The following is a 126,901-nucleotide window of genomic DNA, read 5'->3' as shown; positions in this document are numbered from 1 at the left end:
ACGAAGCAAATTGTAGTTCACAAAAGCTTTTCTTAGCCAGAAAAGGTTCTTCCAGAGTCCACTTGATTCTTTGGCTATTCTAGACTCACACAGCAATACTTCTACATGTTTTTCCTGAACTAAAACTGGAGACACCCTTGCCTGTTTTCCAGCCAGTGTGAGCAGCTTCAATGAAATATTTAGAGAGTAAGCTATGATCCTTCATCTACCTGTAACCTGGGTAGAGTGTGCTAGCTATTAATCTTGGCTCTTGTGGTTGAGAACCAGATGAAAGTTAATAAAACTGCTCAGCACTAAAGCTCTAACTAATTTATTTTCAAAATATAAGTAGTCCTTGAATTATGTTCACAACTGGGACCAGAATTTCCACTGCTAAACAAGACAGTTATTAGGTGAGTCGCAGCTAATTTTACTACTTTTTTGCCATGGGTCGTTAAGCAAATCACTGCAGTTGTTAAGTGAACCAGGCAGTCCTTAAATGAATCTGCTTTCCCATGTTGAATTTGCCTGTTGGAAGCCAGCTGGGAAGGTCACAAATGGTGCTCACATGACCCTGGGACACGGCAACTGTTGTAAACTCACGCCAGTTATAAGTGCCCAAATTTTCAACATATGATGGTAGGGAGGCTAGGATGGTTGTAAATCAAGGACTGCCTGCATTAAGAAACAAAGTTTTCTTTCTTTCTTTTCTCTCTCTCTTTCTCTCTTTCAGAATCAGCAGGATTGTCCATGGTTTGCTTGGGATTGTGGGAGCTGCAGTCAAGCACACGGAAAAACACCCCATTGGAGAAAACTGATCTAGGCTTTCATTGTGCAATCTTGACTGAACTACAATTTATCCCTCGCTAATGTGACAAATGATGGAGCATGCTGTTCTACACCTCTGGGAAACATCAAGCCAGAGATACTGATTGGAACAATTAAGGAGAAACACAGGAGGAGAGAAGACCAATCACCCGGCCATGAACAGATTCGGGATATAGAAATTATTTTGTCACACGACCCACAAATCTTTCTTGAGGCCTTGAAGGACACAAAAGTTAGAAGCTACCAACCTGGGGAGCTTCGGATCAAGATTTAGAGACACACATTGGAAGTTAAATGCTCTTATGGAATACCAATAGCTAAAAGCCCAGAGAAGACTTCTACTCAGGGGTGAAATCCAGCAGGTTCTAACAGGTTCTGGAGAACCAGTAGCGGAAATTTTGAGTAGTTCAGAGAACCGGCAAATACCACCTCTGGCTGGCCCCAGAGTGGGGTGGGAATGGAAATTTTGCAATATCCTTCCCCCAGGAGGGGAGAGAATGGAGATGTTGCAGTATCCTTCCCCTGGAGTGGGGTAGGAATGGAGATTTTGCAATATCCTTCCCCTGCCATGCCCACCAAGCCACGCCCACAGAACCAATAGGGAAAAATTTTGGATTTCACCCCTGCTTCTACTTCAGTTAAATTTAGAGGACAGTCATGTAGCACAGGGGTCTCCAACCTTGGCAACTTTAAGGCTTGTGGACTTCAACTCCCAGAATGCCTCAACAAGCCTTAAAGTTGCCAAGGTTGGAGATCCCTGATGTAGCAGTTGGTGCTCCCCCACCCCTTCGTCTTAGCAGATAAAAAAAAACCCTAATCAACTTCTAGACATTTCAAGGGCCTGGCTTTTAGCTAAGCGCCAGGGAGGGGGAACATTCTTGCTATTTCTGCCTACCAGAAAGTTCTGTCTGGATTTGGTATTCTTGATTGTGGGATTCTTCCCAAGGATCCAGGATAGTTAAGAGATATTTTTGCAACATAATACAGACAGTCCTCGACTTACCAAAGGTCATTTGCTGACCGTTCGAAGTTACAACAGCACTGAAAAAAGGGACTTATGTCCATTTTTCACACTTATGACTATTGCAGCATCCCAATGGTTATGTAATTTACATTTGGATGCTTGGCAACTGGTTCATACTTATGACGGCTGCAGTGTCCCAACCAGTGGTGGTATTCAGTCAGTTCTATCCGGTTTGGGCAAACCAGTAGCGACGCCTGTGGGAGGCTCTGCTCATCCGCCCGGACATAATCACGTCCCATTTATCTTTATCTTTCTTTATCTTTATTCAAATTTCTATACCGCCCTTCTCCTTTCGGACTCAGGGCGGTGAACAGCCAAAAAATAAAACATTTTATATACAAAAGTTAAAATAAATTTAAAATAATTAAATAAATTTGGCCCATTAATTTAAAACATTCCAATTAAAACCATATCAAAATTATTTAAAACCAATCATAAAATCAGGACAGTCCGGCTAACTGAAAAAAATAGGTTTTGAGAGCCTGATGAAAAGTCCGGAGGTCTGGGATCACTCGTATCTCTGGGGGTAGATTGTTCCATAGGGTAGGTGCCACCACAGAGAAGGCTCTCCTCCTGGGGGTCGTCAGCCGGCATTGTCTGGCCGACGGCACCCTGAGGAGGCCCTCTCTGTGGGAGCGAACCAGCCGGTGGGAGGCAATTGGTAGCAGAAGGTGGTCCCGTAAGTACCCCGGCCCCAAGCCATGGCGTGCTTTAAAGGTGGTCACCAACACCTTGAAGCGCACCCGGAAGTCCACCGGAAGCCAATGCAGCTCGCGCAGGAGAGGAGTCACATGGGAGCATAATCCCATAATCCCCCGCGCGGCCGCATTCTGCACCAGTTGGAGCCTCCGGATGTACCCCAAGGGGAGCCCCATGTAGAGAGCGTTACAATAGTCCAGACGAGAGGTGACGAGTGCCTGAGTGACCGTGCATAGGGAGTCCCAATCCAGAAAGGGGCGCAACTTTATCTAAGTTGATGCTCTGTGCATGTGCAGAAGGCCCTGAGCATGCTCACTCACATTTGCGGACCGGTAGCGAAGGTAAGTGAATACCACCCCTGGTTCCAACATCATGTGATTCCATTTTATGACCTTCTGACAAGCAAAGTCAATGGGGAAGCTAGATTCATTTAATGACAGTCTTCCTAATTTAACAACTACAGTGATTCGCTTAACAAATGTGGCAAGAAAAGTTGTAAAATGGTGCAAAACTCACTTGACAAATGTTTCACTTAGTAACAGAACTTCTGGGCTCAATTGGGGTCATAAGTCAAGGACTACCTTTTCAAATAATACAATATTTTGCAGTGGATAGGTTGAGTTTCTGTCCATTCCTATTATATCCAAGTGCTTTGGAGCTGCTGCTCCTCCTGCAAATGAGGATGATGATGGTTACTGAAGTCCTGATAGGTTGTTGAACCTTTTTTGTAAAGTTGCAGGTTTGGAGAGGGGAACCATATCTAGATTGCAAAACCAAACATGACCACTAGATGCCAGCAGAAAGATGCCAAAGACTTTAACTATTTTCTGCCCTCTGCTGGTGGTTTTGATTTCCACAGCCCAGATATGGCAGCCTTAAGCCTGAAGAGGCCAAAATGGTCCCTTAAATTGCACTAGGACAAAGCACCAATTTTGTTGTTAACACCCACTTCTGAAAAAAATACCCAGTTTGAGAGGAGTGATAAACGTGGAAAATTCTTAAGAGATGAATTGGGAACCTAAGGCCTTCGCAAGGCTGAAGGCCCTCGTTTTGCCCCTTAAATATCCCCAATGAAACCAGCATATGATGGTTTGCAAGCCCAATGGATGTTTTGGGCATCACCCAGGGCTCCTGAGGCTAGTCACTATGCCTTAGAACGGGTGTGTGTTTTGTGTGTATGTGTATGTGTGACAATGGCAACTTTACGACTTCAAGTTTACAACTTATAGACTTCAACTCTTAGAATTCCTGAACTATGTTGGCTCAGGAAGTCTGGGAGTTCAACTCCACAGGTCATAAAATTGTAATAGTTGCCCATCTCTGCCTTCGAAGAAGCTGCCTGTCACTCTGATGACCAAACTGTTAATCCAGAAAATAGTAACTATCTTTCATGAGAAATATTTCAGCAGAAATTAGCAACAGCCATCTGTCAAAGTCAGATTTTGAACAGGAGGCTAGATAAAGGTCATGCCAATCCCAGATTCGATATTTCTAGCAGAATTACAAGCTCACTGATGAGAGCTTGGTCTTCTTGTTCTCCTGCCCACCATGTTGCTCCTCTTCATACTTCTGCAAATCTATTCTCGGCTGTTTCAATCCCTAGACTGAGAGGTCAAACCTCCAACATATAAACCTCACACTCAATAGCACTGATGAGGTTACCTAGTTGGGCAATGAAATGTCTGCAAGAAAGCAACCAAGCTTAGAGAACACCAAGCTCCTCACATTTCAATACTGTTGGGTATCAGCTTTTGTCCAACTGAGCGGTGGGTGAAATTTCTGAAGTAGGATTCCTAAAGTCTGAGAAGTATCCTCAATCACCTTAATGTGGTTTTCCAAAGGATAAGGAGCATCAGAAAATCAGCTGCCTACCCTGGGTCCATAAAGGGCTAATGACAGCCCTGGCTTCATCATCATCTCACCGAACACGTACTCTACTTGCACGGGGTTTGCTCTGTAAGCACACTCATTGTTGAGGCACTCTAGGAGGTTGCTGACATTGTACTCTTTCAGCACAAACACCAAGGGACTGGTGCAGCTCCTTAAGGATGAGCACACAGCTCTTTCTCACTACCCAGGCTCCCTGGACAGCAGAGGGTGACTATCTAAAAGGGATCTACTGGGGCACACATGTGCCCCATTGCAGTTGATGGAGAATGACCTGCTGACTTGATGATCTGTTTGCAGGGAAAAAATAACCCCGCCTCCCCTTTGGAAGGCTGAATTGTGTTCAGGACAAATGCCCAGATCAAGAGTATCCATTCAGTTATGTGGGAGCAGAGCCAATGATCTGCGTCAGAGCACAGTTTGTCTCCTTTCACACTTCAGTTGCCCTCTTCAACATAATAATAATTGCATTTCCATGCCAAGCTAATAAATGCTATTGGAGATTGATAACTAAAGAAGAATTCGCCTGGACCAAGTCTACGGCCACAGCACTGTTTCTCTACAGTAGCCAGTTAGATGTCTTGGAGGAACTGAGATGACAGACAGAGCAACAGCGCCCCCCTCGTAATTTTCCAAAAACTTACACAGTAGTCCATTAAATCAGAGTGTCCATTAAATCCAAATGGGATTTTACATAGGCATGTGGGCTTTTGGAACTTTATGCATGTGTAAAGTGTGAATGAGACTTTATGTATGTGTGTGATTTATGCATTTTACACATTTGTAAATAAATAAATGAGATTTTATACACAGAGAGACCAGTCCTCTGATTCAATCAGTCCTGTGACTCAACCGGTCACAAGACCAACCAAGGATCTATATAAACGAACAAGACACTTCACCCAAAAACACCCCCACTGAAAATGTTACCTAGTTTGGTAACGAAACATACGTGAGCCAAGCAACAAGTTCGGAGGGCAAATCTCTGCCTAAATCTACCACCCGAGCTACAAATATTCTCTACCATTTCTAACACAGAGAAGTGCAGAATACAGAGCGCTCTGTTGCATCCAGATTCTGCTTCCACTGAGATCCAGAGTTTATACTGTCTTCAGAGGAATTAATGACTTTGATTAGAAGCTGACATGAACAGTTTCACAAAATTCTCCATCCAATTTCTGGGCCGAGAATTTATCGGAATGTTTCTGCAAAGAAGAGGAACTATTGGAGAAGGGCAATGCTCATTTGCATGATTGCAAATGTCCCTTGGGAAGATTTTTCACTTGACGCGTCTCTTGGACTTTAGTGAATGTGAGGGAAGACAGGGAGCTTAGGTGTATGTGAAGACACTGCCTCTAGCTCTGAGTTAGCAGGCTACATGCAACAGTATGTTGGTTCGTAAAGTAACTCCTAGATTACAGACCCAAGCCTGCACAGCCCAGCAAAAACATCCTTTTGCACTTATTTATTTCCGAATGCATAAGGCTGCTCAGCTTAAGCAAATAACTCTAGGAAGCTAATAAAACCGAGGCGTAAAATAACACAACATAAAAGCCGTAAGGCAATAACTAATTAAAAATGGCTGAGTCTCCCCACAAAACTATCTTGCAGCACAAAACAAGCATGCATATCGTGCTCCACTAGTGTCCTGGCCCTGCACTATGGGGTAAAGCTCAATTCAGATGCCTTTGTGGCATCTGGCCAAAACGTGTCCCGACTGACCACATATAATTTGGAATGTTACATTTGCCCTGAATAACACTAATAATCTGGTTTCTCTCTTACTAAAACAAAAAAAAAAACCAAAAAAAAACCACCACCCTTTCTATGCAAGTTTCAACTGACCAAAGTCACAGTAGATAATAAATGTCAATGTTGACCAATAAAAGAGAATATTTGCAGCTCAGGGTTGAACGTGGGGTCCTCGGTGCTCTCTGAGTTTGGTGTTTTTCTTGCAGATGTTTCATTACCAAACTAGGTAACATCATCAATCCTAGAAGGGAGGGGGGTTTGCAGAGAGGAGAAGGAGGACTGAGGGGTTCTTGGTGCTCTCTGAACTTGGGTGTTTTTCTTGCAGACATTTCATTACCCAACTAGGTAACAACATCAGTCCTGGGCTACTGTCTATGTCTATTTTTAATAAAATTAAAAAGCCTATTTTTAACATCAAAAATGTCTCTGTTTCCTGCACTGCTCCTCCTGAAAGAGAAAAGGATGATGGGTATGTGAGAAGCCAGAGAGGCTCCAGGCCACCACAGAGAAGATTGCGTAACCTTCACATGCAAATCCACCCACTTACCCCAGCTGGCCACCATGTCACCAAGCAAGTGCACAAATAACATTTTCCACCCAGGAGGACGTCACTCAGGCTCTCGTTTCCTTTGAGAGAATTTCTAAAGCAAATTCTATTTTATCCAATGGAATGAGAACTAGTAGGAGGGTTTCTCCAGCCAGCCGTACTTCTGATCCCCGAGGAAACCAAGGTGACTAATCTTTAACTGTACTTCTGCTATTCTTTAAGATACCCACAGGATTTGGGGAAGGAGAGGAATCTGAGCTTGATCAGAGCAGTAGCAATAACTGTGATTGAAGGGACGCTTAATCCCTTAGCCCCGTTCCTCTGACTTTTTTTTTTAAATCACATTGATAAAGATCATTTGTATGTTCAGATAAAACATCTACAGGATTTCCAACAGCAGAAAAGTGATAGGAGCATTTATTTTCATCATGTTAATTGGGGGTAGGGATTAGATTGCATAATTGTAATGGGGAAAGGGATACGCACTAGATGAGCAGGCTTGTGTGTATGTGAAGACATGGACAAGCAACACATGATTAAAAGCAGGAGTCACCAGGAAATTAGGGGACTGGAGGCTAAAACATATCAGGAACGGTTGCAGGAATAGGGTATGCCTACTTTAATAAAAAGAAGGACTAGGGGTAACATAATAGCAGCCTTCCAATATTTGAGGGACCGCCACAAAGAAGAGGAAGTCAACCTATTCTCCAAAGCACCTGAAGGCAGGACAAGAAGCAATGGATGGAAACTAACCAAGGAGAGAAGCAACCTGGAACTAAGGAGAAATTTCCTAACAGTGAGGACAATTAATCAGTGGAACTACTTGCTTTCAGAATTTGTGGATGCTTCAACACTGGAAGTTTTTAAGAAGAGATTGGACAACCATTTGTTTGAAATGGTGTAAGGTTTCCTGCCTGAGCAGGGGGTTGGACAAGAACCTTGGTGGCGCAGCAGACAAAAGTGCTGTTAAGTAGCACCAGCCGTCTGCAATTACTGCAAGTTCGAATCTCACCAGGCTCAAGGTTGACTCAGACTTCCATCCTTTCGAGGTAGGTAAAATGAGGACCCGGATTGTGGGGGCAATAAGCTGACTCTATATAGAAAACAACACCACTTAGGGGGCCCCCAAAGCCCTACTAAGCAGGTATATACAAAAGTCTGAAGGCTATTGCTTAATGCATTGTAAGCCACCCTGAGTCTCCAGAGAAGGGTGGCATATAAATTGAACTAATAAATAAATAATAAATAAGAAGATCTCCAAGGTCCCTTCCAACTCTGTCATTCCATTCCATTCCATTCCAGTCCATTCCACTTTCTTTCTTAAAGTATAAAAGAAATCCATTTTCCGAAGTAGGAGTTTTAGATGGAAGGTATTCAATCCTTCCCTTGTATAAGCTTGAGGAGATGCAGCATGTTCTTCAGGAACAGTGAACTGAAGCTCACAGCTGCTACTTCATAAAATTAAGGGATGTTCTTTCTTCTGCTGCTGCAAAGGACTGGAAATTCAGGAAAATGAGATTTGGAGTATGCCGATGCATTTGAAGGAAGGAAGCCAAATTAATTTCTGGGGAGGGGGGAGAAATGAGCTCAAGATGGTTCTACCACCACACCCTCACCAATATTGGTGTGAAGATGTGGGCATTTAGGCACAGGCAGCACTGGAGAAGGATTGCATCTGAAACCAAGGCCCACTGTGGTTATGATGGGAAGCTGCAAGACCCACTAGAAACAAAGAAGGTCCTTCAAACTACGAGGAGATGTGGTCTCCCTTCTTTTCTCTCTCAGGCTCTTACTTGTTGTTCATCAATTGGCTGGCCAGGCAAGCAAATGTGAGCAGCTTCTCAAGAACCTGACACCCAATTTCCCAAGAGAATCAGTCTGCAGTGAGGATAGGGAAGAAAATGCACCCCAAGAAGACCAAAACTGTCAACTGATGAACTGGGTTCCAACAACATACAAAATCCTAACATCTGGATTAACAAAACAGCATAACCAAAAATCATGCCCAGGCTATAAGCCTCAGGCTACCCAAATGCATTTAAGATAGACAAACAGGTTTTGTGAACTCATCCTTGGAGTTGGTAGCCATGCTGTGATGTCATCTTAAGGAGGATTTGGGACCGGACAGATGGAGTGGCTGCCACCCCCGCCCCCATACTCCTTCATGCACAGCAGGGCTGGCTTGCTACAGGTTGCAAAAAAAAAATGCACACTTCAGAGTCCAAAGCAGTATTTCCTAACCATGGCAAGTTGAAGATGTGTGGACTTCAACTCCCAGAATTCCCCAGCCAGACCTGGATTTTGCCTACAGCCATGCTGGCTGGGGAATTCTGGAAGTTGAAGTCCACACATCTTCAACTTGCCATGGCTCAGAAGCTCTGATCCAAAGCATCCTTGGGGGGAGGGGGGAGATCCTCCAGACACAGTGGGAATCCCAGGGGAGGGACGGTGCCACCACAGCACTTCTGGAAGAGGCCAGGCACATCTGGAGAAGGGAGGTCAAAAATGACCCAGCTGGATGCAGGCAAAACCCATCCCCTCGTCGGGCGAAGGTCTCCGCTTTTCTCAGCTCGGCCTCTTAGGATCCCAGCGGCTGAACCTCTGGATGTTTCGCCCACATAATTTATTTTTGATTTCTCGGCTCTGCGTCCTCTTGCGCTCGTCTCCTCCCCACGCCAACCGAGGCATCTGCCAAGCGGCAAAGCGAGCGAGCGAGCGGGCGAGGGCGATCCAACTCGCAGCCGCGATCCCTCCCCCTTCCCAACCCATCTCAGGATCGCAGCCGCCTCGCGCTTCGCCAATCATGCCCGAACTGGGGGCTCCCTCGCCCGAGCGGCCAGCCGGGCCCTCTGCACATGCTCCACGGCGCTCCCTTCCTCTCCTAAGGCCCGGGGGGGGGGCTCTGGGGCCAAGGATGCCAAGCCAAAGGGAGCCCCGCCGGGCGTGGAGCAATCCTAAAGATGCCCCTGCGCTTCTCTTCTCGGCATCGTCCTTCGCTCCCCCCCCCCCCGCCACTCTGCCCAGCCCCAGAACGACACGCAGATCCGTGGCAAGCGCAGCAGCCGCCCACTCGGGCAAGGCAAGCGCGGCTGCCACCCCCCACCCGCCAGCCAGCGCCCCTTCCCTCCGGAGGGATGCCCAGCGCCCCTCCGCGGTCCCAGCCGAGCCCGGGCGCGGAGGGGCCAAGAGCAGGCATGCCCGGGGCTGCCCTCGGCGGTGGCCGCCTTGCGTGGGGGGAGCGGGGGCCACGCCGCGCGGATCACCTGCCTGCTGGCTCCGGGGGCGGCGGCGCCGGGCTCAGCCGCGGCTGCAGGAGGGAGAAGAGCCGGCGCTCCCGCCGCCGCTGCCCGGCCGCCCGGCTGTCATGCTCCCGCCCGCGGCTGCCGGTTCAGGATGCAGAAGCAGCAGCAGCAGCGGCTCAGCTCCCGCCCGCGGCTCTCGCAGCTGCTCCTGCCGCCTCGGCTGCGCGCGGCTCTGCGCGGGCACGCGGCTCGGCTCCAGCGGGCGGGGGGGGGGAGTGGGTGTAGGCGCGCGACCGCGCTCCACAGCCCGGCGGCTTCGCCGAGCCCTGCAGTGCGGCCAGGGCGCATGCGCCTCCATCTTCGCAGCCGCCCCTCCCCACCTGCTTCTTCCCTCGCTGGGAGCAACTGGAAGGGGGGGGGTCGCTGTTGCGTTGTGGTCCGTCCCCAAAGGCCAACCGGTTCAGCGCCCCGGTTTTCGGCTACGGGCAGCCTGAGCAGATACACTGCGAGTCCATCAAGAGACCCCCCTCTCCCCCCCCCGCCTCAATCACAGAAAAGGCGGAAGATTCCTCTGGAAGCCCCCCAGGTTCTCCAGGGAAGAGAAGCTTCCAGGCAGCCTCTTCCCCGCCCTCTGGCCCTCAGCTCCCCCAGGGGATTCGCCGGTGGGCTCGGTGCACAGGTGGTTCTCGACTTACGACCACAATGGAGCCCAACATTCCTGTTGTTAAGTGAAACTAAGTGGATTTTGGCCCATTTTATGACCTTTCTTGTCAGAGTTGTTACGTGAAACACCGCAGTTGATAAGTTAGTAACCTGGTTGTTAAGTGAATCTGGCTTCCTCCATTGACTTTGCTTGTCAGAAGGTTGCAAAAGGGGATCACGTGACTCGGGAACACAGTAACCGTCAGAAATATGAGTCAGTAGCCAACTGTCTGAATTTTGATCATGGGACCTGGGGGATGCTGCAACAGTCGTAAGTGCGAAAAACGTTCATAAGTCAATTTTTTTTGAGTGCCATTGTAACTTCAAACAGTCCTTGAGGAGCACCCGGAGGCTCCAACTGGTCCAGAATGCGGCCGCGCAGGTGGTTATAGGAGCGACATGGTGTTCCCATGTAACACCTCTCCTGCGTGAGCTGCACTGGCTCCCGGTGGTCTTCCGGGTGCACTTCAGGGTCTTGGTTACCACCTTTAGAGCGCTCCATGGCTTAGGACCTGGGTACTTACAAGACTGCCTTCTGCCACCAGTAGCCTCTCACCGGCCAGTACACTCCCGTAGAGAGGGGCTCCTCAGGGTGCCGTCGGTCAAACAGTGTCGACTGGCGGCCCCCAGGGGGAGAGCCTTCTCTGTGGGGGCACCTGCCATTTGGAACGAGCTCCCCCCAGAAATACGGAGGATCCCAGATTTATGCACTTTCTGCCGTGCCCTCAAGACCTTTTTATTTCAACAGGCTGGCCTGGCCTAACTTCCTTTTAATTGTTAATTTTAGATTTGTTTTAAAACAATAGGGGTGTTTTAATCTGTATGGGCCAAATTATTTAATGTGCTTTTACATTGTTTTTAAATTTTGTATTATGTGTGTTTTATCTTATTGGCTGTTCACTGCCCTGAGTCCTTTGGGAGTAGGGTGGTATATAAATCCAAAATAAAGTAAAGTAAAGTAAAGTCATTACCAGAGTCATGGTGACATAGTGGTTAGAATGCGGTATTGCAGGCCAATTCTGCCCACTGCCAGCAGTTCAATTCTCACCGGCTCAAGGTTCCAGCCTTCTATTCTTCCAAAATGGATAAAATGAAGACCCAGATTTTTGGGAGCAAGATGCTGCTTAGAGAGGGCTGTAAAGCACTGTGGAGTAGTATATATAAGTCTTAAGTGCTATTGCTATTAAACGAAATGTTGTAAATTGAAGACTACCTGTATTTTCCCTTCCACACTCCAGAAACCTGACTTTCACTTATTTGCATTTTATGCTGCAATCTTCCTTATTTTAGGCATGGGGAATGGTCTCCAGATGTGTTGCCTTTCAGCTGTTATAGTCCTCTGTCTTTGTGGTGAACAATTCTGGCTGAAGAAGCATGGGAACTGAAAGCATCTGGAGAGCATCTGGCTGAATATTTCAAGCTTCTGGGCGATTCACCTTTCCACATCCTCAGATTGAGATGAGGGGAGGGGCAGGGCTTCCCTAAAGACTGGAAAGGAGAAGGCGGAAATGGAGCTGGCTGCAAAGGACCTTCTGAAATTCTTCACCTTCTTTGTGGGCAATTAGGAGATGGATTTCTCCAGGGGAAGGAGACATTTCTAAAGGGCAGAACTTCTCTAATGATGGTTGGACCCCACGATCAAACACCAAGGAGGAGGATCCCCAAGTTTCTTGCTTTGGGATTTAATGATGTGTGGGAAACCCAAGACTTCTGCAAAGCCTTGGAGAGAAGGGACCCTAACAAAAGAGGAACATCACAGAACATTGAATAGCAAGAGTGGGAAAGGGGCCTTGGAGGTCTTCTAGTCCAAACCTCTGCACAAGCAGGAGACCCAATACCAGCAACCCTTTTCGGCACCGAATGCCCAACCAGAACGTGCATGCATGCGCGCTCCGAAACCTGAAGACCAGCTGGCTGGGGCGCACCCAGGGGTGAAATCCAGCAGGTTCTGACAGGTTCTGGAGAACAGTAGCGGAAATTTTGAGCAGTTTGGAGAACCGGCAGATACCACCTCTGGCTGGCCTCAGAGTGGGGTGGGAATGGAGATTTTGCAGTATCCTTCCCCTGCCACACCCACCAAGCCACGCCCACAGAACCGGTAGTAAAAAAGTTTGGATTTCACCCCTGGGCGTGCCAGCTGGTCTTTGGGTTTCTGGCACTCTGGCACGTGTGAAGACCAGCTGGCCGGCACACATGCATGTGCCGGAAACCAGAAAAGCAGTTGGCAACAGCGTGTGTGCCCACAGAGAGGGCTCTGCGTGCCACCTCTGGCGCACGTGCCATAGATTCACCATCACGACCCTATACCATTCCAGACAATCTCTTCTTAGAAACCTCCAGTGATGGGGCACCCACAACTTCTGAAGGCAACCTATTCCACTGGTTCATTGTTCTCACTGTCAGAAGTTTCTCCTTAATTCTAGGTGGCTTCTCTCCTTGATTAGTTTCCATCCATTGTTTCTTGTCCTGCCTTCAGGGGCTTTGGAGAATAGGTTGACCCCCTCTTCTTTGTGGAAGCCCCTCAAATACTGGAAGACTGATATCATGTCACCCCTAGTCCTTCTTTTCACTAGACTAGAGTTAGACAAACCCCAAATCCTGCAACTGTTCTTTATATGTTTCAGCCTTTAGTCCCCTAATCGTCTTTGTTGCTCAAAGTGCAAGGTTTGTAAACTGTAAATAAAGCTTCCTTTGAAGCAAGTTTCACCATATAAAGGTGCCTTTTTAGTTTAGCCAAAGCTGGCCAAGGATGGCCTCCTAGTTGATATCCCTCACCAACTCAATAAATGTAAAAAAAAAAAAAAAAAAAGCCAGGAGAATTTCAACGTTTTCCTGCCCTTTGGATTAATTTTGTAGAGCAGATCCTCCCCCATCAAACTGAGAATGAGGAATGAGGGGGGGGGAAAGGGCTGGGAAATATCTTTGCACCTCTTGAGACTGAAGATGCTTCCATCTGGTCTTCTCTGGGTTGCTGCATTAAGAACATCCATGAGTCACCCCCAGCGGAATTTCTCTCTCTTCAGCAGAGGCTCCTTGTGGCCACACGTGATGAGTATCTTCTGGGTCGGCTGCTTCTGGTCAACGAATGCCTTCCTGAATATGAGGTCTTGTGCTGAAAGGAAAACTAGAGGCCTGGCCCTATACCTAAAATGGCCTTCAACCGCATTTCTGACTGCAGGTAGTTCTCGACGTACAACAGTTTGTTGTAACTTTGACCATTCAAAGTTATAACGGCACTGAAAAAGTGACTTAGGACCGTCTTTCACACTTACGACCATTGCAGCATCCTCCTTGGGTCACGTGATCGAAATTCAGATGCTTGGCAACTGGTTCATACTTATGACGGTTGCAGTGTCCCGGGGTCATGTGATCCCATTTTGCGACCTGGCAAGCAAAGTCAATGGGAAAGACACTCTCAAGTAACAACTGTCTTATTAACGTAACGACTGCAGTGTTTCACTTAACAACTATGGCAAGAAAGGTCATAAAATGGGTCAAAACTCATTTAACCGCTGTCTCAGTAACAGAAATTTACTGTTCAAAGGTGGTCATAAGTTGAGGACTACCTGCATTCACAGGATTCCTTGTTCCGGGTTCCTACTCCAAGGACATCTAATAAGGCTGCTGTTGTGCACACTGTGATACTGTGTAAACCTCCTGGGTATCAGACCAACAAGGATCAGACTAGGAAACCAAGGCCATGTAGGTCAGAACATACTTTTATTACAGGTAGTCCTTGACTTGCAACTGGTCACTTAGCGACTGTTCGAAGTTATGACAGACGTACCTTGGGGCTACTTAGGATCTGATTCTGAAGTTAGAATGGTTGCCTCCCCAGTACATAACCGAACTTCAGGTGCTTGGCAACACAACCGCATTTGCAGTGTCCTTGAGTTACTTTTAGCACTTAGCAATAGCGCTTAGACTTATATACCGCTTCATAGTGCTTGTACAGCCCTCTCTAAGCTGTTTTACAGAGTCAGCATCTTGCCCCCAACAATCTGGGTCGGAAAGATGGAAGGCTGAGTCAACCTTGAACCGGTCAGGATCAAACTCCTAGCAGTGGGCAGAGTTACTGTTCAATATGGCATTCTAACCACTTCCACCACAGCTTGGTAGGAAGAAAAAGTGGAAGGGAGGGAAAGAGAGAGGAAGGAAGGAAGGAAGGAAGTGGGAAAGTCAGGAAAGGTAGCAATAGCACTAGACTTATATATCGCTTCATAGTGCCTTACAGCCCACTCTAAGCGGTTTACAGAGTTGGCATCTTGCCCCCAACAATCTGGATCCTCATTTTATCGATCTTGGAAGGATGGAAGGCTGAGTCACCCTTCAGCTCGTCAGGATCGAACTCCTGGCTGTAAGCAGAATTAGCTTGCTGTACTGCATTATAACCACTGCGCCACCAAGGCTCTTATTACTGATAAAATAGTAAAGGTGGGATAAACGTTTCATAAATTTATACATTTATACAAGGTATACATTTATAAGCAACAGTTAATAAGAACCAGGCTGGGGTTCCTTAGACTTTCCAAGATGGAACTATTCCTCTTTTTTATTGGGCCCTGAGCTGCAGTTTTGGATTTTCAGCTGATGTTTTTACGTTATTAAGGGATGGGATTATGGTCTCAATCTTGTTGAATACTAACACCCATTGTCAAAAGACTTTATTTTGGAACATGGTTATAAACTATTTTCCCAGCTCATGCGTGAGTTCAAAAACAGGATTAAGAAATATTTAAAGCTGCAGTGAAACGCATAGTTACCTGGGAGAACAATTTACGGAGTAGGAGGCATCTTTTTCTGACTAAACCTACATAAAATGCTCTCACATAAATATACAGAGTAACTCACTGGAAAAGTATAAAAGGGACATTTTAAACCACTGGATAAACTTCCATTTTGATTTACTGTAGAATAGTTTTTGTCAATCTCAGCAAGATGAGTGGACTTCAACTCCCAGAGTTCCCCAGTCAGCTGTGCTGGGGAATTCTGGGAGTTGAAGTCCGCCCATCTGAAAGTTGCTGACATTGAGAAACATTGTGTAGCCACTCCATTATTCTTCACATACATTTCAGACTCCCTCAGCACAAGGCCTCTACAGGTAGTCCTCGACTTATGACAATTGAGCCCAAAATTTATGTTGCTAAGTGAGAAAGTTGTTGACTTTTGCCGAATTTTACGTCTTTTCCTGCCACATTTGTTACCTGAAGCACTGCAGCTGTTATATTAGTAACTTGGTCGTTAAGTGAATCTGGGTTCCCTGTTGACATTGCTTGTCAGAAGGTCACAAAAGGGACTCTGTGACCGTCATAAATATAAGTCAGCTGCCAAGCCTCCGAATATAAATCATGTGACTGTGGGGATACTGCAATAGTCGTAAGTGTGAAAAACAGTCATAAGTCACTTTTTTTCTGGGCTGTTGAAACTTTGAATGGTCACTAAATGAACTATTGTAAATCGAGGACTACAAGTACTGAGATTATGCGAGACGTGGATGAAAATGTATTTCCACTTGTTTGTTTTATAACAATGGGTCATATTCCAATTTCCACAATTCTTCAATAATCCAATGGAAAGTGCCCCCCCTTTCTTAAAGGCAATTATGGGGTGGGATGGGGGGACACCATATTACCAGATTTGGGTTCCCACTCACTTCTTGCATTTTATTTATTTATTGAATGTTTATGCTGCCCATTTTGCATAGTGTATGTTGCCCTAAGAGTGTCATTGAATTAGAAGAGGAATGCCAGATCTGGGCTACACACACAGACACACACACACATTATAGCTAGCAACAAAAAAAGTGGATTCTTATGTGTCTCTGACACCCTCTAATTGGGTCTCTGACTTTTTGAACCCCAGGTCCGGCCCCTCAGGCTTCCTGCTAAACTAGAATCACGATCTCTTAGTTGCGTGCAGACACGCAAGCAGCTCTTTTAGATGAATTACATTCTTTTCTGCCATAAACAGGATGATAAAAATGAGTATTAGAATTTTTAAAGAAAGAAATGAAAGGCATTTGCCCTCCTTAATCACAAGTAGACGAACTGGCTTACATCAGAGGCACTCAGTTCAGAAAACAGAATATCTGGGCAATCCGTCCTCAGTGTCTGACGCCCCTTCTAGAGACCCATCTCAAAACTCCAGGATCACTTTCTGGAGAAGATCTATTTCCCAACGAGAAGAGGAAGAACATAGAACATCGATTCATAGGGCTGGCGGGGCCTCCGAGGTCTTCTAGTCCAACCCAATGCCCAAGGCAGGAGACCCCACTGAAATGGTTGTCCAGTCAATTCTTAAAAACCTCCAGCAATGAAGCACCCACTTCATTCTGGGAGGCAAATTAATAATTCTCATTGTCAGAACATTTCTCCATACTTCTAGGTTTTTTAATTTAATTTTATTTCCAATTTATATTCCGCCCTTCTCCCTGAGGACTCAGGGCAGTGTACAGCCAAAATAAGAACATAGAATACAAATATTAAAAACAATTAAATATATATATATAAATATGCCCCAGAAATTAAGAAATCACAAACCGATTAAAACAATTTTAAAAAAATTCCTTCTTAAGCCAGCCCGGCTTGCTGGAAAAGGTGGGTTTTAAGGGCACGACGGAAGGCATTGAGGTCATGGATTCTCCTTACCTCTGGGGGCAACTGATTCCAGAGGGTGGGAGCCCCCACAGAGAAGGCCCTCCCCCTGGGGGTCACCAGCCTACATTGATTGGCTGATGGCACCCTGAGGAGGCCCTCTCTGTGGGAGCGCACGGGACGATGGGAGGTCGTCGGTAGCAGCAGGCGGTCTCGAAGATAGCTAGGCCCTATGCCATGGAGCGCTTTAAAGGTGATAACCAACACCTTGAAGCGCACCCGGAAGACCACCAGGAGCCAGTGCAACTCGCGCAGGAGCGGTGTTACATGGGAGCGCCATGTTGCTCCCATCACTACCCGCGCTGCTGCATTCTGGACCAGCTGGAGCCTCCGGGTGCTCTTCAAGGGGAGCCCCATGTAGAGAGCGTTGCAGTAGTCAAGGCGAGAGGTGACGAGGGCTTGAGTGATGTGCACAAGGAATCCCGATCAAGAAAGGGCCGCAACTGGCGAATCAGGCGAACCTGACAAAAGGTCCCCCTGGTTACAGCCGTCAGATGTTCCTCCAAGGACAGCTGCCTATCCAGGAGGACTCCCAGATTGCGAGCCCTTTCAGTGGGGGCCAAAGACTCGCCCCCAATAGTCAGTGATGGAGTCAACTGACTATATTGGGATGCCGGGAGCCACAGCCACTCAGTCTTGGAAGGGTTGAGCTTGAGCCTGTTCCTCCCCATCCAGATCCGCATGGTCTCCAGGCACTGAGACATCACTTCAGGGGCATCGTTGGGGTGGCCTGGGGTGGAGATGTACAGCTGGGTGTCATCAACATACTGATGGTATCTCACCCCGAAGCCACGGATGATCTCGCCCAGCGGCTTTACATAAATGTTGAACAGAAGGGGAGAGAGGACCAATCCCTGCGGCACTCCACAAATGAGAGGCCTCGAGGTCGACCTCTGCCCCCCTGCCAACACAAACTGCGACCGGTCGGAGAGAAAGGAGAACCACCGCAACACGGTGCCTCCCACCCCCAACTCTTCCAGCCGGTGCAGCATGATACCATGGTCGATGGTATCAAAAGCCGCTGAGAGATCTAAGAGGACCAGAACAGAGGAACAACCCCTGTCCCGAGCCCTCCAGAGATCATCAACCAATGCGACCAATGCCGTTTCCGTGCTGTGCCCAGACCTGAAACCCGACTGGAACGGATCTAGATAAGATGTTTCCTCCAGGAATTGTGGAAACTGTCGCACGACCACACTCTCAACAACCTTCGCCATAAAGCGAAGGTTGGAGACAGGACGGTAGTTGGCCAATATTGCTGGATCCAGGGAGAGCTTCTTGAGGAGAGGCCTCACCACCGCCTCTTTCAGGGCAGCGGGGAAGTGACCCTCACTCAATGAAGCATTAATAACACCCTGGAGCCAGCCTCGTGTAACCTCCCGGGAAGCCAGTACCAACCAGGAGGGATACGGGTCCAGTAAACATGTGGCCGCACTAAGTCTCCCCAAAATCCTGTCCACATCATCGGGAGTCACAGCGTCAAACTCCTCCCAAATAACATTCTCAAGACTATTCCTCGTCACCCTGCCCTGATCCACCCAGTCAGAGTCCAAATCCCCCCGGATCTGAGCGATTTTGTCATACAGGTATTGTCCGAAATCCTCCGCCCTGCCTTCCAGGGGATCCTCCCGCACTCCCGGATGGAGCAGGGAGCAGGTCACCCTAAACAGGGTGGCCGGACGATTCCCTGATGACGCAATAGAGGCGGAAAAGTAATTAAACTTTGCCGTCTTTATCGCCACTAGGTAGGCCTTAATATGCGACCTTACCAGTGTTCAATCAGATTCAGCAAGACTGGCCCTCCAACCGCTCTCCAGGCATCTTTTCCGGCGCTTCATTTCCCTCAGCTCCTCAGTAAACCAAGGAGCCGCACAGGATCGGCACCGGGTCAGAGGCCGCAAAGGCACGACTCAGTCCAAGGCCCCACCAGCCGCCCTATCCCAGGCAGCTACCAGGTCCTCGGCCGAGTCATGTGCTAGATCCTCAGGAAATGGCCCAAGCTCCATCTGGAACCTCTCAGGATCCATCAGGCGCCTGGGGCGGATCCATCTAATTGGGTCCGCCTTCCTGCGGCGAGGGGTCGCGGTTCGAAGATCCAAGTGAAGGAGTGAGTGGTCGGTCCATGACAAGGGTTCCATGTCTATATCCCCTATAACAAGACCACTCAACCAGTGGCCGGAGACAAAAATCAAGTCCAGAGTGTGACCTCCCCTGTGAGTAGGGCCATGAACTAACTGGGTCAGGTCCATGGCCGTCATGGAAGCCATGAACTCCCGAGCCACCTCAGACGTTTCACCGACGGATGGCAAGTTGAAATCACCCATGACTAAAAGCCTGGGTGTATCTACTGCCATCGTGGCTATCACGTCGAGTGGCTCAGGTAGGGCTGTTGCCACGCGGCAGGGAGCCAGGTACATAAGCAACAAGCCCATCTGGACCCCACGGCCCCACCTCACAAGGAGGGACTCACATCCGGCTATCTGAGGCACAGTGGTCTCCCTCGGACCCAGATCCTCGTTAATAATAACCGCCCCCCCCCGCCCCCCCAGGCCCTCGGCTGATGGAATGCTCTGAAGCCTGGTGGGCACATTTCAACCAGAGGGACGCCGCCCTCCGGGCCCAACCAAGTCTCCGTAATACCCGCCAGGTCCGCTCCTCCCTCTTGTATAAGATCGTGAATGAGGGGGGCCTTATTGACCATGGACCTGGCGTTGCACAGCATCAGCCGAAGGCCCAGATCCTGAGTGTCTAAGCCACCTAGTATCCGAGCGGAGCCTTGGGGACCGGGGCAAGCAATTGCTCTCAGACAGCGAGTGCGAGCCCCCAACACTTGATATGGTCCCCTGCTCCCGCTATATCTGCCCCTCCCATCTACCGTGCCGATGGTACAACCCTCATAGGTATCGTCCCCCATCCCTTTCCCAATCCCTTGTCCAGTGCCCCCCAAATCGTTACCCTGTGCCGGGCATGGCTCTGACCCTGGTGGATTTCCCCCCCTATCCGCCATAGTCGTCTTCCCAGTATCTCTAAAAGGATTATTACAACCCCCCCCGAAACCCTTAAAATCTTAAAAAAATTCCCTAAAAAACCCCACAAGTTCTTCCTTGCTCCATGCCATCTCTCCGGACTCCAAAGTCCGTCATCGAGATAGGCCCTCGATAATGTGGAGGGCCAAACCTGCGAGAGGGGAGAATCTTGCAGGGCGAGGAGTTCTGACACCGAATACATATAATCATCAGGGGAAACAAAGTCCAAGGGTGGGGGACCACTGATGTTACAGACATAGGGAAAATTCCAATCCATGGTCAGGCCGCCAAGCTCCACTGTCCTCTCACGACAGTGGCGAAGGAGGTACATATCATTCGACCCCGAAAGTTTCCAGGGCAGCCGTCTCTCACCAAGGCCAACCCATGGAGACTTTGATAGAAAACTCAGGGGTGAGGATAGCCATATTCCGCCTCCTCCGGCCTTGTGTCCATAGAACCAGTATCCCTCCTGGGATTAGTAGCATCAGGGAATCCAAACATCCTGCTCATAAGGAGGTTTAAGTTCGTAAATGTTCGTCATAGAAGTTCTACATGGCAGGGAATCCAGACAGGCTAGATAGAAGTGGGGAAAAATTAGGAATAGTTCAGCAGGCCAAGATGGATGGGTAGCTATAGCCGTAATAAGGCCAATAGGCCAAAACTCAGTCCAAAGGAAGGAGGAGGGAGGGGAAATTCAAACCGCATAAGTTTGTAGTCATTTTCTGACCCCTGTAAACCCTCAACCTTCCATTCTGATGAGTAAAGCTCCCCTATTTCGTTCCCCCCTGTCCAGCTCACCCTGGGGGGGTTTCTGGGTCTCCATGGAGATAACCCTTCCCCCAAGGCTCATACACTCTCCAATCACCCAGAAATCGGGTCTAAATCCGCTGCTGAAGGGTCCTGTGCCATCTGTTTTGAGGTTGGGAGCCACCCCGACATCAGCCGCCATCACCACGGTCACCACCGTGGCCGCCGCAGCCCCCATCGCCATCGTCGCCATCGGCCCCCCCACGGACGTCCCCAGCTGCCCCTTGGATCTCTTTTGAACAAGCTTCCACCTGTTATTTCTTGTCCTGCCCGCTGATGCTTTGGAAAATAAGTCAATCCTCTCTTCCTTGTGACAGCCCCTCAGATAGTGTAAGATGGCTCTCAAGCCTTGTCTTTGATAGGCTGGATATATCTAGTTCCCTCAACTGTTCATTATACGATTTAGCCTCCGGAACCCCGATCATCCTTGTGGCTCTTCTTTGCATTCTTCTCAAACTTGATTTCATTGAGAGACGCATCAGGATTGGGTTTGACCTCGGGGGTCAAACATCACTCGTGTCAGGGGTGCCTGTGATGAGTAACTTCAAGAAGTGTATTTTAGGGGATGTTAAGAGTCCTTTTCTTTTCTGGTAAATTTAGATCCAGAAAACTGCCACCAGAATGGCATGAATGGAATGTCTCAGCCTGTCATTGGGCCCTTCTTCTCCAGACTGGAATGTTTTGCAATACAAAATTTTCCCACAATACTTAATTTTCCTTAATGGCTTCTAAATTTGTTCTCTCTCCCCCCTCCCCCTCCCCCTCCCTCCCTTCCCTTCCCTTCCCTTTCCTTCTCTTCTCTTCAAGCCCTTCCCTTCCCTTCTCTTCTCTTCTCTTTCGGCTTCTCCATACAGATTTCATTTCTGATTTCATTTCTGTCTTGCGCTCCGAAAAGGGGCCGACTTATCTGGGAAAAACCAAAGTCTGGCTTGTGGGTACAGAGGAAAGCCAGTGAGTGAAACCTGTGTGCATGCAAAGAAAGGCAATTCATAAAAAAAAAAAAATTGATGGGATGAGGTGGGGTGCAGTGGAGTGGGGTGGGGGGAAGGGAAGGGAATAAAATTAGAACAGAACAGAACAGAACAGAACAGAACAGAACAGAACAGAACAGAACAGAACAGAACAGAACAGAACAGAATAGAATAGAATAGAATAGAATAGAATTCTTTATTGGCCAAGTGTGATTAGGCACATAAGGAATTTGTCGCTGGTGCATAAGCTCTCAGTATACATGCATTCAACAAGGGGTAGGTCATATATCATAGAATAGATCATAGTTACAATCATTAATCATAAAATACAAGAAGTGATAAATCATAGATACCATAGGAGAAGGTAGTAGGGTAGATGAGAAGGATAATACAGCCCTACTACTTGGGTGAATACCTTTAGGCCTAAGACAGTGTTTGTCCTAAGTAGGAATCGCATTTTGCAAAAAGCTCATTCTGCACACACAAAAAGGCAGCCTTGTGCACAGAGCAAGACGATGGTTTGCTCTAGCAAGACGAGGGATAAATAAATCTGCCGGAAGGAAAAGAGGCTTAACGATGTGTCTCATTAGCAGAAGGTTTGGGCATTCTTGGCTGGCCAAAGTCGTATTGTGCCATGTACACTGAATGAGGCACTGGACGACAAGGCTGGGTAAAGGAAGGGAGGAGGGTTGAAAATGAAAGGAGCCTCTGTTCTAAGTGGATGACAGTAAACCCAGGAAGTTGGATGTGCTTGTTTATCGCTTCCCAGCAAAATGCCAGCTTTGTGATGGGGAGGCTGGCTCAGGCCAGCCAGGAGCATTGAGCAACAAGGCACTTTGCACCCAAAGATACTTGACGGTCATCTCCTAGGTTTCCAGATGACCAGACCCCACTGCACCCCAAGGGTGGGCAATTTTAATGTAATTTAATCAGAGCTGGAAGGGACCTTGGAGGTCTTCTAGTCCAACCCCCCACTCAGGCAGGAGACCCTATACCATTTCCAACAAATGGTTATCCAGTCCCTTCTTAAAACTCTCCAGTGATGGAGCACTCACAACTTTTGAAGGCAAGTGGTTAATTGTTCTCACTGTTAAGAAGAAATTTTTCTTAGTTCTAGGGTGCTCCTCTCCTTGATTAGTTTCCATCCATTGTTTCTTGTCCTGCCTTCTGGTGCTTTGGAAGAGACCCCCTCTTCTTTGTGGCAGCCCCTCAAATATTGGAAGACTACTATCACGTCAACCCAGTCCTTCTTTTCTCTAGACTAGACATACCCAGTTCCTGCTACTGTTCTTCATTATGTTTAAGCCTCCAGCCTCCTAATCATCTTTGTTGCTCTTCTCTGCACTCTTTCCAGAGTTTCTATTCAGCAGGTTCTGACAGGTTCTGGAGAACCGGTAGCCGAAATTTTGACTAGTTCGGAGAACTGGCAAATACCTCTGGCTGGCCCCAGAGTGGGGTGAGAATGGAGATTTTGCAATATCCTTCCCCTGCCACACCCACCAAGCCACGCCCACAGTATCGGTAGTAAAAAAAAAAGTTGAATTCCACCACTGGTTCAACTTCTTTTTTTTATATATATAGTGGTGACCAAAATTGGATGCAGTATTCCAAATGTGATCTTACCAAGGAATTATAAAGCACTTTAACACTTCTTGTGATCTTGATTCTATCCCTCTGTTAATAAAAACCTAGGATTGTATTGGCTAATTTGGCAGCTGCAGCACATTGCTGGCTTACATTTAAATGACTGTCCACTAGGACTCCAAGATCCCTCTTGAAGTTACTGCTATTGAGCCAAGTTTCCAGATTCCAGATGACCAAACTGCACTATGCCCCACGAGTGGACAATGCAGTGGCCTTTCCTTGTTGCCATCTCCTAGACCAGAGGTCTCCAACAAAGCAAAGCTGGCTGTGGCATTCTGGGAGTTGAAGTCCACAAGTCTTAAAGTTGCCAAGTTTGGAGACCTCTGTCCTAGACTACTAGAAAGAAAGAGACTGACAGTTCATGGGATGTTAGTGGCCACTGCCTGCCTAGGAACAAATTGGAATTCAGAATTGGAAGCTATGTAGAATAAAGCAATTAAATTGTAACGTTGTTTTTTGTGTGTTTTACTTTTTCAGCTGCTCAGGGCGGCTAGCAACATTAAAAATTCATGTTGCGTTAATTAAAAGTTGGAAAGTCCCATTACAAAAAAAGATTTGTCTAATAAAAACAGGCAGGATTGCACGGGCATTCTGTCAGAAGCGGAACCCCTTGCTTAATAAGTTACGTCTCTTTTGAGTTGAGTTCAAGCCTTGGTCACTTCATCGGCACAAAATGTTGTTTCCTTGGCAGCAATATATTGTGTTCTTTCAGGATGTTTTTCAGTCCAGCTGACTGAGCTGGGGTTTTCTGGGAATCTCACCCCCCCACCACCATCCAAATAATAACCAAGTATCTCTTGCTTAGGCAAAGTTAACTAAACCAAGTTAACTTAACCCTGGAAACAGCTAAGGACCGGCCTGCAGTTTGTCAGCAAAAATGGAGCTTGGGAGGGCTCCATTTTCGCTGGCAGAGGGTTGCAGGAGGCCGCCGCTGTGAGGGATCTCACGAAGAACTATGGTTCGTTGAGGGCGCTTCCAAGAAAAGGCAGCATGCAAGTATGCAATCAAATTAAGTCTTTATTTAGAAGTAAAAGTGGAGTAAAATGAGTTCCCTGGCATGGAGGCATCCATGCCTGGATTGAGCCCATGGATCAGTCCTTAGGAAGTTAGAACAAGAGCAGGGAAAAAGCAGCCCCTGTGCAGGGGTTCTTATAGGGGCCCATGGCTCCTCCCTTACCAATGTGTGAGGGGGCCGGAGGAGCATTAACTCTCCCCCAATGGAGCTGCAGGGGCCGGAACCCCTTGACCCACCAGTGGGATCAAAGGTGCCTCTTTGCCCTCATCTGGTGGCCTTTGAAGAGACTGCCATGGCTGGCACAAAACACCTAACAGTCGCAGTGAAAAAATTGAGTCGGGAGCCTGTTTTCACTGGCAGAGCACTCAGGCCGCCACAGGCACCCCCAACGCAAGTGATGTCGAGCTGGCCACACCCATCCCAGCCCCCTGAGGTCAAATACAACCCTGATGTGGCCCTCAATGAAATTTGAGTTTGACACCCCTGATCCATTTGATTCACCTTAAATCCAGAACAGAAATAGCAAAGTGTCTTTTGTTGCAACAATCAGGACACCGAGAAGGGCCTGTCCATCAAAATGTTTCAAAATGTGTGAATCCAGCCTATTTGATGTCACTAGTAATAGAAAGCCTCTACTCAGAGACGCCTGGATCCAGCTGGTTACCTTTTAACAGTATATCAGAATTAGAAGGGACCCTGGAGGTCTTTTGGTCCAACCCTCTGCTCAATCAGGAGACCCTATATCATTTCAGAAAAATGGATGTCCAATTTCTGCTTAAAAACCTCCAATGTTGGAGCACCCACAACTCCAGAAGATGTTTCATTGATTAGTTGTTCTCACTGTCAGGAAATGTCTCCTCCTTGGTTTATTTCCATATCCTTTTTAAAATGCAAAAGGAGCTCCCTCTTTTGCCTCCAGTGATATGCTTGTGGCAAAAGGGGAAAAAAGAAATAATTTGTCAAAAGGTATTCAATAAAATATATATGCAGAACTATTCCAATTTTAAAAAATGTTAAATTTCTCAATTAGGGAAGAACCATGTTATCGAGCACATACAGTATTCTCTGTCTTTCAGTTCATCTTGGTTACATTATGAATGCAGAAATTTCCTAGCAGCAACTTTGCATAAGAAGCCAGACAAAAATGTTCTTCCGTCAAATAATTCCCTTTCTGAAAAATGCTTCCGTTGCTAGAGAAAAAAAATAGATGACTTGTTTTTTCTTCTCAGCCACATAAAACTCACTGGAAAAGTAGAAACAAATTAAGGGGAGCTGCTGGTTGATTTGGCCCCTTTCTGTTTACGTTTGTCAGGAATTTGAGAAACTGAAGTGGAACTGACTACAGGTAGTCCTCGACTTACAACAGTTCATTTAGTGACAACATCACTGAAAAAAGTGACATGACCATTTTTCACATTTACAACCGCTGCAACATTCCCATGGTCATGTGATCAAAATTCAGGCGCTTGACAACTGACTCACATTTATGACCATTGCAGTGACCCCCTGGTCACGTGATCCTCTTTTGTGACCTTCTGAAAAGCAAAGTCAATGGGGAAGCCAGATTCACTTAACATCCAGGTAACCGACTTACAGTATCACCTGCAGTGATTCACTTAACAACTGTGGCAAGAAAAGTTTGTGAAATGGGGCAAAACTCATTTAACAAATGTCTCAGCAACAAAAAATTTGAGCTCAACCGAGGTCATAGGTCGAGGACTACCTCTACATAGAGCGAGGCTTTCCCAGACATATCTGTCTGGAACAACTCCTGTTTCCCTGGACACAATGCCTAGAGATGTCCAGAGCTGGCCTATGGTATATTATTATTTGAAGAAGTTTTGGAAGTTCCCAAATCTACTCTTAGTTTTGATGTAGAATGGAAAATATTAAGCAAGAAACCTGCAAGAAACTTAAAACAAAGAAGTAGATACTGTGTTTCAATAAATCAGTGTGCTAAATTTTTAAATAAAAAAATCAATTCATTGTATCCTATGATCTTAAGATACAATGAATTGAGTTTTTCCATTTATTGAACACTGGAGAACATAAAACATGGGTTGGGTTTCTTCTTATGTACACTGGGAATGTAATAGAAGGAAATAAACATGGTCATTATTTTGAACTTGTTTTGTAGATCTCCCCCAATCTTTTGGGAACGAGGGACCGGTTTTGTGGAAAACAATTTTTCCATGGACTGGGGTGGGGGATGGGTGGGGTTGTATGCTACAGAGATCCTATGTATGCTCAGATGAAGCTTTGCTCCCTTGTGTGGCCCAGTTCCTAATGGACTGTAAACTGGTACCAGTCTGTGGCCCGGGGGCTGGGGACCCCGGCTGTAGATACAGTGTTTTAGAGTCACTTGGTTGAGTTGGGCTGCTGTAGAAATGGAATAAACAAAAAAAAAAAACACATATTGTAAGATTTTCAGAATGGAACTGGGACAAGAAGTAATTTTAAAGAAAAAAATGTTGTTATATACCCAAAATTTTGAATTTATTAAAGTATGACGAACATTGGGAGAAGGAGAAGAAGGAGGAGGAGGAGGGGGAGGGGGGAGGAGGAGGGGGAGGAGGAGGAGGAGGAGGAGGAAGAAGAAGAAGAAGAAGAAGAAGAAGAAGAAGAAGAAGAAGAAGAAGAAGAAGAAGAAGAAGAAGAAGAAGAAGAAATAATAATAATAATAATAATAATAATAATAATAATAATAATAATAATAATAATAATAATAATAATAACCATTAGCAGTTGCAGAGTTTACACACTTTATAACAAAACGTTTATGGATGCAGAATTGTCCAGGGAAAAGACCAAATCCCTGGAAATTTAGAGAGGAGAAGGGAGATCAACTGCAAATGATCTGTCAAACTGGTAGGTAAACAAAACATGAGCTGCATTCTTATCCCACCTGCCTCCCAAGGGGTCCATCACCTGGCAAAGGAGCTTTTCTGGACTTCTTTCCAACCTTGTCCTAGGGAGAGCATTAAAGCACACCAAGGATAATAAACCTGAATTTCTTGGCCTTTGGGACAAGATTAAATCTGTTGTCTGTGGTTATCAATTTTGGAAGTGAGTTTTTATTGTTAATTGTGGGAAGTCAGATCAATATATGGTCAAGGTTTAAATTGCACTTTAGGAATGGAGCATTGGGTTTCATTATGCATCTCTTCAATTTTTTTTCTTCTCTTTTCCTTTTTCTCTGCTCATTTTGTTTGATAGCATCCTATGTTAGAGATAGATTAGATAGAAGATAGATGATAGACAGCTAAATAGATAGACAGATACAGACAGATGATATCTGGATGGATGGATGGATGGATGATGATGAAGATAGACAGACAGACAGACAAACAGGCAGGATAGAGGTAGATAGAGTAGAAGATAAATAGCTGGATCTAGATAAATAGATGTTAAAATAGAATAGAAGATAGAATAGAGGGATAAAGAGAGAGAAACAGAGAGACAGAGATAGATGATACAGAAGAGATGGATAGAAGATGGATAGATAGATAGATAGATAGATAGATAGATAGATAGATAGATAGATATGGATGGATCATAGAGAGATACAGAGAGATAGAGAAATAGAGATATATTGCAACTGATAGAAAAAAATGATATATTTTAACATCCTTGGAATAAATTGTGATGCTGCTAGACATCCTCTGCTTCTTCCCCACCCCAGTTTTCCTTCTCCCCCATTTTCTCCCTTCATCCCAAGTTTCCTCCCAATTCTTTTCACTCTCCGTATTTCTCTCACCTCCTATATAGAAGTGTAATATATGGTATGTCCTCCACCTCGCTTTCTGCCTCTTTCTTAAAGGGACAGTGCCCTTTCCTCTTTCTCTCTCTCCTTCCTGTCTCTGGAGGTTCTCCATAAGAAGGGACAAGGCAGGGTTTCTGGGGATCAAAAAATGTTTCTGGCAGTAAATTTGAAGTGAATGCCTCTGAATGCCTCTCCCTCTGAACTGTGAGCTGCTGGACACAAGCAACGTTGTTGACTGCAAAAAACATTTGCCCATCTTCTCTAGTTCTGCATTTCCACTACAATTAAAATGTCAAATATGTAAGGAATTGAGTTCACCCACCCAAGAAAAAAACATGCTGGCTGTAGCCGAGACAAGAGAAATGTGCTGTGCTGGAGAATTTCACCGTAAGGCATGTGTATGTTTTGTGTGTGTGTGTGCATGCAAGCTGGCTCGTTTAGCTCTGCAAATTCAAGGAATCACACACTTGTCATCCCACAACCCACATGCATATTTTCCCTGCGTGTTAAAAATAGTGACGTGGGGACCAGCTATTTCTGCTGAGATGAAAGCACACCCGTCTCTGTTCCTAAAGACCGAATTGAAGAGTGGGCATTTCTCAACCAGCTCCCCTGCCTGATGGAACAGCCCTTTCCCCCCAAGGCCTTCACTGTCCTTCACATTCTGACTCTGAGATCACTTCCCCAAAGTGTAATGATGACGAGAGTCAGCAACAAGTGTAACTCAGCCCTCCCCAAGTGCCATCTTGGCTGAGAAATAGGAGTTGGACTCAAATATCTCTAGAGGGCAACGGGTGGGAGGACATACATTACGTGGAGGGAAGCATGAAGTGGGGTACTGAAAGTTTATATTTGCAATCTGGACATACGTTTATAATATTTTAGATTTTAGATTTTGTATTTTTCTTCTCTTCGTCTTTATCAAGATGTGATGCGAATGTGCCATTCACTAATCTAGTGGGGTGCTGAGTAATGGGCTGTATTGGGACCAGGGAAACCCAAATTCAGCCTCCATTGACCGCAAGTGACATTGGCCAGTCTTTTCTGGCCCATCCGATGTTACAGGGATAAAATTAGTGTGACATTCTAATGAATGTGAGTGTGACATGGGTGACATTCCTGCAGGGGGCAGCACTGGCCCAACTTTGAGCTTCCAGGGAGAGCAATCTGTGATAAACTTGCCAGGCAGGGGTCTCCACAGGGGAGAAGCCCACTGAAAGGGGTCAGGCTTTGATCACACAATCACAAAAGCCATCTTGACCTTTTTGACTCCCTCCTATTGACTTCAATGACCCCAGAAGAGGCCATGGCAGTTCTCTTCTGCACTGGCACTGTCTTTAGGGTTTTAGCTGTGAATGCTTTTTAAAAGTTCTTTAATCTTGCAAGCCTTTGTGACTTTGCATTAATTGTAATGGAAAAACATTTTTAAATCCCACTGAAATAAATTTTAGAAATTATTAAGGGCTGCCTGGCAATCTCATTTGAATAGCGATTCAAGTTTATTTTTATTTCAGAAGCTCCTGGACCTCCGATGCTGGAATATGCTTCAGTGGCTTTGCTTCCCCTCCCAAAGCAACCAGTCATAAGTCAAGGACTCCTCGTATACTCAGGACATGTGTCTAAATAGGCCAGAGCCATTAAAAAAGCCTCCGCTGCTGCTTCTTCTGCTGCTCCCAGGTGATTATTTTTACATCTTAAAAAGTAAAATAAAATGGTAATCTGCCATATTTCAGAACAAGACTTCCAATTGATCTGATATCAATTCTGATTGAGCTTATTGATTGGTCTCTTCATAGGAGGTTTTAAAATCAGAAAAGAAAATACCCAACGTATTTCAAATTGGGTAGGAAAGGAAAAGTATAAAAAATGATCAGCAAACTAAGCAATTCTGCACATTGTAGGAAAGCTGTGTTAGTCTATGAGACCCAAACATCAGAGGGAATTTGGAACCACCTTTTCTGACTAACAGATTTTAGAATTAGTTAATTGGAAAGCTCCAGATTTCAAGGACATTGTGCTAAGCCACAAGATTTTCGGTCTGCTTTCGCCTTATTTTATTACTCAGGCTGCCATGGTTGTTAAAGCATGACGTGCAACTCCACCATGGTGGCTTATCCAACAAACCGTATTAAAACAAACTGTGGCTTATGCAATGTATGTATGTGGCTTATGCAATGTATGCATGCTGTCTGAAAATGGGCATGTAATCCTTCTTTCGACCACGAGATGGCGCGGTCGAGATGCAGTCTGAAAACAAAACCTGGAAATATCCATCTTCCTGTTCAGAACAATGGCTGGCTTTGATGCCGGCCTCTGCTAAAAAGCTCTTTCAAAGAATACTTTCCAACTCCAGGTATCCACAAAGACCTCGACACCATTAAGAGGCAGTCAGATGAAAAAACAGCATTAAAGTTGTCCTACTGGCCGCAGAAGATGAAATGTCTTACAACAAAAACTCCCAAATCCTTGAGTCAAAATCTGAGATACAGGGACTTTTTGACTTAAACGGTTAGTGACCATTTAAAGTTACAACGGCATTGAAAAAAAGTGATTTATGGCCGTTTTTCACATTTATGAGTTGTAGCATCCCCATGGTCATGTGATCAAAATTTGGCTGCTTGGCAACCGACTCATCTTTATGACACCTACAGTGTCCCAGGGTCACGTGATCTCCTTTTATGACCTCCTGACAAGCAAGCTCAGCGCTTAAAAACCATGTTACTAATTTAACCCCTGCAGTGATTCACTTAACAACTGTGTCAAGAAAAGCCATCAAATGGGGCAAAATCCCTTCACAATGGAAATTTTGAGTCATAAGAACTGCTTGTACTATCCTTTAGCGCAGCCCTGGAAGATCTGAAGGGCCAAGATAGGGACAGGTCATTCGTTCTATGTGGCATCTAAGAGTTGACCATGACTAGATGGCAAGTAATCATCATTAATCAGTCCAAAACACCAGAAGGAATCAAGTTGAACAGCCACAGATTTAAACCTTAGGTAAAATGGGATTAAGATCCAAGGCAGCTGGCTAATTAACCTGTTTAGTTAATTGAATTAAAGTTGAAGCTGGTAACTTTGTGCCTTTAGCGTAATATGCAACGTGAGTTCCTGGGGGAGTGAACATCTCGGAAACTTGAAAAATACTGTAATTCCACATCACGATGTCATCTGAACATCAATGAAGGCCTGTTAATAGATGGAGATTCTGCTTAAAGCAACAACCCAGATTTATTTTTGTTGCTGTGGCTGGATTTTTTCTCCATATTCTTTTTTTCCTCTGTGCTTTAGCACTTTTCTTAGCTTCATCTGCTTGATTACATTAATTATTGCAGTTAGCTATTGGTTTTTCTCTGTTGCAAAAAAAAATTAAAGCAATACAACATTGCAGGCTAACACTAGACTATATACATTGCATAAGCATTCCCATTGTGCTGTGCGTGATTTGCATTAACATAATTGAGGGGGGGGAAATCACAGTGGTCAACTCATGAGTAACAAAAAGTTGAACCCCATGATTCTCATTGCAGGCTAATTCTGCGGACTGCTATTCATTCGATCCACAGCAGTTCAAAGTTGACTCAGCCTTCCATCCTTCCAAGATCAGTAAAATGAGGACCCAGATTGTTGGGGGCAAGAGGCTGACTCTGCAAATTGTTTAGAGAGGGGCTGTAAAGCACTATGAAGTGGTATATAAGCCTAATTGCTATTGCTGTTGCTATCTTCTGAAGTGCATGGCATATTTTTTGGGAAAGAATCCATGCACGGCTAAAGTGTGTCTGCAAAAGGCCTCCTCCTGCTGAGACACTAATATGTTTAAATGCAATTGATTATTTTCCTTGATGTTCGTGTCACTGCAATTGGTCTCAGACAGATACATCCTCAACATACAACAGTTCATTTAGTGACCATTCAAAGTTACCCCAGCACAGAGACTTGTGACTATTTTTTACACTTACAACATCCCTCATAGCCATGTGGATCAAAATTCAGATGCTTGGCAACTGACTCATATTTATGACGGTTGTAGTGTCCTGGGGTCATGTGATCTCCTTTTGTGACCTGATAAGTAGAGTCAATGGGGAAGCCAGGTTCACTTAACACCCATTATTAATTTAACAAGTGAAGTGATTCACTTAACATCTGAGGCCAGAAAGGTCATAAAATAGGGCAAAACTCACTTAACATCCCACTTAGTAACATATCTAGCCGAGGTGGCGCAGTGGTTAGAGTGCAGTATTGCAGCTACTTCAGCTGACTGCTAGTTCAGTAGATCAGCGGATCAAATCTCACCGGCTCAAGGTTGACTCAGCCTTCCATCCTTAAAATGAGGACCCAGATTGTTGGGGGCAATATGCTATTTAGTATACTATCTTTGGTGTAAGCCGCCCAGAGTCCTTGGAGAGTGGGTGGCATAGAAATACGTATAATAAATAAATTAAATAAATAAATGTTGGGCTCAATTGTAGTCGTAAATTGAGGATTAACTGTACTGCTTGATCCAGGGGCCAAACTGAATGTGCTTTATGCAGAGTGCCTATACCTTAGTTCTAAACCTGGAAGAGCCCTTCCTTATCGGCAACTCCCGGTGACTTTTGATGATTCTGAAAAAAAACTAAGAGACTTGAACTGGCGACCTCCAGGAGAGGTGGTCAAGCTAATCAGACTTGGATGGGAGACCACCAGGAGATGCCAAAGTTGTAGCCTAGACTGGGAATTTGGAGAAAGATAATCACCAACCACATCTATATGCTGCCAAAAAAAAATTTGCCATGGACCTGTTCTCCAAGTTTATTAGGAATTCACCTCAATGTGAGACATTGCTTTGAATTGGCAGAGATCCCTCATATTATCCACTCCAAAGCTTAGCCTGCATGAGACCTCTGTGGGGGAAAACAGTCAGCATTGTGCGTGTGTGCGCACACACACACTCATATACTCACCATCAATTTTGGACAAAGGTGATCTTTAAGTCACTAAGTCGACCTCCACTTGGAGACACTTAAATCGATCAACCCAACAAGCCTGCACTGATGCTCTGATCCATCAGCCTTTCTTGTGCTGGTTTGCTCGCCACGTGTAAGAAGATCAGCCTTCGCAGGTGAGTTTGGGGGAGGGGAATTCCCAGATTTCAAAGCCTTGTTTATACGGTATGTACTGTGGAACTTTGGTGGGTATTTGTGGTGACTATCGTGATGTTTTGGAGTTGTCTTTCTTCCAATGGCGACCAGCATTTGTTCTGGCTGCTGTGAGCCCGTATCTCATTAAATTATGATGTTTGCCATTAATGCTTTATAAAAATATACCTAGTAGTTTGTGGCTGCATTTCAAATTTAAATTGCAAAATTTTCTGCACTGTCCTTTGTCTGTCTTTGGGTGATTTTTTTTTTAATGCCCCCACCACATGTGATAAAACATTTCTTCTGTTTCACGACATTTCAGGCATTTTGTGACTGCATGGTTTGTGTCTCTTTGATATTACTGATGGGATTGTGCAACATCCATAAAACACTTTGTAACCACTTTCCTTTGGGAGATACAGTTGTCCTCCCCTTCCAACCATTTGGAATTAGGACCTGGCTGAAAAAGGGGACGTATGACCAAAGTTCTGAGGGTTGGGGGGGAGGGGCCCTATGGTCATGGGACATTTGGGTACTTGGCAACATGACATCTACGGTATCCTGCAGTTACACGGCTGCATTTTACGATGGTTTTGCTGAAAACCGGTACTTCTGCGTACAGCATAGCAAACAATGGGTTCACTTAACCACAGCTGTAGCTTAATGGCTGTAGCATTTCCACTTACGACTGATACATTCGCTGAAAAAAACATAGTAAAATTGGTCTTACAAACGTTATACAGGTAGTCCTCGACTTACAACAGTTCATTTAATGACTGTTCAGTTACAATGGCACTGAAAAAAGTGACATGGCCTTTTTTCAGAGTTACAACCTTTGCAGCATTCCCATGATCCTGTAATCAAAATTCAGGTACTTGGCAACTGGTTCATATTATGTCCATTGCTGTGTCCCAAGGTCATGTGATCCCCCCCCTTTTTTGTATATGTTTTATTTGTATTTTCCTTTAACAACCAATATATTTTGCAGACAGTGTAATGACTGGGTCAATATATTTTTTACACAATGCTAACAATAATAATACAATTACATATATATAGTTTTTGTCTTCCAACTTCTAACCTTAATATGCTCATAATTATAATATATTCTTTTAGGTACATATATTTATGTATTCTTTTATATATGCTATTTTCCCAATTTGTATTTATTTCTTTATTTTTTCCCCGTTTGTTGAGGTTCTTCTTTATACACCTCTTTGTCTTTAAACAGTACTATTCTCTTTATGATTCTTTATCAATTTCTCCAAAAATATATTTAATATATTTTGATCAATATATGTGATCCCCTTTTGTGAAACAAGCAAAGTCAACGGGGAAGCCAGACTCACTTAACAACTGGGCTAATAACTTAACTCCAGTGATTCACTTAACAAATGTGGCAAGAAAAATCGTAAAATGAGGCAAAACTCACTTAACAAATTTCTCACAAGCAACATAAATTCTGGGCTCAATTGTGATTGTATGTTGAAGACTACCTGTAACTTATGACCATAATGGGTAGGCTCCATTACAGTCGTAACTTGAGGACTACCTGTAACCGGGTGTAATTTTGGTAGATTTAATCCACCATTCTTCCCATTGTATAGTAACTGTTTCTTTGAAATTTTGCACCCATTTCATCATACCATTTTCTGTTGGTTGTGTCTGCATCACACCATTGTGATATTTTTGACCCATCTGATTCAGGAATTTTCAGGTTGTGGTGCCTCAGAGTCAAACACACCCAAACGTGTCAGGTGGCAAAGGCTAAATCTGGGCTCCAAGAGGCGCCTTGTAGTACAGTGGTTCTTCCGTCAAACTCATGTTGGCATCAACCCAACCAGTCCTTGCCCTGCAAACATCTGCTCAGCCCGGAACGGCTTCGAGTCCAGCTCTCCTCATGGAAACTTCCATGCTGTGGTCTTGGCTGAAGCACAAAACCCCTTTTTCCTGGATGAAACAGCTTCTTTCGATTCCCAGTTTAGCCTATTGTCATCACACTTCCTGCTAAACTCCTCTCTGAAGACTAACCAGGACTTGGCCTTGTTTAGTTCTGAGCTGGAGCAACAAAAAGGCGGATTTGGGTGTGTCATATCTTGTGTGTTTGCTCACTTGGGAATGTTTGTGTTGGTTTAAGTCACGGAGACACTATTTCAGTGACTTCGAAGCCTGTGGACTTCAACTCCCAGAATTCCCCAGCCAGAATTCTGGGAATTGAAATCCACAAGTCTGAGATTGAGAAACACTGGTTTAAGTTCAAACCATGCCAAGAAAGAGTGTGGGAATTGGGCTTCAAACACTGAAGGAGCATGTGGAGAAGCAGCCACAGAACCAGATGTAGATTAAGTGAACCAGGTGAAGAATCTTCTTTGCCTTCTTTGATAATATTAGGGGATCACGGAACGGCAAAATGTCCTTATCTGACATCATCGAGACCGGAACTTCCGTTACTAAGCAATGCAGTCATTAAGCAACTCACACTCTGTTTTATAACATCTAGTCATGATTGTTAAACAAATCCAGCTTTCTCCATTGACCCAAAGATGCCAACTGCACAACTAGTAACTGGACATTCTTGTTTTTTCTTTGAAGACATTTTGCTTCTCATCCCAGAAGCTTCTTCAGCTCTGACAGGATAGTGGGAAATGGTAGAATTTATATTCTTTGCAGACAGCTGGTTATTTGCATCCTTTTGGAGGGTCGTTGAAGCACTTGGAGGTTTACCTGTGTCCTCAGGGTCACCTGAGTGGTGCAAATGGTTCCTGTAGTCTGCAATTTTCCCTCTGGAAATCCATTCCTACTCCCACACCATTCAAAGGGTGTATAGAAATTGTATAGAAATTTGGGGGAAGAAAAAACAGTCCAGTTGCCTCCTGAAAAAGCACCTTTGGGACAACCATGACCTGGATGACTGAGAATCTCTCCAGACTTTTCTCCATTGAGTTTGCTTGTTCAAAGCTAGTTAGAAAGGTTGCAAATGGTGACCCAGGAATGCTGCAACTGTCATAAATATACACTGGTTGCTAAGTGCCTAAATTGCAATCACATCAACACAGGGAGACTGCAATGGCCAGAAGTGTGAGGACCAGTTGTCAGTTTTTTCAGCATCATCGTAACTTCAAACAGTCATTAAACAAATGACTGTTGACTACCTGTACGCCGTAACCACTGGGGCAGGTGTCATGTTAATATTAATCCTGCCAGGTTATCATCCCCTTCCTTGAAAGCAGATCTCACACAATTCCCACAGCCAAATCAAAAGGCTCCATCATGGCTTTGCATGCATTGTAAACCCAGCCATTAGGAGCTTACAGGTAGTGCTTGACTTACAATCACAACTGAGCCCACAATTTCTGTTGAGAAGCGAGGCGGTTGTGAATCACTGCAGTTGTTAAGTTTCTAACATGGTTGTGAAGTGAACCTGGATTCCCCGTTGACTTTGCTTGTCAGAAGGTCGCAAAAGGAGATCACGACTCCAGGACACTGGAACCATCATCAATATGAGTCAGTTGAAAAATGTCGGAATTTTGCTGCAATGGTCGTGTGAAAAATGGTCATAAATCACTTTTTTCAGTGCCGTTGTAACCTTGAATGGTTACTCAATGAATGGCTGTAAGTTGAGGACTACCTGCATTCAAAAATAGCTGAAATCAAATGTGAAGAGATACCATCTGATTTTGTTATGTCCCCAAGATAGATTTTGAAAGAGGGCTTGATCTCTGCTTGCCTTCCATTGAGCCCGGAGTTCCCTAGTTCCTATCAGCTTCATTATCTGAGCATGCCCCAACCACAGCAGGTATAGCTAGGCTCCGCCTTTACCCTAAAGGCTCCACCCCTATTGGGACAGTCTTTTAGCTGTTTACACCTCTCCAAATCTGTGGTAAAACAAAACATTGGATTATTCCAGCTCTTCCCAATCCTGTATATTTAGATTCCAAACCTATTTTCAGCCATAGTAATGCTGGCTAGAGAAGTTTACTCTTCCTTGCTCAAAAGTCTTGGAAGGAAGGAAGGAAGTAAAGGAAGGAAGGAAGTAAAGGAAGGAAGATCTCTGAAATAAAGGCCAAAATAGACCCCCGTTTTCCCAGATGCTGATGAACTGCAACTCCCAGCATTCCCCACTCGTCTACGGTGCTTTTGGGGGCTGCTGGGGATGGTAGTCCAATAAGCTCTGGAGACCCAAAGGTGGCCCAGCTGGGGAAATGGGCCAGGTAATCGCGGCCTTCTGCAGCTCCGGAACCTCCCTTTCGAAAGGCTTCCCTCGTTCAGCAAGAGCAACAGGTAATAAAGCCGCGCACTTGTCCTTCTTTCCAGCCTAGGTGAAAGGAAGGAGGGCAAAGAACCCGCAGCAACGGGGAGAGAGCGAGGGGCTGCCTTCCAAACCCCCTCCCGCAGCTCGTGCCAAGGTCGTCAGAGCAGCTGCGCACAATTCCCCGGGGGAGGAAAGCGGCTCAGAGCCGCCCGCCGGGCAAAAGCGGCTCCTCGCTTCGCAGGACCGAGGCTGGCGGACAGCCAAGCGACGGCACCGCCGGGGCCTCGGAAGCTGTGCGAAGCAGACGCGCCTCTTGGAGCCGGGCTGTCGCTGCGCCCGGCCGGAGCCGCCCTCCACCACCACCACCCCGCCCTCTCGCGTGGCCGGAGCCCCAGCCCCGCTCGCTCCTGCCCGCCGACCTGGAGCCCCGGGAGCCGCCTCGTCCCGGCGTCTCGACGAAGCCAGCCGGGGGCTCGCGGACCCGCCTCTCCCTCTCCTCCCTCTCCCTCTCCCTCGGCCCCTCTGGCGCAATGACGCTGCTCACCTTGAAGGCGCTGGGCTGAGGCGAGAGCAGCCAGAAGGGGCATCGGGGGGGCGGGGGGGTTCAATCGCTTCGGGCCCCGCTAAAGTCCAACGGGGGGAGGGGCAGAGAAAGGCTCCCAGCCCCTCCCGCTCGCTCCCCGCCTGTGGAGGAGCCCCCACCCGGCCAGCCTTGCGAGGCGCCTCCAAAAGACGCGGGAGACTCCGCCGCACCCGGGCGACCAAGGGGGGGGGGTCCCACAGAGCCCACGGCCGCCTCTGGCCTCTTCCAGCCGCCCACCTGGACCTGCCCGCGCCGCCAGGCTCCGGAGCCCCGTTTCCACATCGCGCAGCCCTTCCCTCCCGCGACCCTCCCCGCCTGGCCCACCGCGCGAGGCTGACAGCCGGAGCCCCGCCGGCCGAGGCGTCCGCGCGGAAGGCGCCTCTTCTCCGCCGACACGTGCGGCATCGCCGCCGCCTCCGAGGCCGGGAGCCCTGCGCGCCGGGAGGGAGCCGCTCCTGCTCGCTAGCCCGAGGGCCGCGCCGGGCGCCAGAGGGCCGAGGCGGCCTCCGGCGGCGAGGCCGGGCTCGGGAGGCGGGAGGCGGGCCGGGCGGCGCGGGGGAGGCTCCGGCGCGGCGCGGAGGGCGGCCGGGGGCGGAGCGCAGCCGGGCAGCCAGGAGGCGTGGGGACCGGCTCGGCCGCCGCAGCTCAGCTCAGCCAGCAGCGGCAGCGGAGCAGCCCAGCGGCAGCCTCAGCAGCGGCCCAGACGCGGCTCGGCTCGGCTCGGCTCGGCCCGCCCGCTCGCGCAGCTCAGCCGGCCCGGAGCGGCGTCGGGGGCGCGCGCGATGGCGCTGAGGCGGCAGGAGCAGGCGCTGTCGGAGGAGAAGGGCGCCCTGGAGGCGGAGGAGCCGGCCGAGGAGGAGGAGGAGGAGGGAGGCGGCGGCGGCGGCCGGGGAGCCTCGGGGGCCCGCGAGAGGCGAGCGGGGCCCGCGGCTGCGCCCGACTTCACGCCCCCCGACGGCGGCTTCGGCTGGGTGGTGGTGCTGGCCGCCACTTGGTGCCACGGCTCCATCTTCGGCATCCACAACTCCTTCGGGATGCTCTACGTCCTGCTGCTGGAGGAGAGCGGCGGCGCCGAGCAGGACCACACGCTGGAGTTCCGCACAGGTGAGGCTCTTTGCGCCGTCCCGTCGGGCTGGGACCCTCCGGCCGCTCTTGGCCCGGGCGGGGAGGGGTCCGGCCTCGAAGCCCCCCTGAAATCGCACCCCGGGACGCCGCGCTTCGCCCGCCCCTTCGCGGCCCCGGGAGAGCAAGCGCCCCTCGCGCTCTTCTCCCCGCGAGGAAGAGACCCGGGTCCGGTATGCCGGCCGGGCACCCTCCTTCCCGGCTCCTTCAGACGGGCAGCGCCAAGGCGCGGCGTCGCTGGTTTCCTGCCCGGTTGGCGGATGGCGCTCCGTCCCGTCCGGGTGGAAGGGCGCCCCGCGGATCAGCCGCTGCGCCGGACTAAAAGCCGAGCGTCTGTGGTCCTTGTCCGGGCCAGGCGAGACAAGGGGACAGTAGGACTAAGTCTGCCAGGCGGCCTCGAGAAAAAGCCGCCTTGCTCCGTCCCGGCTGGGCTGGTGCCTAAAGCGATCCAACGCGGCTGCTTTCCGCCTCCCGAGGTTCATCTTTCCCACCGCTGGGTGACTTCAGGAAAGGCTCTGTCGGGTTACAGGGGCCTAGCCCCATATCCGGTGGGCTTCAGCCTCAGTTCAAAGGCTGGGGGAGGTCCAGTGTGGTTGACTAGGAGGGGACTGTCAAGAAACAATCATTCCCACCCTGAGGCTCAGTCTCCCATCTGGTCCCTGCTAAATTCCTTAGACCACAATCCCCATCATCCTGTGAGGTGGTCTTGACTTGGGGTGGTTCTGGCCATCTGGTAGATGTCAGTTGGGTCCGACTGTCTCCAGGATTCCCTCTTGGCTTCTCACAGTGGCCCAAACTAGGCTGAATGGTTTTGGTCAATGATTTTGAAAAGGACCATTGGGGAAATATAATTTCTACTTAGAACTATGTGAAAATGATCTCTGCCTGTTTCCTTATGACTTGTTGGCTGAAGCCCACGGCAGTGTGGATGGAGAACCTGTCTTAAAAATAGATAGCAGAAAAAAACTCCTTTAATTGTTTTCTAGATTGTAGTAAATGGTCCGCTAATCCAAGCAGTGATTTATGAGGAATCCTTGGTGCTCTCCAAGCTTGGTTGTTTTCTTGCAAATGTTTCATTACCCAAACTAGGTAACAGCATCAGTGCTAGTAATGAAACATCTGGAAGAAAACAACTAAGTTTAGAGAGCACCAAGGATTCCTCATTTCAACCCTGAGCTACAAATATTCTCCTTTATTCGTGAATTATGAATTAGAAGGCAACCATGTTGGGCCTTGAGACTTAAATTGCTCTGGTTTCTTGTGATTTTAGTCCATGGACCAAATCAGAATCAGCATCAGTGTCAGAAATAGCATCAGTAACAGAGTAGTTACAACTTTTTGTGAAAACATCAGAATAATTTGCTTGTCTGAGCAAAGCTAGTTCAAACTAACCCAACCACAAGGGAAAGCAAATTCTACATCTGGGCCTTGATGTTGTCTTAGAATGCCTCTAAAAACAGGCATTCTGCATTCCCGGTATGCAACGACAATGAAATCATATGCAACCTTGATTTGAAAGAAAATACTCTTAAGAGACATGCCGTACATTGTTATAGAATGACCGGAATAGGGGGAAAAATAAAGCTTGTAGCTACTATTGTTATACTAAACACATCCACCCAAAGCGTAGCATTGATATAACATGGGTGATATACATTTATAGTAATACAGTATAGCAGTGATGGCTAACCTTTTTGCCATCACGTGCCAGGAGCGGGGAGAGCGCGGGGGGATCACGCGTGTGTGTGTCCATACCCATAATTCTATGTGCCCCGACCCGCACATGCGTGCATGACCCCCCCCCCACGCTCCCCACACTCCTGGCACGCGATGGCCCAGTAGGCCCGTTTTTCTCTCTCCCCAGGCTCCAGAGCCTTTCTAGGAGTCTGGGGAGGACGAAAACGGCCAGTTTGCCAACTTCCGCTGGGACCGGAAGGCCTGAAAATCAGTTGGCCAGCACACGCATGTGCGCCAGAGCTGAGCTCACGTGCTCACCGATATGGCTACGCCTGCCACCTGTGGCATGCGTGCCATAGGTTTGCCATCACGGCAATATAATATACATTTATAGTATAAATGTATACAAAAGTGTGATGGTTCCAAGATTTTTTTTTTTTAATTGAGTTCAGAGGATACTGCAGTAAATAGTTGTGTTTTACCTTCACGGTTGCATCCTGGTGTGCTTTGCCTTGTAGTGCATTGAATGAATTGTCTAAGACTTCCAGTTTTTTAAACTGTTTGGAGCTAATGGGAATTGTAGTCTAGTTGTTTGGAGTCAAACCTGGGAGCTGGAGAAGCCAAAGTATTTTAGTTTCTGCTCCTCCTTTAAAGGGAAATTACACGCATGCAAGTAAAGTTTTGGAGCTGCACCAATATTTTGAAAAAGATCCAAATGGGACCTGAGGATATAGGTTTGGAGTGAATTGCTCCAAGAGATCTACCTGTAAAATTGCTCCAAGACAGTTTCATTGTCTTATCGTAGGACCGCCGCACATTTCTTCCATAGGCCATAAATTAGGCAGCTTTATTGTTTATATGAAACACATTTCATTTCACTGTGTTTTTTTCCCTTGACAGGGGAATTCCCCCACACACATTGAGTTCGTGTCCTATAAACATTTGAAATCAAGGGAATTCCCTGTGCTAGGTTTTAAATTTTCAAGTAAACCCTCAAAATATCTTGGAAGCTTCCTTTCTTCCTTTCCAATATACACACCTGTTTTTAAGTACAGGTAGTCCTTGACTTACAACAGTTCATTTAGTGACTGTTCAAAGTTATAACGTTACGGTCTTTCTTGACTTAGATGTTACGTGAATCACTGCAGCTGTTAGTAACAAGGTTGTTAAGTGAATCTGGCTTCCCTTTTAACTTTGCTTGTCAGAAAGTTACAAAAGTTGATCACGTGACCCCAGGACACAACAACCGTCATAAATATGAGTCAGTTGCCAAGTGTCTGGATTTTGATCATGTGGCCATGGGGATGCTGCAACAGTCATAAGTGTGAAAAACTGTCATAAACAACTTTTTTCACTGCTGTTGTAACTTTGAATGGTCACTTAACCAACTGTTGTAAATCAAGAACTTTCTGTACTGATGTTTCTAGTGTTTTGGGTGCCTGTTACTGACTGCTTGCGGTTGGTTGCAGATGGCCCCATTCCTGCGTCTGGTGGGATCTCTGATCTTTCCTAAACAAAATTGCCCTAAAATAAATCCTGAGAGCAAACTGAGAACAGGACAATGAAAGCAGTAAGTCTTGATGCTTCCCCATCTTCTTTCCCCACCTTTTTTTTTTATAATGGGCGATGGAAGAGTTTTCAGGTCAAGAATAAGGGAAGAGATGACTTTCTTGGCGGGTGAAGCCCTTTCACACATTCCTTGGTGCCCTGGCCTCCAACGGGCCACTGAGCTTAACCCAATCAAAGCTCAGATACTGTTTCCAGGCTGTCCTATTCTTGTTTCCCCAACAAGAAATGCTTTGCATTTGTTTGCCACCTTGAGGGCTGGGAAGGAGGCTGCCTGCGAAGGAAGCAGTGGAAACCCTTGAGCTCCTATTGACATGTTTTCTCCAACGCACCTGTCTTTGGCCTCGGAGGTAGGGCTGGAAGCTAAAACATATGAAGAACAGTTGCAGGAAATAGGTATGTTTAGTTTGATGAAAGAAGGACTAGGGTGACAGGATAGCAGTCTTCCAATATTTGAGGAGCTGCCACAAAGAAGAGGGGATCAACTTATTCTCCGAAGCACCTGAAGGCAAGACAAGAAGCAATGGAATGCAGAAGTGAATAGGTTAACATTGGCAATTAAAGAGAAAGAACAAACCAAATATTATACTATATGGGAGTTATTTGATCGATGGTTAGAGAATAAATATAAAAATTAGAAATAAAAATAGATGAGCGAAATATAGAAAATCCATTAATAAGAGTTAATAGAGTTAAATAAATTAAGAAGAGGATTGTCATAGTATTAGATATTTAATGGTATTAAGCTAAGAATAGATCAAATAATGAATATGGGTGTAAACTTTAACTGTTATTACACGAAGTATTTGTACCAGATGACACACCGTTTAATGGAAGATGGATTTTTTACACTAAAATAAAATATTTTTTTTACAAAGTTAAAAAAAAGAAGCAATGGATGGAAACTAATCAAGGAGAGAAGCAACCTGGAACTAAGGAGAAATTTCCTGACAGTAAGAAAAATTAACCAACGGAACGACTTGCCTCCAGAAGTTGTGGGTGCTCCATCACTGGAGGCTTTTAAGAAGAGATTGGACAACCACTTGTCTGAAATGGTATAGGGTCTCCTGCTTGAGCAGTGGGTTGGACTAGAAGACCTCAAATGTCCCTTCCAACTCTTCTATTCTGTTACAATTTGGACTGGAATTTCCCTTGCTAAGCAGTGCACTTATTAATTGACTTGTACCTGATTTTATGACCTTTTTGTTGCAGTTCTTAAGCCAGTTGTTAAGTGAATCTGGTTTTCCCCATTGATGTTGCTTGTTGGAAGCTGGCTGGGAAAGCTGCAGTGGGTGATTGCGTGACCCTGGGATGCTGCAGCCATCATAAATATAAGCTGGTCGCCAAGTGCCCAAAATTGATCACATGACTGTGGGACACTGTCATGGTCCTAAGTGCAAGGACCAGTCCTAAATCACCTTTCCTCAGTGCTTTCATAATTTTGAATGGTTCTTAAAGCGGATGGCTGTTAATTGAGGTCTATCTAAATATGCTTGTAAATGCTTTTCTTTTTTTCATTTGCTGCAAGGATGGTACTTCTATTACCTGATCAATAATGCCATCCACAAGAGCTGTGGTGGTTAGAATGCAGGCAAACTCTGTTCACTGCCAGGAGTTTGATCCTGACTGGCTCAAGGTTGACTCAGCCTTCCATCCTTCTGAGGTCGGTAAAACGAGGACCCAGATTGTTGTGGGGGAGGAAATGGCGCTTAGAGGGGGCTCTAAAGCCCTATGAAATGGTATATGTCTAAATGCTTTTGCTCCTGCTATTTCTTTTGGCCCCCCAAACCCTCTCCTCTACACCATGTGGTTTGGATCAAAAATATAGGCTGTATTTTATATTGGGGGCATTACAGAGCAAAATGGGTACCATAAATCTTTCAGATATTTAAAACATTTTATTTTAATCTCTTTTATAATGCAAATCCCTCTCTCCAAATTAGCTCTGTGCCGGCCTGGTTTTGGACATGGATTTCAGTCTGTGGTGCAAAGTTTCATGTGACTGTCACCCAACAGATTGAGCCCTTCTGCATTTGCCTGCAGGATGGTCTGTGCATTGAATGCTGTACTCCTGCACAGCTGGAGGGTCCCAACTTGGGAACAGCTGTAGAAAGCTCCCCCTGGATTTTTCCCTTTCCCTTTTCCCACCCCATCTCCCCTCCATTCTGCTCCAACTTTTGGGAAGATGGTTTTCAGCATCTGGTTTTTCCATACATTTTCAGAGTCATTTTCAAAAAAGGTAGTTGCAGCGTCACTCATGTAATGGGTAAAATTGGTTGCCCTTGTTAGGATTGACCTAATAATGTTTGCTTCACTCTTGATGAGATAAGGATTATGAGAAAATATGACTGAAATCAGCCCAATGAGACTCCTTCGTCTTGAGCCAAACAAAGTTTGCCACTAATTATCCTTGGCTGCATTTTAAATGAGGCCAACCAGCTACTTGCAAGAAAAGAGAGAAACTTAAGCAATTTTATCAGGAATACACACATAGGAAAAAAGGGCAGAGCTTTGATTATCAATTGTCATCTTGATCTGTTTGACCCAATCCTCACCTGCAGAAGTCCTTGGTACTAGTCTTTGTATCTACCTGCCCCAGTAAGTAGACCAGACCAAGAAATGAACTTCTCAAGAAGGTTAAAACTACTTTGATGGAGAGTGGCTGTAACAACAGAGTCTTGCAAGGCTGATTGCCTGTACCTCCTCCCCCTCCTTATACTTCAGTGAATTATGGAAGTGTTTGTCTGAGTTGCCTCCAAATATTATTTGTAATCATGGACTTTTCACCCCTGTTGTTCTAGTGATAGATCTTGCATTTCTCCACTAAGTTAATCTTTTCTTACTCTCTCTTATTTTTCCTAAAAAACCAAAAATATTTCCAAATATCAGCCCTTCAAGGTAGGCAGCAGGTAAGAAACAGATGTGATCCCAGGAAAGCTGTGTATTGTTGTAGAGTAGAATAACACAATCTTGAAAGCCTTCTAAATTTCTCTCAATTCAATTCAATTCAATTAATTCAATTTATATGCCTCCTTTCTCCGAAGACTCAGGGTGGCTTACAATGCATTTAAAAAAAAACCATTATAAAAACATTTAAAAATTAAAACATTAAAACCCATTCACACCTCTCTGCCTCATCTTATGCCAATAAAATCAAAGATTGTTATTTTGAGTTTCTTTCTCATGCTTCCTTCAGTCTAGGACTAAAACTTTCTCCAAATTTTTCTTTTTCCAACGTCAGCCTAATTTCTTTTACAATACATTATCTCATCTTTGGTCATTTCCATAGGTGAGATTATGCTTAAGAGGTCAGAATTTCTTTTAAATCCCATTTAAACTGATCTACATTTTCAATTAAAAAATAAATCACCAACCACCAGGATATTTTTTTTAGAATTCCCTTTTCTTTTTTATTGACAGGGATATAAATTTTTCTGGAGCTCTTATCTTCTCACAATGGATTCTTTGCAAAGATTTTTCTGGATACTAGTTTGTCCACTCACTGTTGCCTTTTAGATACCTTGAGACCAGAATTGTCAGCTGGCTGTGCATATTGTGATGTTGTTTGTTTGTTTTAACCATTTAGTCATGTCCGATTCTTGGTGAGTTTATAGCCAAGTGCTTCTCCGTGCTACCAACTTGTTTCAGTTGTTGGTTGTTCATCTTTGCATCAGCTTTGATGGTATGAAGCCAGTGAGTTCTTTGCTTGCTCTTTCTTCTTGTTCCAGTAACCATTCTAGTGTCATTGACTTCTCCAATGAATTTGCACATGTCACATGGGCAAAGTACAATCAGACATAGTCTTGTGATTTTGGCTTCTAGTGATGTGTCTAGTTTTATACAGGTTTTAATGTGATTTATAGTTGCAGAATAATGTAGCGCCGGTAAACTCTGGCCATTTATTGAAACCATCAATGAATAGAACAACCGGAGGACCTTGGAGGTCTTCTAGTCCAACCCCCTGCTCAGGCACGAAACCCTATACCATTTCAGACAAATGGTTGCCCAATCTCTTCTTGAAAACTTCCAGGTTTGGAGCACCCACAACTTCTGGGGGTAATTGTCGGGGCAGAATTGAGGATGCAAACTAATTCAAGCAATTCACTTGGAAAAAAATGTCTGCCCTAATACAGTCCAAGGACATCCCACAGTTTAAATTATGCCAAACCTCCATGATACAAGGGGATGGACAGAACAGCTGGAATGAAGAGACAGTTGTTTGTTATCAAGTGAAGGTCCACATAAGTGATGCCTTTCAAGGCTAGATTGTAATCCATCACGGAACAAATTACATGGTTAGGACCCTTCTATTGAGAATGTCCTTAGATTACATCAAAGTGCATCCTTGGTAAATGAAGATCTGTGGGGTCCTTGGGGCTCTCTGAGCTTGATTGATTGCTTTCAAACATTTCATTACCCAGCTAGGTCATCTCATCAGTGCCAGTGGGTGTGAGATTTGCTTTCAATTTGTGTACAGTAACTTGCCTTGTCCGTGTTGGTGGGATGCAGTTTTTCTCCTTAGCAATTCTTCGATTACGATATTGTTTTCTGCTTGATTGTTTGTGGGAATTGATAGTTCCTTGATTGGGGTGTTGATCTCTTCAAATGGCACTTGCCAGTGAAAAATAAATGGTTAAGTGTATGCAGTTGCTTGCTATTGGTTATATTTTATTACAAATATATGCAAACAATGAATAAATTGCAATGTGGTGGAGTGTGTTTGTGCACATATCTCAATCAGAAATAAATTGATAGATAAGAAATAATAAAAATCAGGCTGTACTTCAGTTGAACTATGGCAGCTGCCATCTTGACTTTTTTGACCATGCTCTGCAGTCTCATGCACACACCCCTTGACATTTTCACTTGAGATGAATCCAGATGAGAAGCTGGAATTGACTCTAGAGTTCAAAAGTGGGTTGCAGAGATTTTACTCCATGAGTTGGGGGTGCTCCATCACTGGAAGGTTTCATAAATAGGCTGGTCATCCATTTGTCTGGGATAGTGTAAGGTCTCCTACTTGAGCAGGGGGCTGGACTAGAGGACCTCTGAGGTCCCTTCCAACTCTGTTATTTTGTTCTATTCAGTTTAGCTTGAATGCCGATAGGTCGGTCTCCTGCTTCTGCTTCTAGATGTGCCTCTTGTCTCTCAGCCTCCGCCTTCCCCATTCCAGGAACAAAATGCTGGACATGCATTTGTGATGTTATTATGTGCACCCCACACTTTTTCCTAAAGTGCTCTGTCCGAAGCAACAGCAGTTCAAAGCCAACGAAGTAGAAACAGCAAAAGGACCATAAGAGCTTTTGCTAACACTTCAGGTCCTCTGTGGTTGTCTGCGTGATTTTGTTTTTTGTTTTTAATGAATATTTTAGCTCGTTCCAAAGAGATTAAAATACAAACCATCAAAAAATTATGAACATAAGTAATAAGAGAAAGACAGGATTGAAATTCCAAAAGCCTTATAGAAAATAATCCCAAATATTCTCCTTAATAATTTGTCCTGGATCAAATATCTAGGTTTGTTTCTTTATAGCATCTCTTATCAATTGCTGGTTGATTGCCTACAGTAAAGGTTCAGTCTCCAAAGCCAATTTATCTTCCCCCCCAAAAAACAGATAAATCATTTCTCAATTAGATATTCCCGCTCTCCATCGAATCCCTTAAGAAAAACATTTGCCATTTGTCCAACCCAGAAAGTTCTCTGCTATTACACACCTGCCTGGTTTTGAAGCTGGAAAGAGATTGCTTGAGATTTTGTGCTGTTTGCTTGGCTCTTGACTGACACACAGAGAAAACAGGCATATGCTTATGCGCGCACGTGCACGCACACACACACAGACTGACATTGCTGCGGGTGTGTTTTTAAGAGCAGAAAGCCTGTCTCCAGGAAAAGCTGAGTATTCTGAGAAAGGGTGTTAAAAACATGCTCAGTTTGTTTTTTCTAGATTTTCTACTGGTTGGGAGTGTGGAAAAGCCCCCTCCTCAAGAGTTGGTGGTGGAAGGAGCAGGGCAGCAGGAGGGGGAATGAGGCCAACCAACCTGTGTGTGTGTGTGAGAGAGAGAGAGAGGGGGGGGGGGTGGAGAGAGAGAGTAGAGTTGGAACGTGGTAGAATGGGGAATGCCTGGGGAGATGGGACGATTAGGAGACTGGACTTTTTCCAAAATGACCTCAGCTTTTTTGCACTTGCTTTGCTGAATGAAAATGACATTTTAATTGGGTTCGTTTATGTATATGCATTGATTTATTCTAGCTCTCACATATTTTTAATGGATGTCTTTTCAGCTAGCCAGAGGTTTTTCCCTTTGTAAGAAGAGGCAGAAAAAGATTGAATTTTTAGGCTCTCAGCTTGGGTGAGAATTGCTAAGCCAATCTGGGCTGCTAAGGCTCTGTGCTTAGCCCCTCGTGACTCACAGATACACACAGATGCAAACACACATAAATGTAAGCACGGTGCCTCTGTGCTGAATAAATTACAATGAGCTGAGCTCATGCGAACCTACTAAGCCATTACCCATTAATGCCACAATAATATGCATGTGATTGATGGCTTTTTTCCCAGCTGACATTGGGGAACATGTGGCAGGTGCAGTCACAAAATGGCTGCCATAGTTTACCTACAAAACCCATTTATCAGAAGGTGAACTAGCCACCCGAGAGGCCATTTATAGTGGGGTTGGGGGTAAATTAAAAAGTTTGCTACAAATAAATAGAGCTCTGGGTGCCACTGAATTGGTTCGTAGCAAATCAGTTTCCCATTTACGTTTTTAATGAAAAGAATTCCCAAGGAAAGGTCAGGGGTGCAACATGGAATCTGGTGGGCACCGGATCGCTTTGCTCTAAGATTAATACAGTTTTGTAACTGAGTTTAAGCAAGTCACCACTGATTGCCACTAGGAGCAAATGGACTGTTGTTTAGAATTGCAGATCATCTCACGTGATCTTGGCAAGATTTCTGTTTGCTTGCAGGAGGACAGACGAGGTTTCAAAGAAGAATGCCCAAGATGGCTGTCATCCCAGTCCTTTCTAAATCTTTACTTTGGCATTACACCATCACAGAAAGGTGATGCGTTGGCATTTAGAAAGGTTGCTGATCTACGGATTGAAATGAGCGAGAACAAAGACTAAGGAGGCCTACAAAACAAACTTAGTCACTTAGCTGTGAAGCTCATTAGATAGTCTGCTTCATGAGGCTGAGGATCAAAAAATGGTGACTCAGAAAGTCATTTGTGTTGCTTCTGAGAGGAAAATTGAGATTAAAATGTCAGAAATTTACATTCATGATGGGGGGAGTGGATAGCGTAGTACTCTGCCATGTTTGAAGTCAATTGGTGGGTATGTTTTAGTTTGTACAGTTAGTCCTCAACTTACGACCACAATTGAGCACAAAATTGTTAAGTGAGACGGTTGTTCAATGGATTTTGCCCCATTTTACGCCTTTTCTTGCCACAGTTGTTACATGAATCACTGCAGTTGTTAAATTAGTAACAGGGTTGTTAAATGAATCTGGCTTCCCTTTGACTTTGCTTGTCAGAAGATTGCAAAAGATCATGTGACCATGGGATGTTGCAACTGTCATAAATATGAGTCAGTTATCAGGCATCCAAGTTTTGACCATGTGACTCTGGGGATGCTGCAGTGGTCGTAAGTGTGAAAAATTGTCATAAGTCACTTACAAATTCCATCTTGGTTCCTGATGCCTCTTGGACATACGACCAACAGGCTGTGCAAGTAGGATTTTCCCCTCTTAGGCCATCAGATGGCACCAGAAAGCTTCACCATGAGATATTATAGGTCCAGATCCTACTCCTTTTTACCTCTCATGATTGGGCAGATCTTCTCAGAGGTCTTTGGCCTTCTAATTCGCTTGTCCAGCTTCTCCATCCCTCCAAGGTTTTCAAATGTCCTAAAATTAAAATTAACAGTGATTCACTTAACAACTTTGGCAAGAGAGGTAATAAAATGGGGCAAAACTCACTTAGCAACTGTCTCACTTAACAACAGAAATTCTGAGCTCAGTTGCAGTCATAAGTCGAGGACTATCTGTCATAGCAATGAAATGACTACACTTCACCCTTATCCCTTCCATAGATTCCCAATCTTGATAGTCTTCTTCACTCACTTAGCACCTGTCTTGCATAGCAGCAGAAATTTGGGGTTCTGTTGTGGTTGGAAGTTGAGGACTCCCTGCAAAGCAGGAGTAAAACAGGACCACTTGAGGTTCCCGTAGAAAGGCCTGGAGGCTTGGATGGTTTCAACATTTGCATGTTCGCTTAGGTGGCTCCTGCCTTAAGAATCCAGAGAATCCTGTCCTCTCTGGGGCCTCTCCAGTTCAGCCAGTTTCCACCCCCAAATCCTTATCGCCCAAGGAACATCTGCCTTCCTTGCTGCTACAGATTGAAGCATCAAGATTTATTTTTGACTTTGTTTATGCTCACTTTCTCACACCGGATATCCTTCAAGGCCGGCGAGGAGTGATGGGAGTTGTAGTCCAACACTGTGGGAAGGCACCGGCTGGGAAAAGCAGGCTTATGCATTGTTTTTGAAAGCCTCCAGAGGAGGGGTGGGCAACTATGGCCCTGTGTGGACTTCAACCCCCAGAATTCCTGAGCCAGTCATGATCCAAGATGCTCATTTCACCATTATATACAGGTAGCCCTTGATTTGTGACCCTTCAAAGTTACAATGGACACACACACAAACCCAAAAAGCTGCATACAACCCGATTCCAAAGTTACCGGGTAGGAGCCTCCCAGAGGGCAGGGGTCTGCATTGTCAGTGCTCAGCAACCAGCCTGCATTTACAACTGTTTGCAGCATCTGCCAGTCATGTGATCACGATTTACAATATGGAAATCTGTGCTTACTTGCAGTTTTGGGGGTGGGGGGAATGTCCAATAGCAAACAATCGATTTACTTAATGATACACAATAAAAGACATAAAATCAGGTCTAGTCACATAATGACTCGCTATATGAACTTGCAATCATAATTAGCAGAGTCAATTATAAGTCAAGGAGTACCTGATATTTATCTGCACCTGCCCTAAATGTTTGGAGAAAGCAAAAGACTCAGAGCAGGAATATCAGGATAGAAGCCCAGACGTTCGGCATGCCAGAAAACCTGACTTGGCTGCCACACAGGCGTTGCGATGACATCAGAGGCTTTTGCTGGCCGTGGAGCTGTGCTGTGCAACGTCTCTGGTAAACCCCGGGGGCCATACACGTAGTCCTTGACTTACAACAGTTCATTTATTGACTGTTCAAAGTTACAACGGCACTGAAAAAAGTGATTTATGAGCGTTTTTCACACTCACAACCTTTGTAGCATCCCCAGTGCCATGTGATCGAAATTCAGAAGCTTAGCAACTGGTTCCTACTTGGAACCGTTGCTGTGTCCCAAGGCCATGCGATCACATTTTGCAACCATTAGACAAGCAAAATCAATGGAAAAGCCAGATTCACTTCACAGCCATGTGACTAATTTAACAACTACAGTGATTCACTTAACAATTGTGGCAAGAAAGGTCATAAAGCGGGGCAAGACTCACTTAACAAATGTTTCACTTAACATTTAAGTACATAAATGTGTACATATGAACATAACATATGAACATAAATCGAGGACTATATTTGTAGGCACCTGCTTTGAGACGAAAAGCACCGTCTCTTCTGCTTTCTGACTCCATTCTCAGTTTAGGTCCCTTTGCTTTCAAAAACCACCATAACAAGGGAAGCCTTTATAGCCAAAGGAAGAGCAGAAGCCGTTTGAACAGCTGTTACAGGTGTTTACAGAATACAGAATAACAAACTTGGGAGGGATCTTGGAGGTCTTCTAGTCCAACCCCTTCTTCAGCAGGAGATCCCGTACAATTCCAGACCAATGGCTGTCCAGTCTCTTCTTAAAAAGCTCCCACAACTTCTGAAGGCAACTTCCCTTCCGCTGGTTAATTGTTCTCACTGTCAGGAAGTTTCTCCTTAGGTCCAGGTTGATAAGTTTTCACCTGTTAACTTCTTGAGCTGCCTTCTGGTGCTTTGGAGAATAGCTTGAACCCCTCTTTTTTGTGACAGCCCCTCAAATATTGAAAAACTACCAGTGGTGAAATCCAATCTTTTTTTTACTACTGGTTCTGTGGACATGGTTTGGTGGGCATGGTGTGGCTTGGTGGGTGTGGCAGGGGAAGGATACTGCAAGATCTCCATTCCCTCCCCACTCCTGGGGGAAGGATATTGCAAAAACTCCATTCCCACTCCACTCTGGGGCCAGCCAGAGGTGGTATTTGCTGGTTCTCCGAACTGCTCAAAATTTCCGCTACCGGTTCTCCAGAACCTGTCAGAACCTGCTGGATTTCACCCCTGAAGACCACTATCATGTCACCCCAAGTCCTTCTTTTCATTGGACTACAACCATTCTTCCTGCAACCATTCTTCATGTGCTTTAGCTTCCATCTTAGTTGCTTTTCTCTGCACTCTTTCTAGAGTCTCAACATCTTTTTTATATCAGGGTGACCAAAACTGGAGATGTTCCTCCTCTTTGGGCCAAACGGTTACAAGCTTTATTGTTTTCCCATCTGGGAATTTTGGGAGTTGAAGTCCACCCATTTTAAAGTTTCCAAGATTGAGAAACACTTTTCCAAATTGGAAAAAATGGACCAGACGTTGCCTTCAGAAGTTGTGGGAGCTTCATCACTAGAAGCTTTCAAGAAGAGACTGGACTGCCATCTGTCAGAAATGGTGTAGGGTCTCCTACTTGGACAGGGGGTTGGACTAGATGACCTACAAAGTCCCTTCCAACTCTTATCAATCTGTAATCTGTAATTAATCTGTAAATTGATGCAGTGTAATATTCTAGCCTCCCATTAATTAAAAAAATAAAAGTTTGAATGAAATTAATAAGATCAAGTGGGGCAGTGTCAGTAAGCTAGTAGGACACCGTAGTACTCTACGCAGAATTTTGAGCAGCACATTTTTTTCAGGATCAAAATGAGCTGATATCTAATGGTCTTTTAGGTGTCTCAAAAACCAGTTTGTGCTTCCCAAACTTTGCTATATCACCCCAAATTGGGTAAAAGTTGGTGGGGTTTTTTTTGTTTGTTTGTTTGGGTAACGACACACCAACTCATTACTCAGTCAGAAGAGGGACATTTAAAGAAGGACTTTTTAATTAGCAGTTTTGGGTAAAGAAGGAAAAAGGTTAGGAAGTCCTTACCTTTTTCCTCTAAAGATACCTGAAGTATCTTTAGAGACGTCTCATTTGATAGCTTAGGATTTAGGCTGGGCATGAAACATTTGCCCAAATGAGGCACTGTGATTTAGCCTTTGAATGCAGCTCATAGAGTATATGCTGGCTTTCTAGAGGTCAACCAAAATACAGCCTTGGGATGTTTCTATGTGAGATCCTTTGGCTCTGTGGCCAATATGGAGAAAACCCTAATGACACAGTGGGATGGTGGCCATTTTGAAAGCCTAACCGAATAAATGCCCATGGATCTCACCCCGCAAATCGACCAGAGTTCCTTTGAGAAACAAGCATGCTTGCAGAGATCTGAAGAAGTTGTTAGACATTTTTCCAAGGCAAAATGCCCACAACTGGTTTAATTCCAGCAATATCTTTAATCAGAATCCTTAATCTCCTCAAAAGCGTGATTGTTACTTTTATTCCATCAAGATTGCAGGTGTCCTCATGAGCACAATTGAGCCCAAAATTTCTGTTGCTAAGTAAGACAGTTGTTAAGCGAGTTTTCCCCATTTTACAACCTTTTTTGTCACAGTTCTTAAATGAATCATTGCAGTTAAGTGAGTAACATGGTTGCTAAGTGGCTTCCTGGTGGACCGCTTGTCAAAAGGTCACAAAAGCGGATCACATGATCCCAGGACACTGCAATTGTCATAAATATGAGTCAGTTGTCAAGCACCTGAATGTTGATCATGTGACCATGGGGATGCTGGAACAGTTGTGTGAAAAATGCTCATAAATCACTTTTTTCAGTGCTGTTGTAACTTTGAACAGTCACTAAATGAACTGTTGTAAGCCGAGGACTAGCCTGTACGAGGAGCAAGAGAGGGAAAAAATTCTATGCCCATGAAAGTTCACAGGGAGTTGGAGGAACAAGAAAGGATCAATTCATCTGCAACAAAAATATTTATAATCTTATTTTTTCTGCTTCAAAAAACAGGTTTTGCCTAGTGCAGCCATGAAACCTTTGGGCTGATCAGGCACCAGGTGCCATCCAGATATTTTGGCCTTCACGTTGTATCAGTCCCAAGTTCAAAGAATTATGGGCATTGTGGTACTAGTTGCTAGGAGCTCCTTTCTTGTGTATTTCCTGAAGGTGATAACAGTAGTTATAGCAATGAACCAAAAAAAACTGCAGACCGCTTGACTATACAAATCCACGAGAAGCTAACTTTGACCCCCTCACTCCACAGAATTATTGGAGAACGGTGATTTGCCCAGAACTGAGCCTCAGCCTTTTTGGTTCAAAATCTGAGACATCATGCCTAATTATGTCATGGAGGTAGCATAGTTGCTAAGTCATGTTTGACTCTCTGCAATGTCATCAGGTCCCCCTAATCTCCACTGTCTCCCAGAGTTTGCCCAAATTCATGTTCATTATGTCAATGACGCTACCTAATCATCTCATCTTCTGCTGTCCCCTTCTCCTTTTGCCTTCAATCTTTCCCAACATCAGGGTTTCTTCTCACAAGTCTTCTCTTCTTCTTAGATGGCCAAAGTATTTGAGCTTCAGTTTCAGTATCTGTCCTTCCAAAGAACAGTCAGGGTTGAGTTCCTTTAGGAGAAGTTGGCATAGACAGAATACCAAATCTTTCGCTCTCCATCAATCTTAAGCAGTCTCTCTCGATTGGACATCCAAACCAGCAGTCAGTTCTCCAAGCAGTCAACCAAGGAAACCCACAAATTTCCAAGCAGATGTCTTCACAGAGCAATCTTGCTGCCATCAAAGCCAAGAGCCGTTGATACAATGATTAACATAAATGGTCCAAGCCTTTTTGAAGCCAGCCAAACCATCAGCCAGCACCATATCTGGTGGTAATCTTTGATTAGTTGGAATTGTTTGGGGAGAGATGTTCAACCTAGATCAGTTGAGGTATACAAGTAGTCCTCAATTTACAATCATTTGTACAACAGGTGAAAGATCATTAAAGAGAGATCCAACCTAGAAGTAAGGAGAAATTTCCCGATAGTGAGAACAACTAATTAGTGGAATAGTTTACCTCCTGGAGTTGTAGGTGCTCCATTGCTGGAGGTTTTCAATAATAGACTGGACAATTATTTGCCCAGGATGCTAAGGTTTTCTGCCTTGATCCTAGAAGAGCTACAAGGTTCCTTCCAACTCTGTTTTTATTCTTGTAAGTGTCTTCATTTATGTGTGTGTGTGTGTATTAAATCATCCCATGCAATCTTTAGTTTAAGACAAGCCTTCCAACCTCCGACCCCACTTGAAATACCAAAGGGTGTTTCGATTCTTCAAATGCCAACAGCTGCCAGAAGTTGTCCCTATTTTTTTCCCCTTCCAAGCCCACCCAGGCTTGCCTTCCCATGAAATTATAGCTAAAGAATGAGAAAAATGCCGCTGGAGTTTGGACGGGAAGAAAGAGAAGTAAGCAAACTGGGGGGACTGAGATAAGCCCTTTAAGGTCAGAGTAAGCAGTTGGCTTTTTCAGGTGGGGGCACATCCAAGAACAATATTAGCCCGTGTTGGAGAATTGGGATTGTGAAGCTTGCTCCCAACATTTTTGTATTAGTGTTATATTCATTTATTCACCATATTCATATAGTTGGACATCTCATTTTAATATATTTATTTGCTTTTTCATCCAAGACAACTAATCAAAATGAAATGTAGAGTAATTGAAGGATCAAAACAAACCCATTCAAAATGCAGGCATTTTAAATAAAGCCCAAATCAACAAATGGTTTAGAAGCTCCAAACCTATTGGCATCAACATATAACTTTGGTTACAATGGAAAGGGAAACAGGTAGATTGCCAGAGGTTGGGAGAAAACACGAATTGACCCTCTCCTTTGCCTTCACCAAACATCTTTCTCTCCCTCCTCTCTGTCTCTGTCTCTCTGTCTCTTCCCCTGTCCCCCCTCTCTCTCTGTCCCCCCTCTCTTTCTCCATCTCTCTCTCCCTCCCTCTCCCCTTCTCTCCCTCTCTTCCCCTCTCCCTCCCTCTCTTTTCCTCCTCTTCTCCCTCTCTCCCCCTTTCTCTCTCTCTCTTAAGGAGAGAGAGAGACATTAGCACATTGTAAGCCGCCCTGAGTCTCCGGAGAAGGGCGGCATATAAATCAAATTAAAAAAAAAAAAGAAAAAGAGAAAATATCTTCCAGGATGTTAAAAACTTGGTCACATATGGGAGATGATGCTATTTTATTTTTTCACGGCCAAATTGTGTAGAGCTTTAGATCTTGGAATTTCCCGGAAGCAGAACGATAACCAGTAAAATGTGTGAAGTGCATTCTTGTAATGATATGTGAAAATGACCTTGGGAGACAAGGCAAAGAGACACTGTCAAAGAGGCTCTGGTCAGATAAGAGACACCTTGGCCTGCAGCAGGAGAGTGAAGATAACAGGGCCCTTGCAGTCATGTGAACAAAATTTGGGCAGATTTGCCCTTATGGCCAACGACAGGGAGGCTATAGCACCCCCCTGCCTATCTCCCTCCATCCTGCCCTGTTGGGTCCTCACAGGTATAGGGGAGGCCAGGGAAGGCAGGCTTAGGCCTGTGCCAGCTTCTTAGGGCCACCCCACACTGAGGTCCCAAGTAGTCTCCTTAATGCCCCCACAGTGACTTAACAACCACTTTGGGGAGAGCAGGGGTGGGAGTTATTAAGTAGGGCAGGCTTTATTATAGTCGTAAATTGAGGACCACCTATCCACCTCAATAGGAGACGCCTCTGGCTGCATTTTGGAAAGAGAGTCAAGACGGTTGCTGCAATCATGGGATTAAAGCATGCTCTCTTTTTACATGTGTGTTCTATGTACATGAAAAGGAGTGAGATTTCAGCCTTGATTTTATCTTAAGCTCCCTCCGCAGTCACCTGTGTTTAAGCAAATTAACTACAAGAATAAATTAATTGTTGCTCATTTTGAACAACTTATAACTGATTAACATTATATACTGTATTGACCTGTCCGAGATTTGCCAGATCACTGCTATCTTTTACTATTCTGACTGGCACTAATATATAGTTGCCCTGTGATGGAGAGAGGTGGAAAGACGGGCAGGAAGGAAAGAAGGAAGGAAGGGGAAAGAGAAAGAAAGAGGGGAAAGAGAGAGAGAGAGAGAAAGGAAAGAAAGAGAAAGAAGAGAGGGGAAAAGAAAGAAAGAAAGAAAGGAAAGAAAGAAAGAAAGAAAGAAAGAAAGAAAGAAAGAAAGAAAGAAAGAAAGAAAGAAAGAAAGAAAGAAAAAAGAAATGAACTGGGTCAGTTGGCTCATACATCCCATAAGTCATGCTTTGTTTTAACAAGCCAAGGCAGCCTGGTTCATAAGACAACAGAATGCCAAAACCTGTGGCTTACAAAACAACAGCTGGGGTTTTTTTTATCTTGTGCCGAGCCAAAAAGAAATTGCATTTTTACTTAAGGCGAAGCGTGAACAAACTGTTATATAAGCTAATGAAATATTGCTAAGAAGAAGGTAGCAGCAGCTAATTAATGCTGAACACCAGGACAGTGACATGATGTTGGGACAAAGCTTTCATTAAACGTACTATAGAAATTTATGCTCCAGCTCAGCTGTTTCCTGGCAACTGTGCCTGGTATAAACTGAGTTAAGTGTTTCTTGCCTCTTGGATGTGCTGGCGTGTAGGCAGCAAATCCAGGAACTCATATATACTACATAGATAGGTAGTCCTCGACTTACAACAGTTCATTTAGTGGCCATTCACATGAACCTCCGCCTTCACGTCTCTCTGGGAGGCCACCTGTGGTTTCTTGCCTTGGGCAAAAGGTGGCACGCTCTGTTGTTGTCTCTGGAATTTGTATTTTAGCTTTTTATTGAGCGAACTGGAGCTTTGTTGCCATGCTGTGAAAGAGTTAATTCCCAACAGGAAATACCTGTTGCTACTCTGAATGTTGTGTGGATATAACAGAATAACATAGTTGGAAGGGAGCTTGGAGATCTTCTAGTCCAACCCACTGCTCAGGCAGGAGACCCTATCCCATTTCAGATAGATGGCTGTTCAGTCTCTTCTTAAAAGCCCACAACTTCTGGAGGCAAGTCTTTCCACCGATTGATTAATTAATTAAGAGCCCTGGTGGTGCAGCAGACTAAAGCACTGTTATTAACATCAGCTGCCTGCAATTACTGCAAGTTTAAATCTCACCAGGCTCAAGGTTGACTCAGCCTTCCATCCTTTTTAAGGTAGGTAAAATGAGGACCCGGATTGTGGGGGCAATAAGCTGACTTTGTATAAATATACAAAAGTATGAAGGCTATTGCTTAACACATTGTAAGCCGCCCTGAGTCTCCGGAGAAGGGCGGCATATAAATAAAAAAAAAAATTGTTCTTACTGTCAGGAAATTCCTCCTTAGTTCTAGGTTGCTTCTCTCCTTGATCAGTTTCCATCCATTGATTCTTGTCCTGCTTTAAGAGCCTTTGGAGAAAAGGTTGGTCCCCTCTTGTTTGTGGCAGCCCCTCAAATATTGGAAGACTGCTATCATGTCACCCGTAGCTCTTCTTTTCATTAAACTAGACATACCCAGTTCCTGCAACCATTCTTCATATTGGCCAGCCCTGCTTTCCCTCTTCCTCTTCCGTGGCATCTGAAATTAGTGGCCTTAAAGAGTTCCTCTCCTTGGCAGCCTGCCCCCCCCCTCCAAACCAGCCAGTGGCCAAAGGCCTGGAATGCTGCGGGGTGGGGGAGAGATTTCTGTTGGAAGTCTTTGTGGCACCTTCCCCAAATGTAGATGGCTGGGCTGTCAATCCTATTAAAGCTACCTAGTGAATTTTCTTTGCTTTTTGTTATGCTATTATAAATCTTGATACGTTGTATTATTTCAGTAGAGTGATGCGTATATAATACGATTAAAGAATGTTAACTTTCTATTATTTAGATAGCTTAGAGTATTAAGAAGAGAGAGGAGGAAAAAATTCTATAGGTATTAATTGTAATTTAGGATGTCACTATTACAAGCATAAAATTATTTGGCTTTTTCATCCAAGGTTGAGTTGGGGGGGAAAAACCCCCCCACTACGATTCACATTTGGTTGTACAATAAAGGTTTTGCTCCTTAAACTAATTGCTTAATATTAAAATATCAATTCTAGCAAGAGATCAATCAATCAGAATAGAACTGGAAGGGATCTTGAAGGTCTTCTAATCCAATCCACTCAGTGGTGAAATCCTACTGGTTTGCACCAGTTCGGGCAAACTGGCAGTGATAAAAGCTACTGGTTGGTTCGAATCGGTATTTCCAATGATCAGCTGTGCTGTGTGATTTAAAGTAGCTAGAAAGCAGGAAATCCTGCTGTTCCCCCCCTCGCTGTTCCACTTACTTTCCCAAGTCTCCTTTTTCCGCGCACAGCGTGCATTTGGTGTGCACTGCGCATGTGCACACAGCATGTGTTTGGCACGTCACCGCACATGCATGGGCAGTGAACCGGTAGCAAACTGGGGAAGATTTCACCACTGAACCTACTGCTCAAGTAGGAGACCCCCTACCATTTCAGACAAGTGGCTGCCCAGTCTTTTCTTTAAAAGCTCCAGTGATGAAGCAGCCACAACTTCTGGAGGGGAGACATTCCACTGGTTGATTATTCTTATTGTTAGGAAATTTCTTCTTAATTCCAGGTTGCTTCTCTCCTTGATTAGTTTCCATCCATTGTTTCTTGTCCTGCCCCCCTCAGGTGCTTTGGAGAATAATTTGACCCCTTCCTATCAGATACTAAAATAGTATCATGTTTTTCCTAGCCCTTCTTTTCCCTAGAGTGGCCAAGCCCAAATCCTGCAACCGTTCTTCATATGTTTTAGTCTCCAAGACTTAAAATGACTAATTAAAATAATCATTTTAATTGTTCTTTTGTGCACTTTTTCCAAAATCTCAATATCTTTTTTGTAGCATGGTGACCAACTAGATGCAGTGTTCCCGGTGTGGTCTTATTAAGGTTTTATAAAGCGTTACTAATACTTCACGTGATTTTGATTCTACGCCTCTGTTTATACAACCAAGGATTGTCTTGGCTGGAAGGCGGAGGAAGGCTTGTGGTCCAGGGTTTTGTGGGCCAACAGTAGGGAGCACAACTGAAGTGGAACTGAGGGCTGTCTCAGCAAATAAGAGCTGGCCATTCTCAGTGGAGCGTTTTGAAAGTGGGCCTGTGCTCCCTGCCTGCCTCGGCTTTAAGAAAATAACATCTGCAACAACATCTGACCTTCAGCTGCAGCAGAGAAAGAGATGGACTTCAGCCAGGGGTCAGGAATACTGGTTTTCTTTTCAAGGATGAAGACATGAACAGGCAAGGCAAACACAAAGAACTGGCTACAGTCCTCGACTTACAACCACAACTGAGCCCAAGATTTCTGCTGCTAAGTGAAACATTTGTTAAGTGAGTTTTATGCCATTTTACGACCTTTCTTGCCACAGTTGTTAAAGATAGTAACACGGTTGTTAAATGAATCTGGCTTCTCCACTGATTTTGCTTATCAGACGGTTGTAAAAGTGGATCATATGACCCCCGGACACTGCAACGTTCATAAATATGAGAATAGAATAGAATAGAATAGAATAGAATAGAATAGAATAGAATAGAATAGAATAGAGCTGGAAGGGACCTTGGAGGTCTTCTAGTCCAGCCCCCTGCTCAGTTTACAAGCATCTGAATTTTGATCATGTGACCATGGGGATGCTGCCTGTCAGAAGGTTGCAAAAGGGATCACATGACCCTGGGACCCTGCAACCGTCATAAATATAAGCAAATTGCAAAGCATCTGAATTTCGATCATATGACCATGGGGATGCTGCAATGGTCGTAAGTGTGAAAAGTGGTCATAAGTCCCTTTTTTCAGTGCCTTGGTAACTTCAAACAGTCACTAAAAGAACTGTTATAAGTGGAGGACTACCTGTATTAGGCCTTTCCCACTTGCTCCAAAAACAGGGCTCAGCCATGCCGAGGCAATCCTTCCTCCCTTGTGACTGTCTCATCTCATTAAGTCCTTAGCCGTACCGATATGAAAATAGTGTTTATCCCCCTGAGCTGGTAACATCCAAGAAGAGCTGCAGGGTGTGTGAAGTCTCTTCGCCTTGGCCACCTGTTACATCTGAGGCAGGAGCCGTGACCCGCCGTCAGCCTGATGCTGGTCATCTTTCCTTCTGGCTGTGGTCTCCCCAAAGAACTGGATGTGCCAGGACCATTCTTGGCTCTTCAGGTTTGCTGTGAGTTTTTGCCCAGGGCTTCCCTTGGCATTCCTTTGCCAGGTCTGCGATAGTTCAGTACAAGCACATGTGGAACATAGAGTAACAGAGTTGGAAGGGGCCTTGGAGGTTATCTAGTCCAACCCCCTGCTCGAGCTGCAGAGTCTATATCATTTCAGACAAATGGGTGTTCCAGTCTCTTCTTGAAAGCCTCCAGTGATGGGGCACCCACAACTTCTATTTTATAGAACCAATTTGCTGTAGTGATTAATGCCAGAAGCTGGAAACCCTGGGTTCTAGTCCTGCCTTTTGCATGGAGCCAGCTGGGTGGCCTCGGGCCAGTTACTCTCTCTCAGCCCTAGGAAAGAGACAAGGGCAAACCACTTCTGGAAGCTTGCCAAGAAAACTGCAGGCAATTGCCAGGAGATGCTTCCCCCCCCCCTTCGTAAAGGACACACCAATGTCCCATTTTAGACCTTCCACAGAATGAGGAGTAGCTGGTACATTTCAGCTGTGGCCTATCAGAACTGTGGAATAGCATAGACTTCTCATCCAGCAGTGCATCCCCTCTTAATGGTGTAGCGTAGTGTTTCTCAACTTTGGGAACTTTCAGATGTCTGGATTTCAACTCCCAGAATGCTCCAGCCTGCCAGCTAGGGCATTCTGGGAGTTGAAATTTGGACATCTTAAAGTTGCTAAGGTTGAGAAATTGGTCTTGCATAAAGCTAAATTGGTGGGATAACAGGATCAGGCACCCTTCTCACAACCTCTTGGATAGAGCAGAGTGGAATCTGAAGGTTAAAATGAGCTGTCTTTACAAAAAAGAAAAGAAAGAAAAGAGAAATCCTAAGAGTCCTGCTTTTGGTGCTGACCTGTTGTTTTATTTAGCTCTTATTCAGTTTCGTATGAAAGAGTGGGTTAGGAGGAGGAGCATGAGAAGGATGCTCCTTCTCATTTGCAGAAATTTGCAGGAAGAGACTAAAACATATGAAGAACGGTTGCAGGAATTGGGTATGTCTAGTTTAATGAAAAGAAGGACCAGAGGGGACATAATAGCAGCCTTCCAGTATTTGAGGGGCTGCCACAAAGAAGAGGGAGGGTCTACCTATTTTCACCAGAAGCACCAAAAGGCAAGACAAGAAACAATGGAAGGAAACTAATCCAGGAGAGAAGCAACCTGGAATTAAGGAGAAAATTCCTAACAGTGAGAACAATCAACCAGTGGAACTGCTTGCCTCCAGAAGTTGTGGGCGCTCCAACACTGGAGGTTTTTAAGAAGCAATTGGACAGGAATGGTATAAAGGTTGGACTAAAAGACTTCCAAGGCAAAACTCACTTAACAACTGTCTTGCTTAGCAACAGAAATTTGGGGCTCAACTGTGGTCGTAAATTGAGGACTACCTATATCCCAGATGCCTTCTTGTGTCTTGGATCTTTTTTTCATCCTAGTGGTAGTGGTATTATTGTTATTTTGGCTTCCTTCCTTCCCTCTTTGACATGAAGTCGCAGTTGATGTTTTTCTCACTTCTGTTTAGCCAACCTGTTTGGAGTGTGGAGCGACTCACATGCCAGGGAAGATCCTGGTCCTGTCGGGTGACATTTGAGCTCCTGCTGTTTACTCTGACCCACCCCATGTCCTTCCTGTCCAGGAGATGGAAGAGGCCCCTTTGCTCATCACCTCCTTTGTTGACAAATCAGGCTAGACAGTGGCTTTGATGTGTCAAGGGCAGGTGGCCCAGAGGGAACATTGATCCCGCACGCAATGCATGTAGGGCACACCTGGACAACTCTCTGGCTGAGGGGAAATCCTTGGAAACCTCCTAGATGTGGGATAGACCTGGACAGAAATGGATTTTTAAACCGTAGCCCAGAATTCTGGGCAATGACATTCCTGCTTGCTACTGTGGGAAAGAAGGCAGTGGCCACCTGTTCAACTTGGTGGCTGGATTTACACAGTACTGGTAGTCTGCTGCTATGTGAGACATTTGTTAAGTAAGTTTTGCCCCATTTTACAACCTTCCTTGCCACAGTTGTTAAGTGAATCACTGCAGATGTTAAGTTAGTAACACGGTTGTTAAGTGAATCTGGCTTCCCCATTGACTTTGCTTGTCAGAAGGTCGCAAAAGGGGATCACATGATCCCAGGACATTGCAACTGTCATAAATATGAATCAGTTGTCAAGCATCTGAATTTTGATCAGGTGATCATGGGGATGCTGTGAAGGTCGTAACTGAAAAACTGTCATAAGTCAGTTTTTTTCAGCGCCATTGTAACTTTGAACAGTCACTAAATGATCTGTTGTAAGCACATTTAACTCGATTACTGAATTTATCTATTTCTAGATACTCTCCCTAATTGAGAGTAACTCTTCTTGTCTTTAATTTGAAATGGGGGGGGGCGGTGTTCATTCAAGTCCTGCTCCTAGGATACGCCAAGGCTTCTGACTGGGAAGGAACATTCCTCCTGCAGGAGGTCACCCAATGATTCTGTGGTCCCAAGTGATCATGTGAACTTGGCTTCCCTTCTGGGTTGAGGATATGAATTTTCAGGCTTCTGAGGTTGGTACTGAAGCAATGCAAATCTGCCTTTCCTGTCTGTCAGTTCTTCAAGGAAGACCAAATTAGGATAGCAAAGTCATGCAGGCTAATGTTACTTTCATTATATGGTTAGAAAAATGGAATATTTGCAAGTCTGAATGAGTTTTCCGCCTCCCTCCCTCCCTTTATGTTTGTGAGTATTATTTGAGATGCTTTCTCAGATTACCATTCTGCCCCAGACTCAGATGTCTTTTATGTGATTTGGTCTTGGTCACTTCTCTTCTTCTTGGTCAGGGGTGTCAAACTAGATTTCTTTGAGGGCCGGATCAGCATTGTAGTTCTCTGTGGGCCGCCCAGGGGGGGCGGGCGGGGGGCAGACGCCTCCTGCCGCACCCTGCTGGTGCCTCCTCCCTCCGTGCCCCATTTTCGGCCTGGAAAGCCTCCTCCTGCCTTCCTAAATCATACCTCTTGTTTTTCCCCCTCTTTTTAATCATTAGCATCAGACCTAATCAGCTTTAATGCACCAAGCAGATTAGAGGGGCCTGTTTTCCACTCCTGCCCCCAAATTTAATATACCAGAATTCTCGTCTGCTGCTGTCACATACAAGGAAGGTCCAGTTCTTGGCTTACTTTTTAAAGGGTAGAGAACCTTCATTGAAGTGCTCGAGAGAAGCTGGCATGCAAAGGGCCGGGAGAGATTTAGTTTCTTGTTGAATAATGAGGTCTAAACCTTCTTGAAGCAAATGTTCCCACCATAGACAAAAGAGCTTGTTTTATACTAGTGGGGCATTTGGACAGGGAGGGGGGGGAGCTGGGTGGGTTAGAAAGAGAAGGCCAGCTCGATATCCCTACTGTAATTGTATTCTGGGCAGAGAAAAGAATTCCTGGGCTCTGTTTCATGTCTCAGAAGTTAAAAATCTCCTTCCTGGTACCTGGAAGGTTGAAAGAAACAGGGAAGAAACGATGCAGCTGAGCAAAGAATCCAATGTTTTAAAAGCAAGGAATATTGAGGAAGAAAAAGTAGCGTAGGTAGCTCTTGGCTTAGAACCACAATTGAGACCAGAACTTTCATTGCTAAGCGAGTAAGTGAGCCAGGCTCAATTCTATAATTGTTTTTGCCACCCTTGTAAAGCAAATCTAATGGTTGTAAGTCAAAGACTATCTGCAATCAGAAGCGCTGGCTGGGGGATTCTGGGAGTTGAAGTCCACCCATCTTCAAGCTTCCAAGGTTGAGAAACACTGCTTTATATCTTTAGTGTTGCACAGCTTTTAGTTGAGGATAACAATAATGTTATATATAGTAAGCAGAACTTTGATTTGTAGCTCCTGTCTTAGGTGTATCATAATAGAAAGGTTATATGTGAACATAGGATAAGGGTTGGAAGTGTTGGGCATCCAGAAATATTTATCTAAGCAGTGATTCGTATGATGAAAGATTTCCTCAATTTTGCTTCTAAGATCTTGCAATGTTCCCATTCTGGATCTCATACCAATTAAACTGAATATCCTTAAATCTTGCAAAGTTTAGCGATCTAATCAAATGTCCATTAAAAAAAAATATTTAATTTTTATTCAGATTTGAAATTCCATGGACATTTATTTATTTATTTACAAATTTTATATTGCCACCTACTCATATATGGTGACTCAAGGCAGTTTACAAGGACATAAAAGCACAATATAAAAGAAATAAGAATAATAAAAAAAAAACCAAAAATAATAAAATAATAAACTCCCATCCACCCCCACCCCAGTGACAACACACATTCATACCAGCCATTTAATGGACTCCCTCCTGTTCTGGTTCCCCAGGTCCGCTGGCAGAACCATGTCTTCAGGGCCTTTTGAGAGAGTTTATTTATTTATTTATTTATTATATTTCTATACCGCCTTTCTCCCGTAGGATTCAAGGCGGTGTACAGTCAAGAAAAATATAGACACACAAACATCATAAAATTGCTAATTAAAATTATTACTTAGTTTGGTCAATTAAATAAAACCCAGAATTAGATCACATTTAAAAAATCATTCACATGTTCATATGTTTAGCCCCGCCTGTTAGAACATCAGGGTCTTGAGGGCACGGCGGAAAGCACGGAGATCAGGGATATTCCGTATCTCAGGGGGCAGTTCATTCCAAAGGGTTGGAGCCCCCACAGAGAAGGCCCTCCCCCTGGGAGTCGCCAGTCGACATAATTTGACTGACGGTACCCTGAGTAGTCCCTCCCTGTGAGAACGAACTGGTCAGTGGGAGGCTATTGGTGGCAATAGTTGGAGGGGACCTTGGAGGTCTTCTAGTCCAACCTCCTGTTCAACCAGGAGGCCTTATACCATCCCACACCAGTGGAGGTCCAGTCTCTTCTTAAAAACCTCCAGTGGTGGAGTACCCACAACACATGCAGGCAAGCTGGTTAATTCTTCTCCCCATTAGGAAATTTCTCCTTAATTCTGGGTTGATTGTTCTATCTCTCTTTGATTAGTTTCCATCCATTTATTCTTGTTTTGCCTTCAGGTGTTGTGGAAACAACCCCTCAAATACTGGAACACTGCTATCGTATTTCCCCTAATCCTTTTTTTTAACTAGAAGAGAAGGAAAAAAAAAAACCATTTTAAAAACCATTTTAAAACCCTTAAAAGCAAAGAGTGTGTGAAAAATCTCCAAGGTGCAGTTTGATGGATTGGGGAATACATTCCGTCTGCTGTTCCAGTCACCATTCATAGAGAATAATCTGTTTGCACATTAAATTGAAGAAGCTTCCGATGACCTTGTTAATGGGGTGAGGTGGTGCAGAAAAGAAATTCCTGCCCACAAGAAATAGCCAACTGTTTCTAAATGATGGTAACAGAAGTGAGCCAATAGCAATAGCACTTAGATTTATATACTGCTTCATAGTGCTTTTACAGCCCTCTCTAAGCGGTTTACAGAGTCAGCCTCTTGCCCCCAACAATCAATTACATTAAATTGCTTAGCAAATCTTCCATTAATCACAGGATAACCTGGTTGTTTGTAACCATAGGCCATGCTGGATTTTTGAGAATTGCTTTTCCCTCTCCCCAAAATGCAGGAGGGTGGGCTTAGAGGAGGCTACCTTACTCAGTTGGGATGAAACTGATAGTTCTCGTTATTGCATTGTGGATGCTTGGCCTGCATTTATAGCTGCTTGCAGCATTCTGTAGTCACAGGACTGAGATTCAGGATACTTTTGGAGGAAACATCCATTGTGGACAATGTGTTTGCTTAATGGTAGCAACCATGATAATTTGCTTAATGACAGCCACAAAAAATATCATAAAATCAGGTTAGTCATGTGATCATAATCTCAGGCTCAATTATGGTCGTAAGTCGAGGCCGACCTGCCCATGAATTGCTATCTTCCAATCAAGTATTTCTCCATAGGAGTGTTAGTCAACTTTTTGAAGATAAGAATAGCCTTTGCTAGATTTTCAGCTTTGATGACATATCTTGACAATGAAAACAACTTAAAGAGATTTAAAGGTTGCAGGTTCCCCATGCGGATTGGTGAAATAGATAGGAAAGAGATAAAATAAGTAAATATAGTCTGAAACGTGACTCTTGGTGACTCATAGACAGAACATGCAGTCTGAAAGGGCTTTATTAAGGGGAGTTTTAGCCCAGGGTTGCTGGTTGAAAAGATCTTGGTTAAGGCTGGGTTAAATCCGAGTCTCTTGCAACATCCAGTGATGAGCCTAAGGTTATCTATTTATATTTATATTTTTATATAATCTATATTTATTAAGCATAAGGCATATCATGCATGGACTAGTGATTTATGTTAACATTTCAACTAGATTAGTAGAAGCCAATAAATATAAATATTAAAAAGATCTATGTTCAAATATCAATGTCTAGGTCAACTAACCATTGAAACACAGCAACATTTATAATAATAGTAAATAAAAATAAAAATTATAATAATAATAAAAAAATCAATTATTGGGCCTGATATATGCTCTCAGCCAGTCACAATGCGATCTACTGTTTGAGGTTGGACCCCACAGTCACACTGAGAGGGAGGATGCTATGCCCCATTTATACAGAGATTCCTGGCAGACGCTGCATAATGTGCGAATCCTATCCAGCACATGTGGGCAGCCAGATTACTTTTTCCTGGTTTTCAAAACACTTGACAATGAAAAACGAAAACAAAAAAATAGACCTTTTCATGCCCAAATGGCAAGAGAGCTCTATTAGCACAAACTTTGTGTTTGATTTATCATTCTGAGAAAACGAAATTTTTCACCCAAGTGGTGTTGAGTCTTTTTTCCCGCCTGCACCCTCAGTGACAGGATGTGGGGGGATGCTGCTGTTCTTCTTTTACCCTTTAATAGTTGCTTCCAGGATTTTTCCACATCTCACAGCAGCTTCTCATCTGAGGCCTTTCCTTTCCTTTTCTTCCACTGCCAACTCTCTGGGAAAATGTTCTCCTGATTCATCAGTGGCGCCTGACTCCTTGCGCCAATTCGTGGGAGACAGTGCGATAGCCCCAAACATGTTTGGCTTGGATGTTTGCAGACTTTATTTTACTTTATTGCAAAATACATAATTTTGGTTCTTTGGGTCTAGCCGCAGAAGGAAGTGTTCCTTTTTCTGAATTATAGAACCTGCTGAAATGCAATTTTGCAAAAGCCCATCATAAGGCGCCTGGATTGAAATCGTTTCTGGTAATCTCAAAGGTGCTTTTTCAAAAGGCAACTGGACGATTTTTTCTTTGAGGAAGAAACCATTTTGCTTCTCATCCAAGAAGCCTCATTGGTTCTAGAAGAAGGGTGGGTTCCTGCCTGAACCAATGAAGCTTCTTGGATGAGAATCAAAACCGTTTCTTCCTCAAAGAAAAAAAAAACAGCCTTTTGAAACAGCACTTTTGAGATAACTGTGACCTGGATGACGGAGAATCTCCACAGGCACTTTTCTGGAAATGAAATGAAGCTTGGCCCAATCTGATGTTCCTGTCCTTTCCACAGCCAGGCACAGAAGGGGAAGGGGAAGATTTTACGAAAATAGTATGAAATAGAAATTGAAGAGCTAAAACCCAAAGGGTGCAGACCAGTGGTGGGGTCCTACCAGTTCGTACCGGTTCAGGCGAACAGCTAGTGGTAATTTGGCCTGGGTTGCTGAACTGGTAGCGACCACTGGCTGGCCACACCCCCTAACCGGTAGCCCAGTCACCACTCACTTGCCCTGGCCGCCCGCACAACTGCCAGGAAGCAGCTGGCAAAGAGGCGGCGGCTGGGAGGCTTCTCGCAGTCGCATCAAAAAAGAAAAAGCCTCCACAGGCCACCGAAAACTATCGGAGGTCACTGAAAAAGCCGCTGCCGTTGCTGTCCTGTTCTTCGCGCCGGCCACACATGCGCATCCCATTGCCTGCTGTATTGCGCTCGGACTGACGCAGCAGGCAATGGGATGCAATGGCAGCAGCTTTTTCTGCGACCTCCAGTAGTTTTCGATAGCCTGTGGAGGCTTTTTCTTTTTCAATACAACTGTGAAAAGCCTCCCAGCTGCTGCCTCTTTGCCAGACACTTCCCAGCAGCGGTGGCTGGCTGGAGGCCACCGAAAACTACCAGAGGTCATCTTGCCTTCCAGACTCCGAATCAGTTGCCACGGGAAGAAGGTAAGCAGCCTGAAGAAAGAGGTGGGGGGAGGAAGTGGGGCTAGGGCCAGGGCCGCTGAAGGAGGGGAAACGAGGCGACGTATGCGACTGGCGAAAGGAGGGTGGGGCGGCATGCAGGCAGAGGCCTTTGATAGATTAGACCAGGCCTGGGCAGAAAATAAGTAGATAGGTAGAAATTCAAAAAAAAATTCCTACCTTTTTCTGTGGGCATGGCTGGGTGGGATGGTCATGTGACTGAGTGGCCATGGCCGTGAGTTGGCCATGCCCGCTCAGTCACATGACCACCAAGCCATGACCACCAAGCAAGCCACACCCACAGAACCGGTAGTAAAACATTTTGAAACCCACCACTGGTGCAGATGAGACCCTAACTCTGCTTGTACTCTCCAAAAATGGCCCCTGGATTTGAAATGCTGGATAGCCATTTGACCAAACCTGACTTTTTTGACCTTTGGCACCTGGAGCACATGTATCTATTGTGTTAAACAGGTCCGTGCCCCCCTTTTTATGCAACTCCTGGAAAGTAGTTGTTATTGTGCACAATGCAGCTGCACAACCATCTTTGGCAGAGCAGACAGCAAAGGTGACTACTAAGCTGACAGCCAGTGAAATGACTCTTGTCTGCTTCTCCTTTGGGAGCCATACGCTGGGCTTGGTTTCTCTCTCCAACAATTCCCCACCCATTTTCCTTTCCTTTCTCCCCCCCCAAAATATTTTTTATTTTTTCCAACATAACACATAAAATACATCTCTTTCGAGAGCGAAGTCTCGATCCAGTCATGAATAGGTATAATCGCTTACATTTTGAAAAAGCTCCATTCACAATTTCCCATTATATCTTTTAAAATTCAAAGTGAAAACAGAAAAATTTTTAGTCATAAACTCTAATATCTTGATCAGAACCATTCTATTATATCATCACCAATTTAATTTTTTTTTATTTGATTATATGCCGCCCTTCTCCGGCTTACAGTGCGTTAAGCAATAATTTCCAGGTACACATTTAATTCATTGTTATGTTCATTTATAAGTTCAATTATCTCTGGTTCTTTTCCAAGCTCTCTTCATTACACTTTTTGACATCAATATTAAAATATTAAAAAAAGAAAAAAAATATTCTAATCTCTTAGTCTAATTATTTACTTTACAATTTCTAACCACACATCGTAATTTCAATTTAGATACAGCTCTATTTTTTATTTCAAATAATAAATCAAAATTCAATCCATATGTCTTAATCTCTTGACCCCTTCATCAGATCTTTAACCCTTAAAGTTTTGTCAATTTGCCTTTAGTTTTGCATATTTCAAATTCTCAAATTTATCTCAAAATCCCTATCCTCCTCCCTATATCCTCCTAATTGGCTGATTTCCAGCATTTTATTGTTTGGCTGATTAACAGCATATCCTCCTCCATACCTCCAACTTTTGTTTGGCTGATTTCCAGCATGCTTTGTTTTTGCTGATTTCCAGCATAGTCACCTCCTCCCATAGTCATCTCCTCCCATTGTTGGCTAGTGTTCAATGTATTATATTTTGGCTGATTTCCAGCATCGTCTCTTCCAAACCTCCCATTATTATTTGGCTGATTTCCAGCATACTTTATTTTGGCTGATTCCCAGCATAGTCACCTCCATACCTCCACCCATTGTTGGCTAAAGTCCAGCATATTATGTTTTGGCTGATTTCCAGCATCGTCTCCTCCATACCTCCCATTATTATTGGTCTGATTTCCAGCATATTTTATTTTGGCTAATTTCCATTTTAATTAGTTCACATATAACATAAATTGCCTTTTCATTACCACAATTTTAACTCAACATAGTTTTTAACAAATATCTTCTCATCCATTTTCTCCTAGGTTGTAAATTCCCTTTAAAATCATCTGCTTCATATTTATTTTAAATCTCAAAAATTCATTTAAGCATTTAGAACATTTAGAAAGGTCTTATACTCACTCAATCATTTATAGTCTCATTTCATAACTAAGTATATCTGTCTATATAATCCAATTTAAAAGAATTGGAAATAGAAGGTGAAAGAGAAAAAGAAAAAAGAAAAAACAAGGAAGCAAGAAGAGAGGAGGGAAGACAAAAATAGAAAAGAACAAAGAAAGTATCAAAAAGAAAAAAAAGAAAAAACAAAAAACTGAAAGGTAACGAACTACAACAATATATATATATATATATATATATATATATATATATATATATATATATATATATATATATATATATATATATCAGTATTCAGGCTTCAGATATTCATTACATTTCTAATTTAATCAAACTATGTTATTTTTCTTGTCTCATAACCTGCTGTATTCCATTTAATCTTTTTTCCATCTGTCCAAAATTATTCTTTTTAATTTTCAATATTACCACTGTTAAGAATTTTATAACCCCAATCTGGCCAGGAAAGAACTTTTTTAAGGACCTTAATAAAATAATAACAAAATTTATTTGGAATGGGAAAAGGGCCAGAATCAAAATAAAATGTATGCAAGACATTCGGGAAAAAGGAGGTTTAGGCCTACCGGACTGGGAGTTATACTATAAAGCAGCGTCGCTGAACTGGATAAGGGACTGGATAGACCTTAAGAATAAAAGAATGCTATCACTAGAGGGCTTTGAATTACAACGCGGATGGCACGCCTTTCTGTGGGAGGGAAAGGACAAGCATCACAGATACTTTCAGCAACACATTATCAGAGAATCATTGTACAAATCATGGCAAGAGATTAGGAAACATTATACTAAGATCCCACGATGGCTATCGACAATGGAAGCACTAATATATCCCAACGCCATGGATATAGAGAAAATGAGGACTTACAAAGAATTACTGAACAGTGAAGGAGAATTACAAACAAGACAAGAATTACAAAATCAGGGTATAGACATTGATTGGTGGCCATACATGCAAATAGAATCAAGATATAAAATTGATCGGGCACAATTCGGATTCCAAAATGAACCAAATGAATTGGATAAAATATTACAAAGTACAGATGAGAAAATGATTACCAAAATTTATAAGTACCTATTAAAATACAAATTAGAAGAGGAGGTTGTCAAAGAGAATATGATAATATGGGCCAAAAATATAGGATATACTATTGAATTGGATAAGTGGGAGAATCTGTGGAAGATAAATTACAAGATGACATTGTCTATACCCTACAAGGAAAACCTTTACAAAATGTTCTACCGATGGCACCTCCCCCCGGCGCGCCTAGCCAAGATGTTCCCAAATACATCTCCGATGTGTTGGAAATGTAAATCACAGAAAGGGACATATTATCATCTCTGGTGGCTATGCCGAAGGGCAAAACAATACTGGCAACAAATTAAAACAATGATTGAAGAAATCACGAAACAAAAACTGGAAATGAGGCCGGAAACCTTTTTATTGGGAATAATCACAACACAATATACCAAAGAAATAAAATATTTGATCATCCATATCCTCACAGCAGCACGTATACTCTTTGCCCAACATTGGAAATCTGAACAGTTACCCACAGAAGACAAAATAATAGCTAAAATCACAGAATGTGCAGAATTGGATAAGCTCACAAAAGAAATACAAGAGAAAGATGATACTGATTACTATTTAGTATGGCAAAGATGGTACAGCTGGCTGGAGGCAAAAATAGGAATATAAAGATGATTTTCGAGTATTCAATAGAAATGCATAGAAGTAAATAAGGAGTCAATTATATATGTACATATACAACTAAGTAAATAGGTGACTGTAAATATTGATACAAATAGAAATATGAAAAATAACCCACCGTTGTAATATCTTCTAAGAGTCAGTCATTGGACTGAATTGATGTGTGTTTGTTTTGTATGTTGCTTCAATGTATTTATGTTGGTTTTGTTGTTTTCTTTTTATTATTAATAAAAACTTTAAAAAAAAAAGAATTTTATAAAATTTAATTCGTTTATATCCTTCCATGTATGATCAATTCTTCTTTTAGTGCCACGCCTTTTTTCCTTTTGTTGCTGCGCCTATAAATCGAATTATAATTATCCATTTTATTTCTTCTTTCTTTCCATCAATAAAGTTTCCAACAGACAAATTGAGTCTCTCCAAAATCAAAGCTTCTTATTTGTTGCCAAAATAATCAAGTTAAGTTAGCGAGACACATAGTTTCTCTTCCAAATTGCTAACAAGCCACAGTTATACTTTCACTTCCTCACAGTCTCCATTTTGTGTATTCCAAGCCTATCCGCTTGTCTTTTCCTTTTGTTTAAAAAGGTCCCGTTTATCAACTCTTTCCTTTTCTCTCTTCCAAGAATAATCCATTCCCATTTGGTAAAAAGAAACAGTTTTTCAAAGTTTATAGCTCCCCAAAAGAGCAGTCATTCCCAATTAGCAATAAAGTCTGCAAACCTTTATTAAATTAATGGGTCTTTCCCTTTTAAAAACCATTTTGTAAATCTTCTTGCCCCGATACTCTGTAGCTGCTAATTAAGGCTGAGGCACATTTGTAATCCACAATATAAGCGCTGTTCCCGCCTGGGTTTAGTCTTGCTTACCCGGCTTCCAAACGCCTCGCTCTCCCATTCTCTTCTTCCTCCTGCACAGTGCTTTCTCCGGTTGGCGTGGGCTTCAAGGCAGTCGCCATGATTGCCGCTCCCCTGCCACCGGCTCAGAGGGCTTCCTCCGGCCCTGAGGAACCTGCCCGTCCCTCTTGGCCATCCAAGGGGTCCCTTCTCTCTACCCCTGTCCCTACAGGACAGGGTAGGTCCACAGACCTGCCGGCTGCGGTTCACCAGACGGGGTTATCGCGGGGCTCGTAAGAGCCCCGCCATTTCCCCGCCTGCATTGCTCAGTGCCAACCGGAAGTCCCTTATTTTCCTTTTCTTCTTCTTCACGTTTTCGTCCATCCCCCCATTGCTGAGCCCCCAAGAAGAGATCCTCAACCTTCCCAGCCTTTGGATCCAGCTCCATACTTTGAGAGGCAACGTTGCAAGATTGAAAAGAAAGAAAGTTGCATGTTTTTTTCTTAATGTTTTTCTTCTTTTTCTTCATTCCATTTTTCTTCCTTCTTTGTTCTTATTTTATTCTCTTTTCCTTTTTCCTTTTTTCCTTTCTTCTTTTTGTCAGCACATGGCCTTGATTTTTCTTTAATGAAGGAGAGAAAGGATAACCTCTGTAAACATAGACCTGAATCAACTTTGCCCTAAGCCATTGTTTGTTTAACCAGAATCTAACTGGCATGATAAATATGGTTTACAAACCACAGTCAGTAAGTTCACAGGCAAAAACAGGAAACTTGTTCCAAGAGATGTCAGTAAACATCAGATAATGAGGGCAAAGAATCACATAAGTAAGGGGGAGGGGGCTCCTAATGGTTGTTCAGAAATATCAAATGCTGAGCTGAAGCAAATAACAATAATAATAAAGAGGAAGCTATTCAGACAGATGCAATCAAGACCAGAATTGAAAAACCGTTAAAGGATTTAAGTGTAGATTGTGCAAAGAAGCAGAAGAAACAATAGTTTGTGTACTCAGCTTCTACAACAAGATCATACAAAATATTATAAACAATGACATAACACAGTGGCCAACATGATTCACTGGAATACTGTATAAAAATTATCATGTATCAATTGACTTGTTTAAGTTGTGGTGCTCCTGCCTATTCCTTGGACAGCAAAGGTGACTAACAAGCAAGTACTGGTATGCCTAACACCAGACATGTCACTGGAAGGAAAAAACACAAAACTGCTTCTCGCTTATTTTGGCCATCTTATGCAGGAGCATTCACTGGAGAAAGCAATTCTGTTGGAAAGAGTTAGCAGTAAAAGAAACCAGGCTACCAAAGAACACGGTGGTTGGACACCAGGCAGAGCAAGAAACAACGGATGGAAACTAAACAAGGAGAGAAACAACCTGGAATTAAGGAGAAACTTCCTAACAGTGAGGACAATTAACCAATGGAACAGCTTGCCTCCAGAGGTTGTGGGTGCTCCACAGTAGTGGGTTTCAATTTTGTTCGCTACCAGTTTGCTCTTGGGAGCGTGTGGGCGCGATGCTTCTGTGCATGCGAAGAGACGTCTGGGCGGGTGGGCAGAGTCTCCCACCGCTACTGGTTCGCCTGATCCAGAGCAAACCAGTAGCAACCCACCAGTGGTGCTTCTTCACTGGAGGTTTTCAAGAAGAGACTGGACATCTGTTTGTTTGAGATAATAATAATAATAATAATAATAATAACAACAACAACAACAACAACAATAACAACAACAACTTTATTGTCATTGTACATGTATACACAGTATACCCATACAACGTAATTCACTTAACACCCAAAGACCAGGTCCAACACACATAACAATCCCCAAACACACTCCCACCCACCACAATTCCCCGCCCCTAAACCACATAAACATCCACACAACAGACCAAGTAATGCTGTCCAACAGCTCACTGATGATTAGTTCATTGTTGAGTGCAATTATAGCTCTGGGATAAAAACTATTCAGAAAACATGCGGTCCGAGTTGTAATTGTTCTGTATCTTCTGCCAGAAGGCAACAGTCCAAAAAGATTGTAAGCAGGATGGGAAGAGTCTCTGAGAATGTTATGCAACTTTCTCAAACATCGAGTGGGAGTTGGAAAATGGGCCATTTCAGGCCTCCAGAGGGCCTCCGAGGGAGTGGGAAAGGCTGTTTTCGCCCTGCATAGAGAGGATCTGGAGCCAGGTGAGAAAGAAAAACAGGCCTTCCCCACCACCCCAGGCCCTCCGGAGGCAGGAAACAGCCTGTTTCACTACTTCTGGTGGGCCAGAAGGCCCGAAAATCAGTTGGTCGGCGCAAGCATGCACGCCAGAGCTGAGCTAGCGTGCCCACTGATATGGCTATGTGTGCCACCTGTGGCACGTGTGCCATAGATTCGCCATCATGGGTATAGGATCTCCTGCTTGAGTGGGGGGTTGGATTAGAAGACCTCCAAGTTCTCTTCCAACTCTATTCTGATTGAAAGCTGACATCAGTCAGAGCATAGAACAACTCAAAGAAGTAGTGCAAAATCAGAAGACCTGGAGAAACCTGGCCCATAGAATCACCAAGAGTCAGACACAACTGGACTGATAACGTCATCATGTATCGATAATGAAAAACTGGTGGGAACATAGAGTTGAAAAAGTAGTCAAAAATGAGCAGGTCAAATCAAATCAACCTTTATTATAGTCAAAGACCACCATAAGGAAAATGGGGAACAAGAAATTTAAAAGCATAAAAAAAATTAAAAATACATATACATCTCACATAAAAAATCCATTGCAAACTAAATGTATCTAATACAAATAATACAATAAATTTAATACAAAAGACTCTATACTAATGGTCTGGGTTAAAATACTGCGGGATTTCCAAATGCAAACAAATAAAAATTTGGCTCCCAACAGATCAGTTGAAAAGAAGAACGTCTGGATAATTTATGTGGCAATACAGGAGATAGTGTAGAACAGAAGACAAAGAATTGGAGACGATCCAACCTAGAACTAAATAAAACTTTCCTGGCAGTGAGAACAATCAGTGGAATGACTAGCCTGCAGAAGTTGTGAGTGCTCCATCACTGGAGGCTTTTAAGAAGAGATTGGACAGCCGTTTGTCTGAAATGGTATAGGCCAAGGTAAGGGTGTCCAATCTTGGGAACTTTTAAGTCTTGTGGACTTCAGCTCCCAGAATTCCAGCACAGCTGGCTGGGGAATTCTGGGAGTTGAGTCCACAAGCCTTATAGTTCCCAAAGTTGGACACACTTGGTGGACAAACAGGTCTCCTGTTTGGTCAGGGGGTTGGACTAAAAGGTCCCTTCCAAACCTATTATTCTATGTTCTAAGACCACAAAGTATCAAGATTTAAAAATCAAAATGGAAAGATTGTGGCATCAACCAGTCATGGTGGTCCCAGTGGTTATTGGCACACAGAGTGCCATACCCCCAAATCTTGCATGGCGCTTAGAAAATCTGTGCATTGACAAAAGCCACATGGCTTGGATCTGTACATATACTGTGCCATTTACAATGCATCTGATTTTGCATCTTTGTGTTTATAATAATAAGGCAAGTGGCAGCTACAGCCACTGTTAATTTCTTGTAAACGGATAAATGGCTGAGTCTCATTTTATGATATTTTAAAACAATGTTCCTCAAAGAATGGCCTGGGGATCCCCAAAAACCTTTCATGGGGTCTTTATGATATCTAAAATAGATATAATAACATTTCTCAGTTTTTATTTCTAACACAGTAAATGTTGATAAATATTCACTGTAGATCTGATGGATGGATGGATGATAGATAGATAGATAGATCAGCCAAAGCTCTTTGGGGTTCTCAATTATTTTTAAGAACGTAAAGGGGTTCTGACTGAGGCCTAAACATTTGGGAACCTTTGCTTTAAAAGCATTATCCTATTTTACACAAGAAACTATTGTGTTTTCTTGCAGACATGAGGCTGCTCTGATTTCAGGAAAGTTAACATGCAAAGCTCTGGATGCTCTCAAGAGCAGTTTCTTTGTTTTAAAACTAGATTTGACCATCATTTTTCTAAATAAAAAATGAAGTAGGGTTTCGACTTCAAATTTGGCAAACGTTCACAGTCCTCCCCTCCCCATCCAGCTTAGATTTAAGCAGGTTAAAATGTGAAATTGCACATGCTCAGAATACCATCTCCTTCATGCATTTGGAATCAGTCTTGGCAAGCATTCTCCTCTCCTGGAGCCATGTGTGAGTTAAAATGCAGAACAATGCTTACTTGGAATATCATGTTCTTTTTTATTTGCTATTAATTTAAGTACCTTAATTTCAAGCAACTTTGAAAGGCAAAACTGTGCATGTCCGCAATTATTAATCAGTTTTGGCAAGCAAGTCTTGCTTCAAGAAGGTGAAAAGCGTTGAAAAGTCTGGAATGGACCCGTCAAAGAAAAGCAAAATATTAATAGTAATTTCTTAATGAAGTAATATGAGTTTCCAGACATTGTTTCTTGCCTAGTTCAGGAGGTATAACATCTTACCCTCCCAACTCACATCCTATCCACATCCTATCTCCTTTTTTGAAGGAAATCTTTCCCCCTGGATGAAGCTCCTCTTTGGTGTCTTGCGTCCTTCCTTTCCATCACAAAAGAGAGGCTTTTACAAAAAAAAAGAAAACTAAAACGGTTTCTATTTTCAGAATCCCAGTTTTCAGATAGTATATTCACATAATGCCATTTGTGGTGTCTGAGTTCTCTCTTTTATTTTCCTTTTAAAGGTGTATACCACATTTCTATTTATATACAGTAAATACTCAGAGGGCTCAACACATCTGTTTGATAAGTGAACTATGATCCTACAGATGTTGCTGTACTCCAGTTCCCATCATGCTGCTTGAGAAACATTCAGAGATATCTGGAGGGCCACATAGTTCTTTACTCCTGAGTAAACTGCTTGTTCTTTACTTTTCAAAGCATAACTCCCTTCCTTTCCTTCTGAAATCTTGAGAATCTACTCTGGCCTTGAGTGGTAAAAATTGACAGCATCCTCGCTTGCCCTTTGAGATGAGAAGCACAAAAAAATAGCAGAGTGAGGATGTGAAAAGTCAAGCTGACGTCAATGATGCTGCTTCGGTAATAAATTAATTTTGTTTACCAAGAAGGGTTACAAATCTGATTCTGACTTTGGTCAGCCCAAGGATCAAGAACAGGTACTGTAAGCAAGCATAGGAGTTGAGAGTTGTTAGTGCAACTGTTTACCCAAGGCACTCCGCATTCAAACCAAGTATCTTTCATGTTTATCACTCTCTGGAACTGAGTATTTGGAGAGACTGAGGATTAAGGAGAAAAGAACCGAATAACAAGTTGGAAGGTACCTTGGAGGTCTTCTAGTCCTATACCATTTCAGACAAACGGTTGTCCAATCTCTCCTTTAAAACTTCCAGTGTTGGAGCATTCACAACTTCTGAAGGTAAGTCGTTCCATTGATAAATTGTTCTAACGGTCAGGAAATTTCTCATTAGTTCAAGGTTGGTTCTCCCAACCTTAAATAGTTTCCATCCATTGCTTCTTTTTCTACCTTCAGGTCCTTTGAGAATAGGTCTTCTTTGTGGCAACCTCTTAGATATTGGAAGACTGCTATCATGTCATCCCTAGTCCTTCTTTTCATTAACCTAGACATACCCAATTCCAGCGACGGTACTTTATGCTTTAGCCTCCAGTCCTCTAATCATCTTAGTTGCTCTTCTCTTTCTAGAGTCTCAATATCAGCTAGCTCAATGTTTCTAAATCTCAGCACTTTCAAGAATTGTGGACTTCAACAGATTTCTGGGGGATGTCTGGGCTGGGGAATTCTGGGAATTGAAGTCCACACATCTTTATTAAGGTTGAGAAACTGAACTAGATCCTTAGAATGTGGCAGGAGAGGGCAAGAAGGAGCTTCAAAGAAATAGTGGGTCAACCTATTTTCCAAAACACCTGAAGACAGGACAAGAAGCAATAGATGGAAACCAACCAAGGGGAGAAGCAACCTGGAACTAAGGAGAAATTTCCTGACAGTGAGAACAATTAACCAGTGGAACAATTTGCCTTCAGACGTTGTGGGTGCTCCAACACTGGAGGTTTTTAAAAAGAACTGGACAACCATTTGTCTGGAATGGTATGGGGTTTCCTGCTTGAGCAGAGGGTTGGACTAGAAGACTTCCAAGGTCCCTTCCAACTCATTCTGTTATTCTGTTAAATACACCTTCGAGTAGCACTGGAGAAGGCAGACGTAATGCTCTCATGAAACACTGTAGCTGTTACTCCCACGGCACCAGTCCTCCGCGAGAGGTGCTAAGCAACTAAGCACAGTGACCCACTTCCTTTAAGAATTATTGCCTAGGGTTTGTCAAGTGCTGTCATTCTCCAGGGAGTAAAGTCACTCCTGGTGAGAGGAACATATGTGGTGTGTGTATAGGCCACATGGATAGTATTGATGTAATTGTCTAGCTGGTTTTGGACAGAAGGATAGCAATAGCACTTAGACTTATATTCCACTTCACAGTGCTTTACAGCCCTCTCTAAGTTGTTTACAATTTTCAGCATCTTGCCCCCAACAATCTGGGTCCTCATTTTATAGACCTCGGAAGGATGGTAGGCTGAGTCAACCTTGAGCTGGTCAGAATCGAACTGCTGGAGTGGGCAGTGAGTTAAGCTGCAGTACTGCATTCTAACCACAGCGCCACCACGGCTCTTACTATACTACCCTTCTGATACATCAAGTAAGCGACAATGATGAGAGGAATATACCAAACCTATGGCCTTATTTTACAGGCAGTCTTCATTTAACGATCACAATTGGCACTGGCAACCTGGCTGTTAAGTGAAGCAGTCACTAATGGAAACTGTGATTGTGGTTATAAACTTTCTTCAGTTTTCTTTTACTTTATATACCTGCAAAGGGCATAATTGTGAGGATTGATCATAAAGTTCCTCTTTCATCATTGTCGTAACAGATCAGTGACATGTAAATGTTGCATATCTTAATTTTTTTTTTAATTTGATTTATATGCCGCCCTTCTCCAGAGAGTTAGGGCAGGTTACAATGAGTTAAGCAATAGCCTTCTTACTTTTGTATATTTATACAAAGTCAGCTTATTGCCCCCACAAACTGGGTCCTCAATTTACCTACCTTAGAAAGGATGGAAGGCTGAGTCAACCTTGAGCCTGGCGAGATTCGATCTTACTTTAATTGCAGACAGCTGGTGTTAATCACAATGCTATCAGTCTGCTGAGCCACCAGGCCCCTTTATGGGGCCCCATCTGTTCCTTATGCTTCCTCCCACCATTCCTGCAAGAGTTTTATAGCATGGTCTTCTCCTATTTTCCTGCATGGTGGGCTAGATTAAGAGAGAACTTCCTAAGAAAGATGTGATTTAAAGGCCATCAACTCAGGATTATTCTTGACAACCACACAGATATTCTCCATGATGATCTGCTCCTAACATGAATCTTTCAGGTTTTCAGGCAGTGCATCTATCAACAAAGTTCATTCACTTTGCTGCTGGAGATCCTTTTCTACTCTTTTCTCTCCACCTTTCCCAGCATTAGGACCTTCTCCAGGGAGCTGGGTCTTCGCCTTGTCCAAAGTGAGACAATTTTAGCGTGGTCATTCATACCTCAAGTGAAAAATCTGAGTTGATTCATTCAATGATCCATTTGCTTGTTTTCCTGGCTGTCCATGGTATTCTCAAGAGTCTTCTCCAATACCAGAATTCAAAAATGTTGATACTTTCCAATCCTGCTTCTCCAAAGTCCAACTTTAGCTATAGCAATAGCACTTAGACTTATATACTGCTTCATAGTGCTCTCTACTCCCCTCTCTAAGTGGTTTACAGAATCAGCATCTTGCCCCCAACAATCTGGGTCCTCATTTTATTGACCTTGGAAGGATGGAAGGCTTGAGTCGACCTTGAGCCGGTCAAGATCAAACTCCTGGCAGTTGGCAGAGTTAGCCTGCAATGCTGCATTCTAATTACTGTGCCCCCATGGCTCTTTAACTTCCATAGAGTGTCAGACGGAACACCAAGACTTGTATTATTCTGATATTAGTAAATATGGATACATCGCAGCTTCTGAATAACACTACTCTACTAAGGGCTAGTCTGCTGCTTATTTCTGAACTGTTCGATCTTTCATTGTTGACAGTTTACCTAAGTTACCCACTACTTCCATATCTTCCTTATCATTTCCAGGGCTGGTGTTGTTCTACTGTTGGATTGTACCCATCGTTGTATTAATTAGACTCATATTACTTCCCATCCATGTAGTACTTTCTCTCTTCCATCACAGTAAAAATTAAGATTCAAAGGTAAAGTTTGGAGCAGGCCCAGAGTGCAAATCTTTGGTGTTTTTCAGACATGTTACGATTGTGATAGCAAAAATTCCCTGCTCGCTTGGCATTATCCCACTAGGAATTGAGAGGAAGGGAAAAGTAAGGTTTGCACTCAGGTTTCAAATGAGCACAGATGCCCATCAACTGTTTAAAAATAATATTGGTTTCAGAGGTAGGGAGATGATGTTTTTTTTAAAATTGGTGAGTGACTTGTTTAGTTGTTTGAGCCAGAGACATGTTGGCGCAAAGCAACTCCAGACCATTTAAGCTTAAGGGAGATTTTGTGTAAGAGGAGATTGTTCCACTCAGAAGTGCAGCTCCGTAGGCATGACGGAGCAAGCCCGGCCTGAAAGATTTGCAAAAGCTGGTCAGCAGATCCCACCATGCAATCCCAGCCCTTGGATGTCTTCTCTGGCCACCAGTTGCAGCAGCTCGACCTGCACAGCCCCCAGAAATGATGTTTTCAGATGCACAACATGGGTAATTTGGGGACAGACACATCACATTGCCAATGATTTGGGACTGAAGTTCACCTGCTTCCTGTAAAGATGACAATGATTTAACTGTGCTATGAAGAACACTGGAATAAAGGGCAGCTTAACTAATAAGGGTCATCCTGACCTATCCACCAATTTTTTTTTTTTAAAAAATGCTGACACTTTTAAAGAGGTTTTCATTAACAGCTTTGGTCTTGAAAACAGGCTTTTCTCTATTTGTTATTTTGTAGGGTTGGAAGGCTGGTTACTGGTGCCCACTCAAGTCATTATGATAGATCAATGTCTCTCAGCCTTGACAAGGTTAAGATGTGGGGACTTCAACTCCCAGAATTCCCTAGCCAGCTGGCTGGGGAATTCTGGGAGTTGAAGTCCCCACATCTTAACTTTGCCAACGTTGATAAATAACTCAGAGAGATAAACCATTTCTGCTTTTATCCTGATGTTCTCAGCTCCAGCTGTCAACAGGAGGTCCTGTTTCCCACATTTCTCTATTGGTGCCTTTATTTGCCACATCCAGAGTGTCTATGGGGTGTGATAAAAAAAATCAAAATGGCGGCCACAACAGCGTGATCAAAACCTTTCTTGACCATACCGTACCCTGAGGGACAGCCACGATAGCGTTAATGTTCCCACAGTTTCAAGGATGGCGCAAAGAGTGCTAAGCAGCCATTTCCTCTCTCCCAAATCCACATTGGAAAAGACGGGGATGCAGCACCATGGCAACCCAATCAACAGGTATAAGCAAAACTGAAAGATGAAAGGCGTTACATCATAGAGAAGCACTAATGAAGCATTACTTGGCTGTGGAAAAGAAGAATCTTTGGAGTGGGCTGTTGGCAACAAGAAGCCCATTGCTTGCAGCTGCAGATTGGGAGATTGAGAATTGCAACCAACAACCAGTTTTCCAGAAGTTGCACAGAAGAACTTCCAGCTCTTTAGGATGTGGCCAATGGCTTCAGAGCCCTGTATCCTGCATCATTCATCAGCCAAGCACAGAAGAGTGGGTGGGAAAGCATGGGTGGGACTGCTAAATCTTGCATAATCATCCCAGTTGTTTTATTTTTATCTGTGTGGTCTTTGATGCTCTCTGAGCTTGGTGGTTTTCTTGCAGACATTTTATTACCCAACTAGATAACATCGTCAGTCTAGAAGGGAGTGGGGTTTGCAGAGTGGAGGAGAAGAGGAAGAGAAGGAAAATTGTAGGTTCCTTGGTGCTCTCTGAACCTGGTGGTTTTCTTGTAGACATTTCATAACCCAACTAGGTAATATCATCAGTACAAGAAGAGAATGGGCATATCTTTTTATCTGGTTACCTGTTGCCATTCACAAAATCATGTCTGGTGCCTCAACAGACTTGCCAACTGTTGATCTGCAGAGTGCAGGCAAGGATAACCCCCTTTGGCTGGCACATTTCCCCCTTGAGGGAAAAAGAAAACAACTCACAGGTGGTTGAAAGGCCTCCAGTCCAGGATGTCTTCCTCTGATCTCGAGAAGCTTTCTCCCTCTGCTTCACCTGGGCAGAAAGCCAGGGCTTCTTTTCCTTTTCCTTAACTGCCTTCAAAAAGCTCCCTTCTGCCATTGGTTGCCTGGCCTTTCCTGCTCTTCTCCGTAAGGGACATTTTCCGGTCCTGGCATTTGCAGATCCCATTATTCTGGCATCTGCAGCCCAGTTGGGGGGGGGACGGGGACACACACAGCCCTCCCCATTTCCAGCGTTCTCGGGGTCTTCCCAGCACTGCATCCCCCAAGTGGCTCTAGGTGGGGTCACCACATTGATATCGAGCCTGGTGCCCTAAAGAGGGGAAGGTGCCCCGTCGTTTTCTATCCTGCTTGAGACAATATGCAAGGGGGGGAGGTCGGCATCTTGGCCAAGAGCATGCTCCAAAAACAGGAAGGAGCATTTGCCTTGGAGAGAGCAGATATTTGTGACGGGATGGGACTCTGCTCGGACCCCGCCCCTCCCGAAGTTCAATGCCATTTGGGGGCAAATGCAGCTAATGCCCCCCTCCCACATGCAGCTCCTTGGCCTACAAAGTGGGCAGAGTGTCCACAAAGTGCAACCAGAGTCCTTTTCTTGGGATAAGAAAAGCTAATTTTGCTGTAAAATCTTTTGCATCATGTTTGAAAAGCTCTTGGTAGAGTCACAAATATGAGATGAGGTCAAATTTTAGTTCCTGATGAAAAAAGTTGCTTGCATTAGTAGCCTTTAGAACATATAGTTTGTTAATGTCTAGGGGTGTTCTGAGACATGGCTAATCTGCATGAAATTTGCACCATAACACTAGACATTAAACATGTGCCATCTTTTCTGGATAACAACTGCCTTTCCTTCCTCCTTCCTTCCTCCCTCCCTCCCTCCCTTTTTGCAGCAAGTATTTATTTGATCCAGCTATTCCAGATCAGATTTTGTTGCAGATTTTCAAGTTTGAAGTGAAAAATAAGACATGGATTTAAATGCATGAGCAATTGTGTTGAACAGACAGAGTTTTCTCCTCTAGGCACATGCAACATGTGCATTTATAATCAGTACCTAGTTCCACCCAGATTGAGAATCAAAAATAAATATAATAGAAATGAAGGAAAAATGAAGAAAACAGCTGCTGTTTATTTCATGGATGCAGCCATGTAGCATTTTCAATTGGCTGTTGCTTTTGTTCTGCTTTGCTTTGTTTTCTTCTTTCCAATCTTAACAGCATCTCAGAGATTTCCTTTAGTTTGCTGTTTCCCATTTAACAAAATCTCAGCGGATTTATAATAATAATAAAAATCAGCCCAAGTTGAGTAGGTACTGCCAGTGAGCTGGGTAAAAGTTAAAAGATTCCCAAGGACAAGTTGGGAGGTGCATTTGGGTTTTATTCCTGCACAAACCACATTAGCAGATGTAATTAAAGGTTGACAACTGAGGGGGACAGCTTTCCCGCTATTCCTTCCTCCTCCTTGGCCCCAAAAGTTGTCTATTTCTTTTCTTTGATGAAGCTTCTCAGTCCAACAAGGGAGATCCAGAATTTAGCATTTGAAAATCCATCATAGAGAACATAGAATAACAGGGTTGGAAGGAACCTTAGAGGTCTTCTAGTCCATCGCCCTGCTCAAGCAGGAGACCTCACACAATTCCGGACGAATGTTTGTCCAATCTCTTCCTGAAAACCTCCATTGATGGAGCACCCAGAACTTCTGTAGTCAAACGGTTCCACTAACTTAATTCTTCAGCACCTGCAAAACTAATTTCAACGGGAGATGGTCGGATCTCAAGGCCAAACAGCCTCCTTTGAAAGGGCTGGAACTCAGCTCCATCCTGAGCCAGTCAACGGGGCCCTTTGGCCATATTGGCTCCAGTTTGATCTGTGCTGAACAGTGAACCTTTTAGCGAAGATCCAGGGATCAAAGTTTGGAGGCCTTGAACTTTCAGCCACTATTGAATGGGGACCGAGAGGCAAATAATATGTGATTCTTCCCGGTCACTGACAACGTTTGCCCATCAATAGGTAGCCGGTTAATCATACCCTCAAGCCCAAGGCCCCTGCTTTTTCAGGGCCGGAGCTGGGAGGAAACAGGAGACTCTCTCTGGAATGTGCTGCAGACAGCAAGTGTTTTCGCAGAGGGATGGTCAACCAAGAGAGTTAATTATTAGGTGCTCGGCCAACTCTCAGCCCCTCCTGCGTTTGGCGAAAGGGTTGCTGCTTAGAGAGGAATGTGGACTGTTGATCCAGCACGATGGAACTCCTGAGTGTGATTCGTCTGGCTCCAAAGCCATTAAAATATCAAATGATCCTTGTGATTGTTCATCCTTCCCAGGAGGAAGAAAACATTAATTTAACATCATTGCTTTTAGCTTATTTGGCAGGACGAGGTGGGACATAATTTATTGAAAAGAACTCGTTCTCTCTCCCTCCCTCCTCCTCTCTCTCTTTCTCTCTCTCATGCACACATACCCTCATTCTAACAGTTTCCCACCATGTATGTATGTATGTATTAAATTTATTTTCCAGCCATCTTGTATCAAAACGACTCTGTTGAGTTATTTCTAGCTATCTCCCTAGACATGGGCACAATCAAAATTTAGATACTTGGCAACTGACTCATATTTATGATGGTTGCTGTGTCCCGTGGTCATATGATCACCTTTTGTGACCTTCTTAGAAGCAAAAACAATGGGGAAGCCAGATTCACTTAACAACCATGTTACTAACTTAACAACTGCAGTGATTTCCTTAAGAACTGTGGCAAGAGAGGTCGTAAAGTGGGACAAAATTCACTTAACAGATGTCTCACTTTTGGACTCAATTGTGGTCATCACTGGAGGTCTACTTGTAATTACCCTTTTCATCCCTGCAGTTTTATATTTTAGTTTTTAATGTTCTAATATTAAATAACGATCGTTTTATATTTTTTTATGATTGTACTTGCATAATTATTGTGATTGTTATACGCCACCCAGACCCTTCCCATCAGACTCCCATCCCATTTTTATAACAATAAATAACAGATAAGACTCTGGCAAATGATAGACAGTTGCTTCTTCTCAGTGCTTCTGTTGGAAGTGTGACCTTTGCAGGAATTGAGTATGCCTAGTCTAATCCAAAGAAGGGCTAGGAGGGACACTGATAGCAGTCTTCCAATATCTCAGGGGCTACCACAAAGAAGAGGGGGACAACCTATTTTCCAAAGCACCAGAAGGCAGGACAAGAAGCAATGGATAGAAACTAACCAAGGAGAGAAGCAACCTGGAATTGAGAAACTTCCTGAAAGTGAGAACAATTAACCAGTGGAACCGCTTGACTCCAGAAGTTGTGGGTGCTCCATCACTGGAGGTTTTATAAGAAGAGATTGGACATCTATTTCCCTGAAGTGGTATAAGGGGTTATAGGGGGTTGGATTAGAAGACCTCCAAGGTCCTTTCCAACTCTGTTATTCTGTTCTGAAGGAGGAAAGCTGCCCACTGGAGTGCAGGGGGAACCTTCTCTCTGTCAAGAATGTCCAACCAGTAGCTCTTCTACATTTCTAGGTGGCCAGCAGGTGACAGCAGCAAGCTGGCCTTGTGTGAGCCTGGATGCTAAGCCAGGGCTTGGCCTGATTCATCCTTTGATGGGAGGCCACCATGAAATCTCAGGTTTGCCAGCTAGACAGGGAAACCAGGAAAAAGAAATCTCAGAAGAAGAGAACAGCAAGCCATCTCTTGTCCTGTTATTCTGAGAAAGCCCCCAAAGGGTTCCTAAAATCACCAAGATTTGAGGTTAGCTTCAAGAAGGCTTCCTAAATTGGCACGTCTGGCTTGCAGAGCAAGACTTCAAAGATCCCTTGTGCCCCTTGGCTTTGGGTTCTTCTAGGTCATATCGTTCCCTGTTGCTGGTTGTTTTTATCTATTTTTCATAATTCTGCAGCGCCCCGTGTTACTCTTGAATTGGACAGCCTTTATAAACCCAATAAATAAATAAACAAGTGCGTGCTGAGAAGTTGGGCAAGACGGCTGTTTTCCAGCTTAGCCTTAGTGGATGACTGCGGTGACCTACTTTTCTTGGCTCATTATAAGAACTTTAACAAGGTAGGATTGTCTTGGATTTTTGGAAGCCCTCACTCTGTTGAACAAACCAGAACTGGGCCAAGCAGAAGGTCAAGAGCTCAAGGCAGCCCACTGAGAATTGAGCATTTTGCACGGTTTCATTTACAGTATGTCCAATATTCACTCTGGTTGAAAACAGGCTGGTGGGTTTTGAACCCTCCTTGATTAAAGGGCAAAATGGGGTGGTGGGAGATAAGCAGGATTGGAAGGGACATTTGAGGTCTTCTAGTTCAACCCCCTACTCAAGCAGGAGTACATATACCATTCCAGACAAATGGTTGTCCAATCTCTTCTTAAAAAACTTCCAGTATTGGAGCATTCACAACTTCTGGAGGCAAGTTGTTCCACTGATCAATTGTTCTCACTGTTAAGAAATTTCTCCTTAGTTCTAGGTTGCTTCTCTCCTTGATTAGTTTCCATCCATTGTTTCTTGTCCTGCCTTCTGGTGCTTTGGACAATAAGTTGACTCCCTCTTCTTTGTGGCAGCCCCTCAAATATTGGAAGACTGTTGTGTCACCTCTAGTTCTTCTTTTCATTAAACTAGACACACCCAATTCCTGTAACCGTTCTTTATATGTTTTAGCCTACAGTCCCCTAATCATCTTTGTTGCTCTTCTCTGCAGATTTCCTGCAGGTTCTTCTCTAGTTCTCATTTACTTTGCTGAAAAAGGATTTAATGTAGAAATTATATCCAAAGAGAAGAGAACTGTAGAGAAATGCCTCTTCGAGGAAATGTGCTTTCCACGATCTGATAGGATAGCCTTGTGGGAACTTCATGATTTCCATTATCCCATCCTCTGTCCAGGAGTCTGCAGTTATTCTGGCTTCTCATTCAATCGCAAGAAAAGGGGGTTGTGTGAAAGTTGTGCTTTGGTGAGGTCTGAGCTTAGCTGTTTTCTTGCAGACATCTCATTACCCAACTAGGCAACATCATCCATGCTAGAAGAAGTCCCGAAGGTGCTTTTAACAGATTTGTTTTTAACAGATTAACAGAGTTGGAAGGGACCTTATGGGTCATCTAGCCCAACCCCCCGCTCAAGCAGGATACCCTACACCATTTCTAACAAATGGCAGTCCAATCTTTTCTTGAAAGTCTCAAGTGATGAAGCTCCCACAATTTCCGAAGGCAACTTCTGTTCCACTGGACTTTCTTGTTTTTCCTTTTCCAGTTGCCTCTTGAAAACTGGAGTGAGGTTTGCTCTCTGTTTAAATACAAGTGGCTTGCCCTCTCAGTATTGGTGGGAATATTCTTAGTTGTTCTTTGATTGGGCTGTTGCTTACTCTTAGCATGTGTTTGCTTCAGATATCACTGATAGGGCAAACCGCTAGCATCTAAACCAGGGGTATCAAACTCGATTTCATTGAGGGCTGCATTACGGTTGTGTTTGACCTCAGAGGGCCGGGGTGGGTATGGCTGGGGTGGGCATGGCCAACTCAACGTCACTTCGCTCAAGGGCAGCAGGTTCTGAGCAGTTCTGGAGAACCGGTAGCGGGAATTTTGAGTAGTTTGGAGAACGTAGTAGTAAAAATTCTGACTGGCTCCGCCCCCATCTATTCTCCACCTCCCAAGTCCCAGCTGATCGGGAGGAAATGGGGATTTTGCAGTATCCTTCCCCTGGATTGGGGAGGGAATGGAGATTTTACAGTATCCTTCCCCTGCCATGCCCACCAAGCCACGTCCACCAAGCCACACCCACAGAAAAAATTTGAAACCCACCATTGAAGGGCACCTGTAGTAGCCCGAGCGCTCTGCCAGCACACAGCCCTCCTGAGCTCCATTTCCACTGGCAGAGAGTTGCAGGAGGTTGGGGCAGCCGAAAACAGAGCTCGGAACCCGTTCTTGCTGGCAGAAGCACCGCAGGCCAATCCTTTGCTGTTTCTAGGGTGGCCTAGATGACACCCCTGATCTAAACAGAGAGCAAACCCCACCCTCACTAGCAGCAAGGATCATGTGACCCCAGGATGCTGCAACCATACATGTCTGTTGCCAAACGCCCCAAATTGGATGACATGTCCATGGGGACGCTGTAACGGTCAAAACTGACCTTATGACCTTACATTTATGACCTTCACAGCTGGCTTCTGGCATGCAAAGTCAATGGAGGAAGCCTGATTTGTTTAATGACTGCATGATCCACTTAACAACTGCAACAATTCTCTTATCAACCAGGACAGAAGAGGATGTAAAATTGGACATGACTCCCTTAACATCCATCTTGCTTAGCAATGGAAATTCCAGTCCCAACTGGGGCCATAAATTGAGGACTCAACTGTATTGTGTTTCTGATCAAGTCTATGGGAAGGTGTGTAATAGGTAGATATAAGCTTGGGATTTGGGAAAGTATAGGTAGTTCTTGACTTACAACCATAATTGAGCCCAAAATATCTGTTGCTAAATGAGAAATTTGTTAAGTGAGTTTTGCCCCATTTTACGACCTTTCTTGCCACAGTTGTTAAGTAAATCACTGTACCCTTGCTGAGTTAGCAACATGGTTGTTAAGTGAATCTGGCTTCCCCATTGACTTTGCCTGTCAGAAGGTTGCAAAAAGGGGATCACATGACCCCGCGACACTGTGACCGTCATAAATATGAACCAGCTGCCCAGTATCTGAATTTTGATCGTGTGACCACAAGGATGTTGCAACGGTCATAAGTGTGAAAAACGATCATGTCCCTTTTTTCACTGCTGTTGTAACTTCGAACAGTCACTAAACAAACTGTTGTAAATTGAGGACTACCTGTATTTATTCCTCCTGCATTTGCAATGTATTTTGATGTTCATGGTTGAAAAACTAGCATTGAGTAACCAAAAGTTAAAAATAATGCATCTTCTTTGTTCAACTGTGTCTTATTTTTATTGGCTGGGTCTGTTAAAACCCATTAAGCCAGCCAACCCCACAAAGGTTGCAGCGGCCGCTAATGCTTTGTTCCATTATTTCCTTGTTATTGCCTGCAGATGATAAAAGTGGCTCACGTTATGTGAAGAAGCGTTTAATATCAAGCCAACAAAAATAATTCCCTCCCATGTTCTGTTCCCTATTTCTTCCCTTGTGGTAGGATTTCTTCACCAGTCGGTATCTTCTGAAAGCATTAGAGAGCAATTGCAATTAAGAGGGAGCAAGACGATTTATGGCAGCGTTTGCTAGCCAAAATTCATGCAACAAGCCCGCAAAAAAGAAAATCCATTTGCTGCGTTCAATATTTAAGCTTTTCCTAGCCTGGGGCCATCCAGAAGTGGGAGGTCCCAACTCCCAAAGTCAATCAGAATAGAGCTGGAAGGGAACTTGGAGGGCTTCTAGTCCAACCCTCTGCTCAAGCAGGAGACCCTCCGTCATTTCAGACAAATAGCTTTCCAGTCTCTTCTTAAAACCTCAAGTGATGGAGCATCCACAACCTCTGAAGGCCAGCTGTTCCATTGGTTAATTGTTCTCACTGTTAGGAAGTTTCTCCTTAATTCCAGGTTGCTTCTCTCCTTGGTTAGTTTCTGTCTACTCTTCTTGTCTTGCCCTCCGGTGCTTTGGAGAATAGGCTGTCCCCCTCATCTTTGTGGCAGCCCCTCAAATACTGGAATACTGCTATGATTTCTTCTAGTTCTTCTTTTCTCTAAACTGGCCGAACCCAAATCCTGCAACCGTTCTTCGTATGTTTTAGTCTCCAGGCCTTTAATCAACTTAGTTGCTGTTCTCTGCGCTTTTTCCAAAGTCTCATCATCTTTTTTGTAATGTGGTGACCAAAACTGGATGCAATATTTCAGGCGTGGACTTACCTAGTGATCAGCCACTGGGTTGAAGGGTTGCTTGGATAGGGGAAGTGGTTCCAAACGGCTAGAAAGCAAGGGGGGCATGATGACTCAGCAATTAAAGATGCTGAGCTTGTCATCTGGAAGTCTGACAGCCGGGGTTTGAGACCCAAGTGCCACATGACAGGGTGAGTTCCCACCTAGCGATTCAAAAGCATGCAAATGCAAGTAGATAAATAGGTACCACTTCAGTGGGAAAGTAACAGTGTTCCATGAGCCTCAGCAAATAGTCATGGTGGCCACATGACCATGGAAGTGTCTTTGGACAACACTGGCTCCCTCGTCTAAGAAACGGAGATGAGTACCATCTCCTAGAGTCGGACATGACTGGACTGGGCAAACCTTTACGTTTAGCTAGAAAGCAGGATGGTCCACCAAGTCATGATGGAACAATCCAAGCTCTGTGATGTCCATAAAATGACACCGGTGTGGCTCCTATTTTGAATTTTCTGACCACTCTGATGACATTCCTGTTGAGTTTCATCTCTTGATTGATGGGGGAACAGGAAACAGCGGGAGGGTTATGGGAAATAGCTGTGGATAGCATAAATTGACCTTGAACTCACCAAGGCCTTGTCTTCCCAAACCAGCAGCGTAACATTTTGAAAATTGATTTTGTGTGTGTATCGAGGTCTGTTAAAAGGAAGGGCTTGTTGGTTTAACAAAATCAGTGTAGATTCATGGCTTTAACTGGTCAAGGAAGGGAGTCTTTCCTTGCGCAAAATGCAGGAGGACCTCAACCCAAGTGATCAAATCCCCCCAAGAGGTCTGACTGATGTCCTTCACAATCGTTTAATGAGGTCCTGGTCCCTCATGTGCCTGGAAACTCACAGGTATACCTAGGGGGAAAAAAGGGGTGCACAGCTGGAGTCTTCTCCTTTGGCAGAGATGCTGCTTTTGATTCACTAACCTGGGGAGAAATGAACAGAAATGAGGACATTGTATGAACAAGGGGACAATTAGTCTGGGCATGTTTGAGCATTCAAGCAGATTCACAAGTCTGTTTTACATAAGAGATTTAGGGCCCTACAAGGATAACATTCAATCAGATAATTGAAACATTGTGATGTATTGTGAGTCGGGCTTAACCACCAAGGCGCTTGCAGGGACATCTGCAAAGCGTCAAAACAGCCAAGATGGTCACCACAATCGTCTCATGCTCCACAAAGAGTGAGCTTCAGTCCCACAGGTGCAGCCACTATTTTAACTTTTCTGGCCGTCCTGCAGACACAGCTGGGAACAAGCCAGCATCCATTTGATCTCGGGGGGGGGGGGGGGGAGAGAGAGAGAATGAGAGAGAGAGAGAGAGAGAGAGAGAGAGAGAGAAATCATTGGAAATGTCAACACTATGGCCCTGGAATGTTCTCGACAGATGAATGTTCACAGCCGTCGTAGTGTTGACATTTCCAGGATTTGGGACTTGAGCCATGTCGGTCTCCACCTGGCCCAGAAAGCTTCAGCCACAGGAGGGGGACCTTAGTGAACAAGCAACTTTCCCGCACTTCCCTGTAGGAGGAAGACAGGGAAGGATGTCACAACAAGGCAACCACTGGGCTTGAAGCTTTCCAAGCCAGCAACAGGACAGGGATGATTTCTTCTGCTTGCAGAACACTTGTGTGTCCAGGGAAACCCATGCCGAGATCTGCCAAGGAAATTGTGTTCTCACCCTTTGGTGTTTATTTTAGGTCTGCAGCTTCCATTTTGTTTCTTTGTTGCCTCAAAATGGGGACCATCCATGCAACTGGAGCCTTGCCCCTGTTGATGGGCATCAAGCATGTGACAGGGGAAAGGTTTAGATGGGGCGGAAGGGGCTCCCATCTCAATTTTTTTTTTACAGCCATCTCCTTGAAGAGGCCCCTGGATTGTACACCATTTTTCAGCATTTAACAGAATAACAGAGTTGGAAGGGATTTTGGAGGTCTTCTAGTCCAACCCCCTGCTCAAGCAACAGACCCCTATACCATTCCAGACAAGGGGCTTTCCAGTCTCTTCTTGAAAGCTTCCAGTGATGAAGCTCCCACAACCTCTGAAGGCAAACTGTTCCGTTGGTCGATTGTTCTCACTGTTAGGAAGTGACAGTTCTCCTCAATTCCAGGTTGCTTCTCTCTTTGATTAGTTTCCATCCATTGGTTCTTGTCCTGCCTTCAGGTGCTCTGGAGAATAGGTTGACCCCCTTTTCTTTGTGGCAGCCCCTCAAATATTGGAAAACTGCTATCATGTCACCCCTAATTCATCTTTTCACTAGACTAGACATCCCCAGTTCCTGCGACTCTTCTTCCCCCTTAATCATCCTTGTTGCTCTTTGCACTCTTTCCAGAGTCTCTACATCTTTATTTGACAGTGTCCGTTTCCAGATAGTGGAAAGAAAATTCCAATTTATGTGATTGATCTGAGTGCTCAAGGGAACTGCCCGCTTGATGTCCAGGAAACCATGTTAGTCCACTGCAACCAAAGCAAGTCTGTTAATCTGTTGCAGCAAAAGCAGGAGAAACCATTTTAGTCTGTGGCAACAAAAAAAACCATGTTAGTCTTTTACAAGCAAACCAAGGGAAATCGTGTTAGTGTGTTTCAACGAAAGCAAAAGAAACCGTGTTAGTCTGTGGCAGTCAACACAAAAAAAAACCATGTCAGTTTGTTGCAAGTGAAGGAAGAAAAGCCATGTTAGTCTGTTGCAAGCAAATCAAGTAATGCACCTCCATGATTAATAAATTCAGCCACGTGGCATCAAGAGTTTCTATAGATCGGTCTAGATTGAGGGTTGAAAATTTACACAAAATGTGAATGTGGTGCAGAGGAGTTGTGGCTGTTTGGCTGCCTGGGTAATATATGGAAAAGGGTTTTAAAAGCAAAGAGTGCCTGGAACAGAACAATCTGACTCTGAAATTTATTACAAACATTGAGTTGATAGGATTTCGTAAAACTGAAAAAAGGCTGTTTAACTGCAGTCCGGTGGGGTCTGGCAATTTTGCTCAGTTGCACATGGCAATTCCAACAGCTTGACAAACAACAAACCTTTTTATTGCTCTTCCCAGATTTCAGCTTGTCAACCAATTTTTTTTAAAAAACCAGAAACCGTAATCCAAGTCAGCTTCATTCTTAGTTTGGCTCTCTAGGGAAAGTTGAGTTTCCTCAGATTTGTCTTTCAGAGATGTGGGAAAGGAAACCCAGAAAATGTTGACTTTGCCAAGCCAAATACCTGGCTTGTTTGGAGCAGAGAAGCAAGGGGCATTATTTCTCTTCCAGAGAAATGAAAAAGGGGTTCCAGTAACTTAAATTCCACCTGCCTGCTGTGGCTTCAAAATCGTTCTTGGAGAGGAGACCTCCCAAGTAGATGTTTGCTCAAAAGGAACTCATCTCCAAACCTTCTGCCCTCCAAAGAAGTTTGGCTACCAGCACCAGCCCTCTCGGTGTATCTAGTGATGTGGGTTGGAGGAAGCCGACTTTTTAACTTTCAGCTCACTGTTTTTCCTTTGCTCGGTCTAAGCTTATCCAAGTATTTCTCGCTAGACTTCCAAAGAAGACGGCTGTAGATGGACACAGCACATCTGGAAGAGTGTCTTTGTTTCCCGTTTGAATGATGCTCTCCCTGTATTTGAAAGAGGTAGATGCCACTTTGACTGGACATCTGAACTCATTAGCCAACTCATTCGAGGCACAAGAAGTTGGGACATTTGCAGAGTTTGGAAGCATTCTTGCTGATTTCAGCACTGGCTTTCTTCTTCTACCAAAGTCTCTTGAAGACAGCTTAGTGTCAGGTTTCGATGCTATCTCAAAATAAATGAATCGCGTCCCAGCACTGACACTTAGCAAGTTTTTAGCTTCATTCAGTTGGGAAACATCTGACAGAGGTAAGTATTGGTTGGCTAGAATAGGGGTCCCCAACCCCCAGACCCCCACTATCAACCCCCATTACTGGGCCACAGCCCATTAAAAAACAGTGAAAATTAGGATTTCAGATAAATGGAAAGTGATCAAGTAGAAGGTGGTTTGGTGGTCTTCCCCCACCCTGAGCAAATAGTTTGATGATGACCATAAAGTTTTTCTATAAACAGTAGACCAACCTTGGCAACTTTAAGGCATGTGGATTTCAACCATCAGAATTCTCCAGCCAGCCGTGCTGTTGGGAAATCCTGCAATAGGCTTTCATATCCTTTACATTAATCCTTCACACTGATCAGTTACAACAACACCTTCAAGAATGAGACACGGGATGTAATTTTGCAAGATCTTCTTTGGGTTCAAGCTAACTCGTAGCAGAGCAAGAATTTTAAAGTCATAATTCTAAAGAATAATCAAGTTTCCAGTTCATACTTTAGAGATGAGCTGTGTTACAATTGGGGCAATGAATTACTGACCTCTGAAACTAGAAATGCCTTCTTTTAGTATATATCCAAGTCTATTGCTGAGCACATTGTAAGCCGCCCTGAGTCTTCGGAGAAGGGCGGCATATAAATCAAATTTAAAAAAAAAAAAAAAAACCTGCAATTAGACTCAGTAGAATGTAGGATCAAGATGGCAGCCACAAAGCGTCATTAAAATACAAGTGTCCTTCTTTTTGTGTATTGCTTGATCTGACCGTCATGCCCATTATCTTGATCCCCCACCCCCCATATTCTGCAGATACCCTGTGGACAGTTAGTATATCCATTTTCTGCAAGCCCATAATAACATTGTCATAAAGTAAGCAGAGTGGCCATGGAGGGGTTAAAAAAAATCAAGATGGCCATAACTGTACAATCAAATTTCTACTCCAGATTATATGCCTAAACAGAAACATGTTATTATTTTTGTTGTTTTTCCTTCTGGTTGGATGACAACCCATTTCTCCAAATCCCTCCTAAGTGTCAGCACTAGAGTAAATGCAGGTTGAAGTGCTGACTCTAGTGCTGACACTAAGATCAGGACCAATTCAGAAGGCATCCCATAATAACTTTCCAAGATAGGTAGCTCAGCGCTTGCTTTTTCCATGGCTTAGTAGTCCAGCAGAGGGGGATTGTGTGATTACAGGTAGTCCTCGATTTACAGCAGTTCATTTAGTGACCGAAGACCATTCGACTTATGACCATTTTTCACACTTAACACTGTTGCAGCATCCCCATGGTTAGGGTAGGATCAAAATTCGGATGCTTGGCAACTGACTCATACTTATGACAGTTGCTGTGTCCCAGGGTCATGTGATCCTGTTTTGTGACCTTCTGACAAGCAGATAACAACGGTGGCAAGAAAGGTCATAAAATGGGGCAAAGCTCATTTAACAGCTGCCTTGCTTAGCCACAGAAATTGTGGGCTCAACCTTGGCCCTAAGTGAAGGAGTACCTGTAAAAGGAACATTTCCAAGTCCCGCTTTGCAACAGTGAGTGAGAAAAGCGTCCCTTCCTATCTTGGTAAGATGCTTTGTCTAGCTGAACCCAGCCAAGGGAAAGGCTGATGCTGTTTCCAGCCAGGGCTGAGGATGTGCGCCAATCTTTGGACCAGCAGGTTGGCTGTCCAGCTATTGTGCCCCCTTCCTGTACTGGGGGGGGGAGGGGAAATGCCAAATCCCCAGGGCAGACGCTTTCTCACGATCACGCTTGAAGTTCCCTCGCGGTGATGTAATGAGTGGTTATTTCAAGGGGATATTTTTGTCGTGACTTCAGTGGATTGAGGGGGGGGGAGCAGTGGGAAAGGATAAGCATAAAACATAACTTCCTTTTCCCTTTCTAGAAAAACAAACTAATAAAGTTTTTTTTTAAAAAAAAAAGTCAGAAGTTTGGTCGTCTCATTCAGTGGAAGCATTGCTTGGAAAGAGAGAAATTCAGGGTTTTTCAGGGTTGCTGGGGAATGTGGAAAGAAAGGGGAAAGAAAGGGGAAAGAAAGATCAGGCAAGGCTTTGTACCTCCTGATCCAATGCTGCCTGGGCGTGAACTGAAGGCCCGTGGAGTTCTGGGCCAAGCCCAGATCCTGGGTTGGATCTACCAGCCAGGGAATTCACCTTGCAGTGAAGAAATCCATATTTACAGCCAGCGGCTGCTTCTTTTAAAGCTGAGAAGCTTTTTTTTCATGAGCAAATTATGGTTCAAATAAATAAGCAAATAAATAAAAAAAAGACTTGGACTTTTGAAGTGGCATAGCGGTGAAGGTTTTGGATTGGCAAGCGGGACTCAGGTTTGAGTCCACTCCCAGCCACGGAAAAGGCCTCGGTCTCAACCTCACAGGCCGAGCTTCCAAGGATGGGACCCTAACAAACACCTGTTCCTTCTGCTCCCAGATCCAGCGTGCTTTTCTTCTCCAAGCCACCAGCCATCCTGGGCTTCTCCCTCACTTCCTGACACGTTACACGGGGTGACCACCATTGCTGACACCCCTTTCCTTTCTTTTCTCCTCCTGCAGCCTTGGTTGGATCCATCGGCATGGGGATGGTTTTCTTTTGCTCTCCCATCGTCAGCATCTTCACCGATCGGATCGGATGCCGGACCACGGCTGCCTCGGGAGCTGCCATAGCTTTCATTGGCCTCCTCTCCAGTTCCTTCACCAAGTAAGGTTCTGAAACGGAGGGTGGAAGGACCAAAAGGCTCACCAGCAAAGATTTGGCCTGAAGGGCTCTTCCAATCTCTGAACCCTTTGCCCTCCAACCAAAGCAAACCCCATTGCCCCCCCCCATAAACCTCCAAGGGTCCTTCAGGCAGAGGCACACAAACCTTAGACATCTCCCAGGCTTGGTGCTCATGAAGGACACCACTGCCGATAAGCAGATGAGCTCTATAAAATGTCAGTGCAATGTCTGACTGAACAACAACCCCTGGGATTTCTGGAAGGGGACATTCTTCACACCAGGACCACCTCAGCTCCAAAACCATGGCTCCCTCTCTTCCCTCCTTCCTATTATTTTTGCCCTTCCTTCTTTCCTCCCTCCTTTCTTCCCTTCCCTTCCCTTTCCACTTCCTATATCCTTCCTTCCTTCCTCTTCCCATTTTCTATATCTTTCCTTCCTTCCTTCCTTTCCATTCCATTCCCTACATACATACATCCTTCCTTCCTTCCCTCCCTTTTCTTCCTACATTCCATCCTCATTTTCTTTATCCATCTATCCATCCTTCCCTGCCCTCCCATTTCCAATATCCATCCATCCTTCCTTCCTTCCTTCTTCCTTCCCTCCCTGTCTTTCCCATTGCCTTTACGCTTCCTCATTCCCTCCCTCCCCCTCTTTCTTCCTACATTCCCTGTCCTCATTTTCTTTATCCTTCCTTCTTTTCCCCCTCCCTTTATTTCTTCATTTATTTATTTCTCAGTGGCTCCTGCCCTGCCATTCAAGGTGCATCCTCCTCCTCCTCCCCCCCCCTCACAATCTTCCCTCCTTGCTCCTGCCATACCACTAAAAGGTCAGGTGCACCCTCTGGCCTCCAGCTGGCCTGCTCTGGCTGGGGATGGGGATCAGGCAACCATGGCTGGCCTACAGAAATCCCCAGGAGGTTCCCTTGGCTGCCCTTTCCTGATATCAGCCCTCTGAGGCCAACCAGGTCAAGAAACGGGCAACAGCAAGGATTCCTGGAAGGCTCTTCTCGTTGCAGGGTAGAGTAACAGAATCCTGCATAGTTTCTCTCTGCCACATCTGAGTCCTTACCCCACTCCTCATGCCTTCCCCTTCCCAGCACCAGGTCCACGTTCCTTCACAAGCGGTCATCTGCGTTTTGTAGCCCAGCTAAGGCAGTCCGAGATGGCAGGAGCTCCAGATATCTGTCTGGCCAAGGCACAGAAAGCTTTTTTATGTCTGGCTTGAAATCTTTATCCCTTGGAAAGGATGTTTGTCAATTTGAAAACTGGGGAGATAATTGGACTACCAGCAAATTTGTCTCCAGCCAACTTATTCTCTTTTGAATTTTCCTGCTTGGCTCTCTCTGGTTTATTACACTCGCTGGCCTGTCCAAAATGTTTTCATCCAGATTATTTAGCTTTTAAAAGAAATGCTATTCCAAATTGACACCATTAATAAAATGCTTTCTTTTTATAGAAAGGAGATTTGTGTTTTCTTATAAGATGGAATGAAGACAAATTATCTTTATTGACTTGATTTGGCTGTGTGCTCTAAATATCAGGATGTTAAGCAAAGTTTTTTTGGGAGAAGAATACATTTATCTCATATTATCTTCTTCTATGCAGTACATTTGAAATGTGGATTTACAGACGACTTTTACGTATAAGCTGGGTGAACAAAATCACAAATGAGGAGGTGATCAGCCGCCTGGGAAAGCAAAGGGAAATCATCAAAGTCATTAAAAAGTGAAAGTTAGAATATTTCGGATATGTGATATGACACCCAGAAAAACACGGCATCCTTCACTTAATCCTCCAGGGAAAGATTGAAGGCAAACGAGGTCCAGGCAGAAGAACAACATCATGGCTTCAAAACCTTAGGGACTGGTTTGGACAAAACTCAGCAGCACTTTTTCATGCGGCTGTTGACAAAAATAGGATTGCCATGAACATGATCGCCAACGTCCAATGACGGATATGGCACAAGAAGAAGAAGAAGATGCAGTACATGGCTCTGGTCAAAACACTGGGTTGCTCTCCTGTTCATTTTTATCCCTTTGAAACATCTCTAGTTTTGTCTTTGGCTGTTCTTTGGATTTTCCACAGCTTTCCTCAAGCACAGTTAAAATTATTCAGACTTAGTTTTCTATTTTTTGCTCTTTTCTATTTTTTGTACTGTGTATTTTAATGTTTGAAAATTCAATAAATACTATTTAAAATAAATAAATAAAATTATTCAGACTTAAAATAAATTATAGCTTAGTTACTCAACTGAAGAATTTCCTGGAAAAATATGAAAATAAATATTAATAATCTTGTGATTCTATTTTTAAAATGGTGCAATGTTTGTGCAATCCTCCCTAACTGGGCTAATTTTTAGAGCCAACAACTCAGTTCAAATTATTTGCAGTTGAGGGATTGTGTAAACATAGCAGTTATTTGATATTAATTTCAGATTCTATTTAAAACCCATGCACTACAGACTTGTTCACTGGTGGTAGCAATTGTCCCATCAAATTCGGTGAGATTTAAGGCAGGCAATTGGCATAAGAAAAGAGGTTTTGAAAATCCTCTTTCCCAACCTGACAACCACCTCGTCAGTTAGCGAGGACTACCTGTAATTCCTTTCTCTGGTGAACTTCTTATAAAAGAGAACATTATATTTCCCACCATACCCTCAACCAACCCAGGTTAACAGACCACAGTAGCTCTATTCCAGGGGTGAAATTCAGCAGGTTCTGACAGGTTCTGGAGAACTGGTAGCGGAAATTTTGAGCAGTTTGGAGAACCGGCAAATACCACCTCTGGCTGGCCCCAAAGTGGGTCGGGAATGGAGATTTTACAATATCCTTCCCCCAGGAGTGGGGAGGGAATGGGGATTTTGCAGTATCCTTCCAAGCAACACCATACCAACCAAGCCACGCCCACAGAACCGGTAGTAAAAAAAATTGATGTGTGAAATGATGTGCCAAAGTAAATGATATTGTGACATAACCTGATATCATGTTCACACAAAGTAGTAAAATGAGTTTTTTTTTTTACAGAGATTGAATACAAATACAAATCCAGTCCATCTGAATGGAGTTACACTTTTTCCTCTTGCTCTCACCTTCTCACTCTCTGTGGCTCTCAGGGTTGATGAGTGCTATTAATCAGTGGTTTAAATCAGAGAGCATTGACAGATATGTCTTAGGAGAAGACATATCTGTCAAAGTGACCTTGGAAAGTCACTGCTATTTATTTACATTTGTATATATTTACATTTGTAAATCACGCATCAGCAAAACAGAGACAATTTTAAAAGCACAAAAGAGAAAACAACCAAAACCAAAGAGTTTGGTGTCGTGGTAAAAGTGCTGACTTAGCAACCAGGAGACCGTGAGTTCAAGTCCCACCTTAGGCACAAAAGTCAGTTGGGCAACTTTGGGCCAGTCACTCTTTCTCAGCCCAATCCAGCTCACAGGTTTGTTTTGTGGGGAAAACATAGGAGAAGTATTAGGTTTATTCACCACCTTGAGATACTTATAAAGTAATAAAGGTGGGATTTAAAAACCTCTAATAAATAAACAAACAATACCCTTTTCCATCATGGTCCCACCTAATTCCACACTTCTAATCCCCACCCAATAAGGGATCTCTTCTTTTCCTGTGTTTCTATGGCACAGCTTACAGCCAGCAACCAACTTGCAGAGTAGAGTAGCGTAGCGTAGCGTAGCGTAGTGTGGCATAGCAGAATTGGATAATGACAGGATGATGGTCCTACAATTACACATGTCCACTTGGACAACTTCCTACAAGATGGAGAGACAGAGAACTGGAACAACATAGCAAAAGACCAAATAAAATAAAATAATAATAACAGAGCTGGAAGGTACCTTGGAGGTCTTCTAGTCCAACCTGCTACTTAAGCAGGAGAGCCTTTACCATTCCAGAGAAATGGCTGCCCAGTCTCTTCTTAAAAACCTCCAGTGATGGAGCACCCACAACTTTTGAAGGCAACCTATTCCACTGGTTAATTGTCCTGTCAGGACATTTCTCTTTATTTCTAGGTTGGATCTCTCCTTGTTTGTTTTCCATCCATTACTTTTTGTCCCGCCTTCAGGTGCTTTGAAGAATACATTGACTCCCTCTTCTCTTGGAAGCCCTTCAAGTACTGGAACACTGCCATCATGTCACTCCTAATCTTTGTTTTCATTAGACTAGATATTCCCAGTTACTGTTTCATATGTTTTAACTTCCAGTCCCCGAATCATCTTTGTTGCACTGTTTCTAGAGTCTTCTGTTATGTCTTCTGTTGCTCCAATTTTACATTCTAAAAGGTAAAACGCTAAAGAGAGACACTGGAATTTCTTACCAAACCCTATTGTGGTCCTCTCTTTTCCACAGGTCCCTGGAGGTCCGCTACTTCACCTACGGAATCCTCTTTGGTTGTGGCAGCTCCTTCGCCTTCCACCCATCCCTGGTCATTCTGGGCCACTACTTCAAGCGACGACTCGGTCTGGCCAACGGACTGGTGACGACCGGCAGCTGCCTCTTCTCCGTGGGTCTCCCGTTCCTCCTGAAAATCGTGGGAAAGGCCCTTGGCCTTTCTCGCACCTTCCAGATGCTGAGCGCCTTCCTGCTGGTCCAGATCTTCTTGTCCCTGACCTTCCGCCCGATGTTGCCCTCGATCTCAAGTCCTCGAGATAGGGAGATCAAATTAGACACCCGGAGCTGGATGCAGCAATGCATGGCACAGATGCGGAAATATTTCAACTTGCGAGTCTTCAGAAGAAAGACGTATCGAGTTTGGGCCTTTGGCATAGCTACTGCCATCCTGGGATACTTTGTCCCTTACATGCATCTGGTGAGATGGAGAGGGGAAGGGAGATGGGGCTTGCTCCTCATCCTATGGGAGAGAAGGAGACAATGTCAGAAGGGAGAGCAGGCTAAGAATCCAGATAGTCCTCCAGAGAGAGGGTTCCAAAGTGATGGGGCTGGTCTTTAAGGAAGCAGCACCGCAGGTGTGCTCTTTGTGGGAGCAAGCTGTCCCTTCTGCTGAAGCCAGTCCCAGGGCTGATGGCCTTCTACTTAGGAAGTCTAGGTGGCCATCATGGAAGGTCAGAGTTATGAAAGTGATGCTTCCTGACTGTATGGATGGCCCAGCACTCTCTGCCCTCTCAGGCCTTATCTGAAGTTGTCTTCCAATATTTACAGCTAGTCCTCAACTCGCAACAGTTTATTTAGTGACTGTTCAACGTTACAACAGCGCTGAAAAAAGTGACTTATGACCATTTTCACACTTACGACCGTTGCAGCATCCTCATGGTCATGTGATCAAAATTCAGATGCTTGGCAACTGATTCATATTTATGACGGTTGCAGTGTCCGGGGTCACATGATCCCTTTTTGCGACTTTCTGACAAGCAAAGTCAATGGGGAAGCCAGATTCACTTAACAACTGTATCACTAACTTAACAATTGCAGTGATTCATTTAACAACTGTGGCAAAAAAGGTCATAAAGTGGGGCAAAATTCACTTAACCAATGTCTCACTCAGCAACAGAAATGTTGGGCTCAATTGTGGTCGTACGTCGAGGACTACCTGTACTTATTCATTCAGTTTATATGGCTGCCCATCTTCAATGCAATCCTTAAAAGTGAGATAAAAGCAACAAAACAAAATCAAAAATACCATTTATAGCAGCTAAGAAAATCATACAACAGTTGATCTAGCTATGATATAGGCTTATCTACGCATCCAAAACTGGTCTTCACGGCCTTACAAAAGGCCAACAAGGGGGACAGACAACCTGATGTCTGGAGGAACGATATTCTAGAAGGTCCAGAGGATTGGGGCTCCCCCCCCAAAAAACCCCGCTCTATTCCTGAGCCCTACCAAATGACAACAATCATTCCCCATGCTGGCTGGGGAATTCTGGGAATTGAAGTCCACAAGTCTTAAAGTTGCCAAGGCTGAAGACCCCTGCTTTAAGGAGTACAAAGCAGGCCTAAAATTCCCACTCCATACCCCTCCAAAATACACAAAGGAGAGACCACAAATCATGGGTTATCGCCCCCTTTTTATGCCTGTCCAACTTTTTGTGAAATGACACGGAACAGTGTGCAAATGTCTCTTTTTATCAAGATGCACAACTGGATCTACCAATTTGGAACCTGCAATTCTGAAGAAGTTAGAAGACACGCAAGACTAATGCCTCTTTTCCGTTTTTCCAGGTGAAGTTCGTAGAAGTGAAATTCAACGAAAAGGAAAGATCCTGGATTGTGCTCGTTTGCATAGGAGCAATGTCAGGAATTGGACGGCTGGCCTCCGGACACATCGGTGACCTCATCCCTGGATTGAAGAAGATATATTTGCAGGTAGGAGATAAGTGCTTATTTCAAATTTCCAGTTATTGATTACTTTGCACTTCCTCCAGAATGTTTCATCTGTGTGTGAGACATTCTCCACCGTCCACACGTGTTGTTGACTTAAGATGAGGGGGCTGAAGGGAAAACATGAAGAACAGTTGCAGGAATTGGGTATGCTTAGTCTAATGAAAAGAAGGAGTGACATGATAGCAGTGCTCCAGTATTCGAGGGGCTGCCACAAAGAAGAGTGGGTCAACCTATTCTCCAAACCAACAGGAGGCAAGGCAAGAAGCAATGGATGGAAACTAAACAAGGAGAGATCCAACCTAGAAATAAAGAGAAATTTCCTCACAGTGAGAACAATTAATCAGTGGAACAGCTTGCCTCCAGAAGTTGTAGATGCTCCATCATTAGAGGCTTTTAAAAACAGATTGGACAGCTATTTGTCTAAAATCCTTGAGCAGAGGGTTGGGCTAGAAGACCTCCAAGTTCCCTTCCGTTATTCTGTTTAAGAAGATTCCATTTTTCATGGAGCAGAACTTTGTCAATGCGGCATTTTTAAAGTCCTGCCTTAGGGTTGTGCCATCCTTGGCATTCCATGGTCCAAAGATGCTTCGATGCCCACAGACACAAAAATAGAGCATCTCTGCAAGACTTCAATCCAGCCGCTTCTTTGCAGTTAATTAAACAAAATCTGCAGATGACGCTGGCTGGGGAATTCTGGGAGTGGAAATCCAAATGTCTTAAAGTTACCAAGGTTGAAAAACACTGCTATAGAGTATTGCTTTCAGGAACTGTAGTGACACAGTGGTTAGAATGCAGTACCGCAGGCTAAGTCTGCCCACTGTCAGGAGTTCGATCCTGACTGGCGCAAGGTTGACTCCGCCTTCCATCCTTCCGAGGTCGGTAAAATGAGGACCCAGATTGTTGGGGGGCAATATGTTGACATTTGTAAACTGCTCATAAAGCACTATGAAGCAGTGCATAAGTGCTATTGCTGTTGCTATTGCTTTCTCCTGTATATTTTAGTCTGACATCTGGAGATTATGTAGCCAATAAGGTTTTCTGATGAAATACAGTGTCATACTTATGAGTATGTCCAATTATTTTTTAAATTTAAAAGATACATTTTTTAAAAGGCAGAAAATGTAAGCACACTCTGTTCTGGAATCCTTCTGCAGAACACAAATTTGCTTTAATGAAGGTCAAAGAAGACACAGCTGAAGTTTGCTCTAAGTGTCGTCCTGATTTATTTATTTTTATTAAAGACATTTTTGCAAGATAAAACAATATTTAAAGGAGAAAGAAAGTAAAGTAAAAAATGATAGTGAATAAGTAGTAAAGAAATAAAAGAGAAAATAAAAGAGATGTAAAGAAGTGGCTTCTGGTTCCATTTGTATGTTATCTTCTCTCTCTAAGGCAGTGTTTCTCAACCTTGGAAGCTTGAAGATGGGTGGACTTCAACTCCCAGAATCCCCCAGCCAGCGCTGCTGGGGGATTGGGCCTGTGAACTCAAGGGAACAGAAAACAAAATAAATATTCTTTTAGAAATATTAATGTGCCAGAAGAGAATATTAATATTATCGCCTTGCTAAAATGGCCAGCCTCCAGGTCACCAAAGATATGCTTGGATTTCCTTCGCTTTCCTTTCTCCTCTCCCTCTCCTGAATCCAGTTTTTCAAAAATTATTTTAGAAATTATTTTTTTTTGCCATTTTGCTTGAATCCAGAAAATAGAAATCCTGGGACATTATTTTACTAAGGGTATAAAACTTTAATGAATAAACCACATTAGCACAGAAGAAGCAAAACCAGCTCTGGGTTTCTTGCGCAAAAGCAAGCATAGTTCATTCCCCCTCTTCCCATGGGCCACCCACAGTCCATTACGTCCACCAATTACTTCTGTTCATTTTGTTATGAAACCAGCTGGCTACACTGGGACATCTGCTTGATTTGTCCTTGGGATGCCAGCAATTTCCTAGATGCCGATGGATGCTTGAATAGCATTCTCCCTCCCTTGCATTCCATCCACCACCCTCCCTCTTATTGTCAAGATGTGAGTGAAGGAAAAATGTAGGTGAAAGTGTGAATCAGTCTTGACAGGACCCCTGCGAAAGTCCTAGACTTCAACTAAAAGTCTTATAATAAATGTGTAGTGAGGCAAAAGTGCAACTATATGTTTGTCACGTTCACACATGTTCATTCAGAGTGATAAGATGGCCAGCCAATAAATATTACAAATAAATAAATAATAAAATATGTGCATAAACATACACAATCTAGCTGGATTCGCCATTTTACCCAATATTGTGGTAATATTATTTTGGAAGCCTGTTTTCTCACTGGGATAGAAGGAGAGAAAAGATTGACAGTTGGATTGTCCAGTAGGCTAGTCTTCATGTCAATCAATCAGAGTAGAGATGGCTCATTTATTATTCATTCAGAAGGCAATGCAGGGGAGATTGCTGGGCCTAGCCTAGAGTGATGATAGACCTCACTGGGAGACTGTCTACTCAACCCACCTCATGGGAGTCTTGAAGACGTAAAATTAGAGCAATGTTCCCTCCATCTACGTTTCTTGAACTCTCAGAGAAAAGGAAGATAGGAAGGCAATAAAAGTAGCTGTGAAATAGAGACCAGGCATAGTGACCAGAAGATCCTTTTAATGCTCAGGAATACTGCATTGTTTTTAATCTGGGTACAGAGAAACAGAGAAGTTCTTCAAATGAGCTGATTCTCACAATTTCCCATTTATACTGTCCATTCTACCATAAATAACCAAATAACATTAGCCAAGAAACTTAATTAAGCTGAGCATGCAGTACTGTATAAGGCCCAGCCAGGTGTTTGGTTAAGGTGTCAGTCTACTTATGCATTCTAGTCCAGTCCTAGGCAGAGGGACAGTTGGGTGGTCTTGGGTCAGTCCCTCTCTTAGCCCTAGGAAGGAGGCAAAGATGAACCATTTTTGGAAAACCTTGACAAGAACACTGCAAGAGCTTGTCCAGGCAGTCTCCAAGAATCAGACATGATTAAGAATGAAAAAGCAGGAGTATGTAGCTCTTCAGCCAATTTAGGAACGTATATCAACATTTGATACCACAATATTTCTACAGGCCCAGCAGAAATGGCCTTATTCCAAGTCATCTTTAGTTCAGATAGTTGAGGACTTGTGTGGCCTCAACTCCCAAAGTCAGATCTGAGCTTGGGATGTTCTGCAGGTTGTCCATAGTGGGAGTCTTTCCTGTTGGCTGGAAGAAGCAGCTTATTTTATGTAATTCGTTAAAAAAAAATCAGTAGAAATAAGCCATTTGTGAACATTATAAAAGTCTGAAGGGAAAAATTAGTCTTTCAAAACTCCAGCCTTGGCCTAGAGCTGACCTTCCATTCATTGCCAAGGAGAGTATGTTGTAAAGTTGGAAGCATGACAGAGATTTGAGATGATCTAAATAGAGAAAAATATATTTAATGGATGGAAACAACTCTAAGAATCCCTATAATGGGGTTAGCACACAAGCACTTTGCTAAGAGCAAGGGGATGGCAGAAGAGTTGCTATCACCTTCCAACTTCTTCCTCTTGGTTGCTTCCAAAAACTTCACTTTCTTTGAAACTTAGCCTTATCTGTGCATCTCGAATATCTAGAGCACATTGTCTCTGAATGCCTTGGGGCCTGAGACATTGAACCAAAGTACTCCATTAAGTGCCCTGGCTAATTTGCTATCAGGGACAGGACCTTTGGGAAAAACAGAAGAGAAAATGAGACATGGGAAGAAGGAAGGGAGATGTTCAGGGGTTTAGGAATGGAAGAGCTAACTGAGGCAAAGTGGAAGACAATATTTATATTCTTACAGAGAAGTTTAATCATCTTGGCATAGCCACACACGTCTAGACTTAAAGTGAATTTTCAACCCATTGGTTGCCCAGCCAACTTTCATGTAGAACTGAGCATCCATGAAAAGATTTGGAGAGTCCTGCCCCCTCACCCCCCAGATTAGAAAGTCTGGAAAGTGGACCATGCTCTCTAAACATCGTCTGTGGATATAGCCTAAGGTGTTCATCCTCCTTAACCAGAGATGGGGAAGACATTTTATTTGTTTGTTTGTTTGTTTGTTTAATCAAAGATGGTAAGATTTCTGCAACAACCTGAAGTAGCATTTGCAGAATGTCAGCATTCAGTTTAAAAATTAATACAGACGAAATGGTGAGATTTCAGTGGCTTCAGGTGAAGATGTCAAAACGTGGTGAGAGTACCAGAATCCCACACATTCTCAAGCAAGAATGACAGAGTGTTGCATTTTCACATGAAATCTCAGGGATGAGATGTCAGAAATCTTGTGTGAGTTTGAATACTTGCATGAGGGAGAGAGAAAGAGAGAGAGAGAGAAGTCACTTCCCCTCATCACTTATAAAGTGTGCCACTCACTGAGGCTCTCAGCCCTTTGCTTAGGGAAGTCCTCCACATTTGTTTTGGTTGTCTAAACAGCTTCATTGTTTTGACTTCTCAGGTTGCATCCTTCATCATCTTGGGTGTCATGTGCATGATGTTGCTACAGTGCCAAGCATTTTGGGGGGTGATTGTCGTCTGCCTCTTCCTTGGACTCTGTGATGGACTCTTCATCACCCTTATGGCCCCCATTGCCTTTGAGCTGGTTGGGCCCATGGAGGCTTCTCAAGCCATTGGCTATCTCCTGGGACTCATGGCCATTCCCATGTCAGCTGGCCCACCAATTGCAGGTGAGAGAATTTTCTAGCTTGACGATTTGGGCAGGAAGATGTTTTCAATACGTCCTTATCCAATAAGTCCTTATCCAAGCAAGATATAAAAAGTTGGTAGAGAAGGGACAACATCATAGTTGGCTCTCATCTTTAATCCAGGATCTGTAGATTCTTTGACTTGGCCAGCCATTAGTAGCTCAACTGACTCATTGCACTAAGTATAACATTGTCCTAAATGACAAATGGACAAATATGTATTGGGTAAATACACCATAAGTATACTGTGGCTTATCTATTTTGGGTTTCCATTTGGCTGGGTAGGTTGCCTCCTGAAGGCCCAACAGTAATGGTGGTTATTTTAAAAGCCAAGGTGGTGCAGTGCTTAGAGTGCAGTATTGCAGGTTATTTTTGCTGACTGCTGGCTGCCAGCTGTTTGGCAGTTTGATCCTGACTGGCTCAAGGTTGACTCAGCCTTCCATTCTTCCCAAGTCAGTAAAATGAGGAGCCAGATTGTTGGGGACAATGTGCTGACTTTGTAAACTGTTTAGAGAGGGCTGTAAGGCACTGTGAAGCGGTATATAAGTCTAAATGCTATTGCTATGGCTTCATTTGGCTTATCACCATGCAAACCAATTCTCAGCATACTGTCATTTCAGATGTTAATCCTAGGCAAATTTTCTCAGTGACAGTTTGGTGTGATAGCCAGGTTGAGCCAGTATACCGAAATACTTTCTTCTCAATCGCCATCCTCCACATATGTCAGGTTCTCTGGGATTTCTCCATACTTAAGGAAGTTGATGAGATGCTGTGAGATAATAGACCCATTTTACAGGTTCTTAATTGCAAGAAGAAGCAGGAAATGTGGTCTGGGTGCTCCTTTTCACTTTGAAGTAGCCGTATTTGGAAAAAAATGGGTAGGAGAGGACGGAAGAAAACTTAATTTGACTGCATTTTCATTTGTCAAAATTAGTTGTCATCAAAGCTTTCCTTCTCCAGAAGATACCAGAATATAAACTGACAGCAAATAGCACTCCTTACTAGGACTGATGATGTTACCTAGGGTAATGAAACGTCTGCAAGAAAACAAGCAAGCTTAGAGAGCACCAAGGACCCCTCAATTCCTAGTCATTTATAATTGTTAGCAAAACATCTAAAAGTGAGCTTGGAATGCATCACCCCAGCAGCCAACAGAAGTAGTTGTAAATTAATTATTCATCTCTCAGGCCAACACTAACCTCCAAAAAATTCTCTGTGCTTCAACTTGCATAAGAAAAACCTCTAAAACCCTGTGGTGAGGCTCATAAGTGGTAATAAGTAATGTTGTTGGCCACTGTGTAAATACTGGCTGGATTTTGAGGTGTTTGAAATATATATATATATTTAATTTGGCAACTATCAGGAGGCCCAGATTATTTTACTGTTTAGAAAATAGCCAAATGTTGCTCAATGAAGTCCCATTTTTTTCCAGATTAAAAAGATCAAAAGATTTTGCACAAGAAGTGCTGCAGCTGGAAAGTTCTTGGCCAGTTGTACCTCTTCTTCTGGGAATAATTTGTATTCTTTAAAAATCAGACTGCCTCCTCCCCATCCGGTCATCTGAATTTGGAATAAGTAACATTTAATGATATTTTTTATTAAAGCCCATTAAAAGCTAAATTGAAAGACTTTACATTGAATTCAAGGCTCAGAACTGTTCAATGCTATGAACAATTTTAAAAAATCATTTAGTTCAGAATGCCTCCAATTAAAATCAAGGCATATTTTGCAAAAGGGTCAAGGAGTCAAGGAGTTGATGGCAAATTGTCACCATCTGTCAGATTTTATATCAGAACCAGCAATAATTTTCCTTTCTCCTGAAACCGGACCTGTCACCCAGTGGCTCACTGTAGATACTTCAAGGATACACAGCTCAGTCAGATAAGTTGCTTTTATTGTAAATAAGACAGAAGCGATATCAGCCTTCTGTAGAACACAGGAATTAAGCCCTCTCTGTGTACATGTGTGTTAGGTCCAAGTTTTAAATCCTAGGTCTTTTTCATTCACCTTTCTGAATCAATGGGTTCTTAGCTGTTCTTTTCCTAGCTTGACATTTTCTTCCCATCTTGCCATCATCAGCCCTTATGAGAAGAATAAGGAAGTCTTAAGAGCAGAGCCATTTAGCTGTGAAGACCAGAAAATAGCTTTTTCAGAGGTCATGAAATGCCACTTGATATATTTTAAATCAGCCTTTCCTATATGTGGGACTACAACTTCCATCCCTCAGCCAGCTAAGTCAGTGGATGTATCATCTGATCAAGAGGATTGTTGTAGTCTAGCAGCACAGGTCAGAAGTCAAAAGGATGGAAAGAGCTGCTCTTACAGCAGTTCCAAGAAGGCTCCACACACCCATTTGCACTATTCAGGTGACTCTGAGGGCACAGAGAAACCTCCAAGTGCCTCAACTGCTCTCAGAGAGAGTGCTAATAACCAGAGGACTGCAAGGAATATAAATCCTTCCATTTTCACCATTAAGTCAGAACTGAACAAAGCCCAGTTGCCTTTTGAAAAAGCACCTTTGGGACAACCATGACCTGGATGACTGAGAATCTCCATAGATAAAGGTTCTTGTTTGATCTGGCCAACATCCTTTTAGCTTGGTCCTTGCAGCTAAGAATTGCCATGAAAGTAGAATCCTGATTTTTCAGTTCAAATTTTAAATCCAAATAGTTATTGAAGTCCAGAATTCTTTTTCTTTTCCCTCTGTGTCTTTATCCTTGGGCATAAAAAATAGTAATGCAGTTGCTAGGATTCCATAACTCAAGGGCAGAAGCCCTCTCCAACTTCACTTTTCATTATATGTTACTTGCTTTTCCTCTCTTTTAGGACTCCTTCATGACCATTTTGGAAATTACCAGCTTGCCTTCTACTTTGCTGGAGTTCCTCCAATAATTGGAGGTCTCATTCTTGCATTTGTTCCCTTCATCCATCAGTGTCAGCTCAAGAAGAAACGATTGGATTCGGGGAAAGACAAGATGTTGGGTTCAGAGATGGTCCCAAATGGAGAACTCCTACCAGGTTCTCCAACCACAGAGGGAGCTATGTTGTAAACTCTGGCTTGGTTACCCATCCTTTCACCAGCAGCACTTTCTGATCCCCATCTGAGTCAAGATCTTTTGCAAGAAGAACTTCACCTCTTGTGTGATAACAGAAAATCACTCTGTTGGTTGGTCCTGATCAAATTCTGGGCTTTCAAGTTGAATTTGAGTTTCCTTTGCCTCTTTCTTTCCTACCGAACATTCTCATTGTTCCCACATTTATGTCCCAGCTGTGATTTTTTTTCCAGTTAGCACATTAGTGGATTATGCATAGATGACTGTGATAACATTTTAATAGTTTGTGTTGGACCACTTCCTCTCTCCCCCAAAATAGATTCTGTAGCCATACTTAGTTATTTTGCTGACAGTGAGCTTAAATTCACTGGAAACCCCATCTGGAGTGAATTGTGAAGCTGCCAAATTCCCAGAAATATAAATTAATATATAAATTAATATATACTGATGGAGACAGAAGGACAAGAGCTGAACGGGTGGATTCTGAATCCTTTTCTGAGAAGTTTTCTTTTCAACCAGAAGTTCAGCCTTTTTCTCGTCTCCCTAAAATCTGTCCCCAAACAAGTAATTAAGCTTTTTTTTCCCCTTCCAGTTCCGTTGGGTTGTGAATTCTTTGTTTGATTTCTTTTGCATATTAAATGAATCTCAAAAGGAAGAATAATTCCTCATTTATGGATACAGTTGAGGGACCCAGTTGAAAACACTGATGGCTGCTCTTTTGGAGACCCGAAAGATGGAGCTCGGATTCTCTTACTTGGAGGGGTGGAGATTTCATTGCAGGACTTGCTTGGTCCTCCACTGTAATTGTTTTAAGAAAGGTAGCTGGAAGAAAAAAAAACCAGTGGACATTTATACCAAAGGCTGCAGTTGAGGAAACTGAGGCTCTAACCTTATTACAGAGGAAGGAGCCCATGGAATTGTGCAAGTCCCTCACTTCCATTTGGGGAAGGAACATTTTCTCTTTTCCTTAAGGGCCTGAAAACAACCCAGGAGGGAGAAACAAATGCAAAACATTAACCTGGCTTTCTGACAGCGTCCAAGTAAACGGAGGCTTGTCAAAGGTCTCTTGTTGTGAGCTGTAACAAGTGTCAGCTCCTTTCCCAATTGGCTCCAGTTTCCCAAATCATTCCTGGAATGGAGATTTACTGAGTTTTGACCTTATTCAGGATTTGCATTCTTCATTACCATCTATAGGTAGTCCTTGATTTATGACCCCAGTTGGGAGCAGACTTTCCATCACTAACATGGCAGTTGTTAAGGGAGTTGCACCCAATTTTACAACCTCTTTTGCCATGGTTGTTAAGTAAATAACTGCATTGTTAAGTGAATCATTAAGCTGTTCAGCCACTCCAGCTTGCCCCATTGATTTTGCTTGACAGAAGCCACAGGTAGTCCTTGATTTAGAACAGTTCATTTAGTGACCGTTCAAAATTACAACTGCATTGAAAAATGGGACTTACGACCATTTCCCATATTTACAACCTTTGTAGTAAAATTACGACCTATAGTCGTAATTTCATCAAATTTCAATTGCTTAGCAACTGGTTCATACTTATGACGGTTGCAGTGTCCCGTGGTCACATGATCCCTTTTTGCAACCTTCTGACAAGCAAAGTCAATGGGGAAGCCAGATTCACTTAAGAACTAGGTTACCAACTTATCAATTGCAACTATTCACTTAACAACCGTGGCAAGAAAGGTCATAAAATGGGGCAAAAGTTAAGTGTTTCACTTAAGAACAGAAATTTTGGAGTCACTTGTTGTCGTAAATCAAGGACTACCTGAACAGGGAAAGTTGCAAATGACAATCACATGAGCCCGGGATACTGCAAGTGTCATAAATACATGCCAGTTACAAAATGCCCAAATTGTGATCATGGGAACACTGTGACAATCAAAAGTGTGAGGGTCATCATAAGGAGTTTTTTGTGCTGTCAAAACATCAAATGGTCACTAAGTAAATGGTTGTAAGTTGAGGACTACATGTAGTTGAAGACTAACGTTATTTTCCCTAGTCAACTGTGTCATCTGAACAAGAATCAGAAAATATGTTCATCTCCCTTAACACTAGCAAAAACTAGATTGCCTTAGCAGCTCTTTTCCCTTTTTCTTTCCATGTATTTCCCTCTGACAGGAAAAAGTGGATGGAGAACACCATCCCAACCATGGCTAAACTGATGCTGATCCCTGCTGTGCACCGTGGAAGTGATAACCTCCCAGGTCCTTTAACGTTGGCTCAGACAGCAGCAGAGACCGCTGCTTCTCATGTCAATGTGGTGTCTGACCATATGCTGTGAACTCATGAGAGTTGACTTTAACTGGGAAGAACAACTGGGCCAGTCCTACATAACAGGGTTCTCCCAATTTGGCAACTTTAAGATTTGTGGACTTCAGCTCCCAGAATTCCCCAGCCAGCTATGCCGGGAATTCTGGCAGTTAAAGTCCACAAGTCTTAAAGTTGCCAAGTTTGGAGACCCCTGTCCTAAGATTGTTTCTCAACCTTAACAACTTTAAGAAGTTTGTGGACTTCAACTCCCACAATTCACTGGCTGGGGAATTCTGGGAGTTGATGTCCAGACATCTTAAAGCATCTACCGTTGAGAATTATTACCCTGTACGGATGCTAAATGCAGGTGTACAGTCATCAGTTAAAAGTGTGGTCCATTTTCATATCTCCCAAAGAACCACTGATGGAAGTTTCAACCATCCCTCTCTTCTGTGGATTCATCCCAAATCTACTCCTCCTGAAGCTGTTCTAAAGCCCAGGAGAAAAGCAGGCAGAACTTGATCTCAGGACTTGGGGGCTGGAGAAGGAAATCTTCAATGGTCCAAAAAAGAAGGATTTTATCTCACTCCCATCCCCACTTCATGTGTCACAGTCCACAGTTTGCTTTGAACCACAATGAGTGGTCAGCGAGTCTGGCCCTGGGGAACACCATCCCTTCTCCAGTTTGTGTAATAAAGTTAGATATGATCCATATTTGGAGGTATTTTGATTCCTTATAGAATCAGTAACAGAGCAGTAGAGCTGAGTTTCTCAGCAGCTTCAAGATATGTGGACTTCGGCTGTGCTGGCTGCGGAATTCTGGGAGTTGAAGTCCACCTGTCTTTGTTGCTGAAGTTGAGAAACTGCAATAGAGAATAATCCAATACATGGCTGAACTTTCTTCAGATGCCTCCATTGTGTTCTCCATGGATGCCCACTGTGTCCCAGCAGTAAATATCATTAGTTTCCACCCCTTAATGCAGAGATTTTACAGTCTTGTACTCTTGCAAGTTATAAAACACACATCGAAGATATGTGCCATCTGTTGTTGTATAGCTTGCCAACAATCCACTGATTCCAGATTTTTCTTTTTTTTAAAAAAAATCTCTGCAGGTTTTCTTTATGTCTCCCGCTCAGATATAGCCATGGAACTTGAGTTTGTTGAGTATACCACATTTGATGACATTCAGACATTCTAAGTCCTAAGGCAGAAAAGGCAACCCTTTTCAGGCGGGGGGGGGGAGGCATTACCCCCCCCCTTTTGTCTTTGCTGAAGGCAACAAGCGGTTTTGCTAATGACATCACAATGTCTTGGCCCATTTTAGGAAGAGAAGGGGCAAAATGGAAGTTTTAAGGCTTCCATAGAAATGAAAAGGATTCATTTTGCCCCTTAAAACTCCCCAGACAAGAAAATGTATTTTATGGGTTTTTTAAAATTTTATTTTAGAAACGTGTTAAGGCCACACAGCTCCACAACAAATCTGGGTGGCATTCAACAAAAGCAAGTATACTCTGTAATTAAAATAAATCACCCAACCACCGTAAGAGACACTGCCATCAAAGACAATCAAACTGGCAGGACCTACCACCCACTCAAGGTCTGAATTGCCAGACCTCTTCCGACCTTGGTTCAGGAGGGAGTCTGATGTATCTCAGGCAGGATGCAGTTCCAGCCTATGAGGAGTGCCTTAAGCCTCTGTCTACAAAGAGGCTTTTGCCCTTTAAAATTTCCCCAAGCACCCCATCAAACCAAAAAAGATCAAACAATTCAGCCTTGCCCTTTGCAGTCCTGTATTTCTGGGTTAGTTGTCCCTGCTGTACAGCTTGCGGTGCACCTGTTAAGCCAAGAAACTAAAAGCAGAAGCTTATCAAAAGTTGTTAGGGAAGCTTAGCCACAATCCTGTATTTTCCTTCCCCAGTTCATACACACCTGGGGTTGCAATGTTTAAACTCAACATTTATCAGCAGGAAAAGCCCTTCTGATCCAGCTGTCTCCCAGAGGTGAAATTATCCCAGCATGATCCAAGTGTGTTCCATGAAGTCTGATTGCATTCCTGCACAACCAACTTTTGTGACACCCTTTACTTTTGTAAAGAATGCTTAAATGGTCTTTGTGACTTTTTTTCCACAGAAAAGTGTAAAGTTTGTGTAAAATTTGTTCTTTCCAAAGGTTTTTCCTTTCTCTTCTGAGCAATTTCTCTGCTTCCTAGAACCATCATATGTATCAAATGTTAAATGTATGGCCAATTGCTCTAACTCTTCTGTGTTCTGATGAAATAATGGCATTTTTGTAACTTTGGTTTTCCTTCTGGGTAAATGAAGAGGCCTTGCACTGGGGTGGCCTCGGAGCACCTCTGCTCACAGTAGCTCAAAATTAGTTCCCTTTGATTTTGTGTACAGGTTGTCCTTGACTTACGACAATAATTGCACCCAAAATTTAGGTTGCTAAGTGAGACATTAGTTAAGTGAGTTTTGCTCCATTTTATGACCTTTCTTGCCACAGTTGTTAAGTGAATTGTTGCAGTTGTTAAGTTAGTAACATGACTGTTAAATGAATTTGCCTTCCCCATTGATTTTGCTTGTCAGAAGGTCACAAAATGTGATCACATGACCCCGGGGACACTGCAACGGTCATAAATACGAGTCAATTGCCAGGTGTCTGAATTTTGATCACGTGATCATGGGAACACTGCAACAGTTGTAAGTGTGAAAAATGGTCATAAGTCCAATTTTCCAGTGCTGTTGTAACTTCGAACAGTCACTAAATGAACTGTTGTAAGTCAAGGACTACCCATAATGTATTAAAAAATTGCCATGACAGTATCATGCTTTTTTAATGTATGTTTCATGCATAATATGTGTAAAACGGATCAGTTTTACACATATTATGCATGGTCATCTGTTCACACATCCCTTGGGTGCCCCTGGCCAGAAACAGTGTTGTAAATTCACAAAATATACTTCACATGGTATCATTAAGCAAAACCAAGAAACCTTTCCCGATACCCTGGTTTCTGGACTCAAATAATATTGGATTCCAGGCTGCCAAAAAGGTTGCTCTCCCTTGAGATAGAAGCGACGTAAGAAAAAATGTTGTTTTAATAGATGGTGAGAATTTTGATTTTTCAGGACAACTGATTCAAATTACATTTCTGCGGTTAGAATTCTAGCCTCTATTTGTTTTGAAATAATTCCTTGCCTCCTACTCCAACCCAACTTTTTTCCATGTTCCATGAAAACAGACATTTGGGAAAGGCAGTAGATTACTTTTGAATAGAGCAATGTTTCTCAAGCTTGGCAACTTTGAGATGTATGGACTTCAACTCTCAGAATTCTGAGAGTTGAAGTCCATCTTAAAGTTGCCATGGTTGAGAAACACAGAATAGAGAGTCTTGTTATGTCAAGAAAGCCATTTGTGTGTCTAATAAGAAAAATTCCCAAGATTTGATCTAAGGGATCTCAGCAGGAATTCAGGTGTAGAGACTCGTGAGATTTTGACATTTGATGGGATTCTGGCCAAATAATTTTTATGTAATGAGATCTTGTAAATGCCAGCAGAAGAAAATGCATATTAGTATGGATCATACAGATGGCATATGTAGTAGAAAAGGTTATGATTATGTTACATATCAAGGAATAATCCGTGAGCCTCTGTTCCAGTGGAATGAATTAAGGAAGTCCAAAGGAATTCTTAATTAGCTGTCATAATTGTATAAAAGTTAATATGGTACACTAAAGCCCATTTACTGGCTTTACTTTTTACGGCCCTGTTTACGTTTACTGCCCCAGTGGCACATTGGTGAGAATGAAGTATTGCAGGCTAATTCACTGCTCATTGCCAGCAGTTCGATCCTGACTCAAGGTTGACTCATTGGTGGTGGCACATCGGTTAGAATGCAGTATTGAAGACTAACTCAGCCCACTGCTGGGAGTTCGATCCTGACTGGCTCAAGTTTGACTCAAGCCTTCCATCCTTCCGAGGTGGGTAAAATGAGGAGCCAGATTGTTGGGGACAAGAGGTTGACTCTGAAGACCCCTTAGAGAGGGCTGTAAAGCACTGGGAAGTGGTACACAAGTTTAGCGCTCTTTCTATTGTTACACAACAGTCAAAGGAAGCAGTGGGGATCAGAGGCCACCGTTCCATGTTTCAGCCTTCAGCAGGGCTGCAGAAGGAACTCCAGTGAGTTGATACCATTCCTGAAAAGGCAAGAGAAATATTTTAAGAGAAAGTTTTCAACTTCTTCAGGGGTTTGGGAGGAGGACAGCTCTGCTCCACAGGCTTCCTATTTCATTCCCCCCCCCCATTTTTAAAACTTGGAATGAGGAAATGTGAACATTAGGCCTTTCAGGGTTGGCAGCCTGAAGTCAGCATGCAGTCAGCTGCAGATACTGAGCTGTCATGTGCACATTTAAGACTTTTGGGTAGTAGGTTATCCACTATCTTTATCTTTATTTGATTTGTATACCGCCCTACTCCCGAAGGACTCAGGGTGGTGAACAGCCAAACAGTAAAATACATAAATATAAAATTTAAAAACAGGATAAAATCGAATTAAACAATTTGGCCCAGACAAATTAAAACACCCCAATCATTTAAAAAACAGATTAAAATTTGCATATTAAAAAGAAAAGAGGGAAGAAATTAGGCCAGGCCCGCCTGATGGAATAAAAAGGTCTTCAAAGCACAGTGTAAGGTGCGCAAATCCGGGATCCTCCATATCTCCGGGGGGAGCTCATTCCAGATAGGTGCCCCCACAGAGAAGGCTCTCCCCCTGGGGGCCGCCAGTCGACATTGTTTGGCTGACGGCACCTGGAGGAGCCCCTCTCTATGGGAGCGTACCAGCCGGTGGGAGGCTATTGGTGGTAGTAGGCAGTCCCGCAAGTACCCAGGTCCTGAGCCATGGAGCGCTCTAAAGATGGTAACCAAAAGGTGGTAAGAGAAAGCCAAACTACAGTGCCTGTCAGTACAGGTAGTCCTCGACTTATGACCACAACTGAGCCCAGAATTTATGCTGCTAGGCGAGGAATTTGTTAAGTGAGTTTTACCCCTTTTTATGACTTTTTCCCCCACATTTGTTAAGTGAATCACTGCAGTCGTTAAGTCATTAACACAGCTGTTAAGTGAATCTGGTTTCCACATTACTTTGCTTCTCAGATGGTCACAAAAGAGGATCACAACATGACCTTGGGACCCAGCAACCGTCATAAATATGAGTCAGTTGCCAAGCATTCAAATTCTGATCACGTAACCATGGGGATGCTGCAACGGTCATAAGTGTGCAAAATGGTCATGGGTCACATTTTTCAGTGCCGTCGTAACTTCAAACGGTCACTAAATGAACTGTTGTAAGTCGAGGACTACCTGTATAACCCCAGCCGCTTGGTGTACAGCCCTAACTGGCACAGCAACTGAGCCCATTCTGTGTGCTTCGCTACCCTTCCATTTGAAATATGGGTGCCTTTTGCCCCACTTTCAGAAGAGCCCTCCTTAGGTTCCCCTGAAAAAAGACCCACCTTAATTTGGGAATTTCTCCCTTTGCGTAGAGCAAGGGACCATCAACAGACAAGGTCTGGGGAGAACAAGGACTCGGAGAAGTCGGCAGGTCCTTCTGGGTCTCTCTTGCAGCTCTTCTGCACCAGCCACTGACAGGTTCTGCTCTTTGACCCTAGGAAATGGGGAAACCCAGCCACGCGTCCCATCTGAAGATTCTGTGTCCCCAGGCAAAACGTTTAGTGCATGCTCTTCAGATTTCTCAGTCTTGGTGCCAGAACACTTGACTTGTGACACACACTCACAAAATGCCCATTGGTTTGGAAAGCGCACTGAAGAATTCATTCTCCCAGCTTGCAAATCATTTTTCAAATCTTTTCCTCCAACCCATGGGCAAAATAATTGGGTAGCTGACTGATTTTGAGAAAACAAATGACTTTGTCTTAACTATTTAACATGGGGGGTGGGGTGGGGGTGTTCCCTTAAGTGGAGACAGTAGCCCTCCTATAGGTAGTACAACCACAATTTGGATCAGAATTTCCATTGCTAAGCAAGGAGGCTGTTAAATGAACCACACCCAATTTTAATGACCCTTTTTGGTCCTGGTTGCTAAGTAAACCACTGCGGTTATTAAGTGGATCATGTGGTTGTTAAGCAAATCCAGCTTCTCCCATGGACTCTTGCATGTCAGAAGCCAGCTGAGAAGGTCGCAAATGGTGATCAGGTGACCCTGGGATGCTGCAACGATTGTAAATAAATGCCAGTTGACAGGCATCTGAATTTTGATTAGGTGACTGTGGGAATACTGCAACAGTCGTAAACGTGAGGACAGTCATACGTCTCACATTGCAGTGCTGTTGTAACTTCAAAAATTCACTATATGACTGGTTGTAAGGCAAGGACTACCTACCTTAGGAAAAGCCCCCTTGGAAGAGTTTCGCTGAGTCATCCAAAGGGATGGATTATCATAACCATCAAAACATTGTCTCTCTTTTAATGCAATGTATGTCAAAAGGGCCTTTCATGATGTCTTTACTTTCTTTACCCCCACCCCCCATGATTGAGTGGAAGCATGGTAGGCTCAGGGATCTGTGGCCTCTAGAGAGAGGACTCTACCATGAAAGACAGAAAATTCACAGACACCGAAGAAACACCCTGGTCACCTCATCACCAAGGAGAAGCTTCTTCACCCCTGAGGATTCCACTTAAATTCTCTTCTGTGGGAGACAAAAATTAGGCCCAATCTCTTTCACCCAACTGAAGTGAAGAAGAAACCGCATGCTTCACATCGCCATAAATTAAGCATCAGCACCTAGAAATCTGCAGTGTGAGTGAAGAGCCGAGACAATCTGTTATATAGTGCAGGCTTGGTCTTTCAGGCCCAGTGAACAGCTGAGGAGAAGATATGCCTGGCCATCAAAAATACATCCTAGCAAAAATATGTCTCCTGAAACTAACATGGGCCATTTCTCTGGAAAGGGTCTACCACAACTCAGCATGGTCAACTCGTGGGAGAACTCACCATGGGACAAGAATTACTGTCAACTGTCCAGTTGGCGAATCCAGAAAAAAGAAACTCCTGGGACATTATTTTACCAAGAGTATAAACTTTACTGAATAAATTCACATTGGCACAGAAGAAGCAAAGCCAGCTCTGGACTTCCTGGACAAAAGCAAGCATAGTTCATTTCCCCTTTCCCCACTGGCCATCCAAAGTCCATTACGACCACCAATTAACTTCTGTTATTTTGTTTTAAAAACCAGCCAGCCATGCTGTGGCATCTGCTCGGGATGTCCTGGGGGGGAGGGTTACGTCTCACAGGAATCAACACTGCTTGGAAGCTATTCCCCCCAGCCTTGCATTCCTATCCAAACACCCCCCCCCCTCTTCTTTGTCAAGCTGCGAGCAAAGTGGAATATAGGTGAAGGTTTCAGTCAGTCTTGAAAATTACACCAGGGGTGTCAAAAAGCAAGGCCCAGGAGCCGGGGCTGGATCCAGCTCATGGGGTGGTTAGATCTGGCCCACGGGGCCAAGGCCACACGCGGCCCTCCCAGGCTCCGTTTTCACTGGCAGAGGCACCGTGAGCCGGTCCTTCGCTGTTTCCAGGACCCCAAGCTCTGTTTTTGCTGGCAGAGAGTTGCAGGAGGCTGTCGCAGCCAAAAATGGAGCTCGGGAGCCTGTTTTCACTGGCAGCACTCGGGCCTTCACAGGCGCCCCCGACATGAGTGATGTTGAGCTGGCCCCTCCCCTCCCCCACCCACCCCCTGAGGTAAAACACAACGCTGATGGCCTTCAATAAAATCGAGTTTGACAGCTCTAAGTTACACTAATATCAAAGAAATAGTGGAATAGAATCTTTAAAGATAGATGCAAAAGGAGGAACAAAATGGAATGTGAATGACAAAAGTTAAAATATTTTTCAAATTATTTTAAATAATTGAATTTTTGAATTGTCCTTCGGTGAGTTGGCCATGGTGAATCGACTGGCAAGTTGGCTGCAGCAAGTTGTCCCATTCCGCTCTGCAGATGCCCTTAGAAAATGAGCTTGGGCCATTATGGCCTGGAATGATGCAAGTTTTCAAGAACACCAGATAAGAAAAAAAATAACTAAGGAGGCAGTCCCTGAAGCTGCCTGCTTCCTTGGAGATGTTGGTGACCAACTACAGTTAAGTATGAATCACTTGCCAAGCACACAAGACTCCCAGCCCTCAAGTTAATCTAAAGATGAGAATATACTGGATTTCTTCAGAGATTGTCTGAAACATCTATGCTTCCACTCCCTGATTGCTAGGCTCAAATATGTCTGTCCCAGGTGGCACAAAAGGAGCTTTGCCATTCATTTTTCAGCAGTGCTGGCAATCCAATGAGTCAGTCTGATCCAGCCACCAGCCCTGTGATCAGGAATCCATGGGAAAGGTCGGGTGGTGGGGTGTTTAACAAAGTCAAGATGGCAGCCTTGGTCATGGGATCAAAGATCCACTCAGTCATTTTGACTTTTTGAACCGTCCTGTATGCTTCTGACTATAAATATAGAACTCTAAAAAATAAATAGCAGATTATTCATTTATTTACAACTATTAGAATGTTGTAAACACTTCAATTAAGTGTTTACAAAATGCATGTTATTGTCTTGACGGTCAGATTAAACACATTGTTTTCAGCTGTCATACTTGCCAACAGCATTTTTGCACACATAAGTCTTGGCGAGTGAACTAACCCATCTACAACTGTAATTGTTAACAATGGCTCAGTGCCAATGAGACGGATGATGGCTCCTGTGTCCTGGGTTCAGGGACAGAGATTGGAGATGAACTGTAATGAATGCTGGAACAGCAGACTGCAAACGCTATTGGTAAGACGGTGCATAGCAATACATCTGTGGACTCTTCACCAATGAACATGCAGAATAACTTGAAGCTGGGGAATGCAAATTAATGTGGCAGAACGTCCTGCAATCAAGCCCATGTACATAAGCTAAAACATATGAAGAACAGTTACAGGAATTGGGTATGTCTAGTGAAAAGAAAGACTAGGGTGACATGAAAGCAGTGTTCCAATATTTGAGAGGTTGTCAGAGTAAAGGGAGGTCAACCTACTGTCCAAAGCACCTGAAGGACAAGAAGCAATGGATGGAAACTAATCAAGAAGAGAACCAACCTAGAACTAAGGAGAAATTTCCTGACAGTGAAAACAATTAACCAGTGGAATGACTTGCCACCAGAAATTGTGTGTGCTCCATCACTGTGCGGCTTTTAAGAAGAGACTAGACAGCCACTTGTCTGGAATGGTAGGGTCTCCTGCTCAAGCAGGGGTTTAGACTAAAAGACCTCCAGGGTCCCCTCCAATTTTGTTATTCTGTTAAGGGGAGAAACTTTGCCAGAAGTGCCAGAAGGGCCTGGTGGCTCAGCAGACTAAAAGCATTGTGATTAACACCAGCTGTCTGCAATTACTGTAAGTTCGAATCTCACCAGGCTCAAGGTTGACTCAGCCTTCCATCCTTTCTAAGGTAGGTAAAATGAGGACCCAGTTTGTGGGGGCAATAAGATGACTTTGTATAAATATACAAAAGGATGAAGGCTTAACGCATTGTAAGCCTCCCTGAGTCTCCGGAGAAGGGCGGCATATAAATCAAATTTAAAAAAAGAAGAAGAAGTTGGTGGTACTCCGAACAACTAGATAAGGCAGGAAAAAGCCATATTTAATTGAAAGTTAATTAAATATAGTTTGCAGGACCACTTTCCATGCATCTGAATATTTTCACCTTAGCTTAGAATATTTTCACTTTAATGTAATTAAACATTACAAAGAGTTAATGTGACATAATGATTAGAATCGCAAAGAGGCAGGTTCAAATTTACCACAGACATTCAGCAAATGGTTGTGGGCCAGAAAATCTCAATCATGACTACCTCACTGGATTCTCCTTTTGAGAATAAGCTGATGATGAACCTCACTCGCGTCAGTATCTTGAACTCCTGGAGAAAAGGTGAGATATCAATCTAACATCATCATCATTTATTGATTTGATTTGATTTGATTTCTAATCAAATTAAATAATTTTGGCCCCAACAAATTTAAAACCCCAAACTTTTAAAACCAATTTAAAATTGAATGTATAAAATACTAAAAGATATTTAAAAATTAAAAATCTTTTATAAAAGAGGGGGGAAAGTAGGCCAGGCCGGCCTGGTGAAATAGTAAGGTCTTTAAAGCGCGGCGGAAGGTGTGCAGATCCGGGATCCTCCGTATCTCTGGGGGGAGCTCGTTCCAGATAGTAGGTGCCCCCACAGAGAAGGCTCTCCCACTGGGGGCCGCCAGTCGGCATTGTTTGGCTGACGGCACCCGGAGGAGCCCCTCTCTATGGGAGCGTACCGGCCGGTGGGAGGCTATTGGTGGTAATAGGCGGTCCCGCAAGTACCCAGGTCCTAAGCCATGGAGTGCTTTAAAGGTGGTAACCAACACCTTGAAGCGCACCCGGAAGACCACCGGGAGCCAGTGCAGCTCGTGCAGGAGGGGTGTTACATGGGAACGCCATGTCGCTCCCATTACCACCTGCGCGGCCGGACTCTGTGCCAGTTGGAGCCTCCGGGTGCTCCTCGCGGGGAGCCCCATGTAGAGAGTGTTGCAATAGTCCAGGCAGGAGGTGACAAGGGCATGAGTGACCGTGCGTAACGAGTCCCGATCCAGAAAGGGACGCAACTGGCGAATCAGGCGAACCTGATGAAAAATCCTCCCGGTCACGGCTGTCAAGTGCTCTTCTAAAGACAGCCGTGAATCCAGGAGGACGCCCAAGTTGTGAGCCCTCTCCCTGGGGGCCAATGATTCGCCCCCAATAGTCAGTGATGGCATCAACTGACTATATCGGGAC

At 43.9% G+C, this 126,901-nt stretch overlaps 1 protein-coding gene across 1 annotated transcript; it reads left to right on the top strand.

Moving 5' to 3' along the window:
- The first annotated feature begins 39,273 nt into the window (after positions 1-39,273).
- Positions 39,274-115,757, top strand: SLC16A2 (solute carrier family 16 member 2). The gene is made up of 6 exons (XM_070951819.1): positions 39,274-39,595; positions 99,482-99,626; positions 104,009-104,468; positions 105,839-105,982; positions 110,476-110,704; positions 113,549-115,757. The coding sequence occupies exons 1-6, from the start codon at positions 39,274-39,276 to the stop codon at positions 113,770-113,772; spliced, it is 1,524 nt and encodes a 507-aa protein (XP_070807920.1). The 3' UTR covers positions 113,773-115,757.
- Positions 115,758-126,901: the final 11,144 nt, after the last annotated feature.

The sequence above is a fragment of the Pituophis catenifer genome, unplaced genomic scaffold (assembly GCF_029215685.1).
Source record: "Pituophis catenifer annectens isolate HBS135680 unplaced genomic scaffold, rPitCat1.0.hap2 SCAF_11, whole genome shotgun sequence".
Classification (NCBI taxonomy): domain Eukaryota; kingdom Metazoa; phylum Chordata; class Lepidosauria; order Squamata; family Colubridae; genus Pituophis; species Pituophis catenifer.
This window is presented reverse-complemented; position numbering and strand designations above follow the sequence as displayed.

Excerpts from the sequence above, each read along its gene's own strand:
- SLC16A2 (XM_070951819.1), top strand. The coding sequence starts at position 39,274 with ATGGCGCTGAGGCGGCAGGAGCAGGCGCTGTCGGAGGAGAAGGGCGCC. Across the intron at positions 99,627-104,008 it reads CTCTCCAGTTCCTTCACCAA|GTCCCTGGAGGTCCGCTACT; the intron begins GTAAGGTTCTGA and ends TCTTTTCCACAG. Across the intron at positions 110,705-113,548 it reads AGCTGGCCCACCAATTGCAG|GACTCCTTCATGACCATTTT; the intron begins GTGAGAGAATTT and ends CCTCTCTTTTAG.